The sequence below is a fragment of the Scyliorhinus canicula genome, chromosome 18 (assembly GCF_902713615.1).
Source record: "Scyliorhinus canicula chromosome 18, sScyCan1.1, whole genome shotgun sequence".
In the NCBI taxonomy this organism is placed as follows: Eukaryota; Metazoa; Chordata; class Chondrichthyes; order Carcharhiniformes; family Scyliorhinidae; genus Scyliorhinus; species Scyliorhinus canicula.
In genome coordinates this window covers 93,467,663-93,611,841 of record NC_052163.1, presented here as the reverse complement: position 1 = coordinate 93,611,841, position 144,179 = coordinate 93,467,663, and positions in this window count along the sequence as shown.

The window sequence follows — 144,179 nt, the reverse complement described above, 5'->3', positions numbered from 1 at the left end:
TACAAGAGGTGATAAAATTTCTCCATGCTCCAGCTATTAGAATGTTAGGACAGAATTGAGTGATGACAATGTTTTTTTTGCCTCAACAACAGAGGATTGCAATTCTACAATCATTAAGGTCAATGATTCTTAAAAAAATTAATGAAGGGCACTTGGGAATAGAAAAGTACAAGCGAAGAGCCAGGGAAACAGTATATTGGCTGGGCATCAACCACGATATTCAAGTAATGGTGAAAAGCTATGAACAGTGTCTGGAGCTTCAATACAAACTTCTGAAGGAACCAGTTAATCAAAAACTAGAGAGGAAACTTATTTTTCAAAAGAGGAGGCAGAAGAGGTATTATGACAAATTCACAAGAAGGCTACACACATTGCAAAAAAGATGACACGGTCAAGATGGAAGATCCTGGTTGGAACAGATGGCGGAAGTGTGCTAAGGTACTGCAACAGCAGGTCCTCATTCGCATCTAATCATCACTGATGACAGAACAGTCTTAAGGAGAAACAGGGGAGCTTTGCTGAAGATTCAGCAACCTTTTGTTATGGAACCACAAGAGGACATTGTAAACAATCCAAAGACAGTTGAAAAAGAAACATTTCAGCATACAGAGCCAGAACAAAGTGAAAATGCACAAATTCAAGAAGAAACATTGGTGACGGCAATTGAAAATGAAACATGTTCACAAATTCAACCTATGCTCAGAAGGTCAACAAGGCAAAGAAGAAAACCTGAGAGACTGAATTTGTGATGGACTGTATATAGTTGAATGTTCTGAAGAATGATGCATATCTTATTGTATTGTAAAGCAAAGTCTTGTATGTAAATAGTTTACATTTCCAAGGAAAGGGGATGTGATGATATGCATAAGCAATCATGTAAATAGTGATGTAAATTACCTCCAATCAGCAGGTGGCAGTGTAAATCTATCATGTGACTCTATACCTTGACGAACCTGGAGATAGTCGTGCTAGTGTAAGTCAAATTGCAGTAGCTTAAGGATAATTTATCATAATTAGTAGTTTGTAATATATTTCTCATAGTTATCTGAACCACACATTTATTTTATAATAAAACATTTCAACTAGTCAAAAACTAGATATTCTACTGTGCATAATTCCTACTGGCCAAGCACCAGAACGTAACAGTAAGGACAACAGATTTCCTTCCCTAAAGGACATTAGTGAACCATTAGTGAATTTACGACAATTGGCAATGGTTTCATGGTTGCCATTAAACTTTTCGTTCCAGGCCTTTTTATTGAATTCAAATTTCACCATCTGCCATGGAGGGATTCAAACCCAGGTCCTCAGAGCATGAACTCTGGGTCTCTGGATTACTAGTTCAGTGATAACACCACTGCGCCACTGCCTCCCCATCAGCATGTTCTTTTGGATGCTCGGAATTCCATTTTACCAAGAGAGTAAGGAAGGAGTTCTGTTGACATGTCTCTTTCGAAAAATCTGAAACAAATGAACAGACCATTCATGTGTTCATTATCTGTGGGATGTAGTTGCTGCAGAGTGGCTGTTAATATTGCAACGTAACCACAGTCAGTGAACTCTAAACATAAACTCTAGACATTCTGCCTGTTCTGCAGCCCCAGTGGTAAACATATGCATGTGTTTGTGGAGGTGTGTGTTTGTGGATATGTGGTGGAGACACAATCCAGCTTTCTCACTCTCCCCAGAACATGTCTTCCATGTTCATTCTGGAGTGGATCTCTTGGGTGGGGTATTGGTCTGTTTCCCAGTGAGACTCAGGAGTTGAGGGAAGGTGTTGGGGGGGGGTGGGGAGGGGGGGGGGGGGGGGGTGGGGGGGGGGGGTAGGGGGGAGAACAAATTAATAGCACTCAAATTATTTAAAGAGGAATCAGCCGCCGCACAAAAAGATAGCGAAAAATCAACTTCTCTTTCGACGAGCTCTAATCTCCCTCAATTATACATGTTACAGGAGGTAGTCTTCCACATGGGCCAGTCATCAAAATAAGGAGACAAGCTAATTTGCAGAAACAGCAAACTAAAAAGCTGAAACTCATTAAAACGAACCCCTGACCTTTATCACAGACCTGAGTGGTATTACGAGGCAGAAATAACAAATGGAGCCAAGATAATTGCTCATGATTTGGGCGTAAGTTTAAAGGTTATTTTCAATGATGTGGTTCCTTCACAGTGCTCCAGCTGTTGGAGTGATTATCTGGAAATTGTGCACCTGGAGCTCAATTGGGGGGATTGAGGGGAGTGGGGGTAGGGAAGAGGGGGGTGGGGGGACAGTTTACTGAAGTTTGTTCTCAGTGGATAAAGATCTGTGTTGAATGAGCACAATGGTAACATTTAACCATATATTTCTACCATAGAAATAAGGGGCGGGATTCTCTGATCCTGAGCCTAAGTGTTCACGCCGTCGTAAATGCCGTCGCATTTCACGACGGCGTCAACAGGCCCCCAGAAACAGCGACTCTGAGCCCCTCAGTAGGCCAGCACGCACTGGAGCGACCCACGCCACTCCAGCTGCCAATACCGGCGTCAAATGGGCGGCGCGGGTCTGTGCATGCGTGCTACTGCCGGCACGCATGTGTGGTACCTTCCTTCTCCGCGCCTGTCCCGACGCAACATGGCGTAGGGCTACCGGCGCCAGCGCGGAGAAAAAGGGGCCCCCAGCCCGAGAGGCCGGCCCACTGATCAGTAGGCCTCGATCGCGGGCCAGGCCACAGCGTAAGCCCCACCCCGGGTCGGACTCCCCCTTCCCCCCTCCCTCCCCCCCACCAGGCCGGGGTGGAAGGATGCATGCCGCCGGGTAAGACCACACGTGGACGGTGCCGGCAGGACTCGGATTTATTTTGCGGCCACCTGGCCCATCCCAGGGGGAGAATTGCCAGGGAGGGCGCGTAGAGAGGCCGCCGACCGACGCCGCGCCGACCGCGCTGGCGCCGATTCTCCGCACTCCGTGAATCGACGGACCAGCGTCGGGGTGGCGTCACGTGATTAGTGCCCGGCCCGGCGATTCTCTGGCCCGGTGTTGGCTGAGAGAATCCCGCCCCTGGTAGTTTGGTTCTTGCTCATATCTGAAAACTGCCACCATGATGCTTCTGTTGGTAAATGTATTGTGCAACGTGCTTCTTGTGCTCGCTCAGCCGATTAACTGTTCAGCACCGATCACACACAAGGGTTGTTAAAGATTTCAGAAATTGGTAGCAGTATTAGACAATTGGAGAACTGGTAAGTGATGTCTCGGATCGTGTTTTTCGGGTCCTTAAGGGGGAGGGGGAGCAGCCCCAAGTCGTAGTCCACATTGGCACTAACGACATAGGTAGGAAAGGGGACAAGGATGTCAGGCAGGCCTTTAGGGAGCTAGGATGGAAGCTCAGAGCGAGAACAAACAGAGTTGTTATCTTTGGGTTGTTGCCCGTGCCACGTGATAGTGAGACGAGGAATAGGGAGAGAGAGCAATTAAACACGTGGCTACAGGGATGGTGCAGGCGGGAGGGATTCAGATTTCTGGATAATTGGGGATCTTTCTGGGGAAGGTGGGACCTCTATAGACAGGATGGTCTACATCTGAACCTAAGGGGCACCAATATCCTGGGGGGGGGATTTGTTAGTACTCTTTGGGGGGGTTTAAACTAATTCAGCAGGGGCATGGGAACCTGGATTGTAGTTTTGGGGTGCGAGAGATTGAGAGTAGAGAGGTCAGGAGCACAGATTTGACTTCGCAGGAGGGCGGCAGTGTTCAGGTAGGTGGTTTGAAGTGTGTCTATTTCAATGCCAGGAGTATACGAAATAAGGTAGGGGAACTGGCAGCATGGGTTGGTACCTGGGACTTCGATGTTGTGGCCATTTCAGAGACATGGATAGAGCAGGGACAGGAATGGTTGTTGCAGGTTCCGGGGTTTAGGTGCTTTAGTAAAGTCAGAGAAGGGGGCAAAAGAGGGGGAGGTGTGGCGCTGCTAGTCAAGGACAGTATTACGGTGGCAGAAAGGGTGCAAGATGGGGACTCTTCTTCCGAGGTAGTATGGGCTGAGGTTAGAAACAGGAAAGGAGAGGTCACCCTGCTGGGAGTTTTCTATAGGCCACCTAATAGTTCTAGAGATGTAGAGGAAAGGATGGCGAAGATGATTCTGGAAAAGAGCGAAAGTAACAGGGTATGTTATGGGAGACTTTAACTTTCCTAATATTGACTGGAAAAGATATAGTTTGAGTACATTGGATGGGTCGTTCTTTGTACAATGTGTGCAGGAGGGTTTTCTGACACAATATGTTGACAGGCCAACAAGAGGTGAGGCCACTTTGGATTTGGTTTTGGGTAATGAACCAGGCCAGGTGTTAGATCTGGAGGTAAGTGAACACTTTGGAGACAGTGACCACAATTCGGTGACCTTTACATTAGTGATGGAAAGGGATAAGTATACCCCGCAGGGCAAGAGTTATAGCTGGGGGAAGGGCAATTATGATGCCATTAGACATGACTTAGGATGTGTAAGTTGTAGAAGTAGGCTGCAAGGGTTGGGCACACTGGATATGTGAAGCTTGTTCAAGGAACAGCTATTGCATGTTCTTGATCAGTACGTACCAGTCAGACAGGGAGGAAAGGGTAGAGCGAGGGAACCGTGGTTTACCAAAGAAGTGGAATCTCTTGTTAAGAGGAAAAAGGAGGCCTATGTGAAGATGAGGCGTGAAGTTTCAGTTGGGGCGCTTGATAGTTACAGGGAAGCGAGGAAGGATCTAAAGAGAGAGCTAAGACGAACAAGGAGGGGACATGAGAAGTCTTTGGCAGGTAGGATCAAGGAAAACCCAAAAGCTTTCTATAGGTATGTCAGGAATAAAAGAATGACTAGGGTAAGAGTAGGGCCAGTCAAGGACAGTGGTGGGAAGTTGTGTGTGGAGGCTGAGGAGATAAGCGAGATACTAAATGAATACTTTTTGTCAGTATTCACTCAGGAAAAAGATAATATTGTGGAGGAGAATGCTGAGACCCAGGCTATTAGAATAGATGGCATTGAGGTGAGTAGGGAAGAAGTGTTGGCAATTCTGGACAAGGTGAAAATAGATAAGTCCCCGGGGCCTGATGGGATTTATCCTAGGATTCTCTGGGAAGCCAGGGAAGAGATTGCTGAGCCTTTGGTTTTGATTTTTAGGTCATCATTGGCTACAGGAATAGTGCCAGAGGACTGGAGGATAGCAAATGTGGTCCCTTTGTTCAAGAAGGGGAGTAGAGATAACCCCGGTAACTATAGGCCGGTGAGCCTAACATCTGTGGTGGGTAAAGTCTTGGAGAGGATTATAAAAGATACGATTTATAATCATCTAGATAGGAATAATATGATTAGGGATAGTCAGCATGGTTTTGTGAAGGGTAGGTCATGCCTCACAAACCTTATCGAGTTCTTTGAGAAGGTGACTGAACAGGTGGACGAGGGTAAAGCAGTTGATGTGGTGTATATGGATTTCAGTAAAGCGTTTGATAAGGTTCCCCACGGTCGGCTATTGCAGAAAATACGGAGGCTGGGGATTGAGGGTGATTTAGAGATGTGGATCAGAAATTGGCTAGTTGAAAGAAGACAGAGAGTGGTGGTTGATGGGAAATGTTCAGAATGGAGTTCAGTTACGAGTGGCGTACCACAAGGATCTGTTCTGGGGCCGTTGCTGTTTGTCATTTTTATAAATGACCTAGAGGAGGGAGCAGAAGGATGGGTAAGTAAATTTGCAGACGACACTAAAGTCGGTGGAGTTGTAGACAGTGCAGAAGGATGTTGCAGGTTACAGAGGGACATAGATAAGCTGCAGAGCTGGGCTGAGAGGTGGCAAATGGAGTTTAATGTGGAGAAGTGTGAGGTGATTCACTTTGGAAAGAATAACAGGAATGCGGAATATCTGGCTAATGGTAAAATTCTTGGTAGTGTGGATGAGCAGAGGGATCTCGGTGTCCATGTACATAGATCCCTGAAAGTTGCCACCCAGGTTGATAGGGTTGTGAAGAAGGCCTATGGTGTGATGGCCTTTATTGGTAGAGGGATTGAGTTCCGGAGCCATGAGGTCATGTTGCAGTTGTACAAAACTCTGGTACGGCCGCATTTGGAGTATTGCGTACAGTTCTGGTCGCCTCATTATAGGAAGGACGTGGAAGCTTTGGAACGGGTGCAGAGGAGATTTACCAGGATGTTGCCTGGTATGGAGGGAAAATCTTATGAGGAAAGGCTGATGGACTTGAGGTTGTTTTCGTTAGAGAGAAGAAGGTTAAGAGGTGACCTAATAGAGGCATACAAAATGATCAGAGGGTTAGATAGGGTGGACAGCGAGAGCCTTCTCCCGCGGATGGAGGTGGCTATCACGAGGAGACATAGCCTTAAATTGAGGGGTAATAGATATAGGACCGAGGTCAGAGGTGGGTTTTTTACGCAAAGAGTGGTGAGGCCGTGGAATGCCCTACCTGCAACAGTAGTGAACTCGCCAACATTGAGGGCATTTAAAAGTTTATTGGATAAGCATATGGATGATAAGGGCATAGTGTAGGTTAGATGGCCTTTAGTTTTTTTTCCATGTCGGTGCAACATTGAGGGCCGAAGGGCCTGTACTGCGCTGTATCGTTCTATGTTCTATGTTCTATGGTAGAGATGCTGAATTGGAGCTTTCTCAGAACAAATTGAGACTGAGTCAGCATCATCAAGTCATAAAATTTACAATGCAGAAGGAGGTCATTCAGCCCATTGAGTCTGCACAGGCCCTTGGAAAGAGCACCCTACTTAAGCCCATGCCTCCACTACTTTTCCCCTAACCCAGTAACCCCACCTAACCTTTTGGACATCAAGGGACACTTTCGCAGGGCTAATCCACCTAACCTGCACATCTTTAGACTGTGGGAGGAAACCCACGCAGACACGGGGAGAAAGTGCAAATTCCACACAGTTACCCGAGGCTGGAATTGAACCCAGGTCCCCTGAGCTGTGAGTCAGCAGTGCTAACCACTGTGCCACCGTGTTGCTCAACCACATGCTACGTTGCTTCATTTCCTCTTTGGTAATGGATACAGGAAACATAACCCATTCACGATACACCACAAAAGGAGCAGCAGGCGGACTCTGGAACAGATTTATGACTCAGGCTACCATTCCTCTAGATGGGGGTGGGTCGGAGGGGTGGCTGAGGTGCTGAAATCCCTCTTAAAAGTGAACTTTGGCTGTACCTGCACCCAGGAGGGCAGAGAGGTTGGGCAAAAGTAACACACAATCCTGAACGGGTGTGGGAGATGAAATTTAACATGGACAACTGTAAAGCAATTCATTTTAGCAGGAAAAATTAGAAAAGAGAATATAAAACAAAGCATACAATTCTAAAGGGAATGCAGGAGCAGAGAAACCTGGCTGTATATGTCCACAAATCATTAAAGGTGACAAGGTAGGTTGAGAAAACAATTCAAAAAGCTTACGCAATCCTGAACTTTATAAATAGAGGCATTGAGTACAAAAGCAAAGAAATTATTGTGGATCTTTATGAAACAGTGTTTGACTTCATCTGGAAGATTGTGTTCAATTCTAGGTTGCACACTTTAGCAAAGAGGCTGAAGGAATAAGAGAGGGCTCAGAAACGATTTACTCCAGGAATGAGAAGCTATGGTTATGGAGGTAGGTTTACTGAACGAGGGCTGTTCTCTTCAGAGAAACAAAGGTGGAGGGGAGATATGGAAATGTTAAAAATCACGAGGGACCAAGAATCCGAGGAAACCAATTTCAGGTGATTGGCTGAAGAATCAAAGGCAAAATTAGTATAATACAGTGAGTGATAAAATCTGGAATGCACACCTTGGGCTCCGACCCACTGCACTGGAATTGCGCCCGGTGTGGGGGCGGAGAATAGTCGTTCATGCCGGAAATCTGGCACAACAGCACTTCCGCGATCCCGCCAGTCCCGCACGCGTGGTCGACGCGACGCCGGTCAGAGGCTGTTGAAACAGGCCCTCGCGGCGATTCTTCGCGGTCGACAGGCTGAACTTCCGCTGGCGTGGTTTACATGTGGTGCCACCCAGTGGGAGCTGGGACCCACGGCTGCGGTGGCGGTCCTGGTGGGGGGCGGGGAGTATCTAACTCCGGGCGTGGCCTCAGCGGTGGCAAGACCCGCGATCGGGGGACACCGATTGGGTGGCCATTGCGATCTGGGAGGGACCTACCTTCCTCCGCACGGGCTCACTCTGTGGCTCTGCCGGGGCTCTGCTAGCCCCCTGGAAAAAGGATAATCACCTCGGACCTTCGAGTGATTCTTGCCCGTTTTACGGCAGGTGTGGGGACTTAGTCCCCAGAAGGGAGAATCCCGCTCCTTGTGTGGTGGAGGCAGGTTCAATAGTGATTTTTAAAAGGGAATCTGATAATTATCTGAAGAGAAATGATTTGCAAGGCCCATGGAGAAAGGGATGCTCATTGACTTGTTGTGCATTTCCCTTTTGTTTATCTCCAAGAGAGGTTGTTTAGGAACTGGTATTGGGTGGCATGGTAGCACAGTGGGTAGCACTTTTGCTTCACAGCACCAGGGAGCTGGGTTCAATTCCCCGTTTGAGTCACTATCTGTGCGGAGGCAGCACGTTCTCCCCTGTGTCTGCGTGGGTTTCTTCTGGGTGCTCCAGTTTCCTCCCACAAGTCCCGAAAGACATGCAGTTAGGTAATTTGGACACTGTAAATTCTCCATCAGTGTGCCCGAACAGGCGCCGGAGTGTGGCGACTAGGGGATTTTCACAGTAACTTCATTGCCGTGTTAATGTAAGCCTATTTGTGACAATTATAAAAATTATTATTATTTTGGAGTGTGAGGGGATGGGGGGGGGGGGGGGGGGGGGGGTGCGGGGGGGGGGGGGGGGGGGGTGCGGCGAGGGTTGAGGCAGCCCTGACGATCATGACAGCCGTCTGTTCACCTTTAAAAATGGCCGGCATTGGGAACAGCCTCAGGAAACCGTTGCTGAGATTTCTGGGCCCCACCCCCTCCATTTCTAGCTCTGGTGGGGCCTAACAACTCAGCCCTATGAGGTTGCAAGCTTGTCCCTCCTCACGATTGAATAATTTGTCCCCTAGATCTGAAGTAAAGTGTGCCACCTGAGAGTAATACCAAAGAACAACCAAATGCTGTGGATTCTATTTCACTGTCAGGAAAGGGGGGAATAAGAATGGAAGGAAAGAAAAATAAAAGCAATTCACTGCAAGTCAACTATTCAAGCAGTGAGGCTCTGTGCCCACCAGGTGGCAGCCTACTCCAAGAAGTGACCTCACTCAGTTTCCCACAAGGTCAAACTGGATTGATTTTGACATTGAGTAACTCTGCTCCCAGTGTGGGGACTAGCTCAATGACAGCACAAATGAGAGAATTGGGTCCAGAAGTCAGTGTTGCCATCCCTCTGCTGCCTCAAGGTTCTGCCCATTATGCCAGGAGTCGGGCAATCTGAGTATGGTGCCGTGATTCGGTGCTCGGTGCTGGGAGTGGAGGCTCACACAGTTTCGGGGCACAGATGTTTTTATTCAGGGTTATGAATGTGTGGGTTATTCTGATTCTAACCCAAGGACAAGTCTAGCGGCAGGCTTTCCTGTTTCGTGCATTAGTGCACGTTGACACTGCAGGACGAGTAATTGAATCGGGCGACAGAAAGAAATTAATAGCTTTGAGGTTTCTTTTAATTTTCTGCTGCTAGTGTTCAATGTTATGCACCCATAAGCTCCTCGATTTCTCTTGCAGCCAGTGCCAATAGGGGACTGGAATGAGGGATCACAAATAAACCTGGCCCTAACCTTCCCTGACATCCACACATTCGGTGATCAGGAGCGCACTGAATTCCAGCCTCTCGAACTCGGGGAGTCCTTTCCAATGGCCTGGTAAATATTAACCCCAAAACTAAACATCTTTAAACAGAATATCCGGCCGTTAGCTGATTACCGTTATTGGACGTTGTACGAGCTAAGCATACTCTGGAGTTCTTTTTGATGGGTGGACAAGTAAGATTCTACTGCCACAGGCTAAAAATCATGGATCAGGTGTATTAGGAAATAATGGCCAGAACTCTCTGGCCGTTCACTGACGGTGGGATTCTCCGGTCCCGCCGGCAGCGCACGCCCACCCGTGGGATTCCCGGCAGCGTGGGATGACCTCATAGGGAATTCCATTGACAGAATCCCACCGGCAGCGAATGGCGCGCCGCCACGAAAAGGGTGGCTGGGAGGTCGGAGAAGCTCGCTTGATATTTCTTTAAATTCTTTCATAGGGATGCGGGCATCACTGGCAGAGCCAGCATTTGTTGCCCATCCCTAATTGCCCTTGAACGGAGTGGCCTGCTCGGCTATATCAGAGGGGCAGTTAAGAGTCAATAACATTGTTGTGGATCTGGAGATCTCCCCCCCCCCCCCCCCCCCCCCCCCCCCACTCCGTCCGCCCCCGCCGCTGGCGTGATGTCACGCCGGTGGGGTTCATAGAATTCCTACAGTGCAGAAGGTGACCGTTAGGCCCATCGCGCTGGCACCAACTCTCGGAAAGAGCACGCCACCAAGGCCCACTCCCCCGCTCAGTCCCTGTAACTCCACAGCCCCACCCAACTTGCACATCTTTGGACACTAAGGGGCAATTTAGAATGGCCAATCCACCTAACACCACACACACCATCTTTGGACTGTGGGAGGAAACCGGAGCAGCCGGAGGAAACCCACGCAGACACGGGGAGAACGCGCAGACTCCGCACAGTCACCCAAGGTCGGAATCGAACGCGGGTCTCTGGCGCTGTGAGGCAGCAGTGCTAACAACTGTGCCGCCCATATTGTTTTTCAAAAATAGAAACCAATGGTGATGACCACGCAGGGGGCTCAGAGATGAGCATAGCCCCTGGATGGTGAAGGACATGTGGGAGGGTGTGTGCAGTGCCAAATTCCGGTGGGGGCGTGGTGAATAAAGCCTTGATGCCAGCAATGGTAGTGGGGAGCAGGTCTTCACTTTCTTTTTGAGAGCTCTGTAGAGTCAGGCTTGTCGGCTACTTTAGGCCCCACCCTGCCTGAGTGGCAGTGCAAAGCACATCCCTCTGCTTTCCTTTTGACAAAATGTCAGAAGATCGGGAGAGAAAACTGCCGTTTTTCAGTCAGAACCTGACACTTGCCATTTTCTGGGAAAGTTACACCCCCATCTTTCACATTACTCAATGCAAAAAAGTCCTGTGTGGGTTAGTATGAAGTTTAATGTTGCCCATGAATCCCCTGGCAATGCAGTCATTCGCGATAACGTTTAAAAAAATATTCTTTCACGAGGTATGGGCGTCGCTGGCTCAGCAAGCATTTGTTGCCCATCCCTAACTGCACCTGAGAAGGTGGTGGTGAGTCGCCTACTTGAACCGCTGCAGTCCCTATGGTGTAGGTACACCCACAGTGCTGGTAAGAAGGGAAGACACTCAGGGGACAATTTCAGGCATCATTTTCCCATATCCTTCTGTTATGGGCCAGGGTTTAGAGAACCCCAAAGTGTATCGTGGAGTTCACCTGACCCACAACTTTTAATAGATTGTGGTACAGGGAGCACACGGCCCACTCTGCAGGTGTGGTACAGCAGAAATGGAAAAGTATTTTTTAAAGCAAAACAATGTTTATTCTATGAAGTCAAGTTATTATTTTTAAAACATACAGTGAACATCTTAGCATCCATTAATTTATATACAACCCCCAAAGAATACAACACTAAGTAATCCTTAATAACGTCCCAATAACATCCAGAAGACAAAATAAACACCTTTTAACAGAAGCACATCAGGTTTACATTCACTACTGGGAACATTTATAATTCTGAATTCACCAAATGATCAAGAGATAGTCTTTGCATGGCAGAGATCAACAGTACACCTGCTTTATCTGGCTTCAGCTCCAACACTGAAAACGAAACTAAAACACACCCTTCAGTAAACAACCTAAAACAAAAGTATAAAGCTGACAGACAGCCACTCTCTGACACCACTGATAAACACCCATTTCCTAAAGGCACTCTTTATATATTTATATAAAGATATTTAGATATTTATATAAACACCCATTTCTTAAAGGTACTCTCACATGACACTTCACCAGTAGAAAAAAAGCTTTTTCCTCTTTGATTGCTGCATGGATGAAATTAATAGACCAGCAATCATAGAGGAAAAAGCTTGTTTTCTTCGACTGTTACAAAGAAGGACCCTGTCCTCCTCGAGCAGCACACTTGTTCTGTTTTCGAAGATTCGATCCATGAGTTAAATGAACACAAATTATGAAATTGATTGGCTGCTTTGACTGATGATGCAGCTCCTGGAAGGAGATAAGCCAGTGACTGGGCAGTGATAATAAGCTGGTGTTTGTAGCTGTTGTGATTGATTGTGCAGTGAGAGAGAGGCTTGTATCCCAATCTATCGCTGGCTCTTCAGACTCATTACAAGCTCACTGACTATTACCGAGTCCTAATCATTAAACTTGGACTTAAGTATATTGTTTTCATTTTTTATGAAGGCAATCACAGGGAAGCCAATTGGAAGGGCAATGTGGAAAAAAGGTGGCTTGTGACCTGAAGAACATCAGAATGCTGAGGTGGGAGCTAAAAATGGCAAGGATTTTAGGATGTCTTTCACCCAAAGGGTAATAGATTATGGAATAAGTCACTGGGGAGGACATTGAAGGTGCCAGTAGAAATGGGCTCAAGAGGAAGGGGGCATATTTCTCTTCGTAATGCCTCTGGTGCCTGCCCAAAACCAAGTATAGGAGGCACTTATTAGGCCGGAGCTCTTATTCGGATTTTACTGCCAAGACCTGGGCTAATGATCTGCGGACAAGCGGTCAAATCCCATCACGGCAGCTGGTGGAATTTAAATCCAATTAACACGGAGAAATTCTGGAATTGAAATAATCACTGGTGCTCTGGCTCCCCCCGCTGTGGGTTTCTCGGCAGGCGCATCGTTTGCCGTGCGGCGGGATTCTTCACTTCCGTCGCTTGTCAATGGGATTTCCCATTGAAGCCACCTCACACTGCCAGGAAACCCAGTGGAGGGGGTTGTGGTGCGTTGCCGGCGGGAACAGAGAATCCCGACGACCAGAGAATTCCGGTCCTGGTCTTGGGAATCGTGACCATGGTCACCATTGGCGATTGTTGGAACAAACCATCTGGTTCACGAATGTCCTTCGGGGAGAGGGGGGGAGGTATCTGCCGTCCTTACCTAGTCTGGCCTTCAAGTGACTCCAGACCCGCAGCAATGTGGGTGACTCTTAGTTGCCCTCTGAAATGGCCCGAGCAAACCACTCAGTTCAAGGGCAATAAAGGATTAGCAACAAATGCTGGCCGAGCCCACATCCACTGAAATTATTTTTAAAATTGAAGTTGAAAATTGGCTGGCACCTACATGGGGCAAACTGGCAGCCATGGCTTGGCTGGGCGCGGGGTTGGAAGGTCCGGGAGAATGGCAGTGAGTTGGCGGAATTGTAAGTGGCTTGGAGGAGGATGTGCAGATCTTTAAACAAAATCCCCAACTTGTATCTTTAACAGAGCAGTCTCCAGCTGGATGTTTTAGGATCCCTGGGTTATGCTGCTCAATGTCCAGCACAATTGGGACAAACGAGCATTGTTAAAATTTCAAATTGAATTTGACTCTCCTTCAGAATTGGATCTTTCTGCACTGATGAAGAAGAGTTATATTTGACTCAAAGTGTTAACTCTGCCTCCCCACAGATGTTTCTGAATATTTCTGATTTCTAGCAACTGTAGTATTTTTGCTTTTACCAACATGCGTAGTGTCAGTTCCAACCATTTCTAGGTGAAAACTGCGACCAGGACTCTATAACTGCCTCGGGACCCTGCTTTTTAAAAAGTTTTTATTTTTATTATAAATTGAGAGAACCCAATTCTTTTTTTCCAATTAAGGGGCAATTTAGCGTGGCCAATCCACCTACCCTGCACATCTTTTGGGTTGTGGGGGCGAAACCCACGCAAACATGGGGAGAATGTGCAAACTCCACACGGACAGTGACCCAGAGCCGGGATCGAACCTGGGACCTCGGCGCCGTGAGGCAACAGGGCTAACCCACTGCACCACCGTGCTTCCCCTGGGGACCCTGCTTTGCACAGCTACGCAGCATCTCTCCACAATGCCAACCAGACTTTCCTCCCCAATTTGCTCTGCTCAGAGGCAGTTAAGCAGTAGCTGAAATTCACAGCCTTCGCTTCCTACATTTCCTGGAGAGACAGGAAGGTGGCTCGGTTCCAGTGGGTGCATCGATGGCAAACATTGTGCCCTTTCTCAAAGCCCCCCGGGCAAAATCCTGCACATCCCATTAATCCCAGGGAATGCCATTCCAGCAAGACACTAATCAGTTGTGCTGGACAGCAAATAAGTGAGTAACACAGGCTGCATATCGACAGTAATGAGATCAAACCCTAATCAGGATGAACAGCTTCTGCCTCAAAACATAATTCCATTTAATACAACGATAATCTGATTGACCTTTTGCTCATTTCGCGAAGACTGACTTATGTTTACCTGTTGCAGGATTTGTTTTCAAAGAGCTGTGGGTTGTTAACATCTTCTGTAAATTAGTAGGTGCTGCTTGATGTAAGCTTGTTACTTTAAATCCTGCATCTGTCTGTCAGCAAATCCCCAATGCCGATTTGATTCCACGAACTAAAGTAACATTCTGGACATCGAAAAGAAAAACAGAAAATGCTGGAGGATCAACAGGTCTGGCAGCGTCTGTATCAAGAAAGAGAGAGAGAGATGGTTAACGTTTTAGATCTGTGATTATTGCGGTGGCCACGAAGGACATGGGGGATCATCAATGTGGGATTTGTGGAATATGAACTTCCCTATTGAGCGGACCAGAACTTGGCTAATGGGAAACGAGCAGAGGGCACTTAAAAGTCATTGCTTCAACCCAGGCCAGTATTCCGCTAGGAATTGTCTTTTTCCGTTTTGGAAATAAAAGGGCGTCGGAAGACCGGCCTTGACAGAGGTCGTTTATCAGAACTGGGAATAGTTAGGAACATGGTAGGTTTTGAGCAATGGGGTGGGTGGAGCAAGGACAAAAGGAAGGCCTGTGAAAGTGAGGATGGATCGGATAACAAATGAGCTAGTCTTTCCAAGGGGAGGGTGATAGAGCAAAGAAACAAACGGCGGAATCTTTCGCTCCTGCCAGCTCTGGGTATTATGGTGGGCACTTAATTTGGTGGGAAGCAAAATATCTGGGCTGGATTCTCCACCCCGCCACGCCACATTTCTGCCTCAACCCGCCGGCGGGATTCTCCATTACGCCGACCGATCAATGTGGTTTCCCATTGTGGGACAGCTTCACGCCTTCGGGAAACCCCCAGGCGCTGGAAAAACGGAGCATCCTGCTGGCGGAGAATCCCGCCCTCTGTATTCCAATGGTGGGATAAACTGTTGGAATTTTGTTTCCCCGACGTACAGGGCAGATTGAGCTTCGCGATGAACAGTGTCGGGAACCCCATTTGCATACATTAGCGTCTCATGCATGCTCATTAAGAGGCCACCTCGCCAGAATTAATTTCACCCTCCAAATTTATTTCACCGCCAGGGAGGATTTAGGATGTTCGAGTTTACTACAGTGGTGACTGCCTGGCGGGCTTCATGTTTTCCGCGACTTTGAGGTCAGTGCACGGTGGTTTCAGTTTCTTGAGGTTCTCGCATAACTTCACTCATATGGAGTGCTGGGACTCAAAGCTGATTTAAGGCTGTACATGGGAGGTAGGCTAAGTGGAGGAAGGGCTGGAGAGTGTCCAGGGTAGTGGGGGGTGGGGGGAGGGGGTGGGGGGTGGAGAAAGGGTCTGGAGAATTGGGGGTGGAAGAGGGAAGAGAGTGTCTTCGGGGGCGGAGTCAGTGGTGTTGACATCGGCGTCCTGGCAGCGTGAACTCAGGGTACTGGTGATTGGAAGAAACAGTCACAGTCAGAGATGGGCAGTGGGGTGTGGTAGGGTGGCAGGTTCTGAGTGAGAGTTTGGCAGTTGAATGACTCATTGGGTGGGAGGGGGCAGCATTTACGGAGGGGGGCTAGTCAGGTTGCTCAGACAATGGGAGGTGTCATGGTTAGCGTGGGCATGGGGACAGTAACGGATTTTTGGCTCTGAGGGGAGGGAAGAGATTTTAATTGTTACCAGTGTAACGAGAGGAGGTTCAAAGGTGACAGCGGGAAGAAGAATGGTGAGATTGAGTGGGTAAAAGATGAATGGAGAAGTTCGTGGTGACAGAAGGAGGGTAGAAGTCAACAGAATATGTTTGACAGGTGACCCTCATCAATCTGACCTTCACCGCACAGTTAACCAGTAGGTGAGATCCCTCAAAGTGGGTGGAGATTAAAGTCAGCATGCAATGCCCTCATAATTACGAGGCAACTGGGTGTCAACCATGCTCCAGTCAGTTCGCCTCTCTATGGTAAAGCTCACATAACTCCTGGGTCTCATTACATCGAGATTCCAGCAAGGTGCAGTTCAATCTGTGGCATTTCCAATCTATTGCTGTCGGAGGCAGGAATGAAGGGAAGAGGGGAGGTGGATGCCTCCAAGGGGCACGGCTGGTGGAGGGCAGGCAACCCTCAACTTCAAACCTCCATCCTCCTTGGTGATTGGTCATGGTTGACAAGGCCTCATGTGGTTAGTATTTCTATGCGGTCAAGGCAATGGTTTCTATATAAGAGTCTTGGTGATAGTGGAGGCATGTTTAATAGTGACATAGGGAGGCTTCTTTCACATGGCTTTCATTCAAATCATAGAATCATAGAATTTACAGTGCTGAAGGAGGCCATTTAGCCCATCGGGTCTGCACATGGAAAGAGCATGCCACATAAGCCCACAACTCCACCCTATGCCAATAACCCAGTAACCCTACCTGACCTATTTGGACACTAAGGTCAATTTAGCATGTCCAATCTACCTAACCTGCACATCTTTGGACTGTGGGAGGAAACCGGACTGGAAGAAACCCACGCAGACATGGGGAGAACATGCAGGCTCCACGCAGTGACACAGAGGGGAATCAAACCTGTGACCCTGGAGCTGCTAAGCAACTGTGCTAACCACTGTGCTACCGTGCTGCCCCTCGAGAAGGAGGGTGCATCGCTTGCTGGCACAGGGCCATGAGCAGCAAGAGGCAGTGGAGCTTCTAGAATGTCATGATGCTGGTGAACAGGGTTCACTGCAATAGTGAGCACTTAGCCAACCCTGGATGTATCTCAGATTGTGTTCTTACTTAGAAATGAGCAAAAGGCAATGCCTGAGGCACCTCATATGTCACGGAATGTGATTGCTTACATCTGACAACCTTTCTAGTATGAGCTGTGGCTACAGAAACTCTGGAGTAGTAACATGCAGCTCCTGACCTGCATTGAGTGAACAGCTGATCGAGTCCTCTTTAAAAATGTTGCCAAGACTTTTCACCCCATGAGGTAGCAGCCCTGCCGCCCTGCCTTGGGATTCGCCAAGCTCCTCGTGAATGTTTAATTAATGGGCCTAACATCGGACATTTGTCCATATTCAGCTGCCCCGCTGCCCTTTGGGAGTCACGCCGACTTTCCCACCCACCACTGGACTTAATCCCCAGAATGGAAGATTCCACCAAAAGAAACAAAAGTTGTGCCTGGAGCAGGTGTGCAGCTTGATCAGGTTCCCACCCGTTCTGGGTGAAAACCTGATCTCACCAGGGGTAGTGGGTGGGGAGATTGGCAATGGGCTTGACGCCTGACACCAATCCTGGTTTGGGCCTCACACCCAATTCAACAGGCCAGCGGGAATCCCTGATGGGACTAACGGCCTCGGAAAATCATCTCCCCTCCCACTCCGTCTCAAAGTGGGTAGTGATGGACAGCAGCTTAAGATACCATCCTTAGAGGTACATGCACATCACAGCATACTGGAGGTCTTGTGGCGCTGTGGATAACACGCTCTGAGTCAGCTTTCTGGGGTCCCACCCCTGGTCTCGATGGCCTGGAAGAAAGGTGCGTTCAAAACACAGCCAAACAGGTTGAGTCCCAACCTGCAAAATCCACCTGCTAAAAGTCTGCCTGAGGTTCTTGAACTTGGCATTGGATCCAGTTTTTTGGACCCAACTTCTCTAACAAATCTGTTTGAATACCTTTCGGTCTCCTCCTCTGTCCAGCCCACAGCCCTGAGATTATGCTCACTGTGATGACTCATTTATGATTGAGATAATGGTGGGTTCTTGTTCCTTGTCCTCTTTGGTGTCTCATTGGCAGATCCTCCTCTATCACTCACGATTGTACTTGTACCAGCCTCATGTGGTTCCAATTCTGCTTGTCCCAAAATGACTTCCGTTGCCACCCCACTCAGCGACTTCGAAGATGCTCCACCATTCCACCCTTGGCCTCCTTTTCCTCATTTACAAGCTGTTCCTCAATGCTCTTATAGACACAGTCTTCTCTGTCTATTGAAAATTGGGTTAGAGTCTATGTGTGTATTTTGATGCCATCTGACTCGATCTCTCTGCCAACTTTCTCAATTGCACATCTATCTATGTTGTCAAGTTGTGAATGGGACGGAACGGCCCCCAGCATGGTTGTGGAAATGATGGCAGCTATTTCTAGCAAAGACTCCATAATGTTGCAAACAACACTATGCTTCATCGCAGCAGTTTGCCCAATCACTGCAAAATCTTTATAATCCAAAGTGAGATCTCAAATCCTACAGCCCATCCATCACTGACATTGCATACTCTTACAGTTGTAATGTTGGTTGGATTTGCTCTTGTCTCACCCTCACTTCCATTAAAACTGATTACTATTATTACCTCCAGACTTGACTTCACCCGTGGCCTCCTTGCCGACCACTCGAGGTTCATTAAACTGGTACTGGATCTTATCCTTCACTAAGTCCCAACCACGCACCCATCCTCCCCATCTCATGGTTTAGGTTCTCTGTCACTCAGTACATTAGATTTGAAAGTCTTATTGTTATATACAAATCACTGTCCATATTCCCTTTCCAAATCTTTCACTCCATTGTTCTTTGGCCCATGTTCTATCCTGGGGAGAATCCTCACCTTCTCTCCAGCATGGCGGGTAATGTCCTTACGGATTATAACTCCATCCTGTAACCTTCAGTATTGTTACATCACTCACCATCTTCAAAGGTGTCCTCAAAACCAACATATTCACGAGTGGTCTTAATCGTTTCTCCAAACTCTTCTACTGTCTCTTAACTATTTGTTCTTGGTGAAGGATACTTTCTATGTTAAAAGGGCTTTTTCTTATTGAGTTCTCTGCCTACCCTTGTCCAATATCTGCATAAACACAGCAAAGTGCCATGATTTTGTTTATTACTGGTAGAACAAGGAGACAGCTCCCCAGTTTACATCAGTCAGAATGGGGGTCAAACCGCATGCTGTTGGAAATCTGAGTCATCCAACCAAACAAGCTAAAACAAGTGTTATATATAAATGCAATTTATTACCCAAGTGAAATATTGAGCCATATAGGCATGCTTTCCTCTTTGCTTTGTTTACCAAGCTCTCTCAGGGCAGCATAGAGACTATAATTATCCAGTGGCCATTAACTAGAGAAGGGAAATCTCAGCCAGGCTCCTGGTTCCTCATCACAATGATCCCTGCTGGAAAGTGGACATCAGCATCAGACCTCGCTTTAACCTGCCTGTGGTAAAATCCCGTGGCAGCATGGTAGCACAAGTGGATAGCACTGTGGCTTCACAGCGCCAGCGTCCCAGGTTCGATTCCCCGCTGGGTCACTGTCTGTGCGGAGTCTACACATTCTCCCCGTGTCTACAAGGTTAGGAGGGGTTATTGGGTTATTGGGTGGAAGCGAGGGCTTAAGTGGGTCGGTGCAGACTTGATGGGCCGATTGGCCTCCATCTGCACTCTATGTTCTAAATGCCGACACAAACATTAGGAATTTTGGTGACTTGCTCTGGGGAGCCAGTCTTCCTGGGAGCACATCCCAGCCAGAGTCAGCATATTCAGGAGAAGGTGGGGGGAGCAATTGGCAGAAAGAGCAAAATACAAAAGTACTCTTCCGTTGACCATCAAACACCATTTTGGTACCAAGATGACACCCATAGCATCAAAGTTCCAGGTACACCAGAGGCCAGTTTTGAAACCACAATGTCAATTTAAAATGAATGAAGAGAAAGGAAAGAATCACCTCAGCTTCAGAAAGTGCGTGATGATGTCTGTATTATGAAGTGAAGCAGGCAGGTTAAGAAAGGTGGACACAACTGGAGACTGATGATGAGGATATGAAAGTTCTGACTGAACTTCAACATCTGCATAGTTATGTGCTTGGTGAAAGTGATGAGGAGAGGTGAAGAGATGCATTAACTCGTTTTCAAGTGCAGTATATGAACTGCAGATGAGGAGAGGGCCGCATTGTGGGATATGAACAGGAGAGCTTATGGGGCTGGGCCTCAGTCAACATCACTGTGATGTGGGGTGAACCAGAGGCAATTGTAGCAAAAGAAGAAAGGAGAACTGGAGTGTTCCATTGTTCTGTGAGCCTGGTTACTACTGATGCTCACTGTGCTTGATTGACATGGGCATGGACTGAGACAAAAGTAAACAAAGCTGTTGAAATACCTAGAAGCCAAAGCTGTAAGCATGGAGTAGACAATTTAAAGCAGTGAATGCAACCTGTTAGACACATGGAAAATAGTGTCATCCCTGCATAGATCCAATGTATAAAACATACAACAAGAACATTTGGTATTAATTGCAAATACAGAATGTGAAAACACTGAAGTAAGAATGGGTCTGTTTACAGAAACAAAATGTGTTCCAGAAATAGACAGGGTATGTGTGACATATTGCTCGACAATGATACCCTCAAAAGGCAGCTGAGTCAGTAGGGGAAATGACTCTGAGTAAAGGGACAGGGTGAATTGCTGCTGGGCGTACTTTATAGAACTGAGCAGTGGATAAACCAAGATATACATTAGGGCAGGGGTGGGCAAACTTTTCCGTGCAAGGGCCACATTCAGAAATTCACAATTTTAAAGGGCCGCATAGTATATTAAGTAAAATAATTACTTCACCCGGTTATGATTCTGGGCACCTCATATAGAACATAGAACAGTACAGCACAGAACAGGCCCTTCGGCCCTCGATGTTGTGCTGAGCAATGATTACCCTACTCAAGTCAACGTATCCACCCTATACCAGTAAGTAACCCAACAGCTCCCCCCCCCCCATTAACCTTAAAAAAAATTAAAACATTTTTTTTAAAAAAAAATATTTTTTTTAATGACTTGGTGGGCCGCATGAAGATCTTTGGCGGGCCGCATGCGGCCCACAGGCTGTAGTTTGCCCACCCCTGCATTAGGGACATCCGTAAAATAAATAAAATTGTGATTATAATGTGAGATTTGAACCTGTTTAGAGTTTGAGAGAGAAGTAGCAGCACAGGGCATAGGGAGAATGTAATTATTTAATATATTTAAGTTAGTTTTATAAAGCAACTTCTTTTCAACTGAACAAGGAGGCGGGCCATATTCATTTTACTCACGAATAATGATCGAGAAATAATTGGTGATCTGCTAACAAGGATGCAGCATCATCAAAGGAAGCAACGAGGATCAAAACCCAAGGATTTGATCTGAGCAAGGCTAAGATCGAAGGGACGAGGTAGGTATTGACTGGAACATGATGTGAGAAATTAACAGTTGGCAAATCTACAGGCTACAGAGGGTTATTAGCGGAATACAAAACAAGGATTCAACCCTGAAAGGCTGAGGAGATACTTGCATTCCTGGATAATGAGAATGGGCCTGCACCATGTCGCAAGACAATACCAAGGAAATAAGAAGGGCAACTGAAAAGAAATAATATTGAGGCTATTAGGAAAGGTGTTCCTCAGAGCATCAAAAAAGAAAGTGATTAGAGGAGGTGACCCAATAAAACCTATTCAGGTATGATAATACTGTGGCAGAGGCACTTCAGCCTTTGCAACGGAAATGAAAAATACAATTACTGTAGTACAGTCTTTAGTGAAGAGATGAAATTTGCCTCAACAAATAATGACAGGAAAGTTGTAACGGATAAAATAATGGAAATAAGTGAATGTTGGTGGGAGGGAAATTGCTGGAATTCCTTATTGTGGACTGAGCAAGCAAGCACCTGGAAAAGTAAAGGCTTAGGGAAAAGTAATTCATGCCTATCCAACCCAACAGAGCTTCTTTGATCGAGTCACTGAAGTGGTGGATAGTGGAGAATCAAGGGATGTCACACATGGATTTTCATAAGACGTTTAATTAGGGTGTTCAGAAGAGATTCTGAGCTAAAATCGAGATGCATGGAATTAGAGGCAATCTTAGTGAGGGTTTACAGTGCCTATCGCCAATATAACTGACTAACTGAATGTTTTTTTCATAGTCTGCATGAATCAAATATTTTGAAGTCTCATTATATGTGTTTCCTTGTCTAAAAAATTACAATTTGAAAAAAGCAACACCACTTTAGATGACTAGATCTCACAGAGTCAGTTTTGGATGTTATTTAAAAATATATATATTTGGGATTATGGTGACATTTTGTAAAGAAAATGGTGTGTGTCCATGATTAATTAAGCCATGGGAAGATTAAGAGACACAGTTTGTCTTTTAGTGCTGAGGGATAAAAGGGGTAAAGGTAGCGGAAGCAGAGTCTTTGAATATTTTTAAGGAAAGATTAGGTAGAAATCCCATTAACAAGGGGGTGAAAGTTTATCGGGGGCAAACAGGAATGTGGGGTTGAGGCCACAATCAGATCAGCCATGATGTTAGTGAATGGCAGAGCAGTTTCAAGGGGGTGAGCGGCTTATTCCTGCTCCTAATCCGTATATTCATACGACAAGCAAATTTGACAACATTCAATGTTTTATCAGATGTGTTTGTGGACAATGGAATGTGAGATTAAAGGGAAGAAGGGTATTTGGGAAATGATGTGAGCTGAGTTGAGGCGGCTGTGTATGGGGGTAGTATCCTGAGACCAGGGGCTGGATTCTCCACTCCCCCGACGGCAAAATCGCGTTCGGCGATGGGGCAGAGAATCCATTTTGGCGCACGAAATCGGCACCGGCAGCGCTTTCGCAATTCTCCGCCCCCGAAAATTAGCGTTCTCATGGAGTACGCCACGTCGAGTATCCACCGCCTCAGGCCATTGCCTGAGGTCCGTCCCCGACCGGCCGAATTCCTGACGGCATGGTTCTAACATAGTCCCACCATCCGTGATCCTCGTGTGGCAGCAGCGGACTCAGTCCGGGGCTGCCACGTCAGGGAAAGACTGATTGGCGTGCAGGGGGGGGGGGCTTCATTCGGGACTGGAGGCAATGTGTGTGGGCTGTCCGGTGCGTGTGAGCGGCCGATGCAGGGCACTATTTTGGTGGTCCGCTGCCGTGCGCATGCGCGGCCTCTGACCCGGAAGTGCGGGGGGGCCATATCGGCAGCTATAGCTGCGAGCTCTACGACAGCTGCCTCCTAGCCCCCAGCAAAATGGGGAATCTGTGGCCTTTTGACACTAGTTTTCCTGGCGTAAAACACCACAGTTTTCCTGACGGCGTGGGGACATGGTCCCTAAAATGGAGAATCCAGCCCCAGGGATGTGTTGGATGAAGGTGTAAAAGTTTTGAATCTGAAGTCAAGCCAGTGAAGCCTCTGTTTTGAGTAAGCAGTCTCTTTCTGAACATCTCTTGTGAAGTGTCGGATGGTGTACCTTTATTAAAATGACAGCACTTCTTTGCCTCGGGTAATATTACTGGATGTTTGAAAATTTATAAGGGAGTTTGTTGCCATGAAGGTTGTGCGTTCAAAGTCACCATAGTCCCAGATAACCAGACACTGCTTTCCCTTTTGAGGGGGAAAGTCTACTGGTGGTGATGTCACCTGAGGATCACCACACCTCAGGCAAGGGGCAAGGATGAGGCTAACCTCAGACGACACTGGAATTGAACCCATGCTGTTGCCCTCCCTCTGTATCATGAACCAGCTGTCCAGCCAACTGAACTAAATGGGCCATCAGTTGTTCTGTCAGATTATTTCAAATGCTTAACTTTAATCTTATGTGGTTAAGTTTTTTTCTTGTGAATAAATCTTTTAATTTTTAAAATCGTAAAGGTGTTACTGGAATTCTATAATTTGGAGTTCAGTAGCCAATACATCTCATTTTCAAAGTCCAAAAAAAACAGGGTTATGATCAGTAAGACAGGTTTCCCCCTGGGAGCTGGCTTGCTGAGCAGTTAACATCTGTTGTGGTCGTAACCGTATAAATTCTGAGGTTTCTGCCTCACCATCAGAAGAGCTGCAGCAATTTATTTATTATTTAACGGCATGTGACCATCACTGGCTAGGCCAGCTTTAGGGCAGCACAGTGACACAGCAGCATAGCAGTTAGCCTCATAGCACCAGGGACCCTGGTTCGATTCCGACCTTTCTGCCTGTGTCCATGTGGGTTTTCTCCGGGTGCTCCTGTTTCCTCCCACTATCCAAAGATTGGCCATGGTGGACTGGCCAGTCTAAATTGCCCCTAAGCGTCCAAAGGTTTGGTGGGGTTACATGGATGAGCTGGGGGATTGGGCCTAGGTGAGGTGGTCTTTCGAAGGGTCGGTGCAGACTCGATGGGCCGAATGGCACTGTAGCGATTTGTTGCTCATTTCATAATTGCCATTAAGAAGATGATGGAACCACTACATGTGATGTAGGTACACCCAAAGAGAGCTGTAGGATTTTGACCGAGCGACAGTGAAGAAATGGTAATGTTTCAAGTCAGGATGGTGGATGATTTGGAGGAGAACTTGCTGGTAATGGTGTCACAAACCAGGCTGATGTTAAGGGCAGCACGGTGGCATAGTTGTTAGCACTGTGGCTTCACAGTGCCAGGATCCCAGGCTCGATTCCCACTTGGGTCACTGTCTGTGTGGAGCCTGCAAATTCTCCCTGTGTCTGCATGGGTTTTCTCCGGGTGCTCCGGTTTCCTCACACAGTCCAAAGACGTGCAGGTAGGTGGATTGGCCAAGCTAAATTGCCCTTTGTGTCCAAAAAGGTTAGGAGTTATTGGGTAAGGGGGTTAGGGTGGAAGTGAGGGATTAAGTGGGTCAGTGCAGACTCGATGGGCCGGATGGCCTCCTTCTGCACTGTATGTTCTATGTCTTATGTCCTATGTTATCTGCGAGGGAATCCCAACTTGGAACCTTGGTTCGTGCTACTGCTGTTGCGGCAAATCCCCGAGATGCTACCCCCCATTTTGATTCAAATAAAGTGTCTTAATTTGAAAGACGTTGGGCGGGATTCCTCCATTCAGCGGCAGAGTGTCCACGCCATCGGAAACGCCGTTGCGTGAATGGGCTGCTGGGAGTACCAATTCTGGCCCCTGCAGTTCATGCCGCCCCAGCCTCCCATTCCCGCGCGAACTGCGCGCTGCTCCAACCCGCATGCGCGATGGCCTCCCTCAACATGCCGGCCCCCGTGCGCGGGGGTTCTGGGGCCGGCAAGTAAGAAAATAGGCCCGGGGAGCGAGAGGCTGGCCCGCGGATTGGTGGGCCCCGATCGTGGGCCAGGCCCCATCGGAGGCCCCTCCCCGGGGTCTGAGCTCCCCTCCCCCCACAGGCCGCCCCCCCGACCCTGCGCGCAGAGTTCCCGCTGGCTGCGACCGGGTGTGGATGGCGCCGGCAGGCCTTTTTAGAGCGGCCATTCGGGCCGGAGAATCGCCGGTCCGGCTGTGTAGAGCGGCCCGCGACCCGCGCCAATGGCGCCGATTCTCAGCTCCGAGGGGAACCGCGTGCCAGCGTCAGGCCAGCGTGGCACGTGTGCAGGTATTTAAATTTAGAGCACTCAATTCATTTTTCCAATTAAGGGCAATTTAGCGTGGCCAATTCACCTACCCTGCACATCTTTGGGTTGTGGGGGCAAAACCCACGCAAACATGGGAGAATGTGCAAACTCCACACGGACAGTGACCCAGAGCCGGGATCAAACCTGGGACCTCAGCGCCATGAGGCTGCAGTGCTACCCACTGCGCCACCATGCTGCCAGTTTGGGCACCATGATGATAGGGGAGCTCCAATCACTGGAACTTAATTCAATGATGTCATTCTTGAACATATACTCAATTTCCTTCTGTACCTGCGATAATTTAGCTGGACTTAACCTCCATGGATGTTGTTTGATTGGAACGGTGTGCAATAACATCTATGTCACACATCACTAACCCTGTTCCACCTAGTTCTGTCCCACAAATACATTTATAGAACTGCAGTAATTCTGTCAGCTCACTCTGGCTCTTATCTGGGAGATGACTTAACCATTGGCTTAAATTTTTCAGTACTTCCTCATTATCCAAATGAATTATAGGGAAGTCACTGTCAGAATTTGAACTTTGTCGTCCCCGATTACACACAAGACCTCATCCTTTTTCTCTTTCTTCTAACCCAATATTTCTTTAACATGCTCACATGGCACACTCTGTGTGATTTGTGTGTATCTGGGGTGTGTAGCAGATAGTTTACCTCGCTCAATCTCCTTTCAATGTGGTACGGCCCATTGAATCTAGCTTTCAGGGGTTTGCCAGGCACAGGTAATAACAGGAGCACTCTCTCGCCTGTTGTAAAACTACGAGTCTGGGCTTTCCTATCAGCCCTTGCTTTCAATCCCTGCTGGGCCGTCTTTAAGTGTTTTCTCGCCACCTCACAGGCCCCAGTCAGTCGTTCCCTGAAATTTGAGACATAGGCTGGGATTCACCGTTGAATGTCTGCTCCGCGAAATCTCCCATTTACTGCAGTGGGACTGGAGTATCCCACTGCCATGTACGGACAGAGAATCCCGCATAAAGTCTAAAAGGGTAGTTTCTGACTTTGTATTGATTAACTCTAACTTCTCATGAATTAATTTCAAGGATCCTCTAACCTCATGCCCGTAGACCAATTTGAAAGGGCTAAATTTGGTGCATCCCTAATCGCCAATAATAAAAAAGGAATCCCTTTGTCACAATCATGAGGATAGTATTGGCTATGGGCTCTCATCATGGTTTTCAAAGTTTGGTGCCACCTCTCTAGTGCTCTCTCGCACTCTCGATTTTCAGCTGGTGATTTGTACTGTTTGCTCTCCAGCCTACTCATGACCTCTTTGAATAGTCCTGAAATAAAATTTGACCTTGGTCTGATTCTATCTCCTTTGATAAGCCATATCTTCAAGAATTTAGTTAACTCCTTTACTACTCTCCTAGTGGTAACGGTTATTAAGTGTATGGCTTCAGGGAATTGGGTGAATATATATATATCCACGATAGTTAGCGAATATTGATTCCCATTCGTGTCCTCAGCAATGGCCCTGTGGAGTGGATTTAAACCCTGGTAAAAGAATCTTCACATGCTGGGACAGGGATCAGCTGTTTATCAGCTTGATAATCACTTATGGTTTCTCTATTTCCTGATATGGAGATGCCGGTGTTGGACTGGGGTGAGCACAGTAAGAAGTCTTACAACACCAGGTTAAAGTCCAACAGGTTTGCTTCAAATCACTAGCTTTCGGAGCACTGCTCCTTCCTCAGGTGAATGGAGAGGTAGGTTCCAGAAACATTTATATAAACAAAGTCAACGATGCAAGACGACACTTTGAATGCGAGCATTAGCAGGTAATTAAGTCTTTACAGAGCCGGGGACTTCCGGTGGCGGCGATGTCGTAGGAAGCCGCACATTTGGGAGCTCCCGTTTCAAACGGACTTTTCAGCTCTTTTTAGAGCCCAAAACGGAAATTTTTCAACGTCACCCGGTGGGAGAAGGTGTGCTGATCGACTTTCCCCGCAGTTCATGACTCGAACTCGGAGTGGAAAGGGGGAAAAACGGCAGCAACTCCCCAGAGAAAAATGGGGGAAGGAATCCAAGATGGCGGCCGGCGGAGCTCCAGAGGAGTGGAAGCAGTGGGTCCAGGAGCAACAAGCTGCTCTCCTGCGGTGTTTTGCAGATTTCAAGGCTGAGGTACTGAGCTCTCTGCAGGAAACGAATAAAAGGCTCTCGGAGATTCAGACAACCCAGGGTGCTGCCATCAAGGAGTTGCAGACGCAGGCCACTGAACGAGAGGAGGAGGCCGGGATCCTCGTGAGTAAGGTGGAGGGACATGAGGCGCTCCACAAGAAGTGGAAGGACCGATTCGAGGAGCTTGATCACCGCATGAGGCGGAAAAATCTGCGGATCTTGGGCCTTGCGGAGGGGCTGGCGGGGTCGGACCTGACAACCTACGTGGCCACGATGCAGAACTCGCTAGTGGGGGCCGGGTCTTTCCATCTGCCCTTGGAGCTGGAGGGAGCACACAGAGTACTGGCCACGAGGCCGAAGGAGAATGAACCCCCGCGTGCGGTGCTGGTGAGGTTCCACTGGTTCAGTGATCGGGAGTGTGTGCTGCGCTGGGCCAAGAAGGTGAAGAGCAGCAACTGGGAGAATGGGGTAGTGCGGATCTCCCAGGATTGGAGTGCGGAGGTGGCTAAGCGGTGGTCCGGGTTTAACCGGGCGAAAGAGGTGCTTTACAAGAAAAAGGATAAAGTTCGGAATGTTGCAGCCTGTGCGCCTGTGGGTAACTTATTCGGACCGGCATTATTATTTCGATTCCCCGGAGGAGGCGTGGGCCTTCGTGCGGACGGAGAAACTGGACTTGAACTAGGTTTGGGGGTTGCGGGGTCGGTTGTAATACTTTATTGCTGGATTCTGCTGTTGCTGTGTTCTCTTTTTCTGTACTTTTGTAATTTTGATATGGTTATTTATGGGGGTGTTGTTCTGTTATGTCTTTTGCTGTGGGGCATTGTTTGAGTTTTGTATCTTGCGGGGAGGGTTGGGGGGTTTGTTGTATTCTATGCCGGGTTGGGGGTATGGAGTGGGGCTGGTATTTGGGAGCTGCGTCAGAAGGGTGTGGTGGGGCAGTGCGAAAGCGCGGGCTTTCCTCTGGTTTCCCGTGTTGCGGGGCTGGGGGGTGGAGACGATGACGGGGGGAGGCGGGGCCTTGACTGGTTCTTCCCCGCGCTGGAGCGGTGCCTGGAGGAGGGATAGGTCAGGGGCCTCACGGTAGCATGGTGGTTAGCATCAATGCTTCACAGCTCCAGGGTCCCAGGTTCGATTCCCGGCTGGGTCACTGTCTGTGTGGAGTCTGCACGTCATAGAACATAGAACATAGAACAGTGCAGCACAGAACAGGCCCTTCGGCCCTCAATGTTGTGCCGAGCCATGATCACCCTACTCAAACCCACGTATCCGCCCTATACCCGTAACCCAACAACCCCCCCTTAACCTTACTTTTTTATTAGGACACTACTGGCAATTTAGCATGGCCAATCCACCTAACCCGCACATCTTTGGACTGTGGGAGGAAACCGGAGCACCCGGAGGAAACCCACGCACACACGCCCACCATGCTACCCTGCTGCCCCTAAACGACACATTTTCGACACACGTCCTCCCCGTGTATGCGTGGGTTTCCTCCGGGTGCTCCGGTTTCCTCCCACAGTCCAAAGATGTGCGGGTTAGGTGGATTGGCCATGCTAAATTGCCCGTAGTGTAATGTTAATGGGGGGATTGCTGGGTTACGGGTATACGGGTTACGTGGGTTTAAGTAGGGTGATCATTGCTCGGCACAACATTGAGGGCCGAAAGGCCTGTTCTGTGCTGTACTGTTCTATGTTCTATGTTCTATGTTCTAGGTTGGGGGATGATCCCACTTTGGGAGGGGTCGGGTTATTGGCGGGAGTTTCCGGGGTCAGCAGAAGTTAGTAGCTTTTCACAGTAACTTCATTGAAGCCTACTCGTGACAATAAGCGATTTTCATTTCATTTCATTTTCATTTCAGTTAGCTGACCCACGGAAGTACAATGGAGGATGGTTCGCGGCTAGGAGGGTTCCTAGCCTGGGGGGGAGGGAGGGGGGAAAGGGGAATACCGGGTTGCTGCTGGCAGGGTCAGGAAGGATCTGGTGGGGGCCGGGGGGACAGAGGTGAGGTGTTGTCGCTGTGGGGACTGGGTCGGGCAGGGGGTGCTGGCCTGGGGCGGGCAGTCGGCGGGCTATGGCTAGTCGACGTGGGAGGGGGGCGCCCTCTGATCCGGTTGGTCACCTGGAATGCAAGAGGATTGAATGGGCCGGTGAAGCGGTCGAGGGTACTTGCTCATCTGAGGGGGCTAAAGGCAGATGTGGCAATGCTTCAGGAGACCCATCTGAAGGTGGCGGACCAGGTCCGGCTGAGGAAGGGATGGGTGGGGCAGGTTTTCCACTCTGGGTTGGATGTGAAGAACTGGGGAGTGGCGATTCTGGTGGGGAAAAATGTGTCGTTTGAGGCATCGGAGGTGGTGGCGGATAAGGGGGGTAGGTATGTTATGGTTAGGGGCAGGTTACAAGGAGAGAAGGTGGTACTTGCTAGTGTGTATGCCCCAAATTGGGACTATGCGGGCTTTATGAGGCGCATGTTGGGACGGGACCCGGATCTGGAGGCGGGAAGTCTGATCATGGGGGGGGACTTCAATACGGTGTTGGATCCTTCACTGGATCGGTCCAGCTCTAGGACGGGTAGGAGGCCGGCGGCGGCCAAGGAACTGAGAGGGTTTATGGACCAGATGGGTGGGGTGGATCAATGGAGGTTTGTGAGGCCGAGGGCACGGGAGTACTCTTTCTTCTCCCACGTACATAGGGTCTACTCTCGGATATACTTCTTCGTGGTGAGTAGGGGACTGATTCCGAGAGTGGAGGAGGCCGAGTATTCGGCCATTGCAATCTCCGACCACGCTCCGCATTGGATAGAGTTGGAGATGGGGGAGGTGCGGGACCAGCGCCCGTTGTGGCGGTTGGATGTGGGGTTGTTGGCGGAGGAGGAGGTGTGTAGGAGGGTCCGGGCAAGTATTGAGGGGTACCTCGAGGTGAACGATACGGGGGAGGTTCAGGTGGGGGTGGTCTGGGAAGCCCTGAAGGCAGTGATTCGTGGGGAGCTGATATCCATCCGGGCACACAGGGAGAGGAGCGAGAGGAGTGAGAGGGATAGACTGGTGGGAAGGATGCTGGAGGTAGACAGGAGGTACGCAGAGGCACCAGAGGAGGGACTGCTGGGGGAACGGCGCAGCCTGCAGGCTAAATTTGATTTGCTGACCACTAGAAAGGCGGAGGCACAGTGGAGGAAGGCACAAGGGGCAGTGTACGAACATGGTGAAAAGGCGAGTAGGATGCTGGCTCATCAGCTCCGCAAGCGGGATGCGGCAAAGGAAATTGCTGGAGTGAGAGACAAGAGTGGGAATGTGGTGTGGAAGGGGGTAGAGGTGAATGAGGTCTTCAAGGACTTTTACGGGGAACTGTACCGGTCGGAGCCAACGGGGGAGAGGAGGGGAATGAAGAGGTTCCTCGACTGGCTTTCTTTCCCGAAGGTGCAGGAGGAGCAGGTGGAGGGGTTGGGTGCGCCGATTGAGCTGGAGGAGCTAGTTAAGGGGATTGGGCAGATGCAATCATGGAAGGGACCGGGGCCGGATGGGTTCCCGGTGGAATTTTATAAAATGTTTGTGGGCCCCTTGCTGGTGCGGACACTTAATGAAGCGTGGGAAGGGGGGACTTTGCCCCCGATGATGTCGCGGGCGCTGATCTCGTTAATCTTAAAGAGGGACAAGGACCCCCAGCTGTGTGGTTCATACAGGCCCATATCTCTCCTCAACGTAGATGCCAAGGTGCTGGCAAAAATCCTGGCCACCAGGATAGAGGACTGTGTACCAGGGGTTGTACACGAGGACCAGACAGGGTTTGTGAAGGGAAGGCAGCTGAACACGAATGTGCGGAGATTGTTGAATGTCATCATGATGCCGGCGATTGAGGGGGAGGCAGAGATAGTGGTGGCACTGGATGTGGAGAAGGCCTTCGATAGAGTGGAGTGGGGGTACTTATGGGAGGTGTTGGGGAGGTTTGGATTTGGTGAAGTGTTTATTAGATGGGTGAGGCTGCTATGTGAGGCCCCGATGGCGTGCGTGGCCACGAATGGGAGGAGGTCGGAGTACTTCCGGCTCTACCGAGGGACCAGGCAGGGTTGCCCCATGTTCCCCTTGTTCTTTGCATTGGCAATCGAGCCGCTGGCAATGGCGTTGAGGGATTCAGAGAGGTGGAGAGGTTTGGTGCGAGGTGGGGAGGAACATAGGGTGTCGTTGTATGCCGATGACCTGTTACTGTATGTGGCGGACCCGGTGGGAGGGATGCCGGGGGTGATGGAGCTGCTAGCTGAGTTTGGGACCTTTTCAGGTTATAAACTAAATTTAGGCAAGAGTGAGGTGTTTGTGGTGCACCCTGGAGACCGGGAGGAAGGAATTGGTAGGCTCCCACTTAGGCGGGCAGGGGAGAGTTTTAGGTACCTGGGGGCGCAGGTGGCCAGGGACTGGGGGACTCTTCACAAACATAATTTTACCAGACTTGTAGATCAGATGGGGGAGGAGTTCAAGAGGTGGGACATGCTGCCATTGTCGTTGGTGGGGAGGGTGCAGTCCGTCAAAATGACGGTGCTTCCGAGGTTCTTGTTCCTCTTTCAGTGCCTGCCCATCTTTATCCCCAGGGCCTTCTTTAGGAGAGTGACTAGCTGTGTTCTCTTTTTTCTCTTGAGCTTTGTGTGGGCACATGGGACTCCGAGAGTGAAGAGGGTTTTCCTGGAGCGAGGGAGGGATAGAGGCGGGCTGGCGCTGCCCAACCTTTTGGGTACTATTGGGCGGCCAATGTGTCAATGGTGCGTAAATGGGTGATGGAGGGGGGAGGGGCGGCGTGGAAAAGAATGGAGATGGCGTCATGTAGAGGTACGAGCCTGGGTGCCATGGTAACGGCGCCGTTGCCGCTCTCCCCTAAGAGGTTTACCACGAGCCCGGTGGTGGCGGCGACCCTAAGAATCTGGGGACAGTGGAGACGGCATAGGGGGGAAACAGGGGGCTTGATGGAGGCTCCATTGGGTGGCAATCATCGGTTCATCCCAGGGAACAAGGATGGGGTATTTAGGAGGTGGCAAAGGGTGGGCATCAGTAAATTGAGGGACCTGTTTATTGGCGGGAGGTTTGCGGGCCTGGGGGAACTGGAAGATAAATTTGGGCTTCCCCAAGGGAACATGTTCAGATACTTGCAGGTAAAGGCGTTTGCTAGACGACAGGTAGAGGGATTCCCTTTGCTGCCCACGCAGGGGACGATGGACAGAGTGCTTTCGGGGGTGTGGGTCAGAGAGGGGAAGGTGTCTGACATCTATAAGGTAATGCAGGAGGTGGAGGAGTCGTCAGTGGAGGAGCTGAAGGCTAAATGGGAGGGGGAGCTTGGGGAGCAGATAGAGGACGGGACTTCGGTAGATGCCTTGGAGAGAGTCAACTCTTCCTCTTCATGTGCGAGGCTTAGTCTCATCCAATTTAAGGTGCTGCACCGGGCCCACATGTCCGGGACTAGGATGAGTAGGTTCTTTGGGGGTGAGGACAGGTGCACCAGGTGTTCGGGGACTCCAGCGAATCATGCCCATATGTTTTGGGCATGCCCGGTGTGTTGTTCCTCATGTCTTAATAAAGCTCGCAGTCTCAAATGTGGAGAAGATGCTTTATTGTGAGTTCGTTCATTCTTCAGAGCTCTACGTACGGCTACCTTCAGTGCTATATCTCCTGCTGTGTCCACAGCTCCCAGCCTTTGCCTGCTGTGTAGAGTGTGTCCTCACTTCCTGTCCTGATCTATTTATATGGCTCTCCCGTGCTCCCTCTAGTGGTCGCTCAGTTGTGTTGCATCTGGTTAACTTGTGATCACCACATCCCCCTTTTTCTCTTAACATATTTTCTGAACATCGTTAAAGAAAATTGTACATCCTGTCCCAGTGTATTTATAGCTCTCCCGCTCGTGTTTGCTCTGTTGTTTTTGTATCTGGTCAATCTACGATCACCACATCCCCCTCTTTCTCATTACATAGTTTCTGTACATCATTAAGGAAAATATACAAAACAGTAACTTATGATATGTGTATCTATACAAGTGATGATGCTATTGCCTTAGTTAACAAAGCCAATGTATTTATATGTCCAAACTTAATAAACACATTTATGAGTCCAAACTTGATGAATTTGTTCAGAGCTTTTTTTTTTTCTTTTTGTTGTTGATGACGTGGTGATATTGATATTGCAGGTCCGCTGTGAATGTTGTTGGTGTTCCTTGTTATCTTAAGTACCCAATGCGTCATCCCGAGGTGTTTGCATGGTCACATCACTGATGTTGACTGGCATGGACTTTTTTCTGTGCTTGTGGTGTTGATTTATTGTCTCATCCGCCTTGGACGCTGGTGTGCTTGCTTGTTCTGGAGCAGACGTGAGTTTGTGCGATTCGTTGTCATCCCATGACATGTTTGTAGTCTTGTTATCGTTTTGCAGTGTGCTGTGGCATCGTCCATCATGTGCCAAGTAGTGCCATTGTGTACAAGTCGTTGTTTCATTGCTGTTGTTTCTGTCGTTCCTGTTTTTGTTGTTTCCGTTGCCGTACTTGTCGCTGTTTTTGTCGTTTCCGTCTTTGTTGCTGTCGCTATCTTTGCTCCTGACTTTGTTGTGTTTGTTGCCATTCTTGTTGTTTCTGTCTCTGTCGTTGTCGCTATCTTTGTTCCTGACTTTGTTGTGTTTGTTGCCATTCTTGTTGTTTCTGCCTCTGTCGTTGTCGCTATCTTTGTGCCTGACGTTGTTGTTTGTCTTGTTGCGCTTCATGTTGCTTTTATTCTTGCTGTTGTCGTTCTCGTTTCTGCTGTGCTTCTTGCTATTGTTGTTTGTCTTGTCGCGCTTCATGTTGCTTTTCTTCTTGCTGTTGTCGTTCTCGTTTCTGCTGTGCTTCTTGCTATTGTTGTTGGTCTTGTCGCGCTTCATGTTGTTTTTGTTCTTGCTGTGTTTCTTTTGACTTTTGTTTTTCTTGTTATACTCTATGAGTGTCCCGAGTGGATAATTTGAGTCATTGAGCATTCCGTCTCGCGAGTGGTGCGAATGATCTGATGTTGCATCGGTGCTGGTGACATCAATCAGTTGTGGAGAATTGGATTCCGCATCTTTGCTTTCTTGGTGCTCGTCTTCCGGAGTCAAAGTCTTCTCGATTACATTTGACGCGGTGTCTGTGGACTCTCGGCGCTCCTCTTCTGGAGTCCAAATCTGCATGATTTCAGTTGACGTGGTTTCTCTAGACTCTTGGTGCTCCGCTTCTGGAGTTAAAATCTTCATGATTTCTGTTGATGTTATCTCACTGGACTCCAGGTGCTCCTCTTCTGGAGTCAAAATTTGCATGGTTTCTTTTTGTTTGATGTCTCTGGACTCCAGGTGCTCCTCTTCTGGAGTCAGAATCTGCATGGTTTCTTTCGGCATTGTCTCTGTGGACTCCAGGTGCTCCTCTTCTGGAGTCAAAATCTGCATGTTTTCTTTTGGCGTTGTCCCTCTGGGCTCCAGGTGCTCCTCTTCTGGAGTCAAAATCTGCATGTTTTCTTTCGGCATCGTCTCTCTGGACTGTTGGGTGGCCCGACTCTGTGCTTCTGTACAGACAAGCTGAGAACTGTCAGTCTCACTGTGATCCTGTACGTCGAGTGCGAGCACCTTGTCACTGTTTTCGCTCTGTGCTTCGGTACAGACAAGCTGAGAACTGTCAGTCTCACTGTGATCCTGTACGTTGAGTGTGATAACCTTGTCACTGTCTTCGCATGCAGTGGGCAGAGGTGCGTTGTCTTCTTCTTGTTCCTGTGAGCGTGTTGGACTTTCATAGTCCGCTCTTTCTTCTTGTTCCTGTGAGCGTGTTGGACTTTCATAGTCTGCTCTTTCTTCTTGTTCCTGTGAGCGTGTTGGACTTTCATAGTCTGCTTTTTCTTCTTGTTCCTGTGAGCGTGTTGGACTTTCATAGTCCGCTCTTTCTTCTTGTTCCTGTGAGCTTGGTAGACTTTCATAGTCTGCTTGCGGTTGCTCAGGTACAGCGGGTTTACCTTCATGGTCTTGTTCATGCTTGGTGTCCGCCCGGGAGTGTTTGCTTGCATCCCTGTTGCCGTCTTTCATCACTCGCACTGTGGAGCCTGTCATCGCTCGCTCCGTGGAGTCTTCCTGTGCTCTCTGTGTGGCGTCGTCTTCGTCTTGGGTATTGCTGTCATCCAATGTATCGACGAGCTGCCATGGCACCATGGTGTTGGATTCATCCACCATGAGTAGATTCATGTTGAGCTTTGCAACGGTGTCGCTGATGCTGTGATCAGCATGTCCAAATAACTCCTCCATGTCTGAGTAGTATTCTTTGAAAGCCATTTCATCTTGGTTGGCTTCTTCTACCACGAGTTGGTTCGTGTTGAACTTTGCGACCGTGTCGCCGATGCTGTGATTAGCATATCCGACTGACTCAGCTATGTCTGAGTAGTATTCTTCGAAAACCAAAGCATTTTGGTTGGATTCATCTACCACGAGTTGGTTCGTGTTGAACTTTGCGACCGTGTCGCTGATGCTGTGATAAGCATATCCGACTGACTCAGCTCTGTCTGAGTAGTATTCTTCGAAAACCAAAGCATTTTGGTTGGATTCATCTACCACGAGTTGGTTCGTGTTGTACTTTGCGACCGTGTCGCTGATGCTGTGATAAGCATATCCGACTGACCCAGTCAGGTCTGAGAGGTAATCGTCGAAAAACAAATCATCTTTTGTTGTTTCGGAATTCTTTTTGTTCGCTTCACTGTGTGTGGTGAAGGCAGCTTTTTCCAAGGTTTTGTGCAAGTTGTTTTTCACTGTTGGTTTAAGTTCAGGCGTTTTTCTGTGTTCTGAGGCAAGAAAATTTGGTTTTACCACTTTAAGTGTCTTGTTTTCAATTTTCGGGCATTTCCCTTTTAAGTGGGCGTGGTCAGGATTCTTAGACGTCATGACGTCACGCGTAGGAACGACTTGCACATGCGCAAATCGGCTTTCTTTCCTTGTGCGGTTCGGTGTCCATTGCGCATGCGCGGCTTGCGCATGCGCATGACGGTCCGCGACGAAGACTTTTTTTGACTGCGCATGCGCGGCTTGCGCATGCGCATAACGATCGGCGCCGCGATCTTTTGTAAACTGCGCATGCGCGACTTCCGGTTCCGGCGCATGCGCAGACGCGATTTGTAGTTCTTTGCTTACCATAGACTGCAAAATGTGCTCCGACGCCATTTTATCGCGGATTTCAGCGTTTTTTCTTTCTAAAAGTTGTAAATTACCTTTTCTTTCCGATCTGGACTGGATTTCAGCGTTTTGGCTTTGTGAAAAATTCATGTTATTTCTTCTTTTGATCTGTACTGTGCATTCGCGATTTCCTGATCTTTTTGTGATTTTTTAAGTCTTGCATCACTCAGTCTCTCTGCAGGTTGGACTGTGAGCATGCCTTGCTGTTCAAATTTCTCACAGTACTCTTCAAATTTGTTTAGTAACGTTTGTAAGCTGTTCCTGTCTTCACCTTTTGAGTATTTAAATCCATTATACACTTTCCTATTGACAGGCCCTTCGATGAGAATTGCTATTTTAATTTTGTCTGAGGCTTCTGCTACATCATTAGCTATGAGATAAAAATCGAACATTTGTTTAAACCTTTTCCAGACATTTCTTACATTACCAGTCGTGTCCAGCTGAGGTGGGTATCCATGCCACATCCTCGAATTAGCGATGTCTTCCCCAGTCAAATGTCCAGTAGGAGATTTCCATGCCATTTTGTGCTTTCTGTATCTGCAGCTGAGTTGTCCTGTAGTAAGCGTCTGAAATCACTGCTGGTACCATGTGTTGTTCCTCGTGTCTTAATAAAGCTCGCAGTCTCAAATGTGGAGAAGATGCTTTATTGTGAGTTCGTTCATTCTTCAGAGCTCTACGTACGGCTACCTTCAGTGCTATATCTGCTGCTGTGTCCACAGCTCCCAGCCTTTGCCTGCTGTGTAGAGTGTGTCCTCACTTCCTGTCCTGATCTATTTATATGGCTCTCCCGTGCTCCCTCTAGTGGTCGCTCAGTTGTGTTGCATCTGGTTAACTTGTGATCACCACACCCGGCACTGTAAGAATTCTGGAAGGGGGTGGCGGGGATGGTGTCGAGGGTGGTTGGATCCAGGGTCAAACCAGGGTGGGGACTCGCGATTTTTGGAGTTGCGGTGGAGTCGGGAGTGCAGGCGGCGAAAGAGGCCGGTGTCCTGGCCTTTGCGTCCCTAGTAGCCCGGCGGAGGACCTTGCTGCAGTGGAAGGATGCGAGGCCCCCAAGTGTGGAGACCTGGGTCAATGTCATGGCGGGATTTATAAAGTTGGAAAGGGTCAAATTTGCCCTGAGAGGATCAGTACAAGGGTTCTATAAACGGTGGCAGCCTTTTCTGGACTTCCTGGCTCAGAGATAGGTAACTTGGTCAAAAGCAGCAGCAACCCGGGGCGGGGGGGTTCAATATATAACCTTATTATAGTTTCTATATTTTTTCGCTACGGTTATGTAACTTAACATTGTGCTAACTTAAGTTGTTGTTAATATGTTGGGTTGTTCATTGAGGAGGGGCGAATGTTCATGATTGTTGTCATTACTGTTATCGTTGGTATTTTAGTATGGTTTGATGTTGTTGTATAAATTCAAAATTTTTCAATAAAAATTATTTTTAAAAAAAGTCTTTACAGAGCCAGAGAAAGGGGTGACCCCAGGTTAAAGAGGTGTGAATTGTCTCAAGCCAGGCCAGTTGGTAGGATTTTGAAAGCCCAGGCAGATGGTGGGAGGTGAATGTAATGCAACATCAATCCAAGTTTCCGGTTGAGGCCGCACTCATATGTGCGGAACTTGGCTATAAGTTTCTGCTCTGGAATTCTGCGTTGTTGCACGTCCTGAAGACTACCTTGGAGAACGCTTACCCGGAGATCAGAGGCTGAATACCCTTGACTGCTGAAGTGTTCTCCGACTGGAAGGGGACATTTTTGCCTGGCGATTGTAGCGCGATGTCCGTTCATCCGTTGTTGCAGCGTCTGCATGGTCTTGCCAATGTAACAAACTTCTGGACATCCTTTCCTGCAGTGCATGAGGTAGACAACGTTGGTCGAGTTGCATTAGTATGTACCGCGTACCTGGTGGGTGGTGTTCTCATGTGTAATGGTGGTACCCATGTTGATGATCTGGCATGACTCGCAGAGATTGTCATGGCAGGGTTATGTAGTGTTGGGGTCGATTACAGCAAACAATGGTTTGTTTGAGGTTGCGCGGTTGTTTGAAGGCAAGTAGTGGGGGTGTGGGGATGACCTTGGCAAGATGTTCGTCTTCATCGATGACGTGTTGAAGGCTGCAAAGAAGATGTCGTAGTTTCTATTTCCTGACAGGGGTGACTGGTTTGACAAAAAGTGCCTGCGTCCTTGTGTAGTCCAGGCCAATAAAACTGTATTTAGATTTTGGCTTAGGTTTTCTTTATTTTCTGGTGTTTCCCCAATGGAATCTTGTGAGCTATCCTCAGAATATCACGCCTGTACTCGGAAGGTAGTACAATTTGGTGTACTTCTGCCCACATGTCCTCTGCACAAACATGTGGTGGTCGCCACTTTCTCATTAAGATGTTCTCCTGTAAATAGTAACATTCGGGAATGCATTGTGCTTCTGATGCTGAATACGCTGTCTGACAGGACTGTTTTAATTTTGAGTCACTCTGCTGCAATTCAATAAACTTCCTTGATTTGAACATATCTGTCTCATTCTCTGTGAATTTCTCATTCTCATTTAGCTTGCTAAAGATGGTATCAGATAACCTGATCTCACTGGACCCACCTTGGGCTCACAACCCCTCCCTCTTTGTCTTACCTTATGAGCATCTGATCGCCTCACCACACAATCCAGAAATACTCCAGTGTGGTCTGTTTGTAATTTCTCCGTGGCAGTATTCTCTATTGGTTTTTCACATACAGAAGGCATCATTAGCATTTGGGATCTTGCTATATCATACTCTAGAATGAACTAAATGCTTGTAATGGACAAGGTTTCAACCACACCTATCGCTGCTTACCCCATCTTAAAGCTATTCTGTAAGCTCGTTTTTACTAAAGGAATTTATTTAATTTCATTGTGAATGCTGCTGACCAGAACCTTTTCCTTTAATATCCATTCTGGTCAATACAAAATCTTTATCCTACGACATTAAGGATTGCCTGTACCTTGTAAGATTTTAATATCCTTTCCAATTCTTTCCTGTCCACATGGAAATACTTAATCAGGACAAACAAAATTGTTAAACATGCCCGCCATCTGCTGGCTCTAAGATTTAGAAACCGTTAGATATAAAACTGGCCCTCTCGGCTGTTTGATGTAAAGGTGGCCTACAGGCTGCGAGATGTAAACTGGCCTGCCAGCTTCTGAGGGGCTGGCAAATATACCAGTTCTCTGTTTTTATTCTTCATTCTGTGTGTTTGGATGTCTGTCTCTATCAAATTCCTTGACTCTAGAAATTAGCATGTGCATGCATCCCTGATCTCCCAATTGGCTAGGTAGGCTGTTTCTACTAATAAGCAATTCATGGTTGATTCTCTATGTGATGTGTAGTAATCCACGAGAGGCAGGAGTTCCGTCACCACACCAATATTTACTTACAATAACGATATTACAGGAGCAGCTACAAACAGTGCTGCTAGCAGTCCAGTCAACTTAAGACTGGCTCACAAAGCCTACACAGGTGATTATATGGGCCCCCTCAATGAGTTATCATTGAGGGAGCTCATACTCCAATTGGCCAACCAATAAAGCCAATTGGAATTCATTACACCCCTCCTCCCAAGGTCCGAGGAATTCCTGCCAGCTGGCATTCCTCTGAGCTTCTTCCTGCTCCTCATGTCTGGGTCTGTCACCTCTGTGTCGTCCGCCGGGTCGTTCTCCGAAGTGGGCGGGGTGTACCTTATAGGTTCCCGTCTTTTCCTTGACGACCTCCTTGGAAGTTGATCTTCCTCCTCCTTGGGGAGAGGTGTCGCTGCGGCCTCGTCGAGCGTGTCCATCTCCGACTCTGACGACTGGATGACGGGGTCTGGAGAAATTGCTCGGGGCTGGGGTGTGGGTACCCTTTCCGTCTGGGCTATCCCAGCTTGAGGTGGTCCTGCTTCACCTGCTTCCAGGTGTGGTTCCGCTGCCCTTATTTGGTTTAGGTGTTTCTTCAGCACCTTACCTCCTATTGAAACCTCATAGGATATGGGCCCTGTTTGGGACTCTACCGTGCCTTTGACCCACGTTGGTCCATTCCCATAATTCTTGACCCAAACCGGTGCCCCCACCTGGAAATGTCTCTGCTGCCGACTATTATCATGCCCCCTGCGTTGGGCCTCCTGTTGTTTCTCCACTTTCCCCGTTAAATGTGGGAAAAGGAGACTCAGCCTTGTTCGCAGCCGCCTTCCCATTAAGAGTTCAGCTGGTGGTATGCCCGTTGGGGAATGCGGTGTGGTCCTGTAATCAATCAGGCAGCGGGAGAGCTTTGTGTCCATTGACGCTGCCGGCTGCTTCTTGAGTTCCGCTTTAAGTGTCTGGACCGCTCTCTCTGCCAGGCCGTTGGTCGCTGGACGGTAAGGGGCTGTTTTGATGTGACGGACTCCGTTTTCCTTCAGGACATTTCCAAATTCCCCACTTGTGAATGCCGTTCTGTTGTCCGACACCAATACCTCCGGAAGTCCATGTGTTGCAAACGAGGCCCTGAGCTTTTCAATTGTCGATGCTGTGCTTGCCGTTTTTACCCGGTGGACGTCCAACCATTTGGAGTGGGCGTCCACTATCACCAAAAACATTGAGCCCATGAAAGGGCCGGTGTGGTCAATATGTAGGCGGGTCCACGGTCTGCCTTGCCATTCCCACGGGTGCAATGGCGCCGCTGGTGGCACTCTTTGCCCCTGTTGGCACTACTGGCACCAGACATACCAAGGCTGCTATGTCTGTGTCCAAACCTGGCCACCAAACGTAGCTTCGAGCTAGCATCTTCATTTTAGACACCCTGGGTGTCCGTGATGTAACTCGGTTAAGATTGCCTGACGGCCCTGAGCTGGGACGATTACCCGGGCTCCCCATAATAGGATACCGTCTTCTACGGTTATTTGGTCCCTTCTGCTCAGTATGGGTGCATCTGGGGCTCCACTGGTCTTTCCAGTTCCCCTGTTAGCAGTAAATGCTTCATCTTGGCTAAAACTGGGTCTTTTTGCATCCACAAAGGTCGAGGATAGCACGTTTAGCGAGTTGGTCACATCGCAGGTGAAGGTTACTGAGGGAGATAGAAAATGGGTGACCAAAAGAAAGAGCAAGAGTAGGAAGGCAGTGCAGGTGTCCCCTGCGGTCATCTCCCTGCAAAACAGATATACCGCTTTGGATACTGTTGAGGAAGATGGCTCACCAGGGGAAGGCAGCAGCAGCCAGGTTCATGGCACCGTGGCTGGCTCTGCTGCACAGCAGGGCAGGAAGAAAAATGGCAGGGCTATAGTGATAGGGGACTCGATCGTAAGGGGAATAGACAGGCGGTTCTGTGGACGCAATCGAGACTCCAGGATGGTATGTTGCCTCCCTGGTGCAAGGGTCAAGGATGTCTCGGAGCGGCTGCAGGACATTCTGGGGGGGAGGGTGAACAGCCAGCTGTCGTGGTGCACATAGGCACCAACGATATAGGTAAAAAACGGGATGAGGTCCTACAAGCGGAATTCAGGGAGTTAGGAGTTAAACTAAAAAGTAGGACCTCAAAGGTAGTAATCTCAGGATTGCTACCAGTGCCACGAGCTAGTCAGAGTAGGAATGTCAGGATAGATAGGATGAATGCGTGGCTCGAGAGATGGTGCAAGAGGGAGGGATTCAAATTCCTGGGGCATTGGGACCGGTTCTGGGGGAGGTGGGACCAGTACAAACCGGACGGTCTGCACTTGGGCAGGACTGGAACCGATGTCCTAGGGGGTTGTTTTCTAGAGCTGTTGGGGAGGGTTTAAACTAATGTGGCAGGGGGATGGGAACCAATGCTGGAAGTTGGAAGGTAGTAAAACAGGGACAGAAGCAAAAGGAAGTAAGGGGAAAAGTGCAAGGCAGAGAAGACATAGTCAGAAATCCATAAGGGCGACAGTACAAGGTACAGTGACTGAGGGGAGCACAGTGAATAGGCCCAGTAATAACAAAAGGAATAAAACTGGAGATGTTAAGATTCAAAACAGAGGTAAAAAAACCAACATAAGTGTACTTTACCTGAATGCTCGTAGTATTCGGAATAAAGTAAATGAGTTGGTGGCACAAATCATCGTAAATGACTATGATTTAGTGGCCATTACTGAAACATGGTTAAAGGATGGTCACGACTGGGAGTTAAATATCCGAGGGTATCAAACTATTCAGAAGGACAGAGTGGATGGTAAGGGAGGTGGTGTTGCTCTGTTATTTAAGGATGACATCCGGGCAATAGTAAGGGATGACATCGGTGCTATGGAGGATAAGGTTGAATCCATTTGGGTGGAAATCAGGAATAGTAAGGCGAAAAAGTCACTGATAGGAGTAGTCTATCGGCCACCAAATAGTAACGAGATGGTGGGGCAGGCAATAAACAAAGAAATAACTGATGCATGTAGAAATGGTACAGCAGTTATCATGGGGGATTTTAATCTACATGTCGATTGGTTTAACCAGGTCGGTCAAGGCAACCGTGAGGAGGAGTTTATAGAATGTATCCGCGATAGTTTCCTAGAACAGTATGTAATGGAACCTACGAGGGAACAAGCGGTCCTAGATCTTGTCCTGTGTAATGAGACAGGATTGATTCATGATCTCATAGTTAGGGATCCTCTCGGAAGGAGCGATCACAATATGGTGGAATTTAAAATACAGATGGAGGGTGAGAAAGTAAAATCAAATACTAGTGTTTTGTGTTTAAACAAAGGAGATTACAAGGGGATGAGAGAAGAACTAGCTAAGGTAGACTGGGAGCTAAGACTTTATGGTGGGACAGTTGAGGAACAGTGGAGAACCTTCCAAGCGATTTTTCACAGTGCTCAGCAAAGGTTTATACCAACAAAAAGGAAGGACGGAAGAAAGAGGGAAAATCGACCGTGGATATCTAAGGAAATAAGGGAGAGTATCAAATTGAAGGAAAAAGCATATAAAGTGGCAAAGATTGCTGGGAGATTAGAGGACTGGGAAATCTTTAGGGGGCAACAGAAAGCTACTAAAAAAGCTATAAAGAAGAGTAAGATAGAGTATGAGAGTAAACTTGCTCAGAATATAAAAACAGACAGTAAAAGTTTTTACAAATATATAAGACAAAAAAGAGTGGCTAAGGTAAATATTGGTTCTTTAGAGGATGAGAAGGGAGTTTTAATAATGGGAAATGAGGAAATGGCTGAGGAACTGAACAGGCTTTTTGGGTCGGTCTTCACAGTGGAAGACACAAATAACATGCCAGCGACTGATAGAAATGAGGCTATGACAGGTGAGGACCTTGAGAGGATTGTTATCACTAAGGAGGGAGTGATGGGCAAGCTAATGGGGCTAAAGGTAGACAAGTCTCCTGGCCCTGATAGAATGCATCCCAGAGTGCTGAAAGAGATGGCTAGGGAAATTGCAGATGCACTAGTGATAATTTACCAAAATTCACTAGACTCTGGGGTGGTCCCGGTGGATTGGAAATTGGCAAACGTGACGCCACTGTTTAAAAAAGGAGGTAGGCAGAAAGCAGGAAATTATAGGCCAGTGAGTTTAACTTCGGTAATAGGGAAGATGCTGGAATCTATCATCAAGGAAGAAATTGCGAGGCATCTGGATAGAAATTGTCCCATTGGGCAGACGCAGCATGGGTTCGTAAAAGGCAGGTCATGCCTAACTAATTTAGTGGAATTTTTTGAGGACATTACCAGTGCAGTAGATAACGGGGAGCCGATGGATGTGGTATATCTGGATTTCCAGAAAGCCTTTGACAAGGTGCTACACAAAAGGTTGCTGCATAAGATAAAGATGCATGGCATTAAGGGTAAAGTAGTAGCATGGATAGAGGACTGGTTAATTAATAGAAAGCAAAGAGTTGGGATAAATGGGTGTTTCTCTGGTTGGCAATCAGTAGCTAGTGGTGTCGCTCAGGGATCCGTGTTGGGCCCACAATTGTTCACAATTTACATTGATGATTTGGAGTTGGGGACCAAGGGCAATGTGTCCAAGTTTGCAGATGACACTAAGATGAGTGTTAAAGCGAAAAGTGCAGAGGATACTGGAAGTCTGCAGAGGGATTTGGATAGGTTAAGTGAATGGGCTCGGGTCTGGCAGATGGAATACAATGTTGACAAATGTGAGGTTATCCATTTTGGTAGGAATAACAGCAAACGGGATTATTATTTAAAAGATAAAATATTAAAGCATGCCGCTGTTCAGAGAGACTTGGGTGTGCTAGTGCATGAGTCACAGAATGTTGGTTTACAAGTGCAACAGGTGATTAAGAAGGCAAATGGAATTTTGTCCTTCATTGCTAGAGGGATGGAGTTTAAGACTAGGGAGGTTATGTTGCAATTGTATAAGGTGTTAGTGCGGCCACACCTGGAGTATTGTGTTCAGTTTTGGTCTCCTTACTTGAGAAAGGACGTACTGGCGCTGGAGGGTGTGCAGAGGAGATTCACTAGGTTAATCCCAGAGCTGAAGGGGTTGGATTATGAGGAGAGGCTGAGTAGACTGGGACTGTACTCGTTGGAATTTAGAAGGATGAGGGGGGATCTTATAGAAACATTTAAAATTATGAAGGGAATAGATAGGATAGATGCGGGCAGGTTGTTTCCACTGGCGGGTGACAGCAGAACTAGGGGGCATAGCCTCAAAATAAGGGGAAGTAGATTTAGGACTGAGTTTAGGAGGAACTTCTTCACCCAAAGGGTTGTGAATCTATGGAATTCCTTGCCCAGTAAAGCAGTTGAGGCTCCTTCATTACATGTTTTTAAGGTAAAGATTGATAGTTTTTTGAAGAATAAAGGGATTAAGGGTTATGGTGTTCGGGCCGGAAAGTGGAGCTGAGTCCACAAAAGATCAGCCATGATCTAATTGAATGGCGGAGCAGGCTTGAAGGGCCAGATGGCCTACTCCTGCTCCTAGTTCTTATGTTCTTATGTTCTTACAACCGAATATGTTGTGCGTCTACTGGTAGGGTGTCCAAAAAATTTGGAGTCATTACTGTCTCCTCTACTTTTGGTATTTGCGGCGGAGTGTCCGGTAGGGGAAATCTGTTCAAAGCATCTGCATTTGCTACTTGCGTTCCCGGTATAGAACGTATCTATACGCCGCCAGTAGCAATGCCCAGCGTTGGATTCTGGCTGATGCAATCGGGGGTATTGACTTGTCTTCTTTTAATAACCCTAATAACGGCTTATGGCCCGTCACTATGGTGAATTTCCGCCCGTACAGATACTGGTGAAATTTTTTTACTGCGAATATTACCGCCAGTCCTTCCTTCTCATTTTTCGGCGTACTTCCTCTCAGCCATCGCCAAGGTCCTCGAAGCATAGGCTATTGGCCGTTCTTCCCCATTCATTCCTCTGTGGGCTAAGACAGCTCCTACCCCGTAGGGGGATGCATCACAAGTGACCACCAACTCCTTCCTTGGGTCATAATGCTCTAGGACATTTTCGGATGACAGCTGTTCCTTAATGTCCCTAAATGCTCGGTTTTGGCGGGTGGACCATTTCCATTCTTGCCCCTTTTTTAGTAGCTGGTGGAGGGGTTTATATCCCAGGTACGTCACTTGTGGGGCCAGAAAAACACATTTTTCCCTTTTTAGCCGTACGCCTGCCTTTGCGAAACACCTGAGCACTTCCACCAGGTTCCTTAAGTGTTCCCTGTTTGTCCTACCCATGATTAAGACATCATCCAAATAAATCGCCACCTGCGGTAGTCCCTGCAGAATATTTTCCATCGTACGCTGGAATATAGCGCAGGCTGATGACACTCCGAAAGGTAGCCTAGTGTAACGAAAAAGGCCCTTCAGGGTGTTGATCGTAGCGAACGTCTGGGAGCCCTTGTCCAGTTTTAACTGCAGGTAGGCGTGGCTCATGTCCAGTTTCGTGAACAAAAGCCCACCTGCCAATTTGGCATATAGGTCATCTATTTTCAGGATTGGGTATTTGTCCAGCAGTGCATATTTGTTTACTGTCTGTTTGAAATCTCCACAGAGACGTATCGAGCCGTCTGGCTTCAAAATTGGTACCATCGGCGCTTCCCATTCCGAGAACTGTACTGGTCTGATAATGCCGTTGCGCCGTAACCTTTCTATTTCATCATCTACTTTCTTCCTTAATTCAAAAGGTACCGGCCTGGCCTTACAAAATTTCGGAAGGGCTTCTGGGTCCACGTGCAAAGTTGCTTTGGCGCCTACGATTTCCCCCAAACCTTCCTGGATGACCTCCGGGTATTTTTGGAGTACTCCACTCAAGTGCCCGCTTCCACTCTGGAAAATTTTCATCCAATCTAATTTTAGGTCTTTCAACCAGTTCCGTCCAATTAAGCTCAGTCCGGAGCCCTCTACTATCGTCAACGGTAATCTGAGCAATTGTTTCTCATATTCCACGGGTACATGAGTCGTGCCTAGAACTTCCAGGGGTTCCCCATGTAGGTTTTAAGTTTCGTCAATGTTTTTGTTAGGGTTAGTGGCTGGAGTCTATCTTTGATTTTTCTAAATGCTGCCACTCCCATTACTGATACGGCCGCACCCGTGTCTATTTCCATTATTGTCGGCCACCCGTTCACCTGTGGGGTAATCCTAATGGGTTCTGCTTTCTTCGTTGCAATATTATATAATTGTTCCCCTTCGGAGGAGGATGGGGCGTCTAGGTTGTGTACTTCCCTGCGTCCCCACCTGCTATTCCTCTTTTGCCACCTCCTTCTAGGGTTTCTGTCGTTGTTACCCCACTCTGTCTGGTGCCAGAAATGGTCCTTCTGTGTAGGGGGAGCCTCAGCCGGTACTTCCCTCTGTCTCCAGTTAGTCCTGGCAGACTTGGGGGCAGTTCTGGGGTTTTCCTTTTTCCCTCTATTCTTCAGGTGTTTCCTGAGAGTGGCTATCTGGTAGCAGGACCCATTGTGGTAGTCCCTCTCACAGGTATCTACCTCCATTGGCGTGCCCTGTAGTTCCTGCGCCCCACTTGCTGCCTTTTCTAGGGACAGTGTGAGCTGTAATGCCTGCCTGCAGTCTAGCTCTGTTTCCACCAACAGGCGTTTCTGTATTGTGAGGTCGTTTATACCACACACTAACCGGTCCCGAAGCATTTCATTTAGCGTCGGGCCGAACTCACATTTTTCCGCCAGCCTTCTCAGGCGGGTCAAGAAATTTGTGACTGACTCCCTGTCTTCCCGCTTCGCTGTGTAGAATCTGTACCTACGCAAAATGAGGGGTGGTTTTGGGTCGTAGTGCTCTTTCACCAATTCTGTTACTTCTTGGAAAGTTTTCGTGTCCGGCGCATCGTGATAAGTCAGACTACGTATAATGGCGAAAGCTGAGGGTCCGCACGCCGACAGCAGGATAAGCCGTCTCCTTTCGTCCGTCAGTATATCATTTGCCCGGAAGAAGTAACACATTCTCCCCACATACTGGGACCAGTACTCAATAGCCGGGTCGAATGTCTCTAACCTTCCAAAAAACGGCATTTTAAAAATGGCGAGGCTTACCCTCTGAGTGCGGCAGCTGGTCTCCGCAAAATTCTTAGTTTACCTCGTCGCCACTGTAGTAATCCACAGGAGGCAGGAGTTCCGTCACCACACCAATATTTATTTTCAATAACGATATTACAGGAGCAACTACAAACAGTGCTGCTAGCAGTCCAGTCAACTTAAGACTGGCTCACAAAGCCTACACAGGTGATTATATGGGCCCCCTCAATGAGCTATCATTGAGGGAGCTCATACTCCAATTGGCCAACCAATAAAGCCAATTGGAGTTCATTACATGATGCCTGCTAATCTCGTCACTGGAAAATATGCATCTCATCAGGCATTTTGAATGCTAGCTACTGCTGTTGCTGGGTAGATTTCTACTTGTTGCTGGGCAGATTGCATCCTATTATGTCCTGTTAGATTCATGTTATGAAAGAGAAAATGCTGGAAAATCTCAGCGGGTCTGGCAGCATCTGGAGGGAGAGAAAAGAGCTAACATTTCGAGACCAATGACTCTTTGTCAAAGCTAACAGACAGAGAAAGTGGGAAATATTTATACTGTGGAGTGATAATGAAAGATGAGTCATAGCCACAGAAACCCAGGGAAACCGGGTGCTAATGGCCACAGAAACCAAGGGGAAAGAGTGTGAATGGCAGTCCCCAGAGAGAACAAAAGATGTGAAAGGTTCATGTTATTATTGTTGCTCGGCAAATCCATGACAGGTGGTGTGCCCATCCATCTGCTGCATGTGTCCTTTCAGGTGTTAGAGGTTGCAGGTTTGGAAATTGCTTTCGATGGAACCTAGGTGATGTCATGATATGCAAACATGCAACCAATGAACACTCAGAATAGGACACAACCAATGGGCAGTCAGGACACTCAGAGGTTGCATCACCACAAGGCGGCATGACATAAACACTATAAAAGGGATGAGGCACTCGCACCCTGCCTCTTTCCACAGACAGACATCTGGGGCGAAATTCTCCGACCTCCCCGAGCGGGCCCCCGGGGTCCTGGGAGGGGGGTGGCTTGGGGCGATCGGACCCGGGGGGGTGCCCCCACGGTGGCCAGGCCCGCGAACGGGCCCCACTTATTGGTGGGCGAGCCAGTGCCGTGGGGGCACTTTTTTGCTTCCGCCGCTGCCACGGCCTCCACCATGGCGGAGGCTGAAGAGAATCCCTTAGTCAGTGTGGTGCCAACCGCTCCGGCGCGGGCCTAGCCCCTCAATGTGAGGGCTTGGCCCCTAAAGGTGCGGAGAATTCCGCACCTTTGAGGAGGCCCGACGCCGGAGTGGTTGGCGCCACTCCGCTAAGCCGGGACCCCCCGCCCCACCGGGTAGGGGAGAATCCTGCCCCTGGAGAGTTAGACAGGGTTGATCAGCAGCATCACACGTGGCTTAGAGCAAGCTGGTACAGTTAGACTGAGTTACTATAGTTAGATTAGCAGAGAGTCAAACTCATTTGAGTACTGTGTTAATAGTTCAATAAACACGTTGAACTCATTTCAGAGTCTGGAGCATCCTTTAGTTAAGACTGCATCAAGTAGCAGCCTGTGTTCTCCGAAGCAGCATAACGCAACATGATACCAGGAGTGACTGTTTAATCTATTTAGTTCAACTCAGCAAGATCTGTGACAACCAGCTACTGAATACAGGCACAATGGACAAGATTCAGGCTCCTCATCAGCTCAGGACCACCGGCAATCTTCGTGCCAACTGGCAATCATTCAAGCAGAAATTTCAACTATACGTGGAAACAGCCAACCTCAATGGCGTGACCGATGCTCGGAGATAACTCTTCTACTCACCAGTGCGGGTGACCATGCGATAGAGATCTTCAACTCCTTTCACTTTTCCGAAGGGCAGGCCAAAACTAAGTACCAAACCATCCTGGACAATTTCGACAGCCACTGCGAGGTGGACACCAGCAAAATCTTTGAGCGCTACATCTTAAAGCAGAGGATGCAAGGTAAAGATGGATCCTTCAACTCCTATCTAATTAACCTTAGACTGCTTGCGCAATCCTGCAACTTCGGTGATATCACTGATTCCATGATCAGAGAACAAATCGTTTTTGGAGTCCACTCTGATCCTCTGCGAGAGCAATTGTTGAAAATCAAGCACATGACCCTGCCAAGCACGATTGAAACGTGTAATGTGCATGAGCACTCTAAAAATCGCTATTCACTGTACAAAACGGCAAAAACTGAAAAACAAGCCTCCCACGAGGTGGAGAGTGTTCAGGCCATCTCCTGGATGCAGCGCCTCCACATTGACGAAAGCGGCCATTTTGCGTGCTCTTCCCGGGGCCCGACGCATGCGCAATGAGAATGGGAACACGAAGCGGCTGAAAACTGCACTGCGCAGGTGCAGACGTCTGAGAACCGCACCGCGCATGCGCAATGATGCACTAGCGTCATGACACCGACGTCATGACGTGTGCGAACTGCGGCACTGTCCACTTTAAAAAGAACTGCCCTGCAAGAGGCAAACGTTGTTTAAACTGTGGGAAACCAAACCACTATGCAGCCCTGTGCAGATCTGCACCACCAGACAGGAACCAGCGCTCCCAATTCCAACAGCGGTGCATCAGAAGTGTGCAACACCGAATGCATGACTCTGATCCAGGCAGTGATGAATCCAGATGATGAATACCTGGACAGCACTTACCGAATGGGCATTATTACGAAGTGCAAATACGCCACACCGGATACACAAGCAAGCTTACACTTTGAGATTGTTAAACCAGACTGGGGGTCCCTGCTAGGTGCGCACACCTGCAAGCAACTGAACCTCATTCAAAGGGTCTACACCACGAGGCCGTCCCATTCTGATCTTCAGGCCAGCATTGACGACATTCTAACCCAGTACCCAGATGCATTTAGTGGGATGGGCATGCTGCCGCACGAGTACAAGATACTACTGCGGCCTGATGCCAAGCCAGTGGTCCACGCACCACGACGTGTCCCTGCTCCACTGAGAGAGCGCCTGAAGGCAGCACTCACGAGTCTACAACAAAAAGGCACCATATCCAAGCTCACTGAACCAACCGACTGGGTCAGCTCGACTGGGTGTGCGTAAAGAAGCCTTCGGGGGACCTACGCATCTGCATTGCCCTAAGGATCTAAACAAAAACATTATGCAGGAACACTACCCCATCCCGAAAAGGGTAGAAATCACGAGTGAGATGGCACACGCATGCTTCTTCACAAAATTGGACGCATCCCATGGATTTTGGCATATCCAGCTTAAAGAATCCAGCAGAAGGCTCTGAACCTTCAACACGCCTTTTGGCATCATCTCAGCATCAAGAGATTTTCTATCGCATCATGGAACAGATAGGGAATAGAAAGGGTTTGTGTCTACGTTGATGATATCATAATCTGGTCCACATGCCCAGAGGAACATGTGTCGCGACTCAAGAAAGTATTCCGACGCATACATGAATATGGCCTCAAGCTAAACAGGTCCAAGTGCTGTTTTGGGGCATCCACGCTGAAGTTCCTGGGCGATCAGATTTTGCAACACGTGTGCGCACCCGGACACAGACAGAATTAAAGCCATCGAGGCAATGAAAGTCCCAGAGGACAAGGCGGCAGTACTGCGCTCCCTGGGAATGGTCAATTTCCTTGGCAAGTTCATCCCGAATGCCATACCAGGCTGTGATGCAGCCAGATAGGATGCTTTCTATGGTGCATCTGTAAAAGTTGGTAAGGGTTAATGTGGACATGCTGAATTTCCTTAGTTTCCCGAGGAAGTATAGGCACTGTCGTGCTTTCTTGGTGGTAGCGTTGACGTGGGTGGACCAGGACAGGTTTTTGGTGATGTGCATCCCTAGGAATTTGAAACTGCTAACCATCTCTACCTCGGCTCCGTTGATGCTGACAGGGGTGTGTACAGTACTTTGCTTCATGAAGTCAATGACCAGCTCTTTAGTTTTACTGGCATTGAGGGAGAGATTGTTGTCGCTGCACCACTCCACAAGGTTCTCTATCTCCCTCCTGTATTCTGACTCGTTGTTATTTGAGATTAGGGGGATGATACATCATCGCCGATGCATTGTCCCGCTCCATCAACTCACCCAGTGAACCACTGGAGATCATCCAGTACATTGAATTGCAGGTACAATTGTGTGCAAGCACTCTCCAGTGGTTCACTGGGTGAGTTGATGGAGTGGGACAATGCATCGGCGATGATGTATCGCCCCCCTAATCTCGAATAACAACGAGAAGAGACGGCCAAAGACCACCTGTTGCAGCGGGTCATCCACAACCTCAGCAATGGCTGGCAGAAAGGGCAATGCTCTCAATTCTACAACATCAAGGACAACCTGACGCAGATCGACGGCATCCTGCTCAAGCTGGACAGGATAGTCATCCCGCTATGTCTCAGAGCATGGTGCTGCGGCAGATTTATGAGGGACACCTGGGCGTAGAAAAGTTCAGGCGCAGGGCCCGGCAGGCTGTCTACTGGCCCGGCATCAACCAGGACATCACAGACATGGTCCTGAACTGCGAAACCTGTCAGAGAGGTTCCAACCAGCGCAGAGCAAGGGGACACTCCAACCACATAACCTAGAGACCTCTCCGTGGTCCAAGGTTGGCATTGACCTATTCCACGCGAATGGTCGCGACTATATCATAATCATCGATTACTTTTTGAACTTTCCTGAGGTGCTGAAGCTGCCAGACCTCACCTCACGGACCGTCATCAAAGCGTGTAAAGAGACATTCTCATGGCATGGCATCCCGAACACCATCATGAGTGACAATGGCCCGTGCTTCCACAGTCGAGAATGGTCCACATTTGCCAAGAGCTACAATTTCAGGCATGTCACCTCCAGTCCTCACTATCTGCAGTCCAATGGCAAAGTCAAAAAAGGGGTGCATATCGATAAGCAGCTCATCCACAAGGCCTCGGACTTTGCTTCTGACATACACCTTGCACTACTTGCGTACCGGGCGACTCCCTTGATCACGGGCATGTCGCCAGCTCAACTGCTGATGAACAGGGACCTGTGGACGACGCTTCCAGCCATACACCTGCCCAGCCTTGATCACCTCCTGGTGCTGCAGAAGATGCAGTAGCTTTGCGACAGCCAGAAGCAGGGCAGACACGGGCAGGATCAAGATACCGGATGGTGGGTGGTCTGCTCCAGCTGTCATTGTTCGACAGGCCGCGCCCAGATCCTATGTCATACATATGGCTGATGCTCCATTGTGTGAAGGAATTGAAGGGCACTGTGAAAAGTTGCTTGCCCACAACCACTTTCCCCTCCATTTCGACATGTCGAATTGCCACCTCCAGACACCTCGAACCACGAGGCCACCAGTCGTGCCTCCCACTTGCCTGTCAAGACACCGTCATCCGCTCCACCACCTCTCCGGCGGTCGATGAGGATCAGACGCAAGCTTCAGAGACTGGACTTATGAGCATTTGTTTTGTTTGTTCTGTATTCCTCAGTCAGTCACTGACACACTCACATGTATATACATCGAAAAAAAAATAAGGTGGATATGTCATGATGTGCAAACATACAACCAATGAACACTCAGAATAGGACACACCCAATGGGCAGTCAGGACACTCAGAGGTGGAATCACCACAAGGGGGCATGACATAAACACTATAAAAGGTATGAGGCACTCACACCCTGCCTTTTTCCACAGACAGACAGAGTTAGACAGGGTTGATCAGCAGCATCACACTCCAGCACGTGGCTTAGAGCAAGCTGGTACAGTTAGACTGAGTTACTACAGTTAGATTAGCAGAGAGTCAAACTCATTTGAGAACTATGTTAATAGTTCAATAAACACGTTGAACTCATTTCAGAGTTTGGAGCATCCTTTAGTTAAGACTGCATCAAGTAGCAGCCTGTGTTATCTGAAGCAGCATAACACAATAGGTGAGTTGCTACAGTGCATCCTGTAAATGCTACACACTGCTTCTACTATGCGTCAGTGTGACACCGCCTGTGATGAATATAGGAATTCCAGATATACATTGTATTAAATGTATCTGGTGCAGTAATGGTTAAAAGTCTGGGATTTTGCGTATTTGTACCTATTGCGGTAAAGATTTTACAAATACTGTTTTAAGATACAGACAGAGACTGGAATTACAGAAGGGATAATTAAAACATTGTAAAAATGAGATCATCATTCATTCCAGCCTTGTATAGTGTTTACCTAATTAGGAATAATCTAAACTTGGTAATAGAAAGAAGGCTCCTTGTGATTTAGATAATTAAGGGGTTTTGATTAGCCATAGTAAGATGGTCATGACCCAGTTAGTGAGATAGAGATGATGTAGTTAATGGGAGGAGCCGGGGGATGAAGCAGTTAGTTTTATGATTTTGCTGTGAACAGAACAAAATGCTTGGAAATTAAACAGTAGTTGGACACAGGCAAGAATCTGCAGGCTGTTTCCTGAAGGATCTCTCTCTCAAAGCAGTTTCACCATGGGCGGCATGGTAACACAGTGGTTAGCAGTGTTTCTTCACAGCATCAGGGACCCTGGGTTCGATTCTTGGCTTGGGTCACTGTCTGTGCGGAGTCTGAACGTTCTCCCTGTGTCTGCGTGGGTTTCCTCCAGGTATTCTGGTTTCCTCCCACAGTCTAAAGATGTGTAGGTTTGGGGGCCACGCTAAATTGCCCCCAAGTGTCCAATGGTTATGTGGAGTTACTGGGTTATGGGGATAGGCTGGAGGGTGTGGGCTTTGGTAGGATGCTCTTTCTGGGGCTGGTGTAGACATGATGGGCCAAATGGCCCTTCTGCACTGTAAATTCTATGATCTCTATGCAGAAAATATACCTGTGTTTGCTAACTGTATTTGAAAGTGAACTTTGACCTGAAATGGGTTTTGCTTGATTGGAGTCAAAAAGATAGCAGTTAGGAGTTAAAATGTTTCATTTTATTGTTAAGCCTTTTAAACTTGTAATTGGAAGCTATTTCTTGTGTGATGTTTGAGGCAGTTTAATATTGTGTTCATAAAGTTTGTTTTAGTATACCGTATCCTTATTTACGTGCGGAGTCACCGTTGGAGCAAAGCCTCCGTTCCGCACAGTCTTACAGATTGAATAAAATATTGGGGTTTCTGTCTAGTATCCAAGAAAACATTGGGGTCTGGCCTGGGATTGTAATATGACTGTGATGGGTCAGTGTGATAGTGTTTGTCTCATGATGATGGAGAAAAACTCTGAATTATGTACAGACATACTGAACTTTTAAATAAGACCTGTGGTTGTAAAAGTGGACATGCAAGCCAAAGATAGCTGATGCTGTAAACACTGGAATCTTAAAACTGAGTTTTTGAATCAATGCTATTGGAATCATGAACTACAATGGCTACAACGTCCCACCATCTATTCCTCACAGACAATTCAGAGACTGATTTGTATTTTTAAAATTTACTTTTGGACTTCTGATTTCTAATCTTTGTGAATATATGTGCATGTGCTTTATTACTTATGTCGCATTTAGTAGCTAATAAACTCTCTCTTTTATTCAGAAAACCTGGTTAAATTGGCCGTTTTAAAATATACATATTGGGCTGTTTAAATGGAAGGGATCCTTTGTAAATTAATCTTGTGACTAACCGCAGGGGTTATTAAAGAAACGGGAAGTAATTCTCCATTCCAGCAGCTAAGTGCCGGCGCCAACGGAGAATCTGCTGGTGGTTCACGACGGGGCAATTGGTGGTGAACCCCTCACCGATTCTGGTGAGGGGCTAGCACCGGCGGCGCATGTACCACCTGCAGATTGTGCGGAAAACAGCCAGAGAATCGCTGGGTCGCAGGCCGCACATGGCTGGCAGCCTGCACCGGTTGCACCGAAACATTGGTGCCGGCCGTGCTGGAACCCTGACCCATCCACGCTGACCCCACAGCCCACCCCCTGGCCACCCCCACCAGTCCCCCTAGCCCTAGCAGAAGACCGCCGGCCAAGCGCATGGTCCCTGGACGAGAGTCGCGGCGCTGGACACAGTCTGCAACTGGCACGCCGGATTCACGGCTGCTGGGACCACACATGGCCCATGCTGCTGGGAACTCAGCCCATCGGGAGCAGATCACCTCTGTGCTAACGGCCTTGCGACTGTGCGCGGTGCGTGTCCTGATGTCGTCGGTTTGGACGGGGCGGAATATCGCGGACTGGAGCCAAACTGCCGCCTGCCCCGATTCCGGAGTCGGAATCATTTCTCCGCCCGATAGCTGATCCCGATTTCGACGTTGGGCTCTGCAGAATCCAGTCCAGGGAACCAGTTCATCCCTCCTCACTCGGGATAACAAATTTGTGGAACCTCGCCTGGGGACCTGTCGTATCAAATATGTAAAGATATTGATCGACGGCGCCGAGGTCCCAAATTCAACCCCGGCTCTGGGTCACTGTCCGTGTGGAGTTTGCACATTTTCCCCATGTTTGCGTGGGTTTCGCCCCACATCCCAAAAATGTGCAGGCTTAGGTGGATTGGCCACGCTAAATGGGCCTTAATTGGAAAAAATGAATTGGGTATTCTAAATTTATTATAAAAAGATACGTAAAAAAGATATTGATCGAGACTTGTGTGTTTGGTGAATCAAGTCAAAGGAGCTTTGGTTGCTGCATGTAGATGGTAAACACTGTTGTCACTCTGTCTGTGATGAAGGGAGTGGATGGGGTGCAGATCAAATAATCGGCTTTGTGCTGGATGGTGTGTGGTAAACCACTGTAGTATATTATACATGTATTGTGGTAAACTGCTACTGTATTACATGTAATGTGGTAAACCACTGCCTGATGGCTCCGCCTCCCCTCGGTCTTGGAATAAAGGTGGCTGGTCTCTGCCTCTGACCCGGTTCGGGATCAGGGGCCAGGAGGCTTTCTTCAAGCCTCAGTTACGTTCACTACTCGTCTTGTGTTCATTGATGGCACATCAATTTAACAAACTAAACTTCTAAGATGAATTCATCGCTCAAGCCTGATCGCCTGGAGCTGGACCCACAGGCAGCCGGCGCCACTGCAACCTTCGAGCACTGGCTAAGCTGCTTCAAAGCTTACCTCGGATCCTCCACCGAAGACGTCACTGACCTCCAAAAGCAGCAAATACTCAATGCAGGGGTGAGCCCACAAGTTTTCCTTCTCATCAGGGACGCCCCCTCATATATGGAGGCGATAATGCTGCTGAAGGGACAATATGTAAAGTCTGTAAACGAGGTGTATGCTAGGCACCTTCTTGCCACGAGGCGACAACACCCTGGAGAATCACTAGCCAAATTCCTGCATACTCGGCCGGAACTGTGCTTTCCAGGCGGTATCGGCTACCCAACACACGGAGCTGTTGATCAGGGATGCCTATGTCGCAGGCATTAAATCGAACTACATCCACCAGCGATTGCTAGAAGAGGATACACTCGGCCTCCCAGAGACAGTGCAGCTCTCAAACTCACTGGAGGTGGCTTTCCAGAAAATGGAGGTGATGAACCATCAATTGAACGCGAGATGAGTTGCTGTACAAAAGTAGGCTTTAATAAGCTAGATGTTAGCCCTGCGGTCGACTACAGTAAATGGCCGACCGCCGGGCGTGCTGGGTATTTATACCTCACCCTGAAGGCGGGGTTAACTCAGCCTATTGACCAATCGGGGAGCCGTAACATGACTGGTCTCAACCAATCGGTCGAGAGGAACATGACCGACCAGGGCCAATGGTAAGCCGGTGTTCTGCACCAATGGCAGGCAGCTATGTTAATCATACCACCACAGGAGGCCTACACCTCCGACCACGCGGCACCCTAGTAGACCTCGTGGGCACCGCCATCATCCGACTCGAGTGTGGCGCAAGCCTGTGCCGCGCAGCAGCCCGCCAATGCCGGAAGCCCAATGTGCCACTTTTGCGACCAGGGTAAGCATCCCAGACAACGCTGCCCTGCACGGAACGCGACTTGCAACGGGTGTGGGAGGAAGGGCTAATTTGCAAAAGCCTGCCAGGCCCGATCTCTCCCTAAAACTCTAAGGCCCAGCAGCGCTGCCTGCTGCCTATCGGGGCCGCACCCAACTGCCGCGCCACCCGCCATGTGTGACCCGTGGATGCCGCCATCTTCGCTGCCACCCGCATTGTATGACCTGTGGGGGCCGCCATCTTCACCTGCCACGCGTGACCCATGGGGGCCGCCATTTTTGACGCCATCTCCGATGCCACCCGCCACGCGCGACCCATGGGGGCCGCCACCTTGGGACCACACCGCAGCCTCCCGGGGGCCCTGCTCACCCGGTTGTACGCTGGCTGCCACTACCTCCGACCGGCCTACCCATCACCTTCTGAAGTCTCCGCCTCATCACATCACAAAATCTACGATGACCGTCCGGATCAACGGGCATGAGACGGCCTGCCTTTTCGACTCCGGATCCACCCAGATACGGTAAGGCGCTGCTCCCTCCCAACTTTATACGTGACCCAGAAAATCTCCCTAGCTTCCGAATCACATTCAGTAGAAATCTGGGGGTACTGTGTCGCGATCCATAATGTACAAGGTGTAGACTACACTAACTTTAAGCTCTACGTCCTTCCCCATCTCTGCGTTGCCCTATTACTGGGGCTCGACTTCCAGTGCCAGCTCCAAAGTTCGGCGGACCCCTGCCCCCCCATCGCCGTCTGTAGCCTCGCGACCCTTAAGGTCGCCCCAACCTCGTTCTTCGCAAACCCCACCCCGAACTGTAATCCCGTTGTCACTCGGAGCAGACGATACAATGCCCGGTACAAGGCCTTTATCAGGTCGGAGATCCAGCGACTCCTACGAGAGGGGATCATTGAGGCTAGTACCAGCCCCAGGAGAGCCCAAGTTCTGGTCATCAAGACTGGGGAGAAGCACCGGATGGTCATCGACTACAGTCAGAACATCAACCGGTACACGCAGCTCGATGCGTACCCCCTCCCCCGCATATCTGACATGGTCAACCAGATTGCGCAGCATTGAGTCTTCTCCACAGGTGACTTGAAGTACGCGTACCACCAGCTCCCTATCCACCCGGGGGACCACCAATACACTGCCTTTAAAGCAGATGGCCACCTCTACCACTTCCTCAGAGTTCCCTTCAGCGTCACCAATGTCTCGGTCTTCCAGCAAGAAATGGACCGAATGGTTGACCAGTACGGGCTGCGGGCCACGTTCCCGTACTTAGATAGAACATAGAACAGTACAGCACAGAACAGGCCATTCGGCCCTTGATGTTGTGCTGAGCATTGTCTGAAACCAAGATCAAGCTATCCCACTCCCTGTCATTCTGGTGTGCTCCATGTGCCTATCCAATAACTGCTTGAAATTTCCTAAAGTGTCCGACTCCACTATCACAGCAGGCAGTCCATTCCACACCCTAACCACTCTCTGAGTAAAGAACCCACCTCGGATATCCCTCCTCTATCTCCCACCCTGAATCTTATAGTTATGCCCCCTTGTAACAGCTACATCCACCCGAGGAAATAGTCTCTGAATGCCCATTCTATCTATCCCCCTCATCATCTTATAAACCTCTATTAATTCGCCTCTCATCCTCCTCCGCTCCAAAGAGAAAAGCCCTAGCTCCCTCATCCTTTGCTCATAAGACCTATCCTGCAAACCAGGCAGCATCCTGGTAAACCTCCTTTACACCCTTTCCAATGCTTCCACATCCTTCCTATAGTGAGATGACCAGAACTGCAAAAAATACTCCAAATGTGGTCTCACCAGGGTCACGTACAGTTGCAGAAGAACCCCGCAGCTCTAAAACTCAAGCCCCCTGTTAATAAACACTAACACACTATAGGCCTTCTTCATGGCTCTATCCACTTGAGTGGCAACCTTCAGAGATCTCTGGACATGAACCCCAAGATCTCTCTGTCCCTCCACATTCCTCAGAACCCTGCTGTTGACCCTTTAATCAGCATTCAAATTTTTTCTACCAAAATGAATCACCTTCCACTTATCAGGGTTAAACTCCATTTGCCATTTTTCGGCCCAGCTCTGCATCCTATCAATGTCTCTTTGCAGCCTACAACAGCCCTCCACCTCATCCACTACTCCATCAATCTTGGTGTCATCAGCAAATTTACTAACCCACCCTTCAGCCCCCTCATCCAAGTCATTGATAAAAATCACAAATAGCAGAGGACCCAGCACTGATTCATGTGGCACACCGCTGGCAACTGTCTGAAAATTTTCCATCCACCACCACCTCTGTCTTCTATGTGATAGCCAGTTACTTATCCAATTGGCCAAATTTCCCTCTATCCCTTACTCCTTACTTTCTTCATGAGCCGACCATGGGGAACTTTATCAAACGCCTTACTAAAATCCATGTATACGACATCAACTGCTCTACCTTCATCTACATACTTAGTTATCTCCTCAAAGAATTCAATCAAATTTCTGAGGCAAGACTTACCCTTCACGAATCCGTGTTGACTATCCCGGATTAAGCTGCATCTTTCCAAATGGTCATAAATCCTATCCTTCAGAACCTTTTACATTAACTTACCGACCACCGAAGTAAGACTATCTTGCCTATAATTACCAGGGTCATTCCTATTCCCTTTCTTGAACAGAGGAACAACATTCGCCACTCTCCAGTCTTCTGGCACTATCCCCGTGGACAATGAGGACCCAAAGATCAAAGCCAAAGGCTCTTCAATCTCATCCCTTGCCTCCAAAAGAATCCTTGGATATATCCCATCTGGCCCAGGGGACTTGTCGACCCTCAGGTTTTTTCAAAATTGATAATACTTCCTTCCTCAGAAAATCTACCTCCTCCAGCCTATCCGCCTGTATCACACTCTCATCCTCAAAAACATGACCCCTCTCCTTGGTGAACACCGAAGAAAAGTATTCATTTAACACCTCCTATTTCTTCTGACTCCATGCACAAGTTCCCACTACTGTCCTTGACCGGCCCTACCCTCACCCTGGTCATTCTTTTATTTCTAACATAAGAGTAAAAAGCCTTAGGGTTTTCCTTGATACGACCTGCCAAGGACTTCTCATGCCTCCTCCTAGCTCTCCTCAGCCATTCAGGTCATTCCTTGCTACCTTGTAACCCTCAAGCGATCCAACTGACCTTGTTTTCTCATCCTTACATCCTCTTCTTTTTTCCTCTTGACAAGACATTCAACCTCTTTTGTGAACCATGGTTCCCTCACACGGCCATTTCCTCCCTGCCTGACAGGGACATACCTATCAAGGACACGCAGTATTTGTTCCTTGAACAAGCTCCACTTTTCATTTGTGCCTTTCCCTGACAGCTTCTGTTCCCATCTTATGCTCCATAATTCTTGCCTAATCGCGTCATAATTATCCCTCCCCCAATTATAAACTTTGCCCTGCCGTATGGCCCTATCCCCTTCCATTGTAATAGTGAAAGACACTGAATTGTGGTCACTATCTCCAAAGTGCTCCCCCACAAACAAATCTAACACTTAGCCCGGTTCATTACCCAGTACCGAATCCAATGTGGCTCCCCCTCTTGTCGGCCTATCCACATATTATGTCAGGAAACCCTCCTGCACACACTGTACAAAAACTGCCCCGTCCGAACTGTTCGACCTATAGAGGTTCCAATCAATATTTGGAAAGTTAAAGTCACCCATGACAACTACCCTGAGAACGCCACACCTATCCATAATCTGTTTTGCAATTTCTTCCTCCACATCTCTATTACTATTTGGGGGCCTATAGAAAACTCCTAACAATGTGACCGCTCCTTTCCTATTTCTAACTTCAGCCCATATTACCTCAGTGGGCCGATCCCCTCCGAACTGCCTTTCTGCAGCCGTTAAACTATCCTTGATTAACAATGCTACTCCTCCACCTCTTTTACCACCTTCCCTACTCTTACTGAAACATCTATACCCCGGAACTTCCAACAACCATTCCTGTCCCTGTTCTAACTGTGTCTCCGTGATGGCCACAACACTGTCGTCCCAAGTATCAATCCACACTCCAAGTTCACCTACCTTATTCAGGATGCTCCTTGCATTGAAGTAGGCACACTTCAACCCACCTTTCTGTCTGCCGGTACACTCCTGCGACCTTGATACCCTCTTCAGTCCCTCACTGCTCTCAACACTGGCTTCTGGACTACAGCTCATTTTCCCATCCCCCTGACAAATTAGATTAAACCCCCTGAAGAGCCGTAGCAAATTTCCCTCCCAGGATATTGGTGTCCCTCTGGTTCAGGTGCAAACCACCCTGTCTGTACAGGTTCCACCTTCCCCAGAATGTGCTCCAATTATCCAGGTACCTGAAACCCTCCCTCCTACACCATCCCTGCAGCCACGTGTTTATCTGCACTCTCTCCCTGTTCCTCACCACACTAGCACGTGGCACCGGCAACAAACCAGAGATGACAACATGGTTTGTCCTGGCTCTCAGCTTCCACCCTAGCTCCCTAAATTCCTGTTTTAAATCCCCATCCCTTCTCTTACCTATGCCATTGGTACAGATGTGTACCACGACTTGTGACTGTTCCCCCTCCCCCTTAAGGATTCTGAAAACACGGTCCGAGACGTCACGGACTCTGGCACCCGGGAGGCAACATACCATCCGTGAGTCTCTTTCGCTGCCACAGAACCGTCTATCTGTACCTCTAACTATTGAGTCCCCAATAACTATTGCTCTCCTGCTCTCCCTCCTTCCCTTCTGAGCCATAGGGATGGACTCAGTGCTGGAGATCCGTTCACCGTGACTTACCCCTGGTAGGTCGTCCCCCTCAACAGTATCCAAAACGGTATACTTGTTACTGAGGGGAACGACCACAGAGGATCCCTGCACAGACTGCTTCCTCCCAGCCCCTCTCACCGTCACCCATCTATCTTGATTCTTCGGAGTAACTAATGTTACCATCTGCGGCAATGACCAGCAGGACCATGACAAAACCCTCTGGCACTTCCTAAACACCGCTAAACTCCTTAACCTCACCTACAATAAGGAGAAATGCGTTTCCAGCACAACCCTTGGCTATGTTGTGGAGTCCTAGGACACGACCCCGACTGCATGCGCCCCCTCCTGGAACTCCCCCTCCCCCACTGCCCCAAGGCCCTGAAGAGATGCCTGGGGTTCTTCTCTTACTATGTCCAGTGGGTCCCCAATTATGCGGACAAGGTCCGTCCACTTATTAAATCCACCATTTTTCCCCTGACAGCTGAGGGCCGCCCGGCCTTCAACCACATCAAGGCAGATATTGCCAAAGCCGTGGTGCACGCTGTGGACGAGTCCATTCCGTTCCAGGTGGAGAGCGATGCGTCAGACTTTGCCCTGGCCGCTACCCTCAACCAGGCGGGCAGGCCCGAGGCTTTCTTCTCCCGTAGCCTCCATGCCTCCAAAATTCGACACTCTTCCGTCGAAAAGGAAACCCAAGCCATTGTAGAAGCTGTGCGACATTGGAGGCATTACCTGGGCCAGCAGGCGATTCACGGTCCTCCCTGACCAACAGTCGGTTGCCTTCATGTTTAACAATACACAGCGGGGCAAAATTAAGAACGCCAAGATTCTGAGGTGGAGGATCGAGCTCTCCACCTACAACTATGAGATCTGGTACCGACCGGGGAAACTCAATGAGCCCCCAGATGACCTATCCCGCGGTACATGTGCCAGCGCACAAGTAGACTGACTTCGGGCCCTCCAGAATGACCTCTGTCACCCGCGGGTCACCCGTTTTTTTCACTTTATCAAGGTTTGCAACCTGCTTTACTCCATCGAGGAGGTCAGGACCGTGACCAGGGACTGCCAGGTTTGCGCGGCGTGCAAACCACACTTCTATCGGCCAGACAGAGTGCACCTGGTAAAGGCCTCTCGCCCATTTGAGCGTCCAGCATCGACTTCAAAGGGCCCCTCCCCTCCACTGACCGTAACGTGTACTTCCTCAACATTGTTGACGAATATTCAAGATTCCCCTTTGCCATCCCATGTCCTGACATGACCTCCGCCACCATCATCACGGCCCTGCACAGTCTCTTCACCTTGTTCGGGTTACCCACCTACATCCAAAGCGATCGGGGTTCCTCCTTTATGAGCGATGAGTTGCGTCAGTTCCTGCTTAGCAAGGGCATCACCTCAAGCAGGACGACCAGCTACAACCCCCCGGGGCAACGGACAGGAGGAGAGGGAGAACGCGATGGTCTGGAAGGCCGTCCTCCTGGCCCTACGGTCTAGAAGTCTCCCAGTCCCCCGCCGGAAGGATGTCCTCCCCAATGCGCTCCACTCCATCCGATCGCTCCTGTGCATTGCCACCAATGAGACCCCTCACGAACGTATGTTTGCCTTCCCCAGGAAGTCCACCTCCGGGGTTCGCTCCCATCCTGGCTGACAGTTCCAGGGCCCGTCCTCCTCCGGAAGCATGCAAGGAGTCATAAATCAGATCCTCTCATCGAAAAGGTCTTGCTCCTCTATGCCAATCAACAATATGCCTACGTGGCACACCATGACGGGCGACAGGACACAGTCTCCCTCCGGGATTTGGCACCTGCAGGTTCTCCAGCGACCATCACCACCGCCCTCGACCCGACACCGTCTCCCTCCACCGCTACCCGGCTACCTCAAGATCTAGTAGCCACAGGCACACAGACGACCATCACTACCACCCAGCCTCTGCTCTTGCGGTGATTAATTACCTGTCTGCTTTCCTCTGCTCACCCAGCACAGGAAGTAATGAGCTAGAGGGCACACGGGCATTGTTCAAGGGTTACATGGAACATGGATCAAGGGTTACCGGGGTCACAGATTGAAGGTTACCGGGGTCATGGGTCGGGGGGTATGGGCTTATGGATTGAGAATGACAGTGGATATGGATCGAGGGTTACAGAGGGCATGGATCAATGAATCTAGGGTCAGAGAAATACTACTTGTAATTTCTTTCTGTAATATTCCCCAGTGGTCCCTGCAGGTTAAGAGTCCTAAACTCTATGTAGGTAAGAGTCTTGGTGAGCTAGCCAATAATGAAGTGCGTGTGATGGGGTCGGAGGAATCATGGAAGATAAGTCTCGGAGAGGTGTCTTCACTGCTTTATTATCATTAGGCACCCTACCATGGCGTTAATGTTTGGAGTAAATAGTTCATTAATTCTATTTATTCTTCTGGAGTCTTCATGACGGAACTCACAATACAGAGAACATTGAACGTCCTGCTGTGAAACTAACAGTAACCTAGCAACTGGCATACTTGATTAGCTAAAACACTTAAAAATTTAAATATCCTAAGTATTTGACCCACACAAACCAATTCTTATTGTTTATATATCATGGAGTCATTGATCCCCCCCCCCCCCCCACTCAATTTCACTCTCAGAGCAGCTAAATGAGACTCCCCTGAGCATTGATGACGTCGGTATGTTTAATTAGTCGAGTCTGCCAAAAGGAATCTATTGCAGCCAAGCAGGTTGCTGGACCCATGATGCTGTCATCTAGTCAAGTGGTATGGCAGACTGTTTGAACCTTCTAAACTTCATTGTCACCTGTCGTGGCTGGAGCATTCTCTGTTTTCCCCACTCACTTACTGTTGGTCTTCATCCTGTCATTTTGCCTTTTGATTAGAAAGGTGACCACGACCTTATAGAAATGACTATCCTTCATGTATGAACCTTGACACTCAGCTCCTGAATTTCTGCCTTGGCTGTGGCTTGGAGTAAACAGCTCATTAATTCTATATATTCTTCTGGACTGTTCATGTCGAACTCAGGGCCTTGGCTGTGGCTTGGGGTGTATCAAAACCCTCACAAGGACCATGGGGCAACTATTGCCGATCTCCCCATGGGACCCCATGTACTGGGGAGTACAAAATTCCCCAGTAGGGGGCAGAAGTCACCAAGTTGGAGCTGGTTAAGACGACACACAAAAGCCGGCCCAAGCAGGGCCCACGGTTGTTGGTCGTCCCGACAGGGACTGGAATGAGATAGATTAGCTGCCATGGGCAAAGTATTGTACAGAATTCAATAAATCCTTGTTCCACTGCAACTGGCTTCCTCAAGTCACTAAAGGGTGGAGGAGGGCGGTTGCAGAAGAGAAGATGGAAGAGGCCAGGCGGGTTGTAAAATGTGGCAGCTCCCATAATAGCTGGCTGCCTGCCCAGCATTGATCCCTGCAGCAGCACACCACTCATTACATCTTGGAAAAAGACCCATTTCTGCCTGCACCCTACTTCCTGTTAGCCAGACAACCAGTCTGTCCATGCCAATATGTTAAGGGATTCATGAACATAAAATGGGGCATGGCTTTTTCTGGAATTACATTTGCCACTTGGCACCCCAATTGTGTTTGTTATTTACAGCACAAAAGGGGGCCATTCAGTCCATCGTGTCTGCATCAGTGGATGCCTGCTAGAGCCAGGACTGTACAGTAGTGTAAAATGGTAAGTGGACAGTCAGCAGAAGGTGCACATGCTCTGCTGTCAAACTGGAACATCTGGGACACTAACCTGCCTGCTGTTATCATAATGCTGCTTGATCTGTGGTGTGATTCCACCATTCTTTAACCTTTCTGACATCCCCACATTGCCTCATGCGGAGATAACAGGAAGTGTGCGTTGACCTAACAGGCTCAATGTCGTAATCCCAGATCTCTCAAGCACTGCAGCTTGTTATGTTGCAAGGGGCTGGGGACCGTGATAAGCAGGGTGAAGTTCACTCAGTTCAATAGCTCACGCAGTTGTCCGAATACCAAAAACTGAATGTTTGTATAAAGCTTTTCAGATACTCAGCAAAACAGAAAAGAAAGGAAATAAGCCCCTATTTCTTCTTTGAGCCTATCTTTACGCATAGTGGGGGTAATTTTCCAGCCACGATGCGCCCGGCACAAATATAGGTAAATATCGGTAAAATATAGGGTGAGCCCTGAAATGGGATTTGCACTGGGCACTCCCAGGAGACATAATCTGATCCACACGCAGCAAGGGCATGACCAGATTTGCATATTTACATCTTCATTTAAATATGTAGGACACAATCAAATGGCCATGATGTGTCAGCAAAGCATCTCGCCGTTGTGCAACGTGTCCGTTAGAAGCTGGGAGACCCTGCTCCCAGTATCCACCTGGCTCGCAATCTCGCGAGACGTTATGATGTGATTCCTACCCATTGTGGGTGGGATCGCTTTTTGTCAATTTTGCATATTACAGCGAGACAGCTAGTCTCACTGTAATATGCAGTGCCCCAAGGCACCTTGGGTAAGCGCTGTTCAGTGCTGATCTCCACAAATGGGGACCAGATGGAATGGCACTCGTGGGGGTCAGGTCAGATAACCTGAAGGTGCTGGGGATATGGTTCGGAGCGGCTGGGGCATGCACCAAAAACTGGGAGGAGCGCATTGCCAAGGTAAAACAGAAACTGGGCTCGTGGGAGCAACGCTCCCTCTCCATTGCGGGCAAAACCCTGGTCATCAGGTGTGAGGTACTCTTGGTGTTACTGCACGTAGTGCAGGTCTGGCCCATTACCCAACCCTACGCCGCAGCAGTCACCTGGGCCATCTTCAAATTCATCTGGAGATCCAAGATAGACAGTGTCCGAAGGGACACCATGTACAAATCTCTGGATAAAGGAGGGAGGAACGTGCCCAACATTGCCCTAATCCTGATGGCCACCTTTGTGTGCAGCTGCATCAAGCTGTGCGTAGACCCCCGGTATGCAAACATCAAGTGTCACTACATACTGAGGTTCTACCTGTCCCCGGTGTTACGAAGGATGGGCCTGGCCTCATTGCCGCGGAACGCTCCAAGTAGTTGGACCGTGCCATACCACCTGTCACTCGTGGAAAAAGGTTTGAAGAAAAACACCTTTGACCCCAAGGCAATGAAGCAGTGGTCAGCACGTAATGTCCTTGAGGCCCTCAGGGAAAAGGAGACTGTGGAGGCAGTTGGATGGTTCCCTGAGCAGACTGTCAGAGCCATCTGGCAGAATGCCTCATCACCACAACTTTCAAACAAGCACCAAGACCTAGCTTGGCTGGTGGTGAGAAGAGCCCTCCCTGTCAGATCCTTCATGCACACCCGAAGGCTCAGCACCGTTGCACGCTGCCCTCGAGTGACTGTGGGGGAAATGAGACGGTCACCCATCTCCTTGTGGAATGTGCCTTTGCAAAGAAGGTCTGGAGAGAGATGCAGTGGTATTTGTCAAGGTTCATCCCGAGCAGCTCATTACCCAACAGGACTCTGTGCTCTATGGACTGTTTCCAGGGACACACACCGAGATAAACATCAACTGCCGCTGGAAGGTCATTAACTCGGTGAAAGACGTTCTTTGGTCTGCCCGAAACTTGCTGATCTTCCAGTGCAAAGAATTGTCCTCGACCGAGTGTTGCAGACTGGCACATTCCAAGGTCCAGGACTACGTTCTGAGGGACGCACTCAAGCTTGGGGCAGCTGCCGCCAAGGCGCAATGGGGAAAGACGACTGTGTAAGGTCTTACCAGCAAATGTACACCGAGGGGTTGGTAACAGTGTCAAACCCCTCGGTCCGGGTCTTCAATATTCCAATGTACAAAAGAAACATGACAATGTAAATATTTAAGAAAAAATTGTAACGCAAAGAGGGATATATGTATTGAATGGAAGAAAGACAAGTGAATGTGTAACTTTGATGGAAAGGTACAGTAAAGATAATTTGAAATGTTCTGTAATGTTTATTAGAGATTTTATGAATAAAGTATATTTTTGGAAAAAAAAACTCGTGGGGGTCTCCCAGGGGATTGGAGGCCCTGACGATTATCCCTGTTGGGCAGGGTATCAGCCTGGCACTGCACAGATGACACTGCCAGCTGACAGGGGCACTGTCAGGATACCAGGTTGACACTGTCAAAGTGAAATTTTTTGCACGGTGGCAATCAGGCTGTGTGTGCCCTGTGTGGGTGTTGGGAGAGGGGTGCGGGGAGGCCCAGGGACCCCTTATGTGAGGCTTAAGTGCGTTGGGGGTCATGTCGGGTGCTCCAAAAAATGGCCTCCCGATCTATTGCTACATTGAGGAGTTCCAACGAGTGGAGCTCCTCACTGCAGAAAATTGGGCTATGTGTGAGTGCCAGGAAACATGTGGCTAATCGCGCTCGCTATTGGACTTTGTTCCCATTTAGTTAAATCGCACCCACAGGATCAATTTTAAGACGGATTCTCCCGGTGCTTGCAATTTTCCCATCTGCCTGTGCAGTATGAAGCCTAATCAGTTTCGAAGGGAAAATTCAACACAGTATATTGCAACCACAGTCAGATTACCAGTGCGGGTTCTCATACAGGCCCAACTTCAATCCAACTATACGTTTTGTAGAGTCCGTGTTCAGCAACAAACACACAGTACGCACACAAAAAATTCTGTACTCTCCAAGGTGCCTTCCTTGCATTCACCAAGGGGAAGACTCTCTGGCCTCCAAGCCACATGTTTCTAGGCAGCGGAATGTGGTGCACCATTCGTTGGCTTTGGGACTCTCTGTTCCCTCTGTTGTCAATGGGAATTCCCATTGAAGTCACCCTCAGCTGACAGGACACCTGGGGTCAGGGTGCCCTACCGGTGGGACCAGTGAATCCCTCTGCCAGTGGACGGCTGGAGTATTGCGGCCCAAGTTGGCTTCTGCTTGGCTGGATGAGGTGCTCTGCTTATATAGTCTAGCAAGGCCATGTAGCTGAACCTCATTGCGCTGATTACTGATAGGGTTTCCATCTGTCTACCATGTGACTCCCGGGTTGACTTCCTGTGGCCATTTTGGTAGAGGGAAACTCCGTCAAGAAACTGGAGAGTATTATGAGAAAAGTACCGTCCTTCCAGTACACAGCCCCTGGTGACACCACAAGCTGCATACACCTCATTGAGAGTGGCAACATTTGGGAAAACACAGAAAACGATGTAAAGATATTTATTTGGATTAAGTTGATGTGGTTCTCGACTATAGAATCTCTGTCCTGAAGGAACTGAATGCAATATAACCTTTCACTTCGAGGACATAGAAATTCAATCTAGCCAAGATAAATTAGATTCCTTTGTCAAATTACTTGGACTGTTCTTTCAAAGTCCATCATAATAGTAAGGTATCAAATTCAACAATAAAAAGGGCACTTTATTTGGTTATTTTAATGACATAATATTCAAGTATGGAAGTCTAAAATTGATGTTTTCCGGACTATTATACCTATCCCTGACACATTGCAGAGCTCTGGACCTCTCTCCGGAGTTAAATTGTTATGGAAGAAAGCAGCTTCCAAGACACAGTCTTACCAGACATCAGGTATCCTCTTGAATTTTATGAGAAAATGTGACTTTGGTCAAATCAATATTTGATTAGTATGCACATGCACATTCTTCTTTGAAACTGAGACATCTAAAACATGCTGGAAATTATAACCTCCCTGCCAATTCTCTTCCCTCCACAGTAAGAAATTCTACTGGTGTCCTGGTCAATTCTCCTTTCTGGATCAATGCCACTAAGGCAGATCGACCGAGAATTTTCGTGAAACTATTCCTAATCTTTTAGTATTGTTTTGCTGGAATTTCCGTAGAGCCTTGTGAGGGTTTCTGCACTATCAGCGTCTGGCACAGAAAACATTAACATTGGACAGGATACAGTGCCACCCCCAGTGAGATGTAAATGAACAATAACCCAATTCTAGAGGGCAGTCTTGTACTGGACAGAGACGTGTGTGGAGAAAAGCATGGAAACATCTCCGAGCTTCGGCCTTATACTGTAAATATGTATATAGTTACAAGTAGTTAATAAACACTTATTGTTAAACTGTACAGGGATCTTCATGAGACCTACCCAACTATGCACAGCATCTTACAAAAGTTTCTGCCTTGCTGCCCGTGCTGTAGTTGCCATTCTGTGGCTGGGATTCTCCGAGCCCGGGCTGGCTCGGAGAATTGGCGTTGACACCGAGATGGTCCACGATGCTGGGACGCGGCTTTCCAGCGACCAGAGAATCGTCGTCAGCCGCTCATGCGTTGTCGACATGTCGCCGGTCGGGGGTCATTGAAAGAGGCCCCCGTGGCAATTCTCCGTGGTCGACTGGCCGGGTTCCCGCCAACTTCCGCTGGCATGGTTCCCATATGGTTCCACCCAGTGGGAGCTCGGACCCGGGTCGGGGTGGCCGTACTGGTGGTGGTGGGGGGGGGGGGGGGGGGGGGGGGGGGGTCAGACTCCGATGGGGCCTCCACGATGGCCAGGCCTGCGATCGGGGGCCACCGATTGACGGGTGCGCGAGATCCAGGCCGGGCCTACCTTCTTCCGCGCCAGCCCGCTGTGTGGCTCTGCCATGTTGCGGCGTGCAGTGCTGCGTACGGCAACTGGAGCAATGTAGTGCACTCCAGCGCTGTGCTGGCCCCCTGTGGGCAACAGAATCGCTGGGCCAAGAGGCCTATTGATGCCTGCATGAAACACTCCGGTGTTTACGCCGGCGTCAACACTTAGCCTCGTTTTCAAGAAATCTAATAGGGATTCAGAAGAAATGCCTTTCCCACTGGAATATGGAACTCGCTACCAAAGGGAGTGATTGAAGCCAATAGAATAGATGCATTTAAAGGGAAGCTAGACAAGAGTCTGATAGCCCATAAGACCATAAGACACAGCAGAATTAGGCCATCCGGTCCATCAAGTCTGCTCCGCCATTCGATCATGGCTGATATGTTTCTCATCCCCATTCTCCTGGCTTCACCCCATATCCCCTGCTCCCCTTGTTAATCAAGAAACTATCTGTCTCTATCTTAAAGACACTCAGTGACTTGGCCTCCACAGCCTTGTGCGGCAAAGTGTTCCACAGATTCACCACCATCTGGCTGAAGAAATTCTTCCTCATCTCCGTTTTAATCAGGTGATGGAGAAGGGGTATGATGTTGGGGGCTCAAGTGGACACAGGTATGGACTGGTTGGGCCGAATGGCTTGTTTCCATGCTGTTTGTCCTCTGCAATCCTATGGAACACCATTAAATGAAAATTTCAGGTTGAGATGAGGAGTGAATTATTTCCTCTCCCTCGGCTACGAGTCGCAAAGCTAATAGTAGTGGCAATAATTGTGAAGAATGCTGTCAGCTGACATAGTACAAAGCAAGGATCTGTGGCTTTAGATTTGTTTTTCATTCCTACAAAGGATGTGAGCATCACTGGCAAAGGCCAGCATTTGTTGCCCATCTCTAATGGCCTTAAACTGAGGGGCTTGCCTGGCCATTTGAGAGTTAACAATCAGCCACACACTGTGAGCCAGATCAGGGAGGAATAGTAGATTTTAGATCATTAGTGAACCAGATGGGTTTTTTACAACAATCTGAGACTAGCTTTTTATTTATTGAATTTAAATTCCAGCAGCTGCTCAAGTGGGATTTGAACCCACATCCATCAGGCATTAGTCTGGATTACCCGTCCAGTGATATTACCACTGTGCCGCCATGTTCCCTCTAACGTCACTCTTAAACTCATCAATGTCCGATGAGGAGATATTGAGTCGACTGTATCTATATTTCATGGAAGTTAGAAGAACGAGAGGCGTTCTCATTAAAACATATAGGGCGGGATTCTCCGAGCCTCCGTGCCAAAATCGCGATTGGTGGGGTGGGGGTGGGGGGAGAGAATGGGCGTCTAATCCGAGATCGGGTCCGATGTTTTCAGTGCCGGTCTGCGGTGTGGGTCCGCCATGTCGCGCGGGGCAGCTGTCGCAGGCCGCCACCGTGCACGTGCGCGAACCCTGACCAGAAGTGCAGGGCCCTGTTTCGGCAGCCACAGCTGCGAAGAGCACTCTGGGGCCCTTCCAGCCCACTCCAGGTAGGTGAATCGCTCCAGACTTTATTCAGGAAAGTCTGGAGTGACTCGCCCGTGTTTTTTCGCGGGCGTGGGGACATGTCCCCATTATTGGAGAATCCCGCCCATAGAAGTCTTACAGGGCGTGATTGGTATCCATTGAATCCCTACAGTGCAGAAGGAGGCCATTTGGTCTGCACCGGCCCTCTGAAAGAGCACCTTACTTAGGCCTGCTCCTTCAAACTACCCCCTTAACCCCACCTAGCCTGCACATCTTTGGATATTAAGGGGAAATTTAGAGTGGTCAATCCACCTAACCTGCTGTGGGGGGAAACTGGAACACCCGGAGGAAACCCACGCAGACACGAGGAGGACATGTAAACTCAGCACAGTCACCCAAGGATTCAAACCCAGGTCCCTGATGCTGTGAGGCAGAAGTATGAACCACTGTTTAGGGAAAAGAACTGAGGTGAGGAGAAATTTCTTCATTCAAAGTGCTGCGGATCTTTGGAATTCTCTATTCCAGACAATGTTCAACTTTGAATTTCTGCATTTGAAACCATAGATTTTTGGATGCTGAGGGGCTTAAGGGACATGGCGTGTAGGAAGGTGGCTTTGAGGTGGAAGGTCAGCTGAGACCTAAGTCCCACGCACATTTCTTATGTTCTGGAGACTCAAAGGCAGCGCAAACACCAGCAGGCCAGTCTGAAGGGATTATCCTGGGTGATGTCACCCTCTGTTTCCGTGCTTCGGTTATTTATGTTAAAAAAGTGACTGCAATTCAAAGTAATTTATAGGGGAGTCTTGAGGGCATGATAGGACACTACATATAAATGCAAATTTTACTCCTTGCAGGTTTCCATTGAACAGCCTTGCAAATGAACATTCCAACAAGGCTAAAACATAAGGCAATTATTTATTGTTATACAGAAGCTGTATGGGTAATTACTTATTTATGATTGCAACTCTCCTTATAATGTAGTTATCGTCTCCTTTAAAGGCCAACAATCAATCATTAACATTCCCTGTCTTTTCAATGTCAACACTAATGAAACAACAAATATTGAGTACTGTTGATAATCTCCCTTCAGGGTAGAAAAGTACTTGATGGGGCCAAGTGAGAATTCCACCTACACATCAATCATAGTTTGATGTAAGTTCTGATTTTTCTTAACCATATCCAGACACCCTCCTTGCTCTGCTGGGTACAGATGCCATCTCATGCGGTTCTGACTGGCACGAACCGGGAGGCTCCAGGTTAAATTCCCGGTCATTGCCATGTTTGCTGATCTCAGTTGGAATGCAACGATTGGCCTCACTCCGGCATTCCCAAAGTCCAAAGGATCAGCTCTGGGTCAGCCTGAGGCGTAAGAATGGTTGAATCGTTTTCTGAACCTCATTGGTTAGATATGAAGCAAGGAATGTGGTGCAGGCATTTGTAGGGTCATATCCAAGGGACAGCTAAGACCTTTAGGAGAGGATGAGAGAAAGTTAGTCAAAAAAAATGGTTTCTGGATCAGTAACTTATTGATGCTTTACAACCATATCCACTTTCTCCACGTCACCTACTTATGCATCCATTAACACAATTGGTAGGTCTAACAATGCAGAAACAACTGGAAAATACTTCAGAATTTCTGCATTGAAACCAGTGCCAGGAAACCCTCCTGAGAAAATACCTTTGTGTATTTCCATTTCCCATAACTCCAACTCCAAAATTCCAGAGGGTTGGTGGGAAGGGGGATTCTCTGAGTTTCTCACCATAATTTTGGTGGAGTGAATGGTGAGCCATTAGGGAAATGCAGGAAACATGGAATTCCATACTTCCTTCATGACTCCATCATTAAATTGTGTGCATGGCTGGTCTCTGGATAATTCCTTGGAGTGGACTCCTGAAGTCTCTCTCAAACACTGCAGCAGGCAAGCCAGATTGAAAAATAAGTTGGCTGTTAAAAAATGATATTGTTCCCCATCCCATTTTCCTTGAAGGCGTTTGTCGATTATTTGTCAGCTTATTGGAGGTGGGCAGAAAGATAGTTTGACTGGGCAGGGTTAAATAGTGTGAAGTACCCTGGGACAAGGTGTAATAGCCCACAAGGGGACTATGGAGTGGGAATGATTATACTTCCATGTGGTCCTTGGGATCTCTATTAACCTCTTTATAAATGTTTGACCAGTAAGGCAGGAACCCACGAGGGATCCACTAGATAGTATATATATTGTGTTGTCAATAAAATTACATTTTTAAAATTTTACTCGGTGGGGTCTGCCCATGTCCTTATTAAAAAAGGGGCTTACACTCTTGAGAGTGAAGGTAAGGTGCAGAAAGCTTCTTGTGCATCAAACCATCGTTATATCCATGCATGTTTCACATTGACACAGCATACTCAAAATGATTGGTTCCCTAAGACCCACTTCCATTAGTTGGAATGATGGCAGACTCCGGATGAAAATATCAGATCGTCATACTGCACTATTCATCCTGTATGACTTTCAAATTAGGGAGCAGCTTTGTGAGCGTTAATTATGAGGAGATTCCCACACACAATCAGTCATAGCAATCGTGAGGCTCAGGTAACCCTCCAGGTGTATGGGTTGAAGTCCGACGGAATGCCATGCTCCGATCTCTCGACTGCGTTCTACGCTGCACGACGATGTGGGCATGCAAATTGAACAGTAAAGACTGTTGGCATATCATAAATGGGCCTGACCTGCATTTTCCAGGAATTCCACAATGCTCTCCGCCTCCTTCAGGAGGAATTACCGACGCCGCGGTTCACTTGTGGTATTTCAAATTGGGAAACAGGTGCCTTAGCTGCTGAGGGTGGGGGAGTTGGTACAAACAATGTCTGTCATCGCTATATTGTGCTGATAGTTGTGCTGCTGATTGGGGGGCATCTGCCAGTGCTGGGGGGAGTAGCAGGGGCCTGCTGGGAGGTGGGCCATGAGGTTGGGGTGACCGGGCACAGACCACTATTGCCTTAGCCTGCAAGACAGCCATGTGGCTGCGCATGACGCTCACTGCCCACTGAAACTTAGTGCCACAGGTCATATGGGTAAACCCAGGCCACCCCTCCAAGTACCCTCTGGCCCCAGCCTATCGAAGGGATGGGCGTGCTCCAGCGCAACCAGTGCCATCATCTTGGCTGGGATGAGGGTGGCATGCATTGGGCATTTTGCGAGTTCGACATGGCCCTCGTGCTAGTCCATTAATGGGACCTGAATTGCTCTGGGACTGGAACCGCTTTCATCCACGTGGAACATTCGCGATTCAGTCCCGGTATCAGCACTTAGTCTCTCAAATGGAGAATTCACCCCTATATTTAAACAAATGGCAAGTTGAGACAGAATAAACATTATTCACCGCAGCCTGGGCTGGGTTTGAGTTTGAGAGATCTGGCAGTGAATTTCTATGGGATTCTCTTTGCTCTATTCCAGCAGAAACCATTTCCACGTGTACACCCAATTTCTGCCAAATTTGCCACATGGAGCAAGAGACACTCCCCCCCCCCCCCCCCCCCCCCCCCCCCCCCCCCCCCCCCCCCATCCCAAAGAGAATTCACCCTGTCAGAGAAGAAGTCACAATTCCCAATGTTTTGTTGAACTGCGAGTCTCTGTAGGGAAAAGCAATCAGAAAATGAAATGCCAGACGTGCGCTGTGCAGTAATTCTGGTAATAAATGAATCTGTAATGGAATAAATTGTCTCAGTTGTACTGCCCAACAATCTGCATACATTAGTTACAAGAAATGACATTCAGTATCGGTGGTGTGCAAGAGAAATGTGGAGCTCTTCCAGTGCACAAAATATTGTTAACCCTTATTGTACCACACCCAAAGTGTTTGGAAAAAGGAGATACTTTGCAAATATTCACTCTTATTTCCTCACTTTCTCTCACAGCATTCATAGGTTTTGTCCACCTTCAAGTACCTTATCCAAATGGCCACTTCTTACATGCGACCCAGCTCTCTATGCTCAGTTAACAGATAGCCCTTCCATCAAGGACCTGCGGCGAATAAGCATGAGTATCAAGCATGGTTGAATTTTTCTATCTGTAGCTCAGAGGTGCTGAGGCTATTGTGTCCTTACTGCCAGCCTGGATGAGCTAGGGGCTGGTTAGCACAGGGCTAAATCGCTGGCTTTGAAAGCAGACCAAGGCAGGGCAACAGCATGGTTCAATTCCCGTACCAGCCTCCCCGAACAGGCGCCGGAATGTGATGACTAGGGGCTTTTCACAGTAACTTCATTTGAAGTCTACTTGTGACAAGAAGCGATTTTCATTTCATTTTTCAATCATCTTTGCACCAACTTCCCTCCGAGACTGCATGGATCAGTAAGGGGAACCAGAAGAGTAATTTGTATTTTTGTAAAAGTGGACTTTGATTTGAAAAATAAAACCAGGGCGATTGTGTTTGACATTGAACATCTCTATTTTGTTGAGTTACTTTCTCCCCAGTAATATTAATATTTTGTTGTCTTTGTTTTAAAGGGAGCTAAGGCTCTCCATATCCAAGGTGGCCACCACGTTCCTGACCTCACAACATGTATGCTGCACAAATCGTCAGCAGTTGGGGGTGAGATTGAGCTTTTCCTGCAGTTGGTAGAAATACAAATCAATTCCATTTTTCTTCTTCAGCTAAAAAACAAAAAGTGTCCGGAAAAAATTATGCAAGACATTGATTTACTTTTAACCTGTTGATCTGTATGTGCCACCAGCTTCAGAATGAAGCACCACTCCACATGAAGTCCTCAAGAAGCTTAGGTTTCAAATCCAGTTGCTAGGATTCAGCATACTATTAATTTAGTATTGATCAAAGCTTGTCAATTAGCTAAATTTCTACTACTATATGCATAGTCACTTCTCACTGAACTTGTCATTCTCCATTAATAAACCTCTCCAGTGCTCATATTATTACAGAAACCTTGTAAAATCTGCAACTATATTTTTATCACTAAGCTAACAATTCAATATTAAGCCTTTAGGTTTTTTTATTCCTCCTTTTTCTCAGCCCCCCCCCCCCCCCCCCCCCCCCCCCCCCATCCCCAGTGGCAGTGAGCACTCTCTGGGTACAGTTCTACTAAGGCCAGCAGTCCTCCAGTATCTCTTCCCAGCAATTGTGTATCCATTTTATTGTAGACGGAGGCAAAGGCTCCACAAGAGGCCAGGCTGACAAGGTATATCGGTTATGGGCCAGGGTTTAGAGAACCCCAAAGGGTATCATGGAGTTCACCTGACCCACAACTTTTAATAGATTGTGGTATGGGGAGCACACGACCCACTCTACAGGTGTGGTACAGCAGAAATTGAAAAGTATTTTTTAAGCAAAACAATGTTTATTCTATGAACTCAAGTTAACCTTTCAAAAGCATACAGTGAACATCTTAGCAACCATTAATTCAAATACAACCCCCAAGGAATACAACACTAAGTAATCCTTTAAGCTTCCCTTTTAACATCCATACGACTTAAAACACCTTTTGCCAGAAGCACATTAGGTATACATTCACTACTGAGAATATTTAGAATTCTGAATTTACCAAATGATCAAGAGATGGTCTTTTGATGGCAGAGAGAACAGCAGTACACCTGCTCTGTCTGGCTTCAGCTTCAACACTGAAAACAAAACTAAAACACACCCTGCAGCCTGCTCAAAAACAAAAGTAAAAAGCTGACAGACAGCCCAGCTCCAACCACTCTCTGACATCACTGCAGTAGTAAACACCCATTTCTTAAAAGCACTCTCACTACAGATATTTATATACACACCCATTTATAAACACCCATTTCTTAAAGGTACTCTCACATGACACATCCCATGCCACTCTGCTTCACTCCACTCAGATCTCCACTCCGCTCCACTCGGAACTCCACACCGCTCCACTCGGAGCTCCACTCCACTCCACTCGGAGCCCCACTCCTAGTCACCTGAGTAGCTCATACTCTGAGGTGCAAGAGGGGAATCTTTCTCTGAGCTCCTGCTGCTTCAGGCTGTAACCCTGTTTCTGGACCTGGTGTGTTATTCTGTATGCTGGCTGCCTTTTTCAGATTTTGAAACCTGGACTACAGCAAGGGTGAATGGTGCTACCAGTTAGATGGAGGAGAAGTTGCTTCCAGGGGAAAGAGAGGATGGAGTTGCCTGCCTGCAGTTGCCACACCTGGGACTCATGCTTGTTACTGGCTGCCTTTCTGCTTACTGGCGAGGAGCGGAGCACAGGGTGGATTTGGTTGTCCTGCTGCTGGGCTGAAAGTAGAGGAGAACTGACTCGCTTTTCCAGTTTTGGACTGGATGTGGCTGGAGACCGGATGCTGGAACTGTGACAGCAGCAGGATGGTGGCCCAATTGCCTATGTGTACTGCTTGTACTGACGCTGGTGATGTTTTATTGTTGGGGAATAGTATGGTGATTATTGTGGTATGGTGATTATTGTTGGGGAATAGTATGGTGATTATTGTGGTATGGTGATTATTGTTGGGGAATAGTATGGTGATTTTTGTGTTTTTGTTTTGTGCCTAGTGGCTTTTTGCTCACCAGTTGCGGCCCTCCTGCTTCTGTGCACTGGGGGCTGAACGGTTCCTCCAGGTGCGAGTGAGGGGGAGGGTTGTTCTCCTTCTTTCCTCAACCGTGCTCTGCCAGTCCTTTTCCGATGGACTGTGCTGTTTGCAGTTGATTCTCCACTGATTGCTGGAGCCGGGGGAGGGTGGAGGAAGGGAGCGCGCGCTGGCTTGAGTGCTGGCGGCTTTGACTTGTATTTAATTGCTTGTTGGGTTTCTTGCGGTTGCTCTGTATTTTGTCTTGTTTTCATTTGTAAACCGAGTTCTCTCCCTCTATCTTCTGCCATGGCCCGCATCAGTGTGTCCTTTTCCGGTGGCCTGGGCTGCTGATTGGACACCTTGCCACCGATGTGGGGTCCCGTTGGGGCTGGAGTGTGTGTTGGGGGGGGGGGGGGGGGGGGGGGCAGTGGTGGTGGGTGTGGGCTGGCTTGAGAGCTGGTGTTCTTTTTTTTGTCTTACACATGCTTTTAGCATATTCCTGATTTTTGTGACTGTTTTTGGCATATTGCTGATCCTTTTGTATTCTTGAGTTGTCAATAAACTTATAACCTTTGTCGGAGGGGAAGCAGATGTTATCCAGCTCTGTCCCTGCAGGGGGTCATAACATTTAATTATGGAGAATGCTGCAGTCAGCCCTCTACTCAATATTCGTGTACAGACAGTCCAGCAGGGGTCACTGAAAAGCCATCAAATAGGATCCCCGGTCATTTTCTCATCTCTGTACTATTACTGCTGCCTTGGTTGGGATTAGCTTTCTCGCTGAAGGCCTTGAAGTTTCCTGGTTGGTGCTGCTCAGTACCACAATTGACACACTGCATAAATCTTTCTTGGTGTGAAAGGTGCCAAGTTTGAAGCAAAAACTTTCATTTGAAGCTTATATATCAGGAAATACATACGCTAGTTAACCACCACATGCTATACAGTGACATCAGCAGAGTGTTTGCATGGGCTTTGGGCAGTCCTCCATTTTGGATTTTATGAGCAACACCTCTTAATAAACCTCTCATCGGCAGGAACGCAGGACAGGTGATAACTCTTTCCCACCGTAACTGGGCAGTCAATTCACTGTCGCTCACTTTACGCTACAGATCGGGACCAATTTCAGCCCCAGGATTTGGTCATAGGCCATTTTGTGCCCTATCTCTACAAGTACACAGATATACTAATCAAATAATGTACGCTGAATTTAGGAAAAGATACAGAGTCCAAGACATGACCACAGTGCACGTGATTAGAAGCGCAGGGAGGGCAACTCAAGAACTGACACTGAACTTGGATTTGTACAGCCTGAGTGTGGCATAAGGAAAGAAAAACGGTTGGAGATTCAGTAGGCTTGAGATCCCGGGAAAGAATGAATTCGAGCAGAACGTGGTGTGCTGAGTCTGCATTAGCGAGGGTGCGGGATGGAGGACGGACATGGTGGAGGCCACTTTGATGTTTAGAAGGAACAAGAGGAGAGTTCTGAGAAATTACCGTGGAAGAGGGAGATGGGCAGGATGTTCGAGAGAGATTGAAAGCTGTCCGGTGATAAGTTAAATATCCTGTCCAGCTTGGTAAACAAGGCACCGAAAGCCTGATGCGGGAGCAGTGATTAAATTCAGGATGGGTTTATAAAGAAGTAAGAAAGCGGGGAGAATGGTATTATTTTTGTGAAATAGTGAGATAGTAAATGGATGCTGTGCTGATAATGCAGGTCTGTTTGAAAGTCTGGTTTAATCGTACAATTTTCATCCTCATCACTGAACACCATAAATTGAACTGCCTGGAGTGCAGGTTTAACAGTCAAGCACTGATTTAGACACAACTTCCCGGAGCAGTATATTTGAGCTCCACTCACACACTGAAGGTCTGAAGTGATCTGGCTGTCACAAACAGGCACATTTCACTTTAGTTCAGAGACTGAGGGAGAGGGGATTCAGGGTCTCCGATCTGATGGAGGGGGTGCAGGTGGAGGCGGTCCAGAGGAAAAGGGATGTCCGACAACTGCAGGGAAAGGGGTCCACCTCAAACTCCTGAGCCTCTGTCCTCCAGGTGCTGATCTGACTGGATTCAATCATAGAATCATAGAATCTCTACAGTGCAGAAGGAGGCAATTCGGCCCATCAAGTCTGCACTGGCCCATGTAAAGAGTACCCTGCTTAGGCCTGCACCCCGACCCTATCCCTGTAACCCAGCTGACTTTTTGGACACTAAGGGGCAATTTAGCATGGTCAATCCACCTAACATGCACATCTTTAGATTGTGGAGGAAACCGGTGCACCCTGAGGGAACCAATGCAGACACGGGAAAAAGTGCAAACTCCACACATAGTCACCCAAGGCCATAATTGAACTCGGATCCCTGGCGCTGTGAGGCAGCAATGCTTTTTTAAAAAAAAATTAGCATACCCAATTCATTTTTCCAATTCAGAGGCAATTTAGCGTGGCCAATCCACCTACTCTGCACATCTTTGGGTTGAGGGGGTGAAACCCACGTAAACACGGGGAACACAGGGAATATGTGCAAACTCCAAATGGACAGTGACCAAAGCTGGGATCGAACATGGGACCTCGTCGCCGTGAGGCAACAATGCTAACCATTGTGCCACCGTGCTGCCCTTGAGACAGCAATGAACCCTCTTGACACGCACGAACAGACTCAAAAACAGCTTCTTCCCCACTTTCACCAGACTCCTAAATGACCCTCTTATTGACTGACGTCATTAACACTACACCCTGTATGCTTCATCCGATGCCAATGCTTATGTCGTTACATTGTATATCTTGTGTTGTCCTATTATGCATTTTCTTGTATTTTCTTGAATTGTGTTTAATTCCCTTTTCTTCCATATACTGAATGATCTGTTGAGCTGCTTGCAGATAAACACTTTTCACTGTACCTCGGTACACGTGACAATAAACAAATCCAATCCAATCCAATGCTAACCACTGTGCCACTGTGCCGCCCCTGTACCGCCCCTGTGCCACTGTGTTGCCCCTCCTTCCTCCTATTCTTTCTGCAGACCAAACTAGAAAGATATCAATGACTGAGCATTCCCTTTCCCCTACTGATCCCGGTAAGGAGCCCAATAAGGTAGAGTAATACAACATTTATTCTTTTTGGGTGAAACACTTGGAGAGTTTCAAGAATAGATGTTGATTGAGTGTGGTGACTTGTTCACTCTCAAAGTTGCTGGGAAGAAAGGGAGTTTGAACAAGTGCTAGCAATCAACATACAATACTGCCTCATTAATGAGTACTAGCAGACAATATAAATGGCGATGAGCGACTTAACAATCCACGAGGGGGCCATTCCAAACAGAGGCTTCAATTCCTTCACCAAGATGGCAAGCTGTGCTAAAAAGAGGCTTCAGACCTCCATCTTGGCCACTTTGGAGGCTCTTTAGTATTTAATGTCTCTGGGGTAAATTGAGCCCAAATAATTTAACTTGAGAAAATGTTATAAGCCACGAGTATGGGGTGGGAACAATTAGCCTCCCTGTCAACCTTGTAGAATATGAACTCCCCTGTTAAGTGGGTGAGGGACTGCTAGAAAATGTCTTGGTGTATGAAATATAAAGCAGACCAGTCATCTCCGGCAAAGGAGACCTAGTTGGGATCTATCGTGTGATGTATTTGATAGTTATGGTAAATAAACTAAGTTTCTTTGAACTACTCTGTGTGGGCTCCTTAATGGCCTTATAAAACTGGCAATGAGGGTCAAACTGGATAGCTATTGACGCTGCTATACCATCGGATACACTACCTCCCGGTCCCTATTGGATAATGGTTGGTATGGTCTCTTCATTATGCCTCTGTTCAGACAGTTGGATATCTTTGAGGCCAGCTTGGAAGACTGGAATCAGTATGCAGAGCGAATATCCCACTTTTTCAGGGCAAACAATATCATGGAGAATGATCGGCAGACAGCCACCTTGCTGACTGCTGGCGGATATACGTTCTGAGTGATACGAAGTCTTACCTATCCAGCGGCGCCCGACACACAAATCTTCGACCAGCTAGTCACTCCAGTGGGATGGCACTTTAACTCAACTCCATCTGTTACCGTACAGAGGTATTGTTTTAATACTGAGGAGAGGACCCCGGGTGAGTCTGTCACCGTGTATTTGCCCAGGTAGCGCAAGATTGTTGAGTTTTGTGACTCCGGCACTGCCCTGCAGGAAATGCTGTGAGACCGTTGAGTATGCGGCATTAACAATGCAGTCATCCAAAAGCTACTATCAGCCGAATCTTCCCTGAATCCCTGACAGCCATACAAATTTCATTGTCCAGGAAAGCACAGAGTGAGGGGTGCAGGAAATGTAAGGCGCACCCCCTCCCAGCGTGGAACCCCTCCCCAGACGGCTACCATGCCCTGGACCGAGCGCAGTAAAGGCCTAACCTGTTTGTGAAGGATGAGTCATCCCAATGGGAAACTTCCCCGGAATCCACTGAGGGTGAGCTGGGTCATTGTGGGGCATGTGGTCACCAGCCCAGGCAAGAGCGCAGACCGCAGCCCAACCAGAGGTCCAGCCAGCTCAGTAAAGGTAGGTTTCAGCCGAGAGCTCGTACCTTCCACCTGGATGAGCCTGAAGGGGATGACTGCGTGCAGTTAAATTAAATGGCAGTGCCTTGGGTGACCCCCTATAAGGATTGCGGTGCAGGTAAACGGGCATTTACTGGACATGGAACTGGACACTGGCATGGTGATTTCCGTTTTGGTGCAGAGTACGTTTGACTGCATTAAACAAGGAAATCAGAATTTGGACCTAACCAATACCAAGGCTAGGTTGGCCACTTACACTGGTGAGTCATTGGACATTGTAGGTACCACCATTACTCCGGTGGTTTATGGTCACTAAGCAGTGCGTCTCCTGCTTATTGTGGTCAGGGGACAAGGCCCCAGTTTGTTGGGCCATGATTGGTTGAGCCATTTACAGCTAAATTGGCAGCACATTCTCCTGATGGGGTCCAGGCGCTAAAGCGAAGTATTGGGCAAGTACCCAAAAGTATTTCAACTCGGACTGGGGAAGATAAAAGGGGCTGTAGTTTGCATTCATGTTGACTCGGGAGCCAAACCTGGGTATTTCTATTCATGCCCAGCTGATCCCTATGCATTGTTGGAAAATGTAGAAACTGAATTCAGTCTGTTGTAGAATCTGGGTATTATCAGCCCATTAATTTCATGGATTGGGCAGCACTGGTGGTGCAGGTGTTAAAACCAGTCAAGACAGCCCGATTATGCAGGATTATAAGCTCACTGTGAATACGGCTGCAAGGTTGGATTGCTACCCATGCCCTGCATTGAAGATCTTTATGCAAAGCTGGTGGATTGATGGTCATTCACTAAGCTCGACATGAGCCAAGCTTATTTCCAGCTTGAGTTGGATAAGACCTCCCAGAAATATTTTTTAATAAGTACACACAGACAACTGTACAAGTACATCCGCTGCCTTTTGGGGTGTCCTCTGACTGTGCTATATGTCAATGAGTAATGGAGAACATCCTGAGGGGTTTGCTGCATGTGGCAGTTTATTTACATGACGTGCAGGTCATGGGAATGACCAAACGAGACGATCTGGAGAACCTTGAGGTAGTACTGGAACGTTTCTCTGAGTCTGGTGTCTGCTTGCGGCAGGCAAAATGTGTCTTCAGTGCAAGGGATGTGGTCTACCTCGGTAACCGGGTGGACCGCGAAGGCTTACACCCTATCAAGGACAAGCTGCACGCCATTCAGCAGGCCCCCACCATGACGGACGCCTCAGAACTTCATTCATTCTTAGGACTTGTTAATCATTACTGCAAGTTCACTCCAAACCTTGCAACCATGTTGGCCCCCTTCCATCTTCTTTTGAAGAAGAATCAAATATATGTGTGGAGGAAACCGCAGGAAACAAATTTTCTCCAGGTGAAAAGACAGCTATTATCTTCCGTGTTACTGACCATTACAATCCCGCCAAACCCATACTAGTCATGTGCGATGCATCGCTTTAAAGTATTGAGGCCAGATGGAGAAAGGTGGAGAGTGGCCGATTGCTTTTGCCTCTTGGACATTTGTTGCAGCAGAATGGAAATGTGTGCAGATTGAAAAGGAGGGTCTGGCGGTGGTCTACGCCGTGAAAGAATTTCTGCAATACATTTATGGCCATCTAAATCTGCTGGAAAGAGCTGCACAGGAGAGTCCAGAGCAGGACAGAACAGTGCTAATGTTAGCTCTGTACAGAGCTCAAGGACCTCTGGTTAACAGTTTACAAAATAAGAGATTTAACTCAAGAATAAAGCAGAGTAAAGATGATTTCTTAAGGTATGGTTTTGTCAATTGCACCAATGCAAAAAGGATGCAAAGCCCATGTTTGTTATATGCAGGGACGTATTGGCAAATTAGAACAGAAGTTTCAGATTTTGAAAGAGAATGGTGGGTGAAAAATTGCTTTTGAGGTTGAGACCCCAGAGTCAGTTATTAACTTACAGCTGAATCCAAATTAAAAGACTTTGCTGCTGTACCTGATCCATGACAGCAGATTAGAAACATGGCAAAATCCGATGAGGCTGTCAACATTCTGAATTAGCATCTTCCAGGAGTATCCAGTGCTGAGTAAAACAAATATTTTGTTGCTATTGCCTCTCACGACAACCTGTACGTGTGAGGTTGGATTTTCCATTGCTGTTTTGGAGGGAGTTAGAGGTTTTTGATCCAGTGAAGTGAAGAAACAGGGATATAATTCCAATTCTGGACGTGGAAACAAACTCTCAGGTGGTGGTGTACTCTTACATTCGTTGACCTTGTCCTCTACAGGTCATGGGCTTGGAAGGTGTTGTGAAGGGAAGCTTGGTGAAAGGTTGCAGTGCCTCGTGTAGATGGTACACGCTGTGCTATGACTCAGTGTTGGGGGTTGTGAGTGTTTAAATTGGTGGATGCAGTTCTACTCAAGTGGGCTGCTTTGCCCTGGGTGCTGTCAGGCTTACTGAGTATTGATAGAGGCGCACTAGTCCAGACAAGTGCACATTCTGCCATCCACTTGTACTTTGTGGATGGTGGACAGGATTTGCAGAGTCAGGAGATGAGTTACTTGTGGAATTCCCAGCCTCTTTCTTGTTACCATTGTATTTATATGGCTGGTCCGGTTAAGCTGTAAAATATGATCATTTCTGCGATGATCTTAAGGTTGCCAGACCCAATAGAAATATATGTAAAAAAGACATTTTGTGGAAACATGGGCTGGGATTCTCTGATCCCGCGCCGGGTCGGAGAATCGGCGATGGGCCGCGAGAAACGTGGCATGCTGCTCTGATGCCGGGCCACTGATTCTCCGGCAACCCCCGGCGATTCTCCATGCCGGCGATTCTCCGCGCCTCAACGGGCAGAGTGCCCGCCGAGTTTGGCTGAGTCCCGCCGGCGTGGGTCATGTATGTTCCTACCCAGCGGGACCTGGGAGTTCTGGCTGCGGGGGCCGTCCTGGTGGGGGGGCGGGGGATCCTACTCCGCGGGAGACCTCCACGGTGGCCAGGCCCACGATCGGGGCCTACCAATCGGCGGGCGGGCTAATTCCAGTGGGGGCCTATGTTCCTCTGCACTGGGCCCTGTAGGGCTCCGCCATATAGGCCGGGGGCCGGCGCGGAGACGGCAATCCACGCGCAAGCGCGGACCCGCGCCGACCGTGGCGCACCGGCTTTCTAGCACCGGAGCTGTACTAGCCCCCTAAGAAGGGGTGAATGCCTGGGCCTGGAGGACCGTTGACGCCGGAGTCGCTCGCGACGGTTTTGACGCTGTCGAATCCCGGCCATGGTATGAGATTGGTCAGTTACTATTCAAGCTATATGCCCATTCGCTATTGAGTGCATAAACATGTGTCGTTTTTTTTGTAAATTTAGAGTAGCCAATTATGTTTTTCCAATTAAGCGGCAATTTAGCGTGGCCAATCCACCTAATCTGCAGATCTTTGGGTTGTGAAACTCCACACAGACAGTGGCCCAGGGTCAGGATCAAACCCAGATCCTCAGTGCCGTAGGCACTAGTGCTAACCACTGCACCGCCCTAAACAGTGGAGGCCCTAAACAAGTGGAGTTATATAGAAACATAGAAAATAGGAACAGGAATAGGCCCTTTGGCTCTTCGATCCTGCTCTGCCATTCATAGAATCATAGAATTCCTACAGTGCAGTAGGAGGCCATTTGGCCCATTGAGTCAGTACAGACCCTCTTAAAGAGCCTTCTATCTAGGCCCACTCCCCTGCCCTATACCCCACCTAACCTGCACCTCCCCAGACATTAAGGGGCAATTTAGCATGGTCAATCCACCTAACCTGCACATCTTTGGACTGTGGGAGGGAACAGGAGCACCTGGAGGAACCCCACACAGACACGGGGAAAATGTGCAAACTCGGTACAGATGGTCACCCAAGGGTCCCTGGGGTTGTGAGGCAGCAGTGCTAACCACTGTGTCACCGTGCCATCTTGTTTGAATTTTGTAGGTTTCTATGATATCCCCTTCTCATTCCTCTGGACTCCAGCGGATATAATCTTCACTGACTCAATATCTCCTCATAGGTCAGTCCTTCCATCCCAGGAATCAGTCTGGTAAACATTTAAAACTATCTTGTGAAAAAAAGGCGTTAACTGTTTGAGTGCTGAATGGCGCAAGAACATCCTTCGTCAGATAAGGGGACCAAAACTGCACACAATATTCCAGGTGTGGCCTCACCAAGACCCTGTATAATTGCAGCAAGATATCCCTGCTGCTGTACTCAAATCCTCTCGCCACAATGGCCAACATACCATTTGCCTTCTTTACTGCCTGTTGTACCTGCATGTTTATTTTTAGCACTGGTGTACGAGGACACCCAGGTCTCGTGACACATTCCCCTCTCTCCTAATTTATAGTTATTCAGATAATATCTGCCTCCCTATTGTTGCAACCACACTGGATAACCTTACATTAATCCATATTATGCTGCATTTGCAATATATTTGCCCATTCACTCTGCGAAGGATCAATGCTCAAAGTCCACAAAGGAACCCAGTTTTGAAAAGGCTGGATGTAGATTGAGGAAAGAATTCCTCTTTCGGGGAGGAAGCAAGGATGGTGAAATCCCGGATAAAAATGGAGGGAAAGGCAAAAGCACATCAAACTGGGCAGGAAAAATAACTGATAGTTCAAGCAGCAGTGTTACAAAGCTCATTCATTCATACGCCATTCAGCACTCAAACAGTTAACAAGATAGTTTTAAATGTTTGGGATTGCATGTGGTGAAGAGAAATATGTCAGTTTATTCCGAGGATTGTTTTCTGACTTTCTGGTGTCGCATGAAGATGTCTTCTTGCTGACTGTAGAAAGTCACAACAATGAGAAGGGTATTTTAGTAAAGATTAACTTGGGAATTTATAATGTACCCTTGACAGAAGGGACAGAGCTATTTATTAAAAATACTTCCAGAAAGATAGAAAGTAATACATACTGAAAATACTGTCCTGGCTGGTGTGTTTAGAAATGTCATTCGATTAAATTATTGGAATTTTTATTCATGTAGCTTCTGTCACTGTCAAAACAGCAGAGTGCGAAACCTGAACAGATGCAAAATTCTAACTCCAATTTCAAATCATTTCATAAATGTATTCCGCTTTCCAAACACATGTGATTCAAAAAACACTGGCTAAGTTTTGTCAGATTTAACTTTACTTGACTCCTACTTCTTTCATTTCCCTGGTCTATGATGACTGTGGTGCTGTTTCAACTCACTACATCTATCAGTTATTGAGAACAGGGAAAGTTCAGTTTTACTTTCATGAACTCTGCTTTGTTCCATTGTTTTGTTTCAATTTGCTGCAAGTCTTTAGGAATAAATTACGGAAAGTTTGAATAGTTTTCAACTCATGCTGCGCACTGTCACTTCTTTAAGCTACGACTGTGCAAACTGGCGTTAAAATAGCCTCGCTGGAACACCCCAGCATGACTCCATGAATAGAATTACACCGTAATTGTGATGCAGGGCCCCTAGGGTTGATTCATGGTCTGTGCCATGTTAATTGCTCTCAGTTAGGATAACAATAGGCTGCTCACAGATGTCAGCAAATCTTGCGGGATGCCAAGAACAAATTAACTCAGGTACCTGCTCCCCGTCGGGTTTCTTGGATTCTTCGGCTGAAGGCAGGTCCAATGACCACCCCCAGACATAAGGCAAGGTGGCAGATCCCAAATCTGAATCTGAATCCGCAGTAGCCCAGGACAATCCATTGGCACCAAGCTGGCCCAACTGGCTCCCCAGGTGAGTCTGAGTTGCAGCATACACTTTTACACATGGAGCGTTCGAGAAGAGGTGAGGTGTGAAAAATCCCCCCATTCCAATTGAATGTGTTGCTGATGCTGAATTCCCTGGAATTCAATGTTGAGGGGTCAGAGGGCTCACCTGTGTCAGGCACAAGACCCTGTGAAGGTATGTGGGTTCCCAAGGCATGCATAGGAGCTGGATAGAAATCTGACTGAGAATCACAAAAAAAGACAGTGCAAAAGAGGCCCTTTGGCCCATCGTGTCTGCACCAACACATGAAAAACACTTGACCTGCCTACCTAATCCCATTTGCTAGCACTTGGCCCATAGCCTTGAATGTCATGACGTGCCAAGTGCTCATCTTGTAAAGGATGTGAGACAACCCACCTCTACCACCCTCCTGGGCAGTGCATTCCAGTCACTACCCTCTCGGGAAAAAGTTTTTCCTCAAATCCCCCTAAACCTCTTGACCTTGAACTTGTGTCCCCTCGTGACATACTGTTCAACAATGGGGAGCAGCTGCTGCCTATCCACCCTGTCCATGCCCCTCATAATCTTGTACACCTCGATCAGGTCACCCCTCAGTCTTTTCTGCTCAAGCGAAAAACTCAAGCCTCTCCAACGTCTCTTCATATCTTCAATATTCCATCCCCGGCAACATCCTGGTGAATCTTTTCTGCACACCCTCCAGAGCAATCACATCTTTTCTATAATGTGCCAACCAGAACTGCACAGAGTACTCCAGCTGTGGCCTCACCAATGGTCTATATAACTCCAACATGACCTTCCTGCTTTTGTAATCTATGCCTCAATTGACAAGTGTCCCATATGCCTTTTTCACCACCCTATTAACCTGCCCTCCCACCTTCAGAGATATATGGACAAGCACTCCAAGGTCCCTTTGTTCTTCAGAACTTCCCAGCATCATGCCATTCATTGAATACTTCCTTGTCAAATTACTTCTTCCAAAATATATCACCTCACACATTTCAATGGTAAATTCCATCTGCCACTTATTTGCCCATTTGACCATCCCATCTATATCTTCCTGTAACCCAAGCCACTCAAACTTCACTGTTAACCAAACGGCCAATCTTTGTGTCATCCGCAAACTTACTGATCTTACCTCCCACAAAATCATCTATGTCATTTATATAAATGAAGAATGATCGGGGACCCAACACAGATCTCTGTGGTACACTACTGGACATTGGATTCCAGTCAATAAAGTCTGTTATCCTCTGTCTCCTACAACTCAGCCAATTATGAATGTATCTTATCGAATTGCCCTGTATCCATGTGCGTTTGCCTTCTTTATAAGTCTATCATATGGGACCTTGTCAAAGGCTTTGCTCAAAGCCAAATAAACTACATCACCTGCACTACCCTCATCTACATCTGGAATGGAATGGATAGTTATAGATGATACAATGCTCCAAAGCGTGTAATATCTTTTTGTGTTGGTACAAGTGAGAAAATGGACATCATTGTGTGAGGGACAGCAGGCCAATGTTTAATAGTGGAGATACAGAAACTTTAGAAATAGTATGGAGTTTTGCTTTCTTACCTTTGGAGATCAGGAAATACTTGTTCAAAGCCACGTTTAAATAGATGTATGAGGCAGTGGCATAGTGGTATCATCGCAGGACTAGTAACCCAGTAGACCCAGAGCCATGTTCTGGGGACTGAGGTTTGAATCCTGCCATGGCAGATGGTGAAATTTGAATTCAATAATAAAAATAAATTTGTTTAAAAGCCTAAAAGGCGACCATGAAACCATTGTTGATTGGTGTAAACCCCATCTGGTTCACGAATGTCCTTTAGGGAAGGAAATCTGCCCTTCTTACCTGGTCTGGCCTACATGTGACTCCATGTCCACAGCAATGTGGTTGACTCTTAAATGCCGTCAGGGATGGGCAATAAATGCTAGCCCAGCCAGCGACTCCCACATCCCATTAAAAAATTAAAAAATTGTACATGGGCTGGGGAAGGTGGAGGATTGAATAGCCCATGGCCATTTCCCTTTCCATTCTTTCTCACATTTTAATGGAAATATTACGAGTGGCCACAAGTCGGACATTACTGCAAATTACTGCCATTTCTGAAACACCACTATCCCATGTCCATCAATCGGGAGGTCTCAAAATCCTTCTCAAGTAACGGGCTACTGGAAAGAAAGCTTGCCAAATCACACTGCGCCAAGTAGGAAAGGGCATCGACAGGCAATCTGAACCTGTTCTCAGCCAATATCCCCACACAGTGACTTTCCAACAATGACCACAGATAGGATAGTGATCAGGAATTTTGAATCTCGGTTGGTTATTTTTCCTTTCTTCGCGCTAGGTCATGGAGGTCAGTTGTATGAACCAAATTCTGGGGCCCTGACTGAACTCAGTTCTTCCGGGGGGACTGGGGAGTTAAACCTGGGATCTACTGGTCAGTGCAGATTAGACCACTGCAATGCATTTACCTGGGAAATTGAACCTGAGACATCATGGTCAGTGTAGACCAGACAACTGCATGGATTTATTCAGTTATTGAGGAGTGCTCTTACAATACTTAAACTAAAAATGACCATTCCACTTATTATACAGACATATGGTGGAGAAACAGCGCTCAGCGAAGTTTACAATGGTTAGAATCCTCCGGCCGTTGGGATTCTCTTTTCCAGCCGGCAGCGCATTCCTGCCAGTGGGCATCCCGGCAGCGTGGGGTGACTTCAATGGGAAATCCCATTGACAAGTGCCGGGAAGAGAAAATCCCGCCACCATCGAACGGCACGCCGCAGAGAAACGTGCGGCTGGTGAACCGGAAAATTCCAATATTTCTTGGGCTGGATTCTCCGTCGGCGGGATCCTCCATTTTGCCGGCAGCACACTCACGCCTGTGGATTTCCTGATGGCGTTTAGTGCCCACAATAGGAAACCCCATTGGCCGGCTGCCGGGGTGGAGAATTCCGCTGCCGCCAGAAACGGAAACGGGTGCGACGGGACAGAGAATCCCGCCCCTTATTTAAAAAATAAATAAATTTAGAGTACCCAATTCATTTTTTTCCAATTAAGGGGCAATTTAGCGTGGCCAATCCACCAACCCTGCACATCTTTGGGTTGTGGGGGTGAAACCCACGCAACATGGGGAGAATGTGCAAACTCCACACGGACAGTGACCCAGGGCTGGGATCGAACCTGGGACCTCGGCGCAGTGAGGCAGCATGTGCTAACCACTGCGCCACCGTGCTGCCCTCCCGCCCCTTATGTGTGCATTTTTAAACTTTCCTTTTATGAATCTATTGGTTGGAAGTAACATTTTAAAATATAGATTTGCATAGAATGTACAGCCCAGAAATGGACCATGTGGCCCAATGGTCTGGACTGGGATTGATGCTCCACACAAGACTCCCCCTACCCTACTTTAACTCACCCTGATAGCATATCCTTCTATTCCTTCCCCCCTCATGTGTTTACCTTCATCTCATTCGGAGCAGTTGTGCCACCTTGCACTGTGATCTGAAGAGAAATGAGCTGCTCATCTTTTTCTTACTCTGGCTCCCAGTGGATAAAAATCGAGGGGATAAAACTGCCAGGACATTTTATGCAGAAATGTGGCGCCTGACACCTAAAATACAGACAATGTTCTTTGTTTTATAACAGCTCATGGAAAGATGGATACATTAATGACATGAGATTTGCATTTTGGAGAGGAAATAAATTTGTATTTACAGATAACACACATCCTTCAGCTCAGCTGTGAATTGATGTTGCACCTCAGCCGCAGACAATAAAACCGCATTTTAAAGAGATATTGGTGCATATTTAGAGAGCTGAAGAATTTGACCTGTAATAAGCAACCTGGCTTCAGAGCTCGATTTTAGTCACTGAAATTGTTTTACAGTCAGAATAGTCTGGTATGGTACACAATATACAGTGTTACTCATTAGGGGGCCAGCATAACTCAGTTGCCTTGCACAGCTAGTTCATGATACAGAGTGAGGCTAAAAGTATGGGTTCAATCCCCCTCCCGGCTAAGGTTATTCATAAAGGCCCTGCCTTCTCAACCTTGCCCCTTGCTTGAGGTGTGGTGATCCTTAGGTTAAATCATCACCAGTCAGCTCTCTCCCCTCAAAGGGGAAAGCAGCCTATGATCATCTGGGACTATGGCGGCTTTCGCTTTCCTCATAAGATGCTCCAAGACTACTTAAAGCCCACTTGTTCCTCACGAGTGGGTCTTCCTCCATTGTTGAACCTGGAAAACACCAGTCCATTCAATGATTCTTGTAAATGGAAGGCTATGTGGAAAGCTTACATAAACTAGGCAGGCATTTTGTAAGGGGCAACGAAAGGAGTCCACACCGAGTTATAAAGAAAAACCTATCCTAATTTTGCACGTTACCTATCTCCACTACTGGATCTTCTCTAGTCGCTGTCTGACTGGCCAACTCTATTTATACAAAGGCACGTTGACTTAGCTCAGGGTCCCCCTCCCCCTTATCGGGGAAGCTCGTATTCTGCAATCTCCACAGGTTGTGGATCTTCCCTACGCCTCAAGACCCGTGTGGGTTATAACAAGGCAGTTAAAATTGCCGGGGGAAATTGGGTGCCAAGCTCCCACTTTCTACCTGCAGCTTCCCACGGATTTTAAGTTGCTCTCCTGAGCTGGAGAGAGAGACTCACCAAAAATTTGAAATTGCAGATCAGGCTTTGGAGGGCTGCAATATTACCCAGAGGCCTATGAGAGGAGGCTGCTGTGTTATTTTTTTTCTGGCAGACCATCTGAGCAAGAAAACAAAGCTGGGCCAGCAGAGGTCTGAAGCCGATGCTCAGTAAACATCCAGTTCACACTCCCTGGAAATCGCTGGGAGATGGTAGCATCGTGGTAATGTCTCTGGGCTAGTAATCTGGAGGGCCAAGCTAATTCTCTGGGGATCATGGGTTGCCTGCTAGCCCCCAGTAAAACGGGAAATCAGTGGTCATTTTACGCCAGTTTTCCTGGTGTAAAACACCACCGTTTTCACACCGGCGTGGGGACTTAGTCTCCAAAACGGAGAATCCAGCCCCCTCGGTCAGATGGGCAATGTGGGGGACTGTGCCGAGGGGGGTTGCTGATAAGCTCCATGAGGACAATAGGACCCTGACACAGGGGTCGACAAGATCAATCATATTCATCCCATAAGATGGAAGGCTCAAATATTCTGTTACCCATGAGAGCTGGTTAAAGTAAAGATCAAGTTGAATGTAATCTGGAGCTTGAAATAAGTCAGGTGAAACTTGCCTGCCACAGGAGGTTCAATTTAGAATTCAAATTCAACCATTGATCATGGTGAGATTTGAACTCAGAGCATTACTCTAGGTTTGTGGTTTACTGGTTCAGTGACCTACACCACTAGGCCACAGAAGGAAGCCACTTCCCTAATAACATCCATGACCCTTCCTTGGCGAGTCAATTATGCCCATTAAGTATGTATTGTAATGCCTGATTTTGCCACGGCGCCCACCAGTTAATCTTTTGGGAACTGTGCCTCCAAGCATTGATCTCCATTGCATGCACTTACTTCTCGATAAGAGAGAGGTGACACAGGTTTAATCCCCATTACAAGGGGCAATGGTCAGAGAAACCTTGTGGCAGAGTTTTAGCCCCCTGGAAAGTCAGCACACAGCTCAAGTCAATGTGCACAAGTGCCCTCAGTCCTCACTCTTGGGGGTGGGGTTTTCAGTGGGTCACTCAGGCTCCCCAAGGTAGATGCCCATCTGTCAGGCGGAGTTGGGAGAGGCACGTGTAGCGATGTGGCCATTGCGTGTGAGAGTAAGGGAGTGAAGTGCATCGGAAAGGCACTCGCATGGGTGAATATCCCATGTCTTGATAGGGCGATGGGTCAGGGCTTTGTCAGGACTCCTTATTGCTCACAGTTCTGTTTTCTCCCTTTCAGTTCTTGGAAGGTGAGGATGATGGAGCCGGGGAGTTGGCTGTGTTGCTAATTACAGTGGAACAGGAAAGAGCTCGTGAATGTCCGACTGCACGTGGACAGGACCTGGGCCCTGGAGAGGTGGGTGTGGCAGGGCCTGCTGAGTTAATGGGGGAAGAGCCACATACAGAGGTGGCTTGTAGGCGACACTACCAGGCACAGGTGTACCGGAGGAGATCAACATATCTCCAGGTGATGGAGATCGAGTGCTAGAAAAAACTGGAGGTTAAAATGGACAAAGTTTGCAGCACAAGCAGGCTGCACCAAGCCAATGTGTATTCTGTCTGCTAAGAGAGCAGACAGCACCGAAACGAACATTCTGCATACTAATGAGGCAAACTCCGGGATAGTTAACATAGTAATGGAACAATCCCAGGGCCAATGGACACAAATAGGGAAGTGACTGCAACAGTGTATGGGATACCAGACACCCCGGCACCAGCCGGGTTCGAAAACAAAGCACCTGAAGGCCCACCCAGTAGCCGAGGGACAGCCTCAGTATTGGGGGGATTCAGACAAATCGATTGGGAAGAGACTCAATCGATCCCCAGGAGATAGAGGGTCCGCCCAAAAGGGCGCGAAGCCCTAGGACCTATAAAAGACAGGTCCCAAACTTAGTTTGTTCTTCTTGACCAGCCCTCCTCTCTTGACCAGGCCTCTTGACCAGCTTTTACCGAAGAAGACCTTGAACGAGCAAGTAAGTGTCTCACAACGATTGCTACCAGAGATAGACACTCCTGGCCCCTTTTTAACCCATACCAACCTGAAGTCTGTGGACCAGTGCAGAGCAAGAGGCCTTGTCCACTGATCCGGCAGTTCCCTTTAAGATAAGTATTGGTTTATTTAGTGGTAGGAATAGTTTAGTCTTCTTAGCGTGTGCATGAGTAGATTATAATTGTATTATAATAAACTCATTTGTTTGAACTTACTAATTGGTGTATGGTTTTATTGCCTTGAAACTTGTGGCGGTATCTTAACGATACCAGACGACTCCAGAGCTAAGTAACAAAACAGAGCCAAATTGAGTGTTAAGCACACTCACCCAGAACAAGCAACAGGTGTACCGGAGGAGATCAACATGTCTCCAGGTGATGGAGATCGAGTGCTGGAAAAAACTGCATCATTCCCGAAGGACTAAGGACCACCTGTGCCAGGTCATGCATGGGTTGGCACCACATGGGCTGGGAGGTCACCCATTGTCCGCTGAAGGTAACAGTTGCACTGAACATTTATGCCAGTGGCTCATTTATGGCCTACATGGGGGACCGCTGTGGCATCTCCCAGTCCGCCGCACGGAAGTACATAAGGGAGGTGATGGATGTGCTAATTGCAAGAGTTCAGAATTACATAACTTTGACTGGAACCAGGTTAGCTTGGCCTGCCCCAAGTGCAGGATCTCATTGACTGCACGCACGTTGTTCTGCATTCCACATGAACCGTAAGGGATTCCACTCCTTCAATGTGAAGATCATCCGCGATAATGTGATACGCATTATGCAGGCGTGTGCCCGTTTCCTGGCAAGCGTCCATGACAGCTACATTCTCAGATGCTGTCAGATCCCAGCCTCCTTTGAGGGAGAACAGCAGCTGGAGGGATGGCACCTTGGGCACAAGGGGTACCCCCTCAGGAGGAGGCTAATGACACCAGTGTAGAGACCACAAACACTCGCTGAGACGTGTTACAATGAGGCTCATGCATCAACACGTGTATCTGTGGAGCAGATGACAGGCCTGCGGAAGATACGGTTCTGGTGCCCGGACTGGTTGGGGGGGAGCCCTCCAGCACAGCCCTAGCGGGTCTCGCGCATCATCGTGGTATGCTGAGCCCTCCATAACCTAGTGCTGACACGGGGCGAGAAGCTGGATGGCGAGATGATGGAGGACCACCACATCTCCTCAGGTAAGGAGGAAGCCGAGGAGGGTGGTGAGGGGAAACCCCTGGAGGAGGTGAGGAAGGACCTCAGGCAATGTCCTGGGCCCAAATATGGAAGGACAATGTGATACATAATTGAATGCAACAGAGAGAGATTGGTAGGGGGAGAAATGGCTCTCTGCTACATGGGGCTGGCTGTGAGTACATGGAGACCATTGATGATGACAGCAAGTACCTGCCTATTATGCCTCTTCTCACTCGCAGCTCACCCGCATCCTGACATGATTAGCGAGCTGTAGATGGTGTCACCATGGGTTTCTTACTTTCCGACTTCCTTTCCCTGCCTCCAACCTTCCCCCTTCTGAGTTGCTGCTTTCAGACAGCCAGAGCTGCTTCCTCCCCAGCCACAGCAACTCAAAGAACACCCTATGAAGAGACCCTGCCACTTAAGTGATCTGACACTTGCAGCCACCAGCGTCGACACTTGCACTGCATTTATATTGGAGGCTAGTGTGGAGTTGGGATCAGCAGAACCTCGGCCATGAGTGGGTTGCTTACTTTCCAACTGCCAACCTAACCTGCAGTTATTAAAGATCTGTGACAAAGTCCAAGGGATAGAAATGTGATTGTGTCGAGTTTTGTACCTGGGGGGGTTGTGATTTGAGACGCGCTCATGCCCGCTTGGATCGAGGTACGAAGATGAAAGGATATTTCTTGAAGGCAATTCGGTCAGTTGAGGAGCTGTGGAAATTCCATTTAGTATTACAACACAGTGCAAAATTCTATTTAGTATTACATATAAAAGTAACTTTCAATTTTCTGGAAAGCAAATTGCTTTGACCCATTTCAAAACAAAATTAAAAAATATTCAGTCGGAAAATATTGCTATCATCTTCAATTGCTATTCCGCGCACATGCATTGAGTTTTATGTCTTTGCAGAGCTATATTTCACTGTAAATTATTTGCTACAATCTAAGGGAGCGAGTCAAAGAGGTTTAGAAGATCTAGCCAGAGAAAGTTGCAAAGAGTTATGGGAATAGTGCTGGGTACTTGTGACTAGTATTGTAGAGGTAGATGATATACAGCAACATGGGCTGGTTGGGTCGGATGGCCTGTTTCTGTGTTGTAATACTGTCTAATTTTATGGAAACACTTTTCAAACGTGAAAGGAATGGAAGGTGGCATAAACATCCCAAATGGAATGGAACAAGTTAAACTGTGCCAACGGGACAAAGGGACAGTGGCGTAAAAATAGAAAAATGCCCTGGGAGGGCGGAAGTGTGAACATTCTTTCCCACACAATATGGCAGCCGTGTGGAATTGTCAGAGGTTCAGGGAGGAGAGGCAAAAATCCTGGAGCATTTCGAAGACCAGTTAGATGCTTGATCTGGGGGTCGAGTAAGAGTGAACATTGATGGAGGCCGGGTAACGGTGAGTTTCCACAAAGGGATGAGTTGGAGAGCCTCACTCATCCATATTTATCCTTGGAATCTGCTTGACCATGTGTTAGAGCCAGGTTCCCCTCTCTTCCTGCTTCTCGGCCGACCACAACGCATGTTTTTAAAACGAACTTGCTGAAGATACGGTTCTGGTGCCTGGACTGGTCACACAACAACCGCACGTTTAAGGAGAGGAAGCAATTCCCGTTGATGCCGGTCGGAGCCCACAGGGGGACATGTGTCCCATCTCTCTCACCTGGACATGGTGTATGCCAGCAATGGTGGTGAATCTAGTTGCCCGGACATCCTGGTGGGCTTGGTCCAGACGGGAGTTTATGCCGTCCGCTGCCTGGGCATACAGGGCATCCACAATGGCGCGGTTGCACCTGTGTGCTGATATCTGAGATATCCCAGACAGGTCGCCACTCGGCATTTGGAAAGACCCTGAGGCAAAAAAGGTTTAGGGCAACCATCACCTTGACGGCCACTGGGGGAAGGTATCCTCCTCCACACCCATGTGGTTCCAGGTGCACTATCATCTGGCACAGATGTTGCACAGTCTCCCTGGTTAGCCTAATTGTTTGGCGACATGCTCGGTCCGGCAGGTCCTCGAAGGACAGGTGCCGACGATATAAATGTGGCCTGATGCGGCGTCTCCTTCGCACCTTCCTCTCGGCCAGTTAGACGGCTGGCTCTCCAGCCTCACCGGCTGGTACCTGCTCTTCTGGGGAAGGCTCCTGTTGTGTATGGTCCTCCATGAGCAGTGCCTGTGCTTGCAGCCACAAAGTGTCCGCAAAGGCAACTGTGGCCGGGTAGATGGAGAGCGCAGCTGGCTGTCCTCCGAAATTCATTCCCTGCAAGGGGAAAAAAGATGAGAAATTTTAGCGAGTTGTGTATTCCCTTGTCCATCCAAATCCGAAAGGCTAAACGACAGCCCTATGTTGCAACTCAGCTCCACCCTCCACATGCTCATACCCCTCTCAAGCCCACCCCCACCCTTGGCCGTCCTCACCGATATGTTGCCTACCACACTGCACCCTGACCCCATCCGTGAGTGTCACCTGGGAGCCTCTATCCTCACCTCCCTGTCCCTATCAACAGGGGTATTAGTGGCTGCTGCAACCCGTGTCAGCGGCAGTCTCTCCAGTGTGATGTACTGTGGGTATCCTCACTGGGTGGGCCATGTGTTATCCAGCCAGCAGAGTGTCACCTGGTTGTACAGCGGAGGGCATCAGGCTGTACCACCAATTGTCTCCATGCTTAGAGGCTTGTATGCAGGCAGGTCTTACAAGAGAGGGGTAGGCGTCTGCTGTGAACGTAGCTGCAGTGTGCCAGAGAGGCTGCCAAAGGACATGGTGATGTGTCTTTTGTTTGGAGTGAGCTCTGCTATTCTGCTGCTTCCCCTGCAATGGGCTATGCTTCTGGTGAATGCACTGAGAAGTGGCAACACCTGGTGTGCCACTGATTGAGCTTGGCTCCGCCCAGTCTATTGATGGGTCAGCTGGGGTCTGAGAGTTTCCAGAGGGTTGGCCTAGGTGAGCTCCCAAATGATCAGAGGCTCTGTGAACATTTACAGGACACAATGAGCAGTCAGCAGAGTGAGCAGCCAGGGGCCTGTAACTTGTACCAAATGGTTGCTTTCAAATCAAATACTTCAACAATGGTGGTCAGTGCCTGGCCACCCCAATTCCGAGGGGGACACACCGAATCCACAACCCATCACCAAACCACTCTCGCTACTCCACCCAGCCCTGCACCCACCCCACAAGAAACACCACGGTTTTTAACAAATTTACAAGCTTTTCTTACCTTCTTTTTCTCTCTCGGCAACCCTGGCTCTCAGTCTCCATTTGTAAATACCTGTAGTAAACCCCGCCTGGGTGACTTCTGCCTAATAGGGGCCGAGCATCGTGGAGGCACAGAGCGTACTGTGTCAAACCTGGCAATGATATATTAACACATGCAAGTGTCTGGTTTTGCATGCCACTGCCAGTGGCATCTGTCAGCAACAATGGTGTCAAGGTGGAGATGGTTTACACCTCAAATTCTTGATGTGCACATCACCAGCCATGTGTCCTGGTCCACCCATGTCGGCACTACTGTTATATTACCATTCGTGGTAATATGTTGTGTTCTTTGTCTTTTCTTCCAGAATGATCCGATATGTTGTTGACAAAGAATCCACCAATCAAAAGATTGAAACAAAACTAATGTATTATAATATTATTAATTAAATGAAGTTTGCACACTCTACTGAGCTACAGATAATGATTAAGTAATATTGAATCTAACTATCAGTACTCAATAAGCTAAATAGTTACTAACTACACTATGATCTAACCTCGTATTAACTCTGTTTAATCTAGTCTTCTTCTAATGCTGTCACCATGCTTTCTCCGATGCTACTCCCAGAATTCCCTTTGGGTCTGACTTAAGTACAGAGAAATAGTAGCGCCCTCTAGTGTTTGATTTACACAATGATGTAATAATTAATCCTTCACTAACCTGACTATATAAATATTATTACAGCTACCACCAAGAAAGCACAACAGCACCTAGGCTCCCTCAGGAAACTAAGGAAATTTGGCATGTCCGCATTGACTCTTACCAACTTTTACAGATGCACCATAGAAAGCATCCTATCTGGCTGCATCACAGCCTGGGGTATGGAAACTGCTCAGCCACAGACCGTAAGAAACTACAGAGAATCGTGAACACAGCCCAGTCCATCACACAAGCCCACCTCCCATCCATTGAATCTATCAACACCTCCCGCTGCCTTGGGAAAGCGGACAGCATAATCAAAGACCCCTCCCACCCGGCTTATTCACTCTTCCAACTTCTTCCATCGGGCAGGAGATACAAAAGTCTGAGGACATGCACTAACAGACTCAAAAACAACTTCTTCTCCGCTGTTACCAGACTGCTAAACGAACCTCCTATGGGCTGAACTGATCTCTTCCCAAATCTGCACTCCGTATGCTTCACCCAATGCTTCTGTCCATGTATTGCATTGTGTATTTATCGTATGTCCTATGTTTTTCTTGTATAGAACAATCTGCCTGGACTGTATGCAGAACAATACTTTTCACTGTACCTCAGTACACGTGAGAATAAATCCAAATCCAAATCATGTTGCTGTCCCCAATGGTGTTCCGGAGCATGGCTTTCAGTTGCCACACGCCAACCTCGATCTTTTGGCGGACCTTTGATTCACTGCCCAATTTGTGTCTCTGGCATTGTGGGGCAGAGAATCCAGCCCAGAGTCTTGGGCGGAATTCTCTGATCCTGAGGCTAAGAGTTGATGCCATCGGAAACGCCGGCCCATGCCACTCCAACTGATGATCCCGGCATCAACTGGGCGCCGCAGGGTCCGCATGCGCAGTGGCACTGGCGCCAACACGTGCATGCGCAGTGGCTCCCTTCTCCACACCGGCCCCGACGCAACATGGCGTAAGGCTACAGGGGCTGGCGCAGAAGAAAGGAGGCCCCCAGCCCGAGAGGCCGGCTGAATAGCGGGCGTCGCAAATTTTTACGGCGACGCTGGTCCGACGCCCTCCTGCTATTCTCCGAACCCCGCAAAATCTCGGAGTCGCCATTCCCGACAAACGCCTCCTTCACGCCCCCGACCCGACCAGAATCGCTACAAATTGGCCCCCCCCGCTATTCACCGGCCCAGATGGGCCGAAGTCCCGACGTCATCGCGCCCTGTTTACACGGCGTCAAACACACCTGCTTTTTAAGTTCGTCAACCAGTCGGCCTGGCTGACGACAGCTTTGAGGAGGTTAGCGCACCGCTCAGCGCACCGCTCAGCGCACCGCTCAGCGCACCGCTCAGCGCACCGCTCAGCGCACCGCTCGAGTCTGGCCACAACGGGGAAGGCATCCCTGAGAACGGGAGGGGGGGTCCAGAGCGGGGGGAGTGGGGGAGACGGAGGGGGCAGTGGGGGAGACGGAGGGGGCAGTGGGGGAGACGGAGGGGGCAGTGGGGGAGACGGAGGGGGCAGTGGGGGAGACGGGGGGGGGGGGAGTGGGGGAGACGGGGGGGGAGTGGGAGTGGGGGGGGGAGGGTTAGGTAGAGAGTGAGCGAGTGAGCCGTCCAACCCCGTAACAAAATGTCTGCCACCATGCCATGGTGTGCCGGTCACGAGGACACGGCCGCTGGTTCCCCTGTGGTTTACGGCCACAGGCCACTGACGCACCCGTGAGGAGGCCATAGTTTACTGGCCGTTGGATGCAGAAAGTGACCAGGGGCTAGGCTGCCCGCGTGTCAGCAGTGCGTCCAGGCCACCGGGACACACAGGTATCCCATGGCAGGCGGCTGCCGAGGTGTGGACTAACCTCCGTCTAACATGTCCCGATTCTCTGCCCCCACCACCCTTCTGTAGGTTAGCACAATGTATGTGAACAGAACGGCGATGTTCTGCGCAGTGGTTGGGGCCGCTGTACTGCATTTGGCGATGCAGCAGCATCCACAGCCACAACCCGCAGTAGATGCAGGGCCAGCTGCAGCAGCAGAGGGAAGGCCGAGGAGTTGCCAGTCGTCGAGCAGCATGGGGAGGAGGAGGAGGAAGAGGAAGAGGAGAGAGTGAGGGTGCAGCCACGGCGCCAGAGGCGGCGACCAAAGCCGAGGGTGTACCGTGCCCGGGTCTCTTTCCTAACAATGACGGACATCATCTGCAGGAGGAGACTCCGGCTGAGTAGGCAGACGGTGATACATATCTGCCAACTCCTGTCGCACCTCGCCCCACGTGGAACGGGGGGAGGACACGCGATCCCGGTTGCCATCAAGGTGACGGTCGCTCTTAACTTCTATGCGACCGGCTCCTTCCAGTCTCCGAGCGGGGACCTCTCCGGGATCTCCCAGTCATCGGACCACAGGTGCATCTGGTATGTGACCGATGCCCTCTATGCCATCGCGGACTGCTACATCACCTTTCCCGAGGACCGAGCAAGTCAAGACTCACGAGCTCGTGGATTTGCCAGCGTGGCCGGGATACCGAGGGTGCAGGGGGCAATCGATTGTGTTCACGTCCCCATGCGCCCGCCTGCAGGGGACAGGGACGTGTTCACAAACAGAAGGGGGACATACTCCATGAATATCCAGGTGGTATGCGACCCCCACATGAGGATCATGAATGTCTCTGCAAGGTTCCCAGGGAGTGTGCATGACTCCTACATACTGGCGCAGTCGTTCATCCCTGCGATGTTTGAGGGACGTCCCCCCCCCGGCTGAGGGGCTGGTTGCTAGGCGACAGGGGTTATCCGCTGAGGTCTTGGCTGATGACGCCTATACGGAGGCCTCAGACCAATGCAGAAACACGACACAATGAGGCCCATGCAGCAACCAGGGGTGTGGTGGAGCGCTGCCTTGGCCTCCTGAAGATGAGATTCAGGTGCCTGGACCGCTCCGGAGGGGCCCTGCAGTACCAGGCCGAAAGGGTCGCTCGCATTGTTGTGGTCTGCTGTGCGCTGCACAACATCGCGATGCAGAGGGGAGATGACCTGCTGCAGGAGGTGGAGGGAGAAGCCAGTGGCAGTGGTGCCAGCACAGAGGAGGAGGAGGAGGAGGAGGAGGAGGAGGTGGAGGAGGAAGTGCAGGAGGAGGAGGAGGAGAGGGAGGAGGAGGAGGCTGGTGGAGTGGCGGGCGCAGAACGCAGACACGACCCAGGTGCTGGTGATGTCCAGGAGGCGGCACGACAGACCCGGCGAGGACGGCGGGCACGCGACGCCTTGGTGGCAGCACGGTTCACGCATCGCATGTGACGTCCCCGCTGAACACCAAACCACCACCTGCATCGCTAGTCCTGCAGAGGGTCAACACACAACTTCCACCACCACAACCCCACCCACCCCCTCTCAGTGTACACTGCTCCACTTCGACATCACGCTTATCACTGGGTCCAGACGGTATGGCACAACATTGATGGCTGTGTCAGCGGGTGTGATCAGTGCCATGTAGAATGATGACAGCCCGCTCTGCGATGAGCTGTGAGCTCAGAATCGTTAGAGAGAGTCTGACCCATGGCAATAGCTGAACCATCCACCTTGGTGGCCGCTGAGACCGTCACTGACACTCCATCACGTGCCCGCGTGGGCTAGCTGTGGGAGGGGGTGGGGGGAGGGGCAGGGACTGCACACCCGGCACCGAAGTTTCACCACTCGTCAACCCCAGCGACACTCGGTCACAATCACAAATCCTGTGGCTGTGGAACAATCACACGGTATTACAAGTAAGGTGGAACAGTGCGTTTAATGTTAACAATTATTTACAGGTGCCCTAGCCCCTACAACTAAACTGTGCCCTTCACCCGTGCCAACTTACTCAGTGTCTATCTTAGTTGCCTTACGGGCCCTAACACTACGTCTACGTGACTCCCCAGATGATACTGCAGGAGTGGAGGAGGATTGCTGCGAATCGCCCCCCTCGACTCGTTTCTCCTTGGCCAAGCGTTTCCTGGTGCGACCCGGCCATGATGGGCCAGGCTGCTCTGTGGGCGTCTCTGGTGACATTGTGCCACCCTGCTCTGCCTGCTGCCCACCCAATGCACCAGGGATGGGACGGGGGAGGCCGAGAATTCCGGGACGTTCCGTGATGGACTTAATAGGACGGGCCCCGAAACCTCCTCCTCCCCCGGGGAGCCCGGTGGCCCCCGGGCCTCACTTTGGGACAGAGGTGCGAGCGGGGAGGTGCCCCGTCGCACCACCGACACCTGGCGCTGCCAGTCCTGAAGGCCTGCAACGGTATCCACCAGGATCCGAAGGTTTGCAGAGACGGAGTCCAGGGAGTTAGACATTCCCGCCAGGGACTGTGCGATCTCAACCTGTGAGTACACGACGCCATCCAGCACATGTGTCAGGCGGTTGATGCTCTCGGCGACTGACTGCTGCGACTGGCCAATGACCTGGTGAGACTGGGCCAAGGCCCGCAGGGCGCCGGCAATGTCGTTTTGCCTCTGGCACATTGCTGCCTGTGAGAGGGCAACCCTGTCCAGGGCCGAGGATGACGCGTGCATATGAACCCCAATGCCTTGCATCACCTGACCCATTGCCTCCACCGCGGATGCCACCCGTGCGGTGTCGGACTGGGTCTCTGCCATGAGCGGCACCACTCCCTGCTCGTGGACGCGGTTCGACTCCTCTAACAGCGTCTGCAGAGTCTGGAAGGAAGCCCTCATCCCGTCGTTGTTTCCCTGGGTTTCTTGAGGCATCGGCTGTGCGGGTGGGTTGAGAAACTCCAGGAACTCCGAAAAAGTCTGGGAGCCAGCTGCATCCTGGGCCTGGTCTGGCCTCCGCGAGTCCGTCCCTCGGTTGCTCCGACCTCCATCTGCTGTACCTGCTCAGCTGTGATGTGCGAATCAGACTGTGACCCAGGAGACTCATCACTAAATAGGCCCGCCGGGGTGTGTGTCTCTGGGATGATGGATGTTGTGGGAGATAGCAGTGCCGCAAGACCGATGTTTTCTCAATTTAGCCCCTCCTCAATGGTGTGGGGCCGCTCAGAGTCCGGATAGTTATCCCTGGCCATTTCCGTGGGTTGTGTTCTCGCCACCCTCTGGGCGTCCTGATCCGCAGATTGGGTTGGGGAGGATGGGACTCCCCGCTGATCGGGCACCCTCTGTCGTGCGGCCCCGGGTGAGGTGGCGGCAGATGCCTGTGTCCGCCTGCAGCCAAACCGGCCCTGGTTGTTCGGCATCATGTCCTAGGGAAGAGAATGAGACGGGTTATTTAGATTTGCTCGGCCGGGCGCTGGACGGTCCCAGTGGGCAGGGTGTGTGAAGGAACAGAGAATGGGGGAGGTATCCCAGTGGGCAGGGTGTGTGAAGGGACAGAGGATGGGGGAGGTATCCCAGTGGGCAGGGTGTGTGAAGGGACAGTGGATGGGGGAGGTATCCCAGCGGGCAGGGTGTGTGAAGGGACAGAGGATGGGGGGGGGGTGTCCCAGTGGGCAGCGTGTGAAGGGACAGAGGATGGGGGAGGCATCCCAGTGGGCAGGGTGTGTGAAGGGACAGAGGATGGGGGAGGTATCCCAGTGGGCAGGGTATGTGAAGGGACAGAGGATGGGGGAGGTGTCCAAGTGGGCAGGGTGTGTGAAGGGACAGAGGATGGGGGAGGTGTCCAAGTGGGCAGGGTGTGTGAAGGGACAGAGGATGGGGGAGGGGTGGGTTTTGTCAAGGAGGGTTGTCTCACTTGCTGCAGATCCGCCAACCTCGCATAGCGCGACATCCCGGGTGGCAGACCCCCCAACAAGGTCCAGTGCCCTCTGCTCAAAGGTGGTGAGGGGGTGCAGGTTGGGCGAACCCCCTCCAGTCTTGTGCCACTCACGGTTGTTGTGAGCGGACTTGGCCTGTTGGGGGTGGGTACATAGGTAGATCATTACAATACGGCAGGTATCAGCAGTCCGTTCAGATACTGGCACAGTTTGGGGGTCAAGTTGTCATAAGACGATTGCAACTCTCCACGGGGCCAGAGCGCTGGGTCTGTGACAACTTTGTGAACCATCCTCAAATAACTCTGCCCCAATCCCCCTCCACCCCCCCCCCCGTGCCAAGGGGGGAGGTGGGTGATTAAGTAAAGTGGGGGGGGAGGGGGGGGGGGGAGGGATGGTTGTGACCAGGGGGCACCTTCTTGACACTTACCCTGGCAGCCCTGGTGAGGTCGTGAAGCTTTTTCCGGCACTGCTCTGCAGAGCGAGGGTTCTGCCCCACAGCACTGACGGCAGCGGCCACCTCACGCCAGGCCTGGCGTACCGCGCTGGCAGGTTGGCGATGCCCTCTCCGCGGGCGGATGATGCCACTCCTCTGCTCGACAGCATCGAGCAGCGTCTCGACATCGGCCTCCACAAAACGAGGTGCAGCTCTCCTGGGCTCCGACATCGTGGCCGACAGATTCTGTGCTCGCCCGCGCCTTTTTATGGCGTCGGGCGGTGTCACGTGGGCGTGATCGTGTCATCGCCGCGTTCCGTCGTCATTGCGCACGTGATTGACGCGGCCGCGTTACTAGCCCATTTCCCGGAAGTGAATACGTCGGGAAATGGACCCTTCCCGACCGTCGTAAAACGCGCCCGTTTTTTACGACAATTTCGCGATTTTTCGCGGGTGCGGAGAATCGCGCCCTATGTATTTCAAACATGAAAATACCTTGCTCTCTGACCCTCTTATGATAAATACGTTAAAACTATGTGTCGTTCTAGTGACCCTTCATTGAATCTTTTTCAAAGCCTTTATGTCACCCACCAAGGACAACAGCTGAACCCTCTATTCCGAATTAGATCTAATCGGGGTCTTGAGCAAGAATATTATAGTTCTTTCAGTTTAATACTGATTCACTCTTGCTTACAGCTCCTGTTTAAAAAAAAATTGTGTGCGTGCCGCTGGCTGGGCCAGCATTTATTGCCCATCCCTAACTGCTCTCTATTTCCGAGGGCATTTGAGGGTTCATCACATTGCTGTAGATCTGGAGTCACATATCGACCAGACCAGGTAAGGATAGCCGATTTCCTTCCCTAAAGGACACTGGTGAACCAGATGGGTTTTTACGACAATGGTTTCATGGTTATCGTTAGACTTTTAAAATTCCAAGTTTTTATTGAATTAATGTTTCACCATCTGCCATGGTGGGATTTGAATTGAGATTGCCAGATCTTGTCCTGAGTCTCTGGATTACTAGTCCAGTGACAATGCCACTGTGCTACTGCCTCCCCCTGAGTACAAATGCAACCCCAATTGTTCATGCACTAACTAGAACACCCAAACCTAACAAGACATGTGGAAGGTGTAGTCTTCTGCATGCACCAAGGAAATGCCCTGCTTTTCATCAATTCTACAAGCAGGAAAGGCCATTGGCAATGGCAGTGTATCACAGGAAAGGCTGATGCAGCAACAAAAAGCAGTGCACTGATCCAAACAGACCATAGACAATGGTACTTTCAAACAATAAGAATGACCATCCGGTATCTCATCAGATACATACACATGAAATAATTGATAAATTAGAAGATTACGCTGATATGGACGAGGAGTCAAAGAGTGGTGAAATCATGATCCACACCGTCAATCACATGCAAAAAATCAGTGCCATCCCACCATCTGAAGTGCTTTCCAAAATTCACATGATCTTCCCCTAGAAAGTTGGTAACTATTCATTACTGGCAAAGATTGACACAGAGGTAAATGTCGGCATACTACTCCTGTGAATTCTAAAAGACATGTATCCACAGATGTGGAAAGTCATGGTAAAACCTACTATGAGGAAACTTTCAGTATAAAACACTTCAATAATCTCATGTGCAGGATTCATAGTCCTGGAGAGCAAGTGTGGTAAATTCTCCTGGGTATCACAGGTGTTTTACATTGTGGGAACTAAAGGTTCAGTGATTGCAGGTCTGTCGACATGTCATCACCTCACACTAGTAACAATCCATGGAAGCAGTCACACATCAAAAGGCAAATGGACTTCAGAATTTAGAGTACCCAATTTTTTTTTTCCAGTTAATGGGACATTTACCGTGGCCAATCCCCCCTTGTGCATATTTTGGGGTTTTGGGACTGAGACCCACACAAGCATGGGAGGAATGCGAAAACTGCACATGGCAGTGACCTGGGGCTGGGCTCTAACCTGGGTCCTCGGTGCTGTGAAAAAGCAGTGCTAACCACTGTACCACCATGCTGCCCCTAGAAGTGCTATGAGTTTCTGACATTTTGGAACCCATTCAACTGATATTGTCTTCAACAACTTCATTTCAGGTTATCTGTTATCCGGGATCTCTTTCAAGTTCACATCGACTGCATTACTTTTGCTGAACTAGGAGTACATCTCAATTGCAAATGATACAGCTGTTGTGGGAAAAACAAAGCAAGAACATGACCACAATCTGAATATATTGATGCAAGTGACATCATGTACGTCAGGAAAAATTGGTGTTCAACAGTCTGAAGTGAGACATCAATAAGCAGCAGATTAATTTCTTCCGTTCTGTTTATTTCAGTGCTGGCATGCGTCACAATCCAAGTAGAAGTGAGGATATTAAGGCCATGCTAATTCCTCAAGATGAGGATGATCTCCGAAGATGTCTGAGTGTCCATAATTTCTTGTCTCCATACATTTCTGATTTCACTCAATGATCTTCATGGCTTAAGGGAATTGTTGAGAAAGGATGTTGGCAAATAATTAAACCATGGAATACTTTACATTGCGCACATGGGGTGGGATTCTACACCCTGCCGCACCCATTTTCTGGTGGGGTGCTCCCCTCCCGGCAGCGGGATCCTCCGTCCCTTCAGCAGGCCTTTCAGCAGGGTTTCCCATTGTGCGCACCTCCAAACCATTGGGAAATCGGTGGGTGTGAGTGCGCTGCCGGCGAAACGGAGTATCACACCAATGAAGAATCCATTGAATAATAGACAGGGAAATGCGGGGGTAAGAATCTTTGGCTGAATTTTCTCTCTCCAATTGTGCAGCACCATTTTAGAAGTCCTTTTGCCACAGCCACTGGGATTAGGTAACTCACCAAACTAGTTGAGTTCATGTTGGGTGCAGCCGGGTCTGCACAGGTCTGTGTGTCTCAATACAAAACTGGGCAGTGCAGTTACCCACTGCACCACTGGAGGGAGGGAAAGTACTTCAGGAACTCTTCATCAGCTGTGAGTACTGCTTTGTGAGTATATTTGAATATTATTCCCATGTTTAGCCAGCTGCTGAGGAACTAGCAAAGCCAAAACCCACTTCTTGCAAATGCGTGAATTAAAATCCTCCACTATTAATGGGGAATTACTACACATTTGGCAGAATGACTTGAGAAATGGCTAGTAGCCCTCGGCACTTTGACTTGAATTCATATTTACAGGAGGGCATGAGACTTTTGTCTGTTGGATGCTTTGACAACTGTGACATAAAGTTCCCATGCAGAATCATACCTTCACGAGAGACAGATCTTATTCATATGGAGAGAATATATCTTCAGTTGTGAAGACAGAGAACCCTCATTGATGTAGCCATGATTTTATAACTGTTGTTAGAATGACTTATTAACAGCCACAAGTACAAAGCACATTGCCTGGAACAAAAGCTACCTTTGCAAGCCTATATAAATGCGATAAATTTTTAAGCTCCGACTGCAAGGTTTGATAAGATGTTAAGGTTTCTAATCTGATCTTGGCTATATTTCACACAGCCCATCCCCCATGCCAAATTGCACTGTTAACTACTTTGCATTCAGAGACCATTTCTTCTTCCCCAGCCTCAGTCCCTGCAAATGAGACAATTGGCCAATACTCAAGGTCATTGTTGAGGTTACTGATGAATATTAGGAACACAGTGAGCCCCCAGCACACTGCCCTGTGAAACAACACTGTTGGTGTTCTTTATTACAAATACTTGGCCACAGATGACCATCCTTTGGTGTCGATCCATGGGAAAATCAGACAGCCTGTTCAATAGCTTACTGTGAAAGCTTTAAACAATATGTCTATAGGCCAAGACCTTGTCAATCACGGAGGTGATAGAGCCCTCTGGATAATCCGAAAACATTCGTATATCTTTAGGTTGAGCAGATCAAGAGGCCGAAACCTCAATTGGAATTTAAATTATTGTTATTGAGTTTTCGCTCAGAAGCATTTACACTCACTTTTTGAAATATAACTTGTGGGAACGATTTGAAAAGGAAAATAGCTCAATCAATGTTTGAAGTAGTCCGTCGGCAAGTTTGGATTACATTTGTCACAATCACATTTAACTTGCCACCAAGTGCCCAATGGTGGCTTCATGGTTAATATTTCTGAGATTCTTATGGATTCTCATTATTTCTTCTTTCTATACTCGGAATTCCTGGGCTCAAGTGCAGGGATATCTTTACGAATCACAAAGCATCTTTCTTCTGGGATTCTTGCGGTTTCTGATCCGAACACTGGTTTTAACAGTGCCTGTCTTACCTGCCTCTCCAATTCTCACCCATGCATCTCCTATTTACAGCCTCATGGTCACCCTACTATCTTGGAGCTGATTTTGTTTCCTGATGTCTTTCAAGGTATGAGACAGCGGGGGAGAAATTGTACCTCACTTCACAAACCTTTTGGGTGAATAACTGAGGTTCAAAGGGTAGACAGCGACCGCAAATTCTCATGCCCCTCGCCTTCAGGGAGTGCAGTGGCAATCAAATTGGAAGCTGAGGGCTTTCAGATGTGTTGGCAATTTGCTTGAGACCGATCGGTATCCTCATGCCAGTTTTAATGAAATGTATATAGTCAGGTTAGTGAAGGGTTAATAATTACATTGTGTAAATCAAACACTAGAGGGCGTTTCCACTTCTCTGTATTTAAGACAGACTCTCAGGGAATTCTGGGAATAGCATAAGGAGAGGCTTGGTGAAAGCACAAGAAGAAGCTTAGAGTAGATAGAGATAGCATGAGGTCATATCATAATGTAGTTAGCTACTAGATATAATATTGTGTACGGCAAGACAGATTCAATATCGTTTAATTATTATCTGTAGCTCAGTAGAATGTTTGAACTTCATTTAATTAGTAGTGTAAGAAGAAATTAGTTTTTTTTCAATCTTTTGATTGGTATATTCTTTGTCAATCACTATAGCGGGTCATTTTGGACGAAAGGGCAAAGAATACAACATATTATCAATCATGGTAGTAGAACATGGTACCAGGTGACTGCTGAAGCTATATAGATAGTTTAGCAATAATCTAGCTATCAAGAAAAACTAGCATTTGACTCGAACTTTGAAGAACAGACCTGTTACTGCGAGACACCGAAGACCCAGGACTCATGGAGAAAGCTCACGCTCCACGACAACTCCGGATCAGTGGTTCAGTGGCAAGTGTTCAAACAACAGTTTCAATTATATCTGTTGGCTTCTGATTTAAATGATGCAAGTAATGATCGGAAATTAGCATTATTTCTAATGATGGCTAGTCCACAAGCCATAGAACTGTATAACTCATTTCAATTTGCAACGGACAAAGATAAGACTAAATATGATGCGGTCATATCAAAATTTGATCTTCTCTGCAAGACACAGATTAATGAAACATTTGATCATTTTGTCTTTAAGATAAAGTTGCAAGAAATGGGGAATTGATTGATTGCTTTGTGACTGATTTAAAGCTCTTAACTCAAACATGCAATTTCTCCGTTTTAACTGATTCAATGACCAGAGATCAAATTGTATTTGGAATAATAGATGATAAGCTCAGGGAATATTTGCTGAGACAGAAAGATCTCCAGTTTGAAAACGCTATCGAAATATGTTGTGTGCATGAATTGTCTAAAAGTCAATATATTGAGATTCTGAAGCAAGAAAAGGGTGCGAAAACAAGCCTCGAGGTAGAATGCATTGGAGCTGTGGAGAATTTATAGCACAAGTTCATCTCTTCCACCTGTTCAGGACGACATACAAGGAATTCTTGATCGTTTTCCGCTCGTCTTTGAAGGCATCAATATAAAATTCAGTTAAAGTCAGATGCCAAACCTGTGGTACACCCACCAAAAAGAGTTCCTGCACCGCTTTGTGAGAGATTGAAGCAAGAACTTGCACATATGCAAAATCTTGGCATAATATCCAAAATAACAGTGCTGACTGACTGGGTTAGTTCAATGGTGTGTGTAAAGAAATCTTCTGGGGAATTAGGATATGCCTCGATCCAATACCCAAGCGTGAAGAAATCACAAGCGAAATGGTGAATGCTAAAATATTTTCCAAACTGGATGCCTCCAGAGGATTTAGGCAAATGCAGTTAGATGACACAAGCAAGAAGTTGTGTACGTTCAACACCCCGTTTGGTCGATACTGTTTCAACAGAATGCCATTTGGAATTATTTCTGCATCGGAGATAGTTCATCAAGTGATGGAAGAGATGACTGAAGGTGTATGAGTGTATGTGGATGATATAATTGTCTGGTCATCAAATGCGCAGAACACAATGAAAGGCTGTTGCAAATATTCCAAGGAGTACATAAATTTGGTTTGAAACTGAATAGAGCCAAATGTAGTTCTGGCTTCGCAACTCTGAAGTTCCTTGGAGATCAAATTTCGGAACATGGTGTGCAACCTGACAACGACAAGATTGCTGCCATACAGAAAATGTAAGAGGACAAGAAAGCTGTGTTGAGATTCTTAGGTGTTGTGAATTTTCTGGGAAAGCTCATTCCTAACTTCTCGTCCAGAAATACTTCTTGGCGACATCTCATCAAAATCTACCTCATTTGCATGGACTGACACTCATCAAAAAGAATGGATTGATCTGAAGTCACCATTGACTACTACATCTCTTCTTTCTTTCTTTGACCCCGACAGAGAAACAAAAATCTCAACGGATGCAAGTCAAAGTGGAATTGGAGCAGTTCTTCTGCAGAAAGATGACAATTCTTTATGGTTACCAGTTGCCTGTGCTTCAAGAGCAATGACACCTACTGAATAACGGTATGCCCAAGTAGAAAAGGAATGCTTAGGTTTACTGACGAGAATTCTTAAGTTTCACGACTATGTATATGGCCTACCTACATTCACAGTCGAAACTGATCACAGACCACTTGTTCACATCTTTCACAAGGATTTGAATGATATGACACCAAGGTTACAGTATATCCTGATGAAGCTACGTAGATACAACTTTCGACTTGTAGATACTCCAGAATTGATAATTGCTGACGCGTTATCACATTCTGTTAACTCAGAAGAGCAACCACCTGAATTTATTCAGCACATAGATGCTCAAGTGCAGCTTCGAGATTAAACCTTACCTGTCTCTGACGACAAACTGAAACTCATCCGTGATGAGACCAAGAAAGATTCAATGTTACTTTGTGTCATAAACCATTTAAACAATGGTTGGCCAAAAGGATATTGTTCCAAGTATAGAAACATACAAGCTGATCTAACAGTTGTGGATGGATTGTTGTTTCGACTACATTGCATAGTGATTCCTATGTCACTTAGACTCATGATTCTGAGACTGATACACAAAGGTCACCTTGGCATTGAAAAATGCAAGAGAAGAGCAAGACAAGCTGTCTATTAGCCAGGTATCAACCGAGATATCACAAACTTATACTCGAGTGTGAAACATGTCAAAAATACCAACAGGCACAATGCAAAGAAAAACTTCTACCTATGCATTGGAGACAACTCCACGGTCCAAAGTAGGAATTGATTTGTTTCATTTCAATGCTCGTGATAACGTGTTTATCGTAGACTACTTTTCGAATTATCCCGAAGTCATCAAGTTGTCAGACTTGACTTCCAGATCTGTTATCAAGGCTACAAAAGAAATATTTGCGAGACATGGTATTCCGAACACTGTCATGACTGATAATGGACCGTGCTTTGATAGTCATGAATGGACTCAATTCACCAAAGAATATAATTTTGCTTACATTACCTCAAGTCTGCACTATCTGCAATCAAATGAGAAAGTTGAGAAAAGGGTTCACATAATGAAGCAATTCTACATAAATCCTTTGCTTCTCATACTGATATGAACTTTGCTTTACTCAACTACAGAGCAACTCTGCTTGCCACGGGGTTATCACCAGCTCGATTGCTGATGAACAGGGAGTTGAGGACTACTTTTCCATCCATTAGACTACCTGATCCAGATCATCTACCCAGAATCAAAAAGTTGCAACACCAACAAGAGATGCATCAACAGTACTACACTGGAACCACCAAATTCAGGGGATCAAGTCAGGATTCGTATTCCCAATGGAGGTTGGTTTGCTATTGCCAAAGTAATTTGTCAAGCAGCACCACGCTCCTATATCAATCAAACGAATGAAGGTCCAATTGTTTGATGAAATCGACGAGCACTTTTGAAAATCAAACCATCTGACAAGATTTTTCCAGATCTACAACTGCGTGAAAGTCTCTTTCACAATACTATGGCATCTTCCAAGGTTATAGAAGATTCACAGAAGCCGTTAAAAAGTTCTGACTTCGTGGTTGAAGAAGGTCAACCAGGAATAGACTCAACAGACTCTGGACAGACTCAATTTGCGAATTGTATCTATTGGACTGTTTTATTATAAACTTTTTCACTCATATGTTAATTCCATAACATAGAAATGAGGCTATGACAGGTGAGAACCTTGAGAGGATTGTTATCACTAAGGAGGTAGTGATGGGCAAGCTAATGAGGCTAAAGGTAGACAAGTCTCCTGGCCCTGATGGAATGCACCCCAGAGTGCTCAAAGAGATGGCTAGGGAAATTGCAGATGCACTAGTGATAATTTACCAAAATTCACTAGACTCTGGGGTGGTCCCGGTGGATTGGAAATGAGCAAACGTGACACCACTGATTAAAAAAGGAGGTAGGCAGAGAGCAGGAAATTATAGGCCAGTGAGCTTAACTTCGGTAGTAGGGAAGATGCTGGAATCTATCATCAAGGAAGAAATAGCGAGTCATCTGGATAAAAATTGTCCCATTGGACAGACACAGCATGGGTTCATAAAGGGCAGGTCGTGCCTAACTAATTTAGTGGGTTTTTGTGAGGACATTATCAGTGCAGTAGATAACGGGGAGCCAATGGATGTGGTATATCTGGATTTCCAGAAAGCCTTTGACAAGATGCCACACAAAAGGTTGCTGCATAAGATAAAGATGTATGGCATTAAGGGTAAAGTAGTAGCATGGATAGAGGATTGGTTGATTAATAGAAAGCAAAGAGTGGGGATTAATGGGTGTTTCTCTGGTTGGCAATCAGTAGCTAGTGGTGTCCCTCAGGGATCTGTGTTGGGCCCACAATTGTTCACAATTTACATAGATGATTTGGAGTTGGGGACCAAGGGCAATGTGTCCAAGTTTGCAGATGACATTAAGATGCTAAGTGATGCTAAAATGACACTAAGAGACTAGTTCTGCTTTCATCCGCCAGTGGAAACAACCTGCCCGCATCTATCCTATCTATTCCCTTCATAAATTTATATGTTTCTATAAGATCCCCCCTCATCCTTCTAAATTCCAACGAGTACAGTCCCAGTCTACTCAACCTCTCCTCGTAATCCAACCCCTTCAACTCTGGGATTAACCTAGTGAATCTCCTCTGTCAGTGCCCTCCAGTGCCAATACGTCCTTTCTCAAGTAAGGAGACCAAAACTGAACACAATACTCCAGGTGTGGCCTCACTAACACCTTATACAATTGCAGCATAACCTCCCTAGTCTTAAACTCCATCCCTCTGTCAATGAAGGACAAAATTCCATTTGCCTTCTTAATCACCTGTTGCACCTGTAAACCAACTTTCTGTGACTCATGCACTAGCACACCCAGGTCTCTCTGCACAGCAGCATGCTTTAATATTTTATTGTTTAAATAATAATCCCGTTTGCTGTTATTCCTACCAAAATGGATAACCTCACATTTGTCAACATTGTATTCCATCTGCCAGGCCCTAGCCCATTCACTTAACCTATCCAAATCCCTCTGCAGACTTCCAGTATCCTCTGCACTTTTCGCTTTACCACTCATCTTAGTGTCATCTGGTAATGTCCTCAAAATAAGGGGAAGTAGATTTTGGACTGAGTTTAGGAGGAGCTTCTTCACCCAAAGGGTTGTGAATCTATGGAATTCCTTGCCCAGTGAAGCAGTTGAGACGCCTTCATTAAATGTTTTTAAGGTAAAGATAGATAGTTTTTTGAAGAATAAAGGGATTAAGGGTTATGGTGTTCGGGCTGGAAAGTGGAGTTGATTCCACGAAAGATCAGCCATGATCTTATTGAATGGTGGAACAGGCTCGAGGGGCCAGATGGCCTACTCCTGCTCCTAGTTCTTATGTTCTTATAGCATGTATTGTGTACCGATATTATACATTTTTTCCTTTTGATAACAGAAAAGAAACGTCTAAGAAAAGGAGGATGTAATGATATGCATATGGTTAGGTAGTGAAGCGTTAATAATTACATTTCTGTGTAAATCAAACACTGGAGGGCATTACTACTTCTCTATATTTAAGACAGACTCCCAGGACTTTTGGGAATAGCATAAAGAGAAACATGGTAAAAGCACAAGAAGAAGCTTAGAGTAGATAGAGTTAGCACGAGGTTAGATCATAGTGTAATTAGTGACTAGATAAATATTGAGTACTGCAAGACAGATTCATTTAATTATTATCTGTAGCTCAGTAGAGTGTTTGAACTTCATTTAAATAGTAGTGTAATAGTAAATCAGTTTTGTTTCAATCTTTTGTTTGGTATATTCTTTGTCAACACTACATAGGGTCATTCTGGAAGAAAGAACAAAGAATACAACATATTACTAATCATAGTAATATAACACCACTTATGGTACAGGTTTGCATCTCAGTTACTCTAAATCTTTAGTAGCATCGCTTCATGGAGCCAGTGTTGTTTAGATCGTGGGAAACATGTAATAATAGAAAATGTAGCCCCTCGAGCCTGATCACATGATTTAATAAGGCCATGGTTGATCTATAGCCCAACTCCACATATCTGCTTTGACAAAGAGTCATCATGATTCGAAACGTTAGCTCCCTTCTCTCTCCACAGATGCAGCAAGCCCTACTGTGATTGTCCAGTATTTTCTGTTTTTGCTTCAGATTCCAGCATCCGCAGTCATTTGTTTTCATCCACATACCTGGTATTGCCTTACATCGCTTAATACTTCTAGAGAAATGTGCATTCTGGCTCCACAAAAGTACTCACCGTGTAAAGGATTCATAACCTAAAATGTTACCCTCGAACGTCAATTTTTAAAAGAAGTAGGGCAGCACGGTGGCATAGTGGTTAGCACAACCGCCTCACGGCGCTGAGGTCCCAGGTTCGATCCCGGATCTGGGTCACTGTCCGTGTGGAGTTTGCACATTCTCCCCGTGTCTGCGTGGGTTTCGCCCCCACAACCCAAAAATGTGCAGAGTAGGTGGATTGGCCACGCTAAATTGACCCTTAATTGGAAAAAATAATTGGGTAATCTAAATTTAAAAAAAAAAGAAATACTTTTTTTTTTAAAGAAGTGGGCAAAATGTGGTTGGAACGTCTCCCCTGTGTTTCACACCATAAAAGACATTGGAAAATAAAGACTGGTTAGACAGTTCCATGATAAAAAGGTACTGTAAATATGAGAAGCTCACTTGAAAATTGGGGCGACAGTTAAGGCCTGAAGCAGTTGAACTGAATGTTCAGTTCAGACACTACAGGGTGCCCACATTTGATGCTTTCTGGTTTCCTTGCTACCTTGGACTTGCCCGCAGGCAGATATTGACCTTTGGATACTTTAGGCACTTTTTGCTTTCACTTCACTGTTAATCTATGAAATGTTGCTTTATGTATTGGAGATGGAATGTATCGCAAATGACTAGAACATTTCACTTTGATCTAACACCCCATAAAACATCTTTGAAGCCTCTGTGATGAATAATTGGATAAAAGCAAAGTGCTGTGGATTCTGATTTATGACAAATCATTGGCTCTGATGTTCACGTAATGCAACAGAAAACATGGGCAAAATAGCAGAGGGCACAGCAATGGTATGGTGTTGCCATCTATAAAGTTGTAAGTTGGAGCTCCCATCAAAATCCCCTTGAAACAAATAAAACTCCAGGAGGCTGAATTTGGTCCTGACCACCAGCACAACTGGGGCAAGAGCAAAATTACTGCCTATTTTTGACGCGCCCAAATGTTTTTCTGCAATTTATTGGGTGTAAAATGGGCTGATGACTCACTAGTTGGACTATTGTCCCAGGCAAATTTTATCCCCTATCATTCTCTGCAGTGTACCTGCAATCGTATCATAATGTAATTTGTTGTACATTTAAAATTGAACACAGGCAGGTGATTGAATTATGATAGCTAATTTGGGTACTGCTGTGATATATGTTCACATAACATGGCTTCAAACCAGACAGGCATCAATATTACAGTCCTTTCATTTTAATCTTGTGAATATTTTTTGTCTAACTGCCGAGGGGTAGCAGTGCAATGAAACATCAAACGCCGCATGCCAACAGGTCAGGTAAATGCAAAGGAATCTTCTGATATAACCTCAGGATGGCTTAGTTTTTGGCTGCAAAAGAAGTAAAGTTTCCATAGTCCCAGATAACCAGAGGCTGCTCTCCCCTTTTAGGGGTGTGTGTGAGAGCTGACTGGTGGGGATTTAACCTGAAGATCATTACAACTTAGGCGAGGGGCAAGTTTGAGAAGGTGGGGCTTCCTTGAATAACCTCAGCCAGTGCGGATTGAACCCATGCTGTTGGCCTTGCTTTGAATCACGAAACAGCTGTCCAGCCAGCTGAGCAATACCAGTCCTGCACCAGTATATTTTGCCCATTTCCCTGTCCCTGACATGCTGTGGCCTCTCTGACTGTTACTGTAAATTTCGGAAAGCTTTGTGCTGTTAGTACAAGAGAGCAGGAATCAGAAGGCTCCCCTTTTTCCATGTTCTCATTTGACCACAACAGGATTCTGTTTTGGATGAAGATGTCTTTGCCAATTTTACTGTGTATTTACTTTTTACATGCATTGATGATAACAAATTAGTTGGACAAGTTTTCTTGAGTTTAACAAAGGGGTTAGTTTCATTACACTAGCCACTCACCAAAGAACACACCCGCTAACTCAACAGACTGATCAAAATCTTTGATCCACACCTTTAGAGCATCCTACATGTTCTCATCCCACATACACCTTGCATTGGTGGTCTCTACTGTCTCCTGAAGGTACAAAGTCAACACACCCGGCCATCCCATTGTATCAGGCTGTGGGACCCTGTGTGAGAACCTCTCTGACTACGTCGAGGGCATCCTGAAACCCATCGTACAAGGAACCTCCAGCTTCTGTCGCGACACTACAGACCCAGTTGAAACAGGAACATTCCTCGTCACAATGGACGTCTCGGCACTCGACACCAGCAGCCCCCACGACGACGGCATTGCTACAACAGCCTCAGTACTCAATACCGACAACTGCCAACCTCCAGATGCAATCCTACAACTCATCCATTTCATCCTGAATCACAACGTCTTCACCCTCGACAACCAGTTCTTCACCCAGACTCACGGAACAGCCATTGGGACCAAGTTCGCACCTCAATGCACAAGTTCGAGCAAGACTTCTTAACCGCATGGGACCTTGAAACAATGCTATACACTAGATACATCATCGCCATTTTCTTCCTTTGACTCACGGTGAAGAATCAGTGAAACAACTACACGACGATATCAACAAGTTCCAGCCACATGATCAGACTCACCATGGACTACTCTCTAGAATCGGTTACATTCTTGGCCACACGCATCTCCATTAAGGTCGGACACCTTAGCACTTCACGATGATCCACTTCTCCAGCCTAAACACGGTAAAGAAGACATCCCTTTTGGACAAGCCCTTCATGTACACAGGATCTGCTTGGATGAGGAGGAATGTGACAAACACCTACGGATGCTGAAAAATGCTCTCATAAAAAGGGGATATGGTGCACGACTTATCGATCAACGGTTCCTACATGACACAGCAAATAACCGCACTGACCTTGTCAGAAGACAAACATGGGTCATGACCGACAGAGCACCTTCATTATCCAATACTTCCCATACTGCGGAGAAACTATGACATCTTCTTCAGAGCCTTCGACATGTCATTGATAACAATGAACATCTCGCCAAGGACATCCCTACACCTCCACTACTTAACTTCAAACAATCGCCTAACCTCAAACAGACCACTGTTTGCAGCAAATTACCTAGCCTTCAGGAGAACAGTGACTACGATATCACACAACCCCGCCAGGGCAACCTCTGCAATATATGCCGGATCATTGACATGGATACCACCATTACACGTGAGATTACCACCCACCAGGTATAAGGTACATACTCATGCGACTCGGCTAATGTTGTCTACCTCATATGCTGCAGTAAAGGATTTCCCGAGGCATGGTACATCTGTGAGACAATGCAGACGCTGCGACAATGGATGAACAGACACAGCGCAACAATTGCCAGGCAGGAGTGTACCCGTCCAGACAGGGAAAACGTCAGCCTCCGATCTTCAGGTAAACATTGTCCAAGGCGGCCTTCAAGACACACGATTACACAAATCACCAAGCAGAAACTGGTAGCCATGTTCCGCACACATGACGGCCTCAACCAGGATCTCAGTTTCATGTCACATTACATGTAACCCCCACCATACTGCCCGGGTTTGCAGAATCCCACTAACTGTCCTGGCTTGAGACAATTCACACCTCGATTACTTGTGATTATCCCTCACTCCACTCACACTATTTGTATCTGTAAAGATTTGTTTATCTGACTAGACTCGCATTCCAACCATTCTTCACATTCCAATCTGTAATTATCTTGCAATTGTGCCTATATTAGCTGTGTTTGTGAACCTGCCTCCACTTCACCTGATGAAGAAGCAGCGCTCCGAAAGCTTGATTTCGACTAAACCTGTTGAACTTTAACCTGGTGTTGTGAGACTTCTTACTGTGCCCAGAAATGAAAGACCACTACCACTAAACCCAACACTTGATAAGTAGAATGAGGTTAAACAATGTTGTCCATTAAAAGTTGTGTGGGCTGAGTTGGATGCACACAATTCTGATACCAATTTCCTGATACGTGCTGCTACTGTGTAAAGTTCTGTGCCGGGAGCACTACTTCCTAAAGTGATAACTTCTTGATCTGTGTAATATCACACTGCAGTGCCAGTGTGAACAGCAGCAAAAATGTGCAGTGAAATTTGTGCATAATTCTTCCCAATGTACCCAGGGTGTTAGAAGATTTGCATCAAGCGACAGACAGAGTTATTAATGTATTGACCTTTCTGGAATTGTCTCGACAATCAGCCAAATCTCAGCACCTCATTTCTCCATTTCAGCTTCTCAATCTTGACACTGCTTTTCACCCCCTTGCGAACATGGAGTTTCCTTTATTTGACTTTCTTTTGCTTATCTTTAATAATCACACGTTGTCTGTATCTGTTCCAGTTACCTGAGTGACTCTTGTGAAGCGTCCACCGCTTTGCATTTTCCAAAACATTGCGAATGGTCTTCACATTACATTCTTGCCGACAAAGATGTTGAATTAGATAATACCTTGCATTATCAAAGTGCCTTCAATATAATTAATGTTATATCACCTCAGATTCCTTAAGGTTAATGCTAAGTTATTTATCCCATTTGCAGTTTCCTCATCGCCTTGCACTCTTGATGATATTGACCATGACAACACCGCAAGTGCTAATTGCTCTTTGATATCTCTTCTGAATCACCATTTGCTACATTATAGCCAAGACAGTAAGGGATGGATTTAACACTTGCCCACCAACAGGTTTCAACTTGCCCACAAACATTGGTGAAGTCGGGGTAAGTTAAGTCCAGCGTGTGGCCTTCCTGCCACATATCTACCTCCCAGCTCTACCCATCGCAATGATACCAGTGGTGCGGTTGGCATTGGATGGCTCACCTGCTAGTGGGTCAACTGCGACCTTTAAGTGGCGATCTAACCAGTGACAGGCGAGGCCTATCACAAGTGGTCAGCCGAGTGGGTTTCTTTGTGCAGGCTGGTGGGGGGTTTTGTTTTATTCGACCATGGGATGTGGCTGTTGCAGGCTGGGCCAGCATTTATTGCCCATCCCTAATTGTCCTTGTGGTGGCAATTAAGAGTCAACCATGTTGGGCAAGGGTTGTCTCTCCTTAACTGGGTCCTGGCCAATCAGATGCACCCCCGACCACCCTCTGGCAAGGCGTAACCCCAAACCCTCTGCCTCAGGTTGTGCTCTCCCGATATCCTCCTGAATTCCGTTTCTCATGTCTCTCTCTGACCCTGAACACTGATAAAGTTCTGATCCATTGCGGCTCACATCCTCATTGTCAGAGTGCACAATGGTCACAGCTCCTGTTGGCTTGACTGGTCCAGCAAGAATTATTGACCTTTGTTTGATCGGCAACTCTCTGAAGCAAGACTTCATGTCCCTGAGGGGTGGCAATCTCACCCCTATCCCATTAATGACCAATTGACTGCGGGGCAATCATTATTCCCCTGGACGGGCTTGCCCGCCCTGAATGTTGGAGGCAATTCAGCTCTGTGACCTCAAAGGGATAAGTGGAGACAAAGACTGAGGACAGGAAAGGATCGAGGACTGAAATTAACTGAAATAATGATTGAAAAGATCACTTTTTAAGGGAGGGAGAATGATGGAATTTTAATGGAGTGGGACTGTGACTCTCAAGAACTCTTGTCATTGAGAGACTAACAGGAGTGGATGTACAGGAGTCAAGAGCTTGAGAACCATTTGTGCGCTCGAGGATATAGCTAGGGTCCATTGTGGATGTGGGATAGGGCCAGTCCAGGGTGGGATTGATAAATAATGACATGGATTATGAATCTGACTAAAAATTTATTTCAAAGGACAACAAGAGATCAGAATTACATAGCATTACGCATAATATACATCACTGAAATAAGTTACTTCCCTCAACTAGCCTGTGTTAGTGTTTATTCCCCATGCAAGTTGCCCTCCATTCTATCTCACCCTTTAAACAACATTTTCCATTTCCTTTTCCCTCATGTTTTCATCTAGTTTTCTTTTAAAGCAATTTACTTCAACCACTTCCTGTCGTAATGAGTTCCACATTCTAACCATTTCTGGGTAAAGACATGAGGCGGAATTCTGCGTCCCGTCGGTCCAGCACGCCGGCTGGTCAATAGGTTTTCCCATTGTGGGGCAGCCCCACGCCGTTGGGAAACCCCTGGGCTGCCGGCAAAACGGAGAATCCCGACGGCGGAGAATCCAGCCCATTATCTTTATTCCTTTTGGATTTTCACTTCTGGCCCCCGTTTTGGATTGTGCAACAACAAAGAAACCCAGTCATAATTTTAAAAAGCTCTATTTAAATCTTCTAACCCCAATCAGTTCAATATTTCCTGATAGCTATAGGGCGGGATTCACTGTTCCCCGATGCCGATTTCGTAATCGGCGATTGGGCAGAGAATCCCTTTTCATGTGGAAATTGAAGGTAGCGCCTCTTTGATGCAGATTTGGAAAGCTTCCCCCCCTCCGAAATGCGTCATTGTGCCGTGTGCCACATGCTCCACACCTGATGTGCCGAGTCCACGACCGCATGGTTGACGTGTGGTCTTAGGGGTCGGGAACCCGGCGTGGCGGCTGCGGTCTGTGTCCAGCGCCGCTACAGTCGGGCGGGGGCCTTCCACGAGGGCTGGGGGGACTAACGTGGGGTGTCCGGCGGGCACTATCTGGTAGGTCGGATCCGCTCACGGCCGGCGCCATGTTTTATGGCGTGACCGCTACAAGTCGTCGCTGTGCGCATGTGCGGTCACAAACCCGGCCATTCTCCAGCCATTTTTATCGTGGGAGCTGGGAGTTTTACGCGGCCGACTGCTAGCCCCTCACCGGTCGTAGTATTGGTGAGGGGGCTACGCCGATTTTTTTGACGTAAAACCCCACAGATCTTCCGCACTTGGGCTCAAAAATGGTGAATACAGCCCATAATCTCTCAATTCTGGCACCTCCTTTATAGCACTTTCTCTGGTGTTTATATATTTTGTTAAAACATGGAGTCAGAACTGTTCCTGTTGTTCGAAGTGGCCTGACCAGGGTTCTACACAAGTTCAACATAGCTTAATTAATTTGTATTTTGTATCCCTAGAAATAAATCTCAGTGTTACTTACTTTGCTGACCTAGGATACTACTTGTTAAAAAAAGAATCCAATCTTTGCGTGTGGGGATGAGACCCAAGCAGAAATGGGGAGAATGTGCAAGCTCCACACGGACAGTGACCCAGGACCGGGTTTGAACCTGGTCTCTTAACGGCATGAGGCAGCACTGCTAACCATTGTGCCATCATGTTGCCCCTAGGATACTACTTTTAATGATTTTTCTACCTTTTCCTGGATTCTTTTGCCTTTGACAACATTCAGTTTCTTTCTTTTCTGAGGTTTCGTGAGGCTTGTCTGTTTTCCGACAAATATGCATGATCTGAATTTCTTCAATGTCAAAGTTTGTTTGTCAAATATCACTCAAGAAGCATATTTTTGACGCTCGTCTTGTTTTACCGTGCATATCAGAGCTTGATGTACCGTGTGCCCTAACTCACACCATTTCCCACTGAGAGCCCTTAGACAATAAGACATGGGAGCAGAAGTAGGTAATTTGGCCCATCGCTATCTGTTCTGCCTTTCAATGCGATTATGACTGATCTGATATGATAATCCTCAACTCCACTTTCCCACCTTATCCCGAGAACCTTTGATTCCCTTACTGGTTAAAAATCTGTCTATCTCAACCTTGAACATACTTAACGACCCAGCCTCGAAACCAGTGCTCTTCAAACTGGGGGGGGCGCGACCCGCGGGTGGGTCGTGGGCGGATATCGGGAGAGTCGCGGAGCCATCCTTCGCGGCGCTCCCGATCGCGCAACTCCCCGCGCAGCAGCCGGCTTTTAATAACACTGGCTGCAAGCGGCCATTAAAATGGCCACGAACATGTAAACAATTTGGCTGCACTGCACATGGGCGCACGATCATCGGTGCACATGCGCAAAATTAGGTGCAAAACTATGCGCATGCGCAGGGATGATCGTGTGCATCACAAAGGGTCACGAAGGTCGGCCGGGTTGGGTCCCGAAGGTTGGCCAGTTGGTAAAAATGGGTCCCTGGAAAAAAAGTTTGAAGAACACTGTTCTAAACACTCTGCGGTTAAGAATTCCACAGATTGACTACCATTTGAGAGAAGGAATTCCTCCTCATCCCTGTCTCAGATGAGTGACCCTTGACTCTGAGCTTATGCCCTCTGATCCTAGACTCTTCCACAAGGGGAAAGAAGCTCTCAGCATCTACCCTATCAAGCTTCCTGAGAATCCTATATGTCTCAATAAGATCACCTGAATGAAAATCGCTTATTGTCACAAATAGGCTTCAAAAGAAGTTACTGTGAAAAGCCCCTAGTCACCACATTCCGGTGCCTGTTCGGGGAGGCTGGTACGGGAATTGAACCATGCTGCTGGCCTACCTTGGTCTGCTTTAAAAGCCAGCGATTTAGCCCTGTGCTAAACCATCCCCGCTCATTCTTCTGAACTCCAATGAGTACAGGCCCAACCTCTCCTCATAAGAAAATCCCTCCGTACCTGGGATCAACCTAGTGACCTTCTCTAGACTGCCTCCACTGCCAGTATATCTTTCCTTATATAAGAGGACCCAAACTGTTTGCAGTATTCCACCCATGGTCGAACTAGTGCCTTGAAAAGCTTTAACAGGACTCCCTTATTTTTATACTCCATTCCATTTGAAATGAAGGCCATCATTCCATTTGTCTTCCCAATTACCTGCTGAACTGGCATGCTAGCTTTTTGTGATTTATGCACAAGGATCTCCAAATCCCTCGATGCACAACCAGACTAACCCTGGTTGCACGAAGGCTATTTATCTTCTTCTGACATTGCAGCCCCGTCCGCTTGTGGAGTGAGCTGGCGCTCACAATCGCGGCCACAGCATCCCACGCGGGAGTTGGTCATCTTGCTGGCTGGATGCCTGTCTGATTGAGGGTAAAGGGTTTCCCACCTCTGCTGGACTCTGCCTAGAGGTTTGCTGAGGGCTCCCTTGCTGATGCGTGGCGCAGTCCTTCTGGCAGCCATCCCCCGACTGGACTTGGATCAAGTGCTGCGGGAGCGTTTAAAAGATGTGCCCCACTGACCGCAGCCATGAAGTTGTGGCGGGGCGAGTAAATTAGAGGCCGACGGCTAAAGATGTAGCGTGAAACTTGTGGAAGAAAATCTTTTGGTTAAAGGGGCTGACTATACGGCAACCTTTCTTGCTGTTGACACCGGCGGGACGCTCTCTAGTTTTCTCGCCGGGACCGACACTTCGAAAAAATATCGGAAAATTCTGCTTTGTTGGTGAATTAAATTTTAACCCAGGTTTTGGGGATGGTTGACATGAGCAACAGCGGGGTGCACCATTTAAACGCTTCCCCAGCACTGGTTCCAACTGACACTAAAAGGCTAACTTGAACTAAGAAGAGAATTATCACCAGAAAATGAGCAGGGTGGATAAACAGAAAGGGAATGATGTTCATGAATAAATATATCTTGAATCACACTGCTGAGAGAATGTAAATGAGACTGGAAAATTCCCAGCAGCTCTGGTCCAGCTTGTTAATAGTCCAGCAGGAACCTGCTCCAAACTATAGAGGATGGATTTGTACCAAGTTCAGTGAGTGCAATCTGTTCAGACACATAACCCTGCCTGAATAGAACACGCCCAAAGAAGCAAATGCTAATAGTGATGTGAGAAAAGCATCAAAGGTGAGGTGACGATCATGCCGAGTGCTCAAAATATATTGGGACACAGCATTCAGGAATTAGCATTCCCTGGGAATTCACTGGGAATTTACACACGGACTGAAGTATACCCCAGATACATTCTCAATTTGTGTTCCATTGCCTGGGGTGGCCAACAGCATCGAAAAAAGGGCGTGATTCTCCAAACCCGGGAGAAATCATGAGGCTGGCGTCAAAAACGGGCGGGTTTGACGCCAGCCTCCGCCCCCCCGACCGGGAACCGATTCTGGTCCCTGGTCGGGGATAGCATCCCGCGGCCGTGAACTCCGGCATCGCGGGCTTAACGAATTTCGTTAAGCCCGCTTGCCAGAGTTTGCGACGGCTGACGCGTCACATGACGTCAGCCGCGCATGCGCGGATTGGAAGACTCCAACCCGCGCATGTGCGGATGACATCATCACGCATTTGCGTGAAACCCGTGCATGCGTGGGCCGGTATGCCCCTCAGCCGCCCCGCGAATGGATACAGCGGGGCGGCGGAAGGATAAAGAGTACGCGGGGTAAGCACCCGCTGCCCGCGATCGATGCCCACCGATCGCGGGCCCATGGCACCCTTGGCACGGCCGTGGTACTGCCGTGCCAATCGGTGCCATGGTTCCCCAGATCGCGACTTTACGGCCGCTTTTACGAATGGTCAGACCGGGTGTGTTTGACGTTCCTAAAAACGGTCGTAAAGGGCTTGCAATTTGGCCCATCGGCCAGCTGAGAATTGCTGCTCGCCGTAAAAAAACGGTGGGCAGCGATTCGTGTCGGGAGGCGGGCGTGGGGGGGGGGGGGGGGGGGGAGAATAGCGGGAGGGCGTCAGACCAGCGTGGCCGTAAAAATTTACGACCCCCGCTATTCTCCGCACCGTCGTGAGTGCGGAGAATCGCCCCCCAGGGAGACCTTTCATCGGATAAAATTTCTGAGGGCTGTGATTCACTCATGCTTGTCCGAGTGACCACCATTTGCTGCTCAGTGATGCTAATTTTGGTTCCGCCAGGTTCACTCAGCTCATGACCTTATTACAGCATCTCAAAAGGTGAGATGAGAAGGACGTCTCTTCGCATCAAGTGTGATATCAAGGAGCCTGAGCAAAACTAGAGTCAATGGGCATTGAGGGAAAACTCACCGCTGAGTGGAGTCATATCCAGCACAAAGGAAAATAGTTATGTTTGGTGGAGGTCAATCATCTCAGTCCTAAACATCATTGCAGGAGTCCCTCAGGGTAATGTCCTAGAGTCAACCAAATTCAATTGATAATTGTATGATGCTGAGCACCATTAGTGACTCCTCAGATACTGAAGCAGGCCATGTTCAAATGCAATAAGACTTCAACACTATCCAAACTTGGTCTGAAACGTGGCAAGTAACATTCGTGGCACACAAATGCCAGGCAATGACCATCTCCAACAAGAGAGAATCTAACCATTGCCCCTTAACATTCAATTACATTACCATCACTCAATTTCCTACTATTAACATCCTGGGGCTTATCATTGATCAGAAACTGAACTGGGCTAGCCTTATAAATACTGTGGCTACCAGAGCAGGTCTGGTATTCAGAAATCTGCAGAAAGTCACTCACTTCCTGACCCCTCTCCACCATCTGCAAGGCATAATGTGATGGAATACTCTCCACTTGCCTGGATGAGTGCAGCTCCAACAACACTCAAGAAGCTCAACACCACCCAGGACAAAGCAGTCCATTTGATTGGCACCCCTTCCACCACCTTCAACATGCACTCCCTCCACCACTGACTCACAGTGACAACGGTCTGTACCATCTACAAAATGCACCGCAGGAACTCACCAAGGCTCTTTCGACAGCACATTCCTAACTTGTGACCTTTATCATCCAGAAGGACAAGGGCAGTAGAAGCATAGGAACACAACCACCTGGAAGTGCCCCCCCAAGCCGCTCACCATCCTGACTTGGCAATATATTGCCGTCCCTTCACTGTCGCCGAGCCAGAATCCTGGAAATCCCTCTCTCACAGAACTGTGCGTGTACCTACAACCATGAACTGCAGTAGATGAAGAAAGCTGCTCACCATCACCTTCTCAAGGGCAATTGGGGCTGGGCAATAATGCTGGCTCAGCCAGCAATGCCCACACCCCCATGAACATAATTTTAAAAAATGATTCATTCTTATTCACAAAGTTCTATACCGAGGGAATTCAAAAGCACTATGCTTCTTCCCCCAGCATACAACATTGTAATGGTATGTATCTGACCTGGTTTGATAAATAGGCGTCAATGTAAAAATGTAGAACAATGTAGTACGGACTGTTGAACTCTGTTCATAAATCTACTCATCTCCCCACTTTTACTTCTGTCTCTGTGTTTTCTTAAAGTTTTAAGTTTCTTTACCATATTTTAATTATTACATCTTTCAAATAAGAATGCCCTGCATCTTCACTGCATAATTACTCCTGTCTTGTAGCCTGAAGGCACACTTCTAGAGAGGAATTGCCTGACCTGGTACAGCTACACTAATGGGTTTTGACAGAAGCTCATGCAAATTTTGAAATTGGTTGTCTTATCTTGGCTTCAGACTGTTTTCTCTGTCTTGGAGTCATAGCTGATTTGCTTAATGCTAATGAGCATACAGCTATTTGAATTTTGTCAAAAAAGCATCACGTGGACTTTCAGACTGTGCTTCAGATAATTTCAACCCTTTCCCCAGGAGTAATGGGATGTTTTAATTCTCTACGAACTGTGAGTGTCACATTAATTTGGCATTAGGCAGCGCAGGAGACAGGCATCTTGTCTAATTCCTTCAAACAATGCGATTTCAAAATGTCCGCAGGCCTGAGATTTTGTCAATCCAATATGATAAGCTATTTGCAGTGCAAATTAATGTGAGCCGTGCACGCTAAGGAAATGTTTAATTTTGCCCAAAGATAATTTTTGTTTTCATTTTAATTGCCCGTAACTCTTGTCGGTCAGCGCCCAGATTATCAAACACAAAACCAAGGTTGGAAAATGTGGTCCTGCAGATTAGTCAGATCGGGAAAGAGTTTTCTGTGCAGAAATGTTGCAGTAGAGAGCGAAGATGGAGGAATGTGGACGACACCATAATCTTGATGCAAAGGAGATGCAGGGCTGAGGAAAGTCTTGTCAACCAGGCTCTGTTGCGGTGTGCCTCTCCCGCACCCCCCTCCGGCTGATGCGGCGAGCTAATTAAAATTCCATTTGGTACGGCGGGATGGTCATATCCTGTCAGGTGTGCGGGGCCATAAAACATACTGCTGTACAACATACTTAGGGCATGGGAGTAAGTTATGATAGAAAATAAGAAGCATGGTTGATGATGATTCAAAATTTAACAGATGAAATTTAATTACACCTTCACGGACTGGAAAAGAATGATGTTGTCTGTTGGAATTTGGAGGGATGTTGATGTGCGTGATGCATAGGTTGAATTTTACCCACTTAGTTCTCTTTCAAACATCAGGACCACTTTCAGATCATGAAGCTTATCGTCGGAGCAACAGGCCATCCAGTCATCCAATTGCTCTTTCTCACAGCTAAGCAAACCAATTAGGAGCTAGCTTGCTCCAGGCTCCCCAACCATTGAGAGACGACAGGAGGGAAAACACGGCCATTTTGTCAGAGGAAGGATTTATGATGCAAGAGGCCCGTGCCTGTTTCTCTGAAGAAATTGTTTTTTTTTTTAGGCTGCAGCAGCTGCAGGAATAGTGAGGGTACCTGGGGAGGCTGCTCCCTGGGTTTCTCCAACTTACCTGGAGGTTCGCCTACAGGAGCTGATGGACTGCAAGTGTAGTGGGCTCTCCTGAAGGCAGGACAATGAGGGCAACCAAGCAGGCATGGATGGAAGTCGCCGAGGGAGTAAGCAGTTGCGGTGTGCCTCCTCTAACCTGGGGACAGTGGACCATGAGGATCCAGGACCACAAGAGGGCATGAGAAGTGAGTGGACTAATAGTATCAGGTGCCAAGCCCCACACACTCGCTTTCCAGCATTCCCCTGCAGAGTACGTCACAGGTCAGGACATCTTTCAGCTCCACTCGTTTCTCTCTCAAATCCCCAACGCTCACACTCACACACCCTCTATAACCCTCTCAATCTCATGCCACAGTCACCATACACAAATGTTGTCCTTCATTCCTCTGGACACAGGCCATTCCTAACACTGCCACCTCCCTGTTTCCTTTCTTTGCAAACAAAGATTTCACACAGGTTGGGAAGATTCAAAGAAATGTGGTTATGGGATAGCGGGGCCGGGCAAGTGATAGGCCGCAAGTGATGGGCACTTTGGCAGTAACTGGCTGTGTGAGCCTGCCTGTTCCACTGTGAAGTAGATCTGGCACCATGAGGGTGAAGATATGACCAATCAAAACAGACTGAGACTCCTGAGGCTTAGGTGCGTGCACGCGTCAGGACTGCAAGTCCTCGACATGCATGTGGAGGGGCATGTAGCTGAGGAGAAGACAGCTGGTGTTGCGGTTGGAGATGTTGTTGCTGCAGCTGGAGCATGTTGCAGTGGGGAAGATCCTGCCAGAGGCCCTCAGCAAGATGGGGGAGTGGGTGCCAGGCTGCTGACACAGTGACATCACACAAACTGCTTTCTTGAGGCTCTGAGGATTGGCAGCTGGGGAGTGAATGCTGAGGGTAGGTGCGGAGCATTCTCTGGAAGAATCATCCAAATTTTCCCAATTCTACAACAATCCAAGTTTTTTTTTTTCGCCTTAATTTCCCACTACTGTCTGATGTATCTATTCTCTCCTACTCCTGTGAACATTGGTCGTACCTTGTACCCGTGGCTCTGACATTTCACCTTGGTCTGTTATACATTTTATACATTCTGACTAGAATGTTAACATCAATCGGCACGTCAGAAGGCTTTATCACACATGCAATAAACTCCAAAGCGGTATTTTAAGCGGATAAGACAGTTGGGAAAAGAAAAAGGCCTTTCAACTCATCACTCCATAATTTAAATACTGGAACCATTGCTGGAGCCAATATTTTCAATTTTGTCCTTCACGTTTCATTTGGCAAACTCTAGTGATGTTGTCAAAGGTTTAACCTAGATCTCATCAGCACAATCTTGGCCTGCATCCAAACTCACAGGCCTAAATTTTGTCCAGCCCCAACAACCTATGCAGCTCTCTTTTCAAAATAAGTCCATCAAATTAAGCATTCAGCAGCCTGGGGGGCAGTTTATTGCACAAATTAACATTGATTGAAAGGAAATATTTCATCTTAACTTTATCCTTTGTCATTGATTTGCTCATTTTAAAATTGTGCGCATTTTCCCACATTCCTATATCTGCAACAAATAATTCACCCGTTTATCGTTTACTGCGTGATTTTTAAAACAGCAGTCATGTCACACTTTAATTTTCTTTTTAGTCAGAAAAATAACCTCTCTCCTTAAATTTGTCTTCATAACATACAAATTCAGGTCTTAGAATCATCTACCACTTCCATCATTGTCAAGGGCTTCATTACCACAGACCCCATTATCAATGGAACTCTAGACTGTGCAATCTCGTATCCTCCTCCTGTTCATCATTCTTATTATACAAAGGAAAATAAGAGATGCAACAAACGCTGGAGATGCGAATAAAAGCAGAGGATGCTTAAAGAGGCACAGCAATTGACAGCTGAAAGAGGCGACAGCTCACACTGAGGTGGTGACTCTTGATTAAAACTGATATGGAGAGAAAGGATCAAAGCAAATGGAGCGACCAGGGGCCAAGTAAACAGAGGAACGGAAAGAGTGAAAGAGAATACATTGATGTGGCATCCTGTGACATTCCAAAAGCTTAAAAATCAATCAATTACTTTGGGATTGTTATTATCGTTGTTATTCAGATACCACAAAAACTAATCAGGTGAATAACCAATTGTAATAACCCTCACAAGAACCCTGGGGACACCTCTGTTGCCAGGGAATTGAAATGGGCCTTCTAACCAGCTCACCTCCGTGACCATTTTTGAAATGCTTCTGGGGTTGCTGGGTCCAACTCTATCCCTCCCCCACCACCTCGGAGTGAAGATTGGATGTGACAGGTACCTTCAAACGGAGATGGGTCTGCTGAGTAGGGGAACTTCCCATCTTGAGCCACCCACTAGGGTAGCGAAAAGCCAGCCCTTGATGTCTCATCGAATGGTGCTGTTATGAATATAGCACTCGTTTACTTCTGTCCTAGACGGTTGGGATTATTACATACACAAATACTGGAGTTTAATGATCTACAAATAACTTTTCAATTTTGTGGAACATGCTGTGAAACACAGTGCATGACACAAAGGTCAACATAGACAGGAGTTGCATGTCAAAATATTTTAATAAAATAAATGAAAAGCAAGCAGTGGACAGAGTCGAAAACAACTCCAAAATTGACTGTGCGCTATTGGAAGAATCTAACTGGGAAAAATTGAAGGAGTCAGCTCAATCGCTGGGATTTTTCCATCCTGCCAATGGTGAACATCATCGTGGGTGGGGTGGGATGAGAACATTTGGAGAGTGGCCACAGGTCAGTAGACCTTTTGCCACAATCCCAGCCCAACGTTGTTGCTAACACGTTTAAGAACAACAGCACCCCCACCCACCCCGATTCGATCCCAGCCCCGGGTCACTGTCCATATGGAGTTTGCATATTCTCCCCGTGTCTGCATGGGTCTCACTTCCACAACCCAAAGATGGGTAGGTGGATTGGACACGTTCAATTGCCTCTTAATTGGAAAAAGTAAAAAAAAAAGAAAACAACAATCGGAACTAGAGTGTCAGTGAAATTTACAAAAAAAATGGCTCATCAAAAGGAAGAAGAAAAAGAAGACTCTCTAAATGGCCAGCAGAAAAGGCCACTAAAAGGGCTTTCCATCAGTCAAAGTGAAGTTTTAAGACTTCCGGTTGCGGCTATGCGGAGCTAAGCCGCACGTTTGGCAGCTCCTGCCAGGAACGGACTTTTGGGCTCTTTTAAGGGCCCCCAGCGGTACTTGCTCGATGGTTCCCGACGTGGGAAGGTGTCTGCAGCGGATCCCCAGTGGTCTATGGTCTTGACCAGGAGTGGGGCCAGCAAAATAGCAGTGGCAGCGCCTAAGAAAAAGCGGGGGAAGAGAATCAAGATGGCGGCCGGCGGAGGCCTCGAGGAATGGAGGCAGTGGGCGCAGGTGCAGCAGGAGACTCTCCAGCGATGTTTTCAGGAGCTAAAAGTGGAGCTGCTGGACTCGCTGAAGGCGAATGCGGACAAGCTGCTGGCGACGCAGGAAGCCCAGGGGGTGGAGATCCGGGAGCTTCGACAACAAGCCTCCGAAAGAGAGGATGAGGCCGCGGCCCACGCGGTAAAGGTGGAGATGCATGAGGCGCTCCATAAGAAGTGGCAGGAGCGGTTCGAGGAGATGGAGAACCGGTCATAGAACATAGAACATAGAACAGTACAGCACAGAACAGGCCCTTCGGCCCTCAATGTTGTGCCGAGCAATGATCACCCTACTCAAACCCACGTATCCACCCTATACCCGTAACCGAACAACCCCCCCCTTAAAACATTTGCGGATCCTGTGCCTCACGGAGGGGCTGGAGGGGTCAGACCTGGGGGCCTATATGGTCGTTTTGTTGAACTTGCTGATGGGAGCTGGGTCCTTCAAGGGGCCCCTGGAGCTGGAGGGGGCCCACAGAATACTGGTCAGGAGGCCCAAGCCGAATGAGCCGCCATGGGCAGTGCTGGTGCGGTTCCACCGGTTCGCTGACCGAGAGTGCCAAGAAGGAGCGGAGAAGCAAGTGGGAGAACACGGTAGTGCGGATCTACCAGGACTGGAGTGCGGAGGTGGCTAAGCGGAGGGCCGGGTACAACCGGACGAAGGCGGTGCCCCACAGAAAGAGTGTGAAGTTTGGCATGTTACAGCCTGAGTGTCTGTGGGTCACTTTCAAGGACCGGCACTTTTATTTTGAGTCCCCGGAGGAGGATCGGGCCTTTGTGCAGGCCGATAAATTGGACTCTGACTGAGGGTCGGGGGTTTGTAAATAACTGTGTTATTTACTGTGTTAAATAACTTTTGGTGGGAAGGGTCTCTGTTTTATGCTGTTTTATGCTGTTTTAAGCTGGTTGTGTGTTGGTTCTTGGGTGGGAGGGGTGCTGTCTTTTTTGCGTGGGCGGGGTCGGGCAGAGGGAAAGAGCGGGCTTTTCTTCTGTTTCCCGCGCTGAGGGCGGAACAGCAACTGAGCGGAGGCTTGTGCAAGATGTGCACCAGTTGAGGCATGAAGACTGCTAAACTGGGAGGGCAGACATTAATGTGGAACCTCAAGCCATCTCATCAGTGAGAACAATGATGGTTAGGGCTTGATGAATCTTGATAACTAAAATGAACTTTGACATTACAGTTAAATCGGTGGCCAAGATATAATTCTCAAAACAGCCGAGCAGAATTCCTACCTGCTATTTATACCTGCTAATATCACTTGCTCCTCCATTCATCTAAACGTCTTCCAGAATTCTTCCAAATGAAAGGGCATGGATATTGCTGACAACCTCCTGAGGCCCAAACACAAATCTTCTTCTGATTTATCAGTTGGTGCCAGGAATTAATTAATAGGAGAAATGATCATAATTGACTTTTAACTTCTGCCATTTATAATGGATACATTTTTCAGAAGTCACTTAATGATTTACGGTGATTTCTACATCATCTATTTGTCACGCTTGTCCAAAGTTTATCTGTGAAACAGAGAGCGGTTTATTGACTGAGGGAGGAGTTCTCCCATTTTGAGACTATGTGTGGTGACGGGCAGTTCCAGCACCGCCTTTGCCGCTGGCCAGATGGCAGGAGCACGTGACAGATTCTGAGCTGGGAACCTGATTAATTATGGATAGATAGGTTCACCTCTGATTCTCCTGTTGGACTGGCAGCTGATTCATCCGCCCACCATCATTTGGTGGGTTCAAAGGCACCGGCACCATATTTAAACACTAGTCCCACACACTCATATCGCCCTCTCCAGCCCACCTGTCTTCACCAGGCCATACAGGATGTCACCAACCCAATGAGAAAAAGGCTAGTAGCCTCAAGAAGAAGTCTATTCCCCGATTCAACCACCCTACCCCCCCCCCCCCCCCTCCCCGAGCCCATCAACTATGAGGTATCCACGCACCACTTGCATCTCTACCCACCTCATCTGGAGTCTTTGGCAATCCCCTTGCAGTAAAGGATGTGGAATCTGTCGTGATCTCTGTAAATGTATTTACATAAATGGTTAATGTGTAGTCAGTACAGTCAGATGATCATGAGAGGGCAACACTAACCGAGGGTATAGATACAAGCTCAATCTGTTTTTCCGCTCTCTTCGGGTGTGTTGTGACCAGAAAACAGAGTGTAGAGTTAGCTCAGAGTTCAAGTATAATATTCATAGTTTAATCTAGTTCTATTTTGTTTAATTTGATAGCTAGTAAAAGCATTGAAGAATCAAACTCACAAGTTAATTGATTAGTCACTCAATAAATGATTTGTTATCACTGGACGACTTTGAGTATTCACCATCATCAAAGTTAAGAATTTTTCGGCTTAAACAAATGAATAACACATATTACTTCAAGTAATATAACATGGTACCAGGAAACTAGTTTTAAGAAAGATTACTAGTAAGATTGGACAAGAAAAAGAGAAAATCCAGTACCGACTATTCAACTGTGGAAGACTTGCAGCATTCAGATCCTCGACGACCAATCGACTCGATGGACCACGTTCAAGCTCCACAGCAGCTGAAAACTACAGGTAATTTAAATTCAAACTGGACACTCTTTAAGCAGCAGTTCCAAATTTATTTGGAATCGCATGATTTAAACACTGCCTCTGAAGCCAGAAGAGTAGCACTGCTACTGTCAATGGCAGGTCAGCAAGCTATTGCGATATATAACTCGTTTATATTCTCTGCAGGGGAGGACAAAAGCAAGTTTTGTGTGATAATCGTGAAGATTGATGGCCACTGCAATATGCAGACTAATGAGATCTTGGAACGTTTCAGATTTCATAAAAGGTGGCAGAAAAACGGCGAACCAATCACAAGCTTTGTCACCGACTTAATGTTGCGAGCACAAACATGTAATTTTGCAGATTTGCATGATTCACTAATGAGGGATCAAATCGTTTACGACTTTGTGACAAAAGTTTGAGAGAAGCATTATAGAGACAAAATATCTAACGCTTAAAATCGCGATTGAAAAATGTATTTCGCATGAACAAAGCAAGAATCAATATTTAGAGCTTTATCACCGGGAAAAGGGGGCGAAAGTCCACCACGAGGTCAAGAGTGTAAAAATGGGGTCACAGGCAGCAAAGAAGCACGTTCTGGAAGGCAGCTATCTGCGCGCGCACACTCCAGCCCGGGACATGCGCAATTCGTACAAATATGTGGGGCTCAAGAAAAGAAGTCTGCGCATGTGCGAACGTGCACCATGTGTCAGAGAGACGACGTCATGACGTGCAACGCAGTGGTAACGTCCACTTAAAGGGGAAATGCCCTGCACAAGTAAAAAGATGTTTAAAATGCTCCAAACTTGATCACTTTCAACCGTGATATATAATTCTCCAACACAGAAACAACAAAACATCAATGTTCGCAGCATTGATAAGATGAAGAATCACAAATTTAAGAAAGACTTTCAGACAAAGAGGATTAATTTTCCTTGGAGAACACTTTCTTCGTAGGAATCAGACACAACAGAGGAACTTCACGCAACAACCAAGTCTCCCCAACAAATAAATATCATTGACTCTAACAGTGAATAGGCCTCAACAGTGCAAGTCACAACATCCCACACCGGGGCTTCAGCAAACTTAATAACATGCAAAGATCTTGCATCAATTCCAGGGGAACACCAGATGATACCTGCTGCATGTAGGCTGAAAAACTACACTGGCAACCAGATTGCTTCAAGAGGTTCATGCCATTTGAAAGTAGTTAATAAGAAGGTCAAGAAGGTACTATGGTTCGAGATTGTGGACAACCAGAAATCTTCGCTGTTAGGTGCCCAAGCCTGCAAGGACTTGCGGCTTATCCAAAGACTTTTCATGAATACCAAAGACACATCAAGACTGGATGATGACATACCTTGGGCGCGATTCTCCGCCCCCCACGACCGGTCGGAGAATAGCGGGAGGGCCTTCGCAACATTTTTCCCGACCTCCCGCTATTCTCCCCGCCCCCCCCCCACGCCCGCCCCCCGACATGAATCGCTGCTCGCCGTTTTTTTACGGCTCCCCTAGCCGATGGGCCGATTTCCCAGGCCTTTACGGCCGTTTTCACGAACGGTAACACACCTGCTCTCACCGTTCGTGAAAACGGCCGCAAAGTGCCGTTCTGGGTAACCATGGCACCGATTGGCACGGCCGCACCACGGCCGTGCCAAGGGTGACATGGGCCCGCGATCGGTGCCCACCGATCACGGGCAGCGGGTCCGAACCCCGCGCACTCTTTGTTCCTCCACCGCCCCGCTGGATCAGTCCGCGGGGCGGCTGAGGGGCCTACCGGCCCGTGCATGCGCGGGTTTCACGCATATGCGCGACGACGTCATCCGCGCATACGCAGGTTGGAGCAGTCCAATCCACGCATGCGCGGCTGACGTCATCGTGCGCGTCAGCCGGCGTTAACTTTAGCGCGCGGGCTTAGCGAATTTCGCTAAGCCTGCGATGCCGAGGTTCACGGGGCCCCGCTGCTAGCCCCGACCGGGGAGCAGAATCGGGTCCCGGGAGGGGGCGCGGAGGCTGCCGTGAAACACGGCCGGTTTCACGGCAGCCTTCACGACTCTCCGCATTTGCGGAGAATCGCGCCCATTGTATTTCGAGGTATGGGTACTCTACCTTACCAATATAAAATTTTGCTCTAGAAAGATGCAAAACCCGTAATTCATCCACCTAGGTGGGTTCCAGCTCCTTTGCGCAAAAGGCTGAAATTAGAAATTAGCATGCGTTAACTACATCACCGTGGACAAAAGTAGGCATCGATTTGTTTCATGCTGCAGGTCGAGACTAAGTTCTCATCATAGACTATGACTCCAATTTTCCAGAAGTGATGAAACTTCCGGATCTCACTTCCTCATCAGTAATTAAGGCTTGTAAGGAGACATTTTCGAGACATGGGATTCCACAAATGGTTATGTCCGATAATGGTCCTTGGTTTGCGAGCTGGGAGTGGACAGAGTTCGCCAATCAGTACAATTATAACCATGGGCGGGATTCTCCCATACCCAGCGGGGCTGGGGGTCCTGGCGGGACGAAGTGGTGTGAACCACTCCGGCTTCGGCCCGCCCCAAAGGTGCGGAATCTTCCGCACCTTCAGGGGCTAGGCCGGCGCCGGTGTGGTTTGCGCCCCGCCGGCTGGCGTGGAAGGCCTGGGTGCCAGAGGAAGTACCAGGGTTCCACCCTACACTGCCCCCAAATACCCGGGGGCATCTCATGGTCTGGGGGATCCCCACAGATGCTATTATGACTGGTCCACATTTGTGTGCACCAGTACTAACCAGCGCCCTGGTGAGGTCTCCCAGACATGGCCTTAGATCCCGGGTGACAGGAGTATCCCGCAAATGCATATTGAAATGAGCCTATTGGATCATTTAAATATACAGATCTGGGTGGCGCCCAGTGAGGGCAAGATCTAGATCGCGACATCTCACAAGATATTGTTAAATCTTTGTTTACGGCATTAATTTATGTTCAAATTTTTAATTGTCCACTTCTTTTTGAAGGAATTATGAAAAATATTTTTGGTTTTTTAGTCTTTGAGTGCCCGAAATTGAAGGTTTCGCGGTTTTAATGGGAATTGACCTGAGATGTGTTCTGATCAATGAGCAATAACACTTCCTTAAAATTAAATGACTCAGCATGTCGTTCAGGTCACGACTGGGCGCAATGAAGATATACTGCACAGTTGAATACAGCAGATATTCATAGAATCACGACAGTGAAGAAGGAGACTATTCGACCCATCTGGTCTGCACTCATCCTCTAAAAGAGCACCTTACCTTGGCCCACTTCCCACCCTATCTCCCGTAACCCCACCTAACCTGCATATCTTTGAACATTGAGGGGCAATTTTAACATGACCAATCCACCTAACCTGCACATCTTTGGACTGTGGGAGGAAACCGAAGCACCCGGAGGAAACCCACGCACACACAGGGAGAACGTGCAAACTCCACACAGGTGCAAAGTCACCCAAGGCCAGAATTGAACCGGGGTCCCTGGTGCTGTGAGACAGCAGTGCTAACCACCATGCCACCGTGTCACCCCATTACCTGTGAGTACACGGATATGAAGAATGATCACTTGGCTAAGGTAGCGGAGAGTAGCTGACACCAACACCCCCCGCATGCTCAAGACAAAAAAGGGAGTAAAATGGAGAGAAACCATGCTCGTTATCTAAGAAGCTGAATTTATTTTAATCAGGCTATACGATAATCAGCTGTCTTTGTTTTCCATGGTTGTGTCAGTGAGATGCCATCCTGATTTCTCACAAATGCCAAATGCCAGGATTCTTCAGGAGGTTCAATTTTCTGGTAGAAGATTACAGGTCTTAGTCCTGCAATCAAAGGTAGATAAATAGTACTGCTTCCATCATTATTGGAATTGCAGGCCGCATTTTATAACTTCTGCTTCTTGTAAGGTAAATTTTAAAAAAGCTTCCAGAAAAAAGATATCAGGCAAGCAAAGGTGAAACTTGACCCATGACAAAAAAAGAAAATGGGATGACTGTGTATGTTTGCGTAATAACAGTGACAACTCTTCAAAAATAATGTATTGGCTGTGAAGCATTTTGGACATCCTAATGATGTGGAAAGTACTTCATATGTGGAAGTGTTTTTTAAATTTAGAATTGTACAAAATGTGCCTCCCTTGATGGGCTGCAGAGACAACAAAAGGTCAATTCTTGGTCATTGGGTTAGGCGAATTCACCGCTAAGTCACTGAAGCAGTGGGAGATTAACCGAGTAAAGGTAAAAATAGCCACCTTTCCCAGTTGTGAATGCCAACCTGATCTCTGCTTGGATGGGCAGCTCTGTGGATGATGGCCCAACTATGATGCACCCTCTGGTTGAAGAGCCTGTTAATGGTCATTACCGAGGCTAATGGACAGGAGTGGAGTGAATGTCAAAGGTTTGGGGAAGGGTTGGGAATCCAGGTTTGGCTGCCTTGGTACAGCTGAGCCACAATGATGTGGTTGGTTTAGCATAGTGGTTTAGCACAGTGGGCTAAACAGCTGGCTTGTAATGCAGAACAAGGTCAGCAGCGCAAGTTAAATTCCCGTACCGCCCTCCCCGAACAGGCGCTGGAATGTGGCGACTAGGGGCTTTTCACAGTAACTTCATTGACAATGAAGCGCCTACTTGTGACAATAAGCGATTATTATATTATTATTATGTCCTCCAATAAGTGCTCACTTTCCCATTGACTTGAATCTGTTGACCAGCGGATTTAAGCAAGTGAGAAAATTATTTGCAGACAAAGTGGACGTTGTCCTCCCATGCATAATGCTGACCGCAATGTGCTTGTTGGGGGGGGGGGGCGCACATTCAACAGTTGAATGGCCAGCAGACGTGAACTGTCAACATAAAAAAATATGAGGAATGATCACTTGGACGAGACATCAGGAGGTAGCTGGTAGTAGGAGATAGGGGGGGAAAGCGGATTTATAATCCTCCACCATACCTCATGCCCCAAACTATTCTTTATTGCTGCTTGCAGTTTGAAGAATGGCTATTTGGATGAGATTGAAAATGGATTGGTGGTTAGCTACGTATACAGACTGAGGGTGCAATTGTCCATCCTCGTCCTTCTCAACCCAAAGATTTGCGCATCATTTCATGTCCACTCCAACAACTAGCCTGCCACCTGCCATCGCAGCACTCTCAAATTCCCATCCTACTGTTTACTATTGCCCCTTTTAACCAATTCCCTTGCTTCTCCACCCGCCCCCCACCTCCCATAATTTACCAATCAATTTCACAGACCCCTCCCTCTGAATTCTACCCTCCACTCACAGTCCCCTTCTCCAACTGGACCCCACCCCACCCATCTTCACGACAGGGTGAGTCTCTCTCCATCTGAAGTCGCATAGGAAGCGCACAGTGATGGACATCCTGGACTGTGAGCCCTATCACTCACCGAACACATATAACACCCCTCCCCCACCACAGCAGTCCAAAATAAATAGCTCCCGATGCAGACCCTGCCACGTGGATGGGTGTGAGCACGCGGTCAGCAGAAAGACAGGAATCAGTGAATCAGAACCTGAGGAGTACCACGACTTTCCTCACAGCGAGTCATCACCCTCCTGCCTTGAACAGTGATGCTAACAGTGTTATCACATGATGGAACCATCAATTCACCAGACACGTGCTTTCCGATAGTGGTTTTAATCTACTTACTACAGAGCCAGCCTGTTACTTGTTGATGAACTCTTGGTGAACTGCAGGCTGACTCTGGACAAGGGTATTTATACAGCAGCACAAGGGGGAGGAGTTGTGGGCGGAGCCAAGGGTGGAGCCCTGTACAAACTCCTGAGCATTCCCAGAGCTACTCCCCCTAGTGGTTGGATAATGCTACTGCGCTTACAAAGATACAGTGTGAATTACCAAGTTACATT